The sequence below is a fragment of the Papio anubis genome, chromosome 16 (genome assembly GCF_008728515.1).
Source record: "Papio anubis isolate 15944 chromosome 16, Panubis1.0, whole genome shotgun sequence".
NCBI lineage: Eukaryota > Metazoa > Chordata > Mammalia > Primates > Cercopithecidae > Papio > Papio anubis.
Genome location: NC_044991.1, coordinates 66245571 through 66355011, shown reverse-complemented (window position 1 = coordinate 66355011; position 109441 = coordinate 66245571). Strand labels below are relative to the sequence as shown.

Here is a 109441-nt window from a genome sequence, read left to right as displayed (position 1 = left end):
CCATGTTGTAAGCTTGCCATGTGGAAAATCCCACATGGCAAGGAATTGAGGAAGACCCCCCCCCCCCCACAACCAATCACCATCAAGGAACAGAACCGTGACAACAACCTGTGAGTGAAAGTGGAAGTGGATACTTCCTCAGTTGAGTCTTCAGATGAGGCTGCAGCCCCAATAATATGACAGTAACCTCATGAAAGACCTTGAGCCAAAGACATTCAGCTAAGCCATGCCCTGATTCCTGACTCACAGAAACTGTGAGATAATAAATGTTTGTGTGTTAAGCTTCTAAATTTTGGAGTAATTTGTAACAGCAACAGATAACTAACTAATACTTTCAGTACATAGAGTCATCAATCCTATGTGTATGCCTATGGTATATGCTTTTGCTGTGTGTGTACATCATCTGTGTGTATGCTGAGTATTCAGTTAGTAATGAGTTACACACTGCCACAATAATGCTGCAACAACAAATCACCCCAATACTCAAGAGACTTAAAAACAACTGTTATTGCTCACAGGTCTGTGAGTCAGCAGGGCTCACACATGTATCTGTGGTCAGCTAAAGGTTAGGAAGGGCAGCTCTGCTGGTCTTGGCTGGACTCTCTCATGTGTTTGCAAGTCAGTTGGCTATAAGATGGTGTAGGATGACTGCAGCCAGGATAACTGGGCTGTTCTCCCCCTAGTCTCTAATGGTCCCTCATCCTCCAGCAGCCTAGCTCAGCCTTGTTCATGTGCAGCTGGGCACAGTTCTAAGAGAGCTAGTGGAAGCTGCCAGCTGTCTTGAAGCCTAGGCTCAGAATCGACTCATCGTCCCTTCCACTTCATTCTATTGCCCAAAGCAAGTTTCAAGTCCAGCCCAGGTCAAGAGGGTAGGGGAATAGACTTTATCTTCTATTAGGAGTAACTGCAAAGTCACATTGACAGGGCAAGGATTCAGGCAGGAACAAAGGAGTGGGGACATTTTTGCAATCTACCCCAGCTACTAAAATGTGCAGTGTGCATATCTTGCATACTATCCAAACCCTATGCCTTCCTCTCAGGTTTCTCTGGCTTAGGTCAGCACCCTGATTTTACAGTCTATTTTTTGGTTCTCATGACAATGTGTACAATGTTCACAGGCAGGCATGCTCAGAAGTTGGCTACACAGGTGCTCAGGCCCTACACATAGAGCCCCATGAAGACAGACACATTTGATAGCTACATATTCAACGTGTTCCCGCCCAGCTTTTCCTTGCTTTGTCTACAATGTGCACACACAGCCACATGTTATCACATGAGTGCACGCAAGCAGACACACCTAGGCTGACTAGTCTAGTCAAAGTGTGCCCACACATTCAGACATATGCAGACGTGTGCACACACCGTTTTAGGAGCTGTACACAATGAGCACACAATAACCACAGACACACTCACAGGATTGTGGCTCTGGACAGAGCCACTCTGAGAGGTCTGCTTGCTATGTGCGCACATTCCCACACCCCAAACCCACATGCACATGCAATTCCAGGTCGGTAACTCCGGATCAGTGTGTGAATCCACAAACAGAACCACTCGGGAACTGTTGAATTCGTCTCCATTGGGCGGTTTTCTGCTTCCAGAAAGATAAATGTCCTCCTCTCAAAGATGAGCTGCCAGCCCTACAAATCACTGCTCCTCTGCTCCTGCACCCTCCCACCCCCCGACCCTCCCCCATTACTCATCCAAAGGAAAATGCAAAGAGTAATAATAATTAGACAGGGACAAATCACTGGGCTGAGTTGGGGATGGCTCCACTCAATCCAGGGCCGTTTCCCTGGCAACCAGGGGAGGTGCTGGGAGGCAGGTGGTCCTGGGAGGCCCACTAGAGGTGGGTGCGGAGAGTGCAGCCCAAGGCTCAGCCCCTCCTCCATGTCCAGCAGAAGTTTATATAACCCCCAATTCTAGGGAACTAGGCAAGTCCAACCCCAATCCCAGGAACACCCACAAATTTTGCTCTAGAAGCTCACATGCAGTGAAAAGGAGATTGATGACAATCTGCCTTGTCTTATATTCCACACTAAATGGTGCAAAGCTTATCATATTTTTGCAAAAACTTATCTTTTACTTTAAAAAGTTAAAATTTCTGAGGCTGAGCGCGGTGGCTCACGCCTGTAATCCCAGCACTTTGGGCGGCCAAAGCGGGCAGATCACTGAGGTCAGGAGTTCAAGACCAGCCTGACCAACATGGCGAAACTCCGCCTCTACTAAAAATACAAAAATCAGCCAGGTGTGCTGGCGGGCGCCTGTAATCCCAGCTATCTGGGAGGCTGAGGCAGGAGAATCGCTTGAACCCGGGAGGTGGAGGTTGCAGTAAGCAGAAATCTCGCCACTGCACTCCAGCCTGAGAAACAGAGCGAGACGCCATCTCAAAAAAAAACAAAAACGGTTAAAATTTCTAGAGCAAATATGTTATTCGTAAATACTATTACAAGTACTTGTTTTAAAAATTTTAAATAAGGCCAGGCACAGTGGCTCATGACTGTAATCCCAGAGCTTTGGGAGGCCAAGGTGGGAGGATCACTTGAGACCAGGAGTTCAAGACCAGCCTGGGAAACATAGCAAGACCCTGTCTTTACAAAAAATAAATAAATAAAAATTAGCCAGGTGTGGTGGGGTGGCTCATGTCTGTAAGTGGCTCACATCTACAGTCCCAGCTATGTGGGAGGCTGAGGCAGGAGGACTGCTTGAGCCTAGGCATTTGAAGTTGCAGTGAGCTATGATTCCACAACTGTACTCCAATCTGAGCAACAGAGCAAGGCCCTGTCTCAAAAAAATTTTTTTTCAATGATATAAAGTAAGTATTTTTAAAAAGTGAAAGTTTTTCTCCTGTAGGCCCAGCTCTACTCCAGGGAGGTGGCACCATTAGCCATCTCTAGAACTTTCTTTTTTTCTTTTTTTGTTGTTGTTGTTGTTTGTTTTGTTTCCCTGATACGGAGTTCCGCTCTTGGCACTCCAGGCTGGAGTGCAATGGCGTGATCTTGGCTCACTGCAACCTCCGCCTCCCAGGTTCGATTCTCCTGCCTTAGCCTCCCAAGTGGCTGGAACTACAGGCACACACCACCATGCCCGGCTAGATTTTTGTATTTTTAGTAAAGATAGGGTTTCACCATTTTGGCCAGGCTGGGTCTCGAACTCCTGACTTCAGGTGATCCACCCGCCTCGGCCTCCCAAAGTGCTGGGATTACAGGCATGAGCCACCGTGCCTGGCCAGCCAGCTCTAGAACTTTCTATGGCACATTCAAAATAGAGACACACCTAGCAAAGTGATAATAGATCTAACTCTTACATAGCACTTACTATATGCCAGGCACGGTTCTAAGCACTTTCTATCCATTAGCTCATTTAATGCTCAAAATAACTCTGTAAGATAGATATTGTCATATCCCCACTTTTCAGATAGAGAGCTGAGGCACAGAGAGGTTAGGTAACTTACCCAGGGGTCCACAGCCAGTGAATAACAAATCCGGGATCCAAACCCAGGCAGCCTGGCCCAGAACCCAAACTTATCTCCCACGCTCTGCTATCTGTGATCATCCCTAAGATGCTGATGTCCATCTTGTTTCATGCTTTTCTTTATAGAAACCTCGATTCCCTGAGGCAACAGACCTGAAGGGCCTGGGAGGGGAAGGGTTCCAAGGCTTGTTAAAGAGGAGGGGGTGGGGTGGGGGCCAGATGGGGAGGTGGGGGAGCTGCAAGCCAGGGACACTGAGCTGCACTCTTCCATGGCATCCGGGAGGGCCGTGGGGTGCTGGGGGAGGCCTGTATTGACTGCCACAATGTCAGAGCCTCGTGAAGAGCCCCTCGCCCTGGCTGGGCACAGAGGAAGTGCAGCTGCCCAGCTTCAGATAGGTCATGTGGTTCAGGGTCACCGGGAGAGGCCATCTGGATGGAAAATCAGCCTCTCTTCCCATTTTGCTGGGCCATGTTGGCCTTGGGGGGGTCTCCTACATTTCCAGCAGAGAAAGGACAGCCCCCAGAAGGACTGGCAGATGCTGGGAGCAGCCAGGCTGTGTGCTGAGTTGTTCTTCGTGGGTGCCCCAACCTGCACCCATTCTCTGCCCCTCTTAGCCCTGCTCTGCTCCTCGGGCTGACCTCAGAAGGCAGCACCCCTGAACCCCCTCAGCCTTGGCTCCTGGCTGAGTCCAGCCAGCGGGAGGCCACCCAGGGGTGGGTGGAAAGACAGGGAAGGGGATCTGTTCTCTGGTGCCTTCTCTGCCTCCCCTCAGTTTGGCTCTTCCCTCTGGCTCTTGCAGCCTCAGCAAGAGCAATCACACCCCCAAGAGGGTGACCACTGGTTCTCGGGGGGTCATAACCTTACATATTGCAATAATTTGTCACCCTCCAAAGAGCCACAGCACAGGACCAGGCACAGTGGCTCATGTCTGTAATCCTAGCACTTTGGGAGGCAGAGGCGGGAGGATCGCTTGAGGTCAGGAGTTCGAGACCAGCCTGGCCAACATGGTGAAACCCTGTCTCTACTAAAAATATAAAAATTAGCCAGACATAATGACACATGCCTGTAGTCCCAGCTACTTGGGAGGCTGAGGCAGGAGAATCACTTGAACTCAGGAGGTGGAGGTTTCAGTGAGCCAAGATGGAGCCACTGCACTCCAGCCTGGGCGACAGATCAAAAGGAAGAGACAATGAGGGAAAAAAATGCCTTAAAAGGTTCCTTGCTGGAAGAGGCTGTGTTAGTTTCCCAGGATGACCATAACAAAGTATTACACACTTGGGTGGCTTCCTCTCACAGTTCTGGAAGCCAAAAGTCCGGAATCAAGGTGTCTGTTGGGCCATGCTTCTTCAGAAGGCTCTTGGGACACAGCCTTCCACACCTCGTTCAGTTCTGCATGGTCACTGGTAATCCCAGGGCTCCTCAGCTTGCAGCAGCATCACTCCAATCTCTACCTCCAGCTTCACGTGGCCTCCTTCCCTGTGTCTCTGTGTCCACATGTCCTTTTCTTACAGGGACACCAGTCATCAGAAGGCTCACCCTAATCCAGTATGACCTTTGTTATGGACAGAATGTTTCCCACCAAAATTCATACATTGAAGCCCTAATCCCCAAAGTGAGGTACTGGGAGATAATAATTAGGTCTAGATTAGGTTATGAGGGTAGGACCCTTACTATGAGATTAATGCCCTTATAAGAAGAGGAAGATAGAGCTCTCTCTCCCTCCCCACCAACACATCGAGGAAAGACCACGTGAGGTCACAGTGAGAAGGTGGCTGTCTACAACCCAGGAAGTGGGCCCACAGCAGGCACCAAATCTGCACCAGCGCCTTGATCTTGGACCTCCAAGCCTCCAGAACTGTAAGCAAGAAATGCCCGAGGTCTAAGCCTCCCAGTCTACGATACTTTGCTCTTGCAGCCTGAGCTAAGACAGATCTCATCTTAACTTGATTACATCTGCAAAGACCCTATTTCTAAATAAGGTCACATTCACAGATATTGGAGGTTAGGACTTGGACATATGTTGGATGGTGACACAATTCAACCCGCAACAGGGTGTCATAATGAAAAACAGGTTGAGGCCAGGCATGGTGGCTCATGCCTATAATCCCAGCACTTTGGGAGGCTGAGGTGGGTGGATCACTAGAGGTTAGGAGTTCAAGACCAGCCTAGCCAACATGTTGAAGCCCCATCTGTACTAAAAATACAAAAATTAGCCAGAAATGGTGGCGGGTGCCTGTAATCCCAGCTACTCTGTAGCTGAGGCACAAGAATCGCTTGAACCTGGGAGGCAGAGGCTGCAGTCACCCAAGATCGCGCCACTTCACTGCAGAGTAAGACTCTGTCTCAGGAAGGAAGGAAGGAAGGAGAGAGAGAGAGAAAGAGAGAGAAAGAGAAAGAAGGGAAGGAAGGAAGGAAGGAAGGGAGGGAGGGAGGGAGGGAGGGAGAGAAAGATGGGTTGAGAAACACTGATGTGTGCTGACAGCCCAGGCAGGGACCTCTGCTTTCCCCTCTTCTCTTCCTGCCCCTTCAGCCCCAGAGGCAGCAACAGCTTCCTGCTGCCCTAGGGCTTGGGTGTGTCTCAGCATTTCTTATTGGTCTCTTTCATCCTGCCCACCCTTGTATAAATAATCTCTTCATTAAATTCTCTTAAATAGAACCCTAGCATTGTTATAAGCATTTTGTGTACATCTCTTTCCTACCAGAATCTTGACTGATTCATTTTGACTTCAAAAAATAACGATGTCTGTTACGGAGGACTAGGGAAAAAATAACGATAGGGCACACTGAGAACTCTGATGCTGCAGGTGGAGCTGTAAATCGGTACAACCACTCTGGAAGACAGTCTGGCAGTGTCTAGTCCAGCTGAAGACATGGAAATTCTTCAGCCAAAGTTTCCTCTCCTGGATATTTATCTCCTGGTTTCCTCTCCTAGAGAAATGTGGGCCCAGGTATTTCAGGAGATATGTAATAAGAATGCTTCAACCATCGGCCAGGCATGGTGGCGCACGCCTATAATCCCAGCACTTTGGGAGGCCAAGGCAGGCGGATCACTTGAGGTCAGGAGTTTGAGACCAGCCTGGCCAACATGGTGAAACTCCATCTCTACTAAAAACAAAACAAAACAAAACCAAAAAATTAACCAGGCATGTTGACACCCACTTGTAGTCCCAGCTACTCAGGAGGCTGAGTTAGGAGAATTGCTTGAACCCAGGAGGCAGAGGTTACAGTGAGCCAAGATGGGGCCACTGCACTCCAGCCTGGGTGACAGAGTGAGACCCTGTCTCAATAAAAAGAATGCTTAGGACAAATACCTAATGCATGCGGGGCTTAAAACCTAGATGACAGTTTGACAGGTGCAGCAAACCACCATGGCGCATGTATACCTATGTAACAAACCTGCACGTTCAGCACATGTATCCCAGAACTTAAAGTAAAATAAAAAGAATGCTTCAGCCAGCATTGTTTGCAACAGCCAAAACCTAGAAACAATCCAGAATTATAGCCATTGCATTATTATTATTATAGCCATACAATGGAATAATATTCAGCAAGAAAAATGAACTTCAGCTGCATACAACAACATGAATGGCTCCCCCAAAAACACAATGTTAAGTGAAAAAAGTAAGGCACAAAAGAATATGTGTGATTAGTTCACTTAGATAAAATTCAAAACAGGCCAAACCTAACTATGTTGTTCAGGGATACATACTTAGGAGAGGAAAATTACAAAGAAAAGCAAGGATTCTACCTGGGTTTTCTTACTTTTCTACTTAAATTTCTGACAAGTACCCTTTATAAGTGTCAAGGTCATGAAAACACAAGAAGAGACTAAGAAACAGTCATGGATGGAAGAAACTATGGAGAAATGATAACTAAACCCAATATGGGATCCTGGAGTGGATCCCGGAACAGAAAGAGAACACTCATGGGAAACTGGCGACATCCATAAAGTCTGTAGTTCAGTAAATAGTGTTGGACCAGTGTCAATCTCTGAGTTTTTATGAACATGCTGTGGTTATGTAAGATGTTTCCATTAGGGGAAGGCAAGTGAAGGGTATGTGAGTATACAAAGGACATACAGGAATTCTCTGTTTTATTGTTGCAACTCTTCTATCAATCTAAAATTATTCAAAATAAAATGATTTTTTAAAAGCAATGACTGTTACTATAAATGAAGAACAGTTACCTCTTGAGGGAATTAATTGGGGAGGGCACATGGAGGGGCTTAGCACTGTTCAATGTCTAGGCCTGGGTGGTGGATACGTGGGTGTTTGTTTTGTAAGTTTAAACTAGACATCTCTGTTTTATGCACTTTTCTGTATATTAGTTATCTCTCAAAATTTTTAACATGTTAAAAATAGATGAAGGCTGGGTGCAGGGCTCATGCCTGTAATCCCAGGGCTTTGGGAGGCCATGGTGGGTGGATCACCTGAGGTCAGGAGTTCGAGACCAGCCTGACCAACTTGGTGAAACCTCGTCTCTACTAAAAGTACAAAAACTAGCTGGGTATGGTGGCAGCCGTCTGTAATCCCAGCTACTTGGGAGGCTGAGGCAGGAGAATCGCTTGAACCTGGGAGGCGGAGGTTGCAGTGAGCAGATACCCTGCCATTGCACTCCAGCCTGGGCAACACAGCGAGACTCAGGCCCCCTCCAAAAAAAAAAGATGAAAATGACTATCAGGCATAGCAAACACGTAGATTAGAAAATCACAGTTGTGAAAAGAGGAAAAAGAAGTAAGGAAAGCAAATATAAATCTTTATCTAGTAGAGAAAAAAGGGAGGGAGCTGGGAGAGAGGTGGCATTTCCTTTACCTCAGATGTCTAGCAAATTCATACCCATTCCATATATATAGGCCTTTTTACACAAACAAGATGCTACCACACACATTATTCTGCTCCCTGCACAATACATCGTGGGCATCTTCCATGTCAGCACATACAGGGAGCAGGGTGCATTCTTCATCCCACTGCACAGCGTGGCATTGTGCGGTTCCGCCATCATTTATGCCCTTGGTCCCCCATTGATGGATACTCAGGTTGTCTCCCATGTCTCACGATGACACGCCAGGCTGCTGCTACGCACCCACTTGCACTCGAGCCAGGCACACCTCAGCAAGCGTTTCCACAGACTCAAGACCCCTAAATGGAACACAGGGTCAAAGTCGGAAAGCTGTGGGCAAGTATTGACTGATGTGATCTGGGATATTTATTTTCTGCTCTGTTGCTGGCATTTATTTATTTTTTACTATTTTTATTATGATAATGTATATATAACATAACTGGTCGTTTTAACTATGAAACATACAGTTCATTCAGAGACATTAAATACATGCTTGCTGCTGTGCAACCATCACCACTATCCATCTCCAAGACTTTTTAAATCACCCCAAACAAAACCCTGGACCCGTTAAGCAATAACTCTCCATTTCCCCCTCCCTCCAGCCCTGGTAACCTCTATTCCACTCTCTGTCTCCGTGAATTTGCCTACTCTATATATTTCATATAAGGAGAACACAAATGGAAAAGTGTTGCATGAGACCCATTGTTTTTTTGGTTTGTTTGTTTAAGACGGAGTTTCACTCTTGTCACCCAGGCTGGAGTGCAGTGGCATAATCTCGGTTCACTGCAACCTCCGCCTCCCAGGTACAAGTGATTCTCCTGCCTCAACATCCTGAGTAGCTGGGATTACAGGCGCATGCCACCATGCCTAGCTAATTTTTGTATTTTAGTAGAGATGGGGTTTCACCATGTTGGCCAGGTTGGTCTCGAACTGCAGACCTCAGGTGATGCATCGACCTTGGTCTCCTAAAGGGCTGGGATTACAGGTGTGAGCCACCGTGCCCAGCCCCCATTGTTTTTTCTCCCAGAACTCACTCCAATTTAGGCACCTGCCTGGCAGAAGGAGCAATGTGGAGCAGCACCGAGGAGGAAAGTGGGGACATTCCAAGCTTTGAGGTTCAAGGGGTAAGATGCAGAAGAGTGCTTGTTGAGTGAGTTTTCTTCCTGCAAAAAGGGGATCAAAACAAGGGAAACATTCTAAGCCAGAGGGAGGAGGTCGAGAACAGAGTGGGGAGAAGGAGCTGATGAAGGTCTCTAGGGAAAGGCCGGGTGGGTTATTATGCTGCTCAGGTAGGTGCTGAGTATGGGATGGGGGAGATGGTGCCTTGAATGAGTTTGGGGATCTGAAAGTAGAGGTGACCCGGGCCCCAGCTCCCATCTGCAATCCTCAGCCATGCTAGCAGAGGTGGCAGGGGGAGATACGCCGCTGCAGGCCACTGTCCTATATATTTACATCTCCAAAGTAGCACAGAGGAAGAGCTGAATGAGTGTGTGCACTGCACGGGAGAAGATCAGAAAAGTGAGCTGGGACCCACACCAGAAAGGCTCTCAGTGCTGCACGGTAAGGAGCAAATGGCGCAGAGAACTCAGCGCTAGTCCACAGACACCTTCACCAGCACCATTGTTGCGGTGAAGGGTCACAGCCTAGCAAGGACTCACTACATAAGCAACCCCAAATACAGTGCCCCGCCCCCCAGGAAGCAAGGAAAGTTTCTTTACTAAGGAAAAGCAAAGATCCCCCAGGAAGGAACGTAAGAGAAGAGATCTTAATTGGCTGAAGACCGTCTCAAATGGCAAGTTTATCTTGAATTAGCTAGAATTAATTTTCTACCTTCTGGTGGAAAGGTATGTGTTAGGGAGGGAGAAGGAGGTATTGAGACAAAAACCAAATTCAATCACAGAGTAACTAAAACTGACATTTCTTGTCCACCTGTATTTTACTTTTTTTTTTTTTTTTTTTTTTTTTTGAGACAGAGTCTTGCTCTGTCACCTAGCCTGGAGTGCAGTGGCGCCATCTCGGCTCACTGCAACCTCTGACTCCCGGGTTCAAGTGATTCTCCTGCCTCAGCCTCCTGAGCAGCTGGGATTACAACCTGTGTCACCATATCCAGCTAATTTTTTTTTTTTTTTTTTTTTTTTTTGTAGAGACGGGGTTTCACCATATTGGCCAGGCTGGTCTTGAACTCCTGTCCTCAGGTGACCTGCCCACCTCAGCCTCCCAAAGTGCTGGGATTACAGGCATGAGCCATTGCACCCAGCCACCCACCTGAATTTTAGAGACTAACAAACTCAAAACCACAATGCACATTTTGCGTCTTATGTCATTTCCAAGTTGATATATATCACGGTTGGACCAATTTGTGCTCCCTTAATAAACACATCAGTGTGCCACTTCCCCACACCCACACCCACATTTGGTGCCAACCTGAAAGGTACGCCTTTATTAAAAATAAAATAAAATAAGTTCACTTCTTTCTGACTGCACAATCGGTTACATCCACCACTCCATGGTATTATGAATTCTGTCCACAACGGCTCTTGGCACAGAAATGGGAAAAGAATACCACAGCAATTTTAATGAATTTGGAACAGCAAGTTCTTGGCTGGGAAAATAGTGTGGCTTATTGAGGGATGTTGTTTCCTTTGGCGTTGTGAACATCATGTTCAAGGCAATATCCAAATGGAAACGACTCTATCAGAAGAAAGCAGGGAAGGGGTGTGGTGGGGTGGCCTGCAAGGCTCACTGAGGGCAGAACCCAGATGCTGGGGCCCCTAGAGCCCCAAAGATACCTCTGCCTTCCTGGCAGTCAGGCTGTCTTCCTCTTCCTCCTCTTCTCCAACAGACCCATATCCCCACCAACCATTGTCACCATCTCTCAGGCCCCTGGACAGCATCCTGGACATCAGCTCTAAGTCCTCTGTCACCTCTCTAAACATTTACCTCTTTCTTTGCACCAGTGCATAGATTCTCAGGGCTGGAGGGAGACTCACAAATGGTCAAGTTCAACTACACAACAGATGCCAGCTGAAACTCCCTGGTGGCATATCAGTGATGGGGTGCTCACACCTCCGCAGCATAGCCCACTCCATCCCTGAACCCCCTGACCATACAAAGCCCTTTTCCTAAGGACCTAGAAGCTCAGAGGAAAGCCCACATTCTTCCAGGGACACAGAGTGAGTAGGGTCCCTCTTCCACATGACAACTCTCGTTTCTTCGAAGACAGCATCCTACCCCCTAGTATGAGTTCCCCAGGGCTGCTGTACCAAATGGCCACAAGCTTGGTGGTGTCAAACAACAGACATTTCTCCTTCTCACACAGTTCTGAGAAGGAGAGCCATCCAAAATAGAGGTGTGGGCAGAGTTGGTTCCTTCTGGAGGGTCTGAGAAAGAACCTGTCCCATGCCTGTCTCTGAGCTCCTGCAGCCACCTGCAGTCTCTGGCTTTCGCGGCTTGCAGCTGCACCTCTCCAGTCTCTGCCTCTGCTTCCACAGTAGCTTCTCCTGTGTCTATGTCTTTTCCTCTTCTGTGTTTAGGACTCACCCAGATAATCCCAAATGATCTCATCTTAAGATCCTTAGCTTAATTGCATCTGCAAGAACTCCTTTTATCTTTTTCTTTCTTTTCTTTTTTTTTTTAATTTGAGACGGAGTTTCACCCTGCCACCCAGGCTGGAGTGCAATGGCACAATCTCAGCTCACTGCAACCTCCATCTCCCAGGTTTAAGCAATTCTCCTGCCTCAGCCTCCCAAGTAGCCGGGATTACAAGTGTGTACCACCAAGCCTGGCTAATTTTTGTATTTTTAGTAGAGATGGGGTTTCACCATGTTGGCCAGGCTGGTCTCAAACTCCTGACCTCAGGATATCTGCCTGCCTTGGCTTCCCAAAGTGCTGGGATTACAGGTTTGAGCCACCGTGCCTGGCCATTCCTTTTTAAAAAAAAAAAAAAAAAAAAAAAAAAAGCTACATTCACAAGTTCTCAGTGGACATATCTTTTGGGGCAACATCATTCAACTCAATGCACCCCCTACGTTTTTTATTCTTCCGACAGAATGGTCTCGGTCCTTCTGCCATTCCTCAGATGATGAAATGTCAAGGCTGCTGTATTCCCATTGGTACTGATATGATGCACCTAATTGCCCCAAATACCAGCAGACATACCTCCATCTCTTCCACCAAAATGTCACACAAACACTTGCCAAGAGCCAGCTGAAGTTTCAAAACAATCTTTATCAAATTTCCTTGAACTACGAGGAGCAGCATTAAGAAAAGACAGCACTCAGGCCCACTTAGTTCTGCCATGGACTGTGGTGAGGTTTTCTGCTACTCTGAGCCTCGGTTTCCTTGTCTGAAACATGGGGACAATCATACCCAACTCATATACCAATGCTCCGAGCTCTCGAATAATCTCGTCTCACCTTAGGCTTCAGATTCCTCTGAGCAAAGCCCTTCCCAGTTCAGACTCCCTGTATTGTCCCCACCCCACTGCCTCTGCCCTTTCAAGACCCATAGCCCCTTCCTGGGCTATAGCTGCTGTAGTGTCCTGGTTACGGTGCTACTGATTGAAGAAACAGAGGCCCAGGCAAGCTCCTACTCACAAATAGAGGCTGGTCCAAGACCAGCAAACAAAGCACAGACGGCCTCATGGCCCAATGTAACTGCCTTCACCCCTACACCTACACCAATGCTTCCCAATCTTCTTCATGTTATGGCAAACAGAGAATGTGATAAAATCCTTAAGGTTCACTGGGTACACAAATGAAGCTGTTCTGGTCCAAAGGTCCCAGCCTGGGGGCTCCACCTGGGCCAGACCTCCCCAGCCTTTCACCAAGAGCAGAGGGGATCTGTACCCCAGCATCTTTGGAACCCAGCTGCCGTCCACCTTCAGGGCAAACACAGTGACGTGAGTGTCTGTGTCACCCAGTCCTCCAGAGGAGGAACTCGATTGGTCCTTTGCCAGCCTTGGACCTGAGTGCCCCCTCCCGGAGAGATTTCCCCAAAATTGACTGAGAGCCAGCACAACAGAAAGAGTTAAGGAGTCAACTTAAGATGTGAAATTAGCATGTCTACCAGTGCCTACAGTTTCTGAGCTTTTTGTTTTTTGTTGAGACAGGGTCTCGCTCTGTCATCCAGGCTGGAGTGCAGCAACGTGATCATAGCTCACTGCAGCCTCAAACTTCTGAGCTCAAGTGATCCTCCCGCCTCAGGTTCCCAAAGTGCGGTGATGACAGGCATGAGCCACCGTACCTGGCCAGTTGCTAGGATTATCACTGCTGCTCTTCCTTAAGGAAGAAGGCGAGGGAAGTAAATGGCAGAGACGTCGAAGACAACACGCTGGATGCAGAATTCAGACATTGAAGAGGACAAGAGAAGATGTTTCTTCTTGGTCACTCTCATAACAGTTTCATTGGTCCTGAGGGCGGAGGAGTAGGGAATTACTACCAGAACAAGAAGTTTACAGCTTCTGGTTTTCATAGTATACACCATGCTTAGGATACAGTCATTATGTTGAGCACCCACTAAGCCTTGGGCACTTTGCATGCATTATCCCCTCCCCCATATCAACCTCTCCTAGACCCAATACAGGTCACTGAGGGTACAACCCTGAGCAAGGGAGGCCAGCCCTGCCCTCTGAGAGTTTCGCCTCTCGGGGAGCAGACCAAAAGGAGCAAATAAGCACATTGATAAGGCTGATATGGATTAAATGGCTGTATCATGTATTGTTATCTATATTGTACACTATATATTACTTATTTTTATATATATATAGTTAGCATCCATGCAGCTAAAAATAATAACATAATAAAGCAGAGCAAGAGTATTGAGAATGCAAGGGATATTATTTTAGGTAAGATAGCAGGAAAGACCCCTCTGAGGAAAGGATATTTGAACAGAGATCTAAAGGAGTGAAAGTGGGAGCCAAAGAGAGATCTGCAGGGAGAGCATGCCAGGTGGAGGGAACAGCAAATACAAAGGATCAGATTAGAATGTGCAGAAGAATTACTCAAGACAGTTTTTTAAATGCAGATCCCTTGGCTCCTAGACTCAGAGATTCTGGTTCAGTAGATCTGGGAGGGACCCAGGAATCTCCATTTTTATATCTCTCCAGTGATTCCGGTGCAGGTGGTCCAATGACCATATTTTAAGAAAATATAGTTTTATATTTTTCCCATAGTTTCGATCCTTGATCATTCTCAAAGACTCTGTTCTGTGCTTTTACAAAATCGAAAAGCTTTGGGGATTTAAGGTCTACACACCCTGAAGTCAGAGCCTGGTAGATCCTCCCAGCCCCTTCCGATGCATCCATGCGCCCTTCAGCAATCAAGAGGGAAGATGATGCCCAGCCGGGGGATCTGGGAGGAGGGATCTTGGGGCTAGATGGACTGTAACTGCTGGTGGGTGAAGGGTCTGAATGGTGTGCAAGCCAAATGCTCTGCCCCTCTCCTCAGGGCTCTACTTACCTATCTTGGGGCAAGATACAGGGATGGTAAATGTTCCTCCATTGGTCTACCGGTCTGACCCCCTAGCTTCCCCACTGTGCTCTGGAATAATGGCCGAGGCAGTCTGGGCTCTGGAGTCAGAGGGCTGGGTTCAAATCCCAGTTCCACCTCCTGTAAGCCACCTGACATAAGCCAGTGATTAAGCCTCTGAGCTCCAATGAATTCATCCAAAAAATGGAAATAAAGTAGTATCCATACCTTTGAGTTAGTATATGACACATGGAAAAGCTCTTAATAAAACCTCTCATCTGCAAAAGCATTCCAATAAAATTTCATTCTCAATGTGAATGGCGTAACTATTAAATCAAAATAAATTCAGTGTATGCACAAGCCCAGTCTAATATGGTAGCACATTTAACAAAACACAGTCCAACAATCAGAAAGTGACCGGGAGTGATTCTAGTCTTTACTTGGATTCCTGAAAGAATGTCAAAGGATGTCATTACCCAACACAGTTCTTAAAATTCTATTTGCAGCCGGGCGTGGTGGCTCATGCCTGTAATGCCAGCACTTTGGGAGATCGAGGTGGGTGGATCATCTGAGGTCAGGAGTTCAAGACCAGCCTGACCAATATGGTGAAACCCTATCTCTACTAAAAATATAAAAATTAGCGGGGTGTGGCAGCATGAGACTGTAGTCCCAGCTACTCTGGAGGCTGAGACAGGAGAATTGCTTGAACTCAGGAGGCGAAGGTTGCAGTGAGCTGAGATCATGCCACTACACTCCAGCCTGGGGAACAGAACGAGACTCCGTCTCAAAAAAAACAAATAAACAAAAATAAAAATTATATTTGCACATCCTTTATTCTCTAATTTTCTCCCCCAACAGCTACCCAGCCACCCCCGAATCCTGCCATTTTCTCTCCCTCAACTCCCAGTCCAAACGCTCTTTAGCTCTTACCATGCCAGCCCTTCACTTTTCCTCTCCCTCCTTCCTGTTCACACCTGCCTCTCTCTGTTGCGCAGCTTAGCCTTTCAGATACAGTTTTCCGGTCCCCACTTTTCTGCCTCCCCACTCCGTAATAATCATGACTGTCATTACAAATGTGGCGCCTTTAGGCGCCTATAGGCAGAGAAAGTGGTGATATCAGTGAAACAATGAAGAAAGAGTTTAACCCCCAAGCACACAAGCCCACCCCTCAAAGGCCGATTCTGTGTGCTATGGCACATGCACATATATGCACACATGCAAGGCACAGATGTGCCCACATGTGTGCCATAGCATATGCATGTGTAAATGCCATGTGATGCAGTACACACATGTATATGCACACATGCAAGGCATATTTGTACACGTGTGCTGTAGCACATGCATATGTGTGCACAAATGCCATAAGCAAATGTAGGTTGCAGCATGTGCACGGGCATGCAAAGACATGTGCAGGCACATTTGAATGTGTGTGATATAGTGTGCACATATGTGTGTGCACACGCCCTGTGTAAATGGCATGTGCTGTAGTGTAGGCACACATGCCATACAAGCACCAGGGCTCTGTGGTCCAGACCTGGGGCAAACCATGAGTCCCAGGCCAAACAGCAGCCAAGCCAGGCCTCCCCACAGTCTGTCCTCCCTCCCACTTGCCTCAAGAAACAAAGACAGTTTATCAAGAACTCCCCAGTAAGCGGTTTTTTTAAGACCTTCAGCAGCAGCCGCCGGGCTGAGCTGAACGTCTCACTTTATTAGTGAGTTTGGCCTTGGGTGTCTGGCTGTTTGATCAATCCTGCCGGGGGTCAGTGATATTTCCTCCTGGCCCCCCCGCCCCTGCCCCTGCCCCTCTGCCGCACCTGATGAACAGCTCGCCCCTGGACCGCTGATCACCTATTGATTTTCCAGCCCGAGGCTACATCTGCCGCCAGCTGCCATCTCCAGCCCTGTCACCGGGACCACTTGGTGACTAACTGATTCTCCGAGCCCCTCCCACCCCCGCCCCTCACTGCACACCCGGCTCCCCGACTCATGGCCCAACCTGCCCTTCCCGCTTTGTCTGTGCCCAGTTCCTACCCTCTCTTTCAGGGCTCAGTGCTGGCACCCAGGACACCAAAATCAAGGTCTTTTCCCAGTGACTCCCCAGCTGACTTTGATGCCCGGCTGCATGACCTTGGACAAGTCACTTTATCTCCTTGTGCCTCAGTTTCCTCATATGTAAAACTGGGGCAATATTGGAACCTACCCATCATGTTTATCAGGCAGCAGTTTCCACACTGTATTGCGGGTACCCCTGGGGTTTCTGAGACCTTTTCAGGTGGTTCATAAAAGTCAGAATAATGTTGACAGTAATACTAAGATGTTATTTGTGGAGGTTTTTTGCTCTCAATGAAAGCTTTTTAAAACTCCCAGCGGAATATTACAGGGGATACGTGACATGTGATGTCTCAAAAACTTGCAGAAGCAGATACAAAAATCGAACTCTCTTCTATTAAGACTGACATTATAGAGATCTGCAAAAATATAAAACAAAGCCACACTTCCTTCTCCTTACATTTTGTGTGTTGTGAAATATAGTCATTTTTCACAGGAATATATTATTTATGCTCACATGTAGTGTATTATTGCTATTTTAAATAAATTATAAAGAAATATTATTAAAATTTCTGTTTTGACTCCTAAAATGATCATTAGTGATAGATACAACTCATATGAACAAGAGCTTTGAGAGCCTTGATCATTCTTAGAGTGTAAAGGGTTCCTCAAGCCAAAAAGTTTGAAAACTGCTGGTAGAAGATGCTAGCACCGGGCCTGGTTCATGTGAGCACTCAGTACATTGCTATGATTTGGAGGTACCATCATTGGGAGTGACAGTGATTTCTCCAGTCAAGCTGGGGAGAGGATTTGGGGGTGCAGATTTGGGGAGGTTGCCCCTGATTAGGGACATAGTCCCTTTACCCAAATGGCACAAAGGTGAGATCCCCTCTGCCAGCTCCAAGCAGCCCCCTCCCCTCGCACTCACTGTCAGCTTAGAGTGTTCAAAGCCGTGGCCAAGGGAAAGGAGCACCTGACTGACCTTGGCCCTAGCAGCTGGGATTGGCTGCACCTCGAGATACACCTCCCTCAAAATTGCTCAGAGGGAGGCAGTTGGTGCAAAGAAGGAAGAGGCTGGAGGAGGAGATGTAACAATAGCTACTCCTCGATTAGCCTTACCATGTATCAGGCATCGTTGTAAGCACTTTAGAAAAGTTAAGTCATTTGATCCCTGCAACAATCTTAGATGGTTGTTTAAAAATGTACCCGGGATGATTTTGTTATAATCAGGTATGGGAGGACGATAGACACAGAGTCATCTGCCTGAAAGGAAGATTGTATTACTTACAGTTTCCAAGAGGAGGGGACACCATTCAGGGCCACCTGGGGAAGTGCCAGGTTGGGTCAGGAGGCAGAATGAACAAGGGAAAAGCACGGACAAAAGCCTTTATTGTGGCTTTCATGGGGAAAGAACAGGTGAGGCAAGGTTGGAGGTTTAAATTAAGATTGGCTAGTTTTAATCATCTTAGTTTACAGTCCAGGCTATAGTGGTCATTCCTAATTATCTGGTACGTGGCCCTGGAGTGATTTAGGGCAGGGGGAATATTGGCCTGGTGTATGAGGGTTTTATAAAGGGGATGTTAGGGGATATGGGCTTTGGACAGGTTGGTGTGCATATGAAAGGCAAGTTTGTAGGCCAGGCACGGTGGCTCATGTCTGTAATCTCAGCACTTTGGGACGCCAAGACAGGCGGACCACCTGAGATCAGGAGTTCAAGACCAGCCTGGCCAACATGGTGAAACCTTGTCTCCACTAAAAATACAAAAATTAGCCGGGCATGATGGTGGGTGCCTATAATCCTAGCTACTTGGGAGGCTGAGGCAGGAGAATCACTTGAACCCGGAAGGCGGAAGTTGCAGTGAGCCAAGATCGTGCCATTGCATTCCAGCCTGGGCAACAGACCAAGACTCCATCAAAAAAAAAAAAAAAAAAAAAAGGCAAACTTGCCGGCAAGTTGTTCACTGTAAGAATTAGCTAGCCTCCCTAGGGGCAGTCCCTCCCTGGGTTCATCAGACTCCAAGATGTCAAAGCATCATAAAACACACAAAAATAAACTATTACTATCTGTATTGTACAGATGAGGAAATTGAGGTAGAAAGCTAAGGGTCATGCCAAGGTCATACAGTTGGTGAGTGGTGGCAGCAGGACTTGAACCCAGGCACTGCCATTCCACAGGCCAAGCCCTTTACCACTATGCCACATTGCCTTGTGCCAGGCCTGCTTCCAGACCAGGGGCTGCTCACTGGCTGGTCTCCAATGGACCAGCACCTGCAATGAGATGGGGCCAGGCCTTGAGACTGTGGCCTCATGGTCTTAGCACAGATGGGCACAGCTCTGGGATCAAGCTGTAGCTGCAAGCACCATGCCCTGGGGCAAGGCTCCTTGGTAGGTGCCCGGCCTCCTGTTCCCAGGGCCACTCCCCAGGTACTCTGGCCACTTAAGCCTGCAGGAGGAATGTCTGCAATGAACAAAAATGCAGAAATGGAGTGACCTGGGACAGTCTGGGCATCCCAGTGGCCCCTCAGATTTACCATGGCCCATCTGCTCCTCCTGGTAGGCCCTCGGGTCTGCAAGAGCCCTGATGGTGGAGAGGGGGCTGCGCGGGTGGCCCCCTCCTGAGGGCTGGCTTTTGACCCCTCTCCTGCACCCACCCCAACTCCACTCTGAAGGACCCCGGCAAGCCAGGTCAATTATTAGAACTCCATAAAGGTTTGCTGGTGTTATTTGATTTTTGTCGTTGCTTTTTGTTATCATGAACTGGGCCTGTAAAATGGAGAGGTTCATGCCTTTCTTGGTGAAGTGGTCAAGATTTAAAGACGTGGTGGGTACAGTACAGCTTTTTGCAACGTGGACAGAGAAGGAGACACCGTCACGGGAGGTGCGGGGGCTCTTTTCACTCCGAGGCGTTCAGGCCGGGACCGAGCTGCTGGGGGAGTGCCCGGTGGGCAGGCAGTGAGCTCGCACCGGGCAAGACACGGGTCTGACCCTTCCTCCCTGCACTCACCCCCTCCCTGGGCGCCAACAGGACCCGGAGCAGCGCAAGGGCGTCCTGGCTGCGCAAACGCGGGGCTCCAGCGCCGCCTGCCGGCCGCCGTGTGCAACGCCGACCCGGAGGTCTCGCCGTGTCGGCCCGCGCTGGGGACGCGCGGGACACCCGGTTCCAGGAATGCCGGTGGGGGTCCGGCCTTGTTGGGCGCAGGGAACGCGGCTCTGCAGGACGGGCCGCCGCCGAGGGCATCGGCAAGCTTCGGGGTGTGGACCCTGCCTGCGCCCGCTGCATCCGTTTTGGGCAAGACCGTGGCTTTTTGAGCCTCAGTCACTCCTTGCGGAGGACGAACAGGCTGGGAATTCTTCTCCCACCGCAGCGTCCCTGCAACCTCGTTCTCGACGACGTCCCAGCCTCCCTTCTGGTCCAGTCCCACCCCCAACATTCCTCCTATCCTACTCGCTGGACACTTCCCGCAATTCCAAATCCCGGTGTGTGGCTCATCCACGTGAAAACCCTTCAGAGTTCCTGGTTGTCGCATAAAACGCTGCTTTCATATTAAAACGAACATGGACTCTGGGAGGCCGAGGCTGGACAATCCCCTGGGCCCAGGAGTTGAAGGTTACAGTGAGCCATGATCCCCACTGCACTCCAGCCTGGGCAACAAAGCGAGATTCTATGTAAGAGAAAAAAAAAAAAAAAAACCTTAAAAAGTAAGTAACACAAACATGGATCAGACAGAATGAAATTGAGAGAATGCGGAGCTGCCCAGCTCAGAGCCACCAACCCCCTAGGAATCAGGAGAAGGAGGCCCCCAGAAATCCTGGCAAGCCAGCCAAGAGGAGGCCCATTCTCCCAGGGAAACAGCATTGTCAAGGTGGGCTCTGTCTCCAAATCAAGCTCCAGAAGCCAGGTCAGGAATTGGGACAGCGCACAGGAGGGATGGCTTGTCTATGCTCCTGCATGTCTGGGCCTCAGCTGACAGTGATCCAGAAGGCTGGGCCCTGGAAGAGCTGGGCCAGAGGACCCACTTCTGAGATGGCATCATGGACCAGAGCCCATGAGTGGCCTCTCCAGCATCCTGGTATCAGGTAGCTGGCTTGCTCCAGTGGCAGTGTCCCAGCAAGCCAGGCAGCAGCTGCATGGCCTTTCATGACCCAGCCTCAGAAGTCACAGCACATCACTTCACACAACCCTGGGTCAAAACAACCAGCAGCCTGGCCAGATTAATGAGAGGGACATAGACCCCACCTCTGCATAGGAGGCATGTCAAAGAATCTATGGGGAGGGGGAAGGCACGGCACCAGTCCATCTATTTTTTTTTTTTAAAGACAGGGTCTCGCTGTGTTGATCAGGCTGACATGCAGTGGTACAACCAATCACAGCTCACTGCAGCCTCAAACTCCTGGGCTCAAGTGACCTTCCCGCCTCAACCTCATGAGTAGCTAGGACTAGAGACACACATACCACACCCGGCTAATTTTTTAAATTATTATTTTTTGTATAGACAGGGCCTATGTTGCCCAGGCTGATCTCAAACTCCTGGCCTCAAGCCATCCTCTGGCCTCAACCTTCCAAAGTGCTAGGATTATAGGCATGAGTCACCATGCCCAGCTCCATCTAGAAACTATGGTTTTGTGGCCTAGGGAAGGCGTCACCTGGATAAGGTATTGCCTATGTTTCACCTCCAAACTCAGGTGCTCCCTCCGGAAATGGCACTGGTCCCTCCATCCCCACTGGATGAAAGGTGGCCAAGAGAGACCTCCCTGAACCAGCTGCAACAGCTGGGGGCCATGAGAGGATGAGGCCATGGAAAGGGGACACTGCAAGAGATAGCTGAAAAAGCAACATGATTTGCCTCAACTGTCATTTCTTAAATCCAGACACTTATAGGGAAGGGAGGGGAAGTGAAGGACACACAGGGAATAATGGGGAGATCAAGACACTGGGAGAAGAGTTCTTATAGTGCTCTGCCCTTCCACATCTGCTCTGCCAGGTTGTCAGAAGCAAAGGACCAGAAACACGGTCCACCTCCCCTGAGCTCATTGCCAGTTGTGGACAGCAGTGTGGGGACTCACTGCCTCCATGTGGCCAGCAGAGGGCAGCACAGCACAGCTCTGCTGCCTCAGATGCTGGGCAGCTTGGCAGGGCTAGTTCGGAGGACTCAGGACTCAACAGGACCAGACTCAGGACCCTCCGCATCCCTGGCTAAGGATGGGCTGCAGCCTGGATGTGGGTCATGTTTTAGCACGTGAACTCCAGGGAAGCAGGGACTGTGCTGTGTGTGCAGTGGTCTCTTGATTTGCAAGTGCTTCTGGGTGTGTCCCGTGTCAGTGAATTGTGTTGTGAAGGGCACGAAGGTGTCCATCAGATTGTTCCTGGGTGGTTCTGAGCAGTGTGTCCTGATGCCAACACTCACCTGGTGTCCAGCAGCTCCACGGGCCTTCCACTCACTGCTCCCCCTGAAAACTCCAGTGTCCCGAGCCCCAGGGCCAGGTGGGCCCCACTCCGGGTCTCTGTGCACCCCCACCTCCTGACATGGTCCTCCCCTCTGCTCAGATCCTGGTCACCTCTGGCCTCTGCCTGTCTTGAGGGTGGGGCCCTCATCACCACATCTGGTTCTTTCCAGGGGTGACTTCCTATCTCCCTTAAATAAAAGGAGTCCTCTTTGAAGGAGATTCGGGGACCTGCACACCATGGCACCAGGGAGGCTGGGATGGGCATGGAGGGAGGGGCAGCAGGTGCCCTCTGAGACACACATGGAGGGATCAGAGGCTCCTGTTTCCTGAGCAAACCCTCACCCAGCTCCTTTCTGGAATTTTACAATGCAGCTCACTGTAGCACCTGTGCACATGGAAGGACAGGAGGGAGGGAGGGAGGGAGGGAGGGAGGGAGGGAAGGAGGCAGGCAGGAGGGCGGGAGGAGGGAGAGGAGGGAGGGTGAAGAAGGAAGGGAGGGAGGGAGGGAGGCAGGGAGGCAGGCAGGCAGGCGGAAGGGAAGGAGGGAAAGAAGGAGGAGGACGGAGGGAGGGAGGGAGGAAGGAGGGAGGGAGGGAGGAGGGAGGGAGGGAGGAAGGAAGGAAGGAAGGAAGGAAGGAAGGAAGAGGAAGGAAGGAAGGAAGGTGTTTGAAGAAAGGAGACACGAAGGAACAGGGTGGACACTGGAGTTAAAGAAAATTAAGGGTGGCTGAAAGAATGGAGGGGAAGGAACTAATGGACCCCATGTGGAAATTTAGAAAAGGTGAAATGTATATAGTGAAAGAAATAGTGGACAGCCGAGGCAATGGGCCATGGACAGAAGAAACTGGATGAAATGAGATGGTATTTTGGTGGTCACTGTGGTGTACTGATTTGTCAAAATGTATTGACTACCCAATTAAATGAGTGCATTTATTATATGTAAATTATACCATTAAAGATGGTCGTTTTTTAATTGGTCTTCTGACTTGGAGCTCCTGTCCTCCCTACTCAGGTGATGCCTAGTTGTGGCGTCACTAATCTGGGTCCTGTGGCCTGTAAGGGTTATCCACATACCCAAAGGTTGTCCGAATTCCTTCTGTGCATGAACAAGATCAATCAAGAGAGGCTGTGAGGATGCAAAGCCCTTTTATCCTGATCCTGGCTGGGGCAACAGACTAATCAAATTGGCAAAAATCCCATGTGAAAATTTAACTCTCATGCCTGTAATCCCAGCACTTTGGGAGGCTGAGGCGGGAAGATCGCTTGAGTCCAGGAGTTTGAGACCAGCCTGGGTAACATAGTGAGACCCCACCTCTTAAAAAAAAAAAAAAAAATTTAACTCCATCTATGCCCACTAAGAACAGGGTCAGGCATCATCACAGTTCAGGAGAAGTGACCTTGGTTTATTAATCTGGGGACAGGAAACCTACCCTGTCTCCCTAGAAGCTGAGTTCCCACGACCCCATCACCACTGGATCAGGAAATCGCCCCAGAATCTGCCCTCCTTCTGAGTCTGCAACTGAAGTCGGGAAGACCGAGGGCGATTTAGAACACCCTTCTCCAAGCAATGGAAAGCTTGGAGTAAGACTTACATTGAACAAGTTCCCTGGTGGCCTCTTCTAGTTTGCATACTGCCTCACTAACCTGGCCCAGATTTCTGCCTCCTACCAGGCAATCTTTGGAAAACCATATACCAGTGCTAATTAAACTGGTTCTAAATGATCAGCAAGCCCGAGAGAGGAGGGAGCCACATCTGGGTGTAGCAAACACAGCTGAAGTCTACATGTTCCTCAGATGGCAAAAGCTCATCAAAGGATCTTTAAAGCCTTGGCGTACCCAGTTCTCTTTCACCTCCTGAAGGCCAAAGGCTCAGAAGCACAGGGCCAAGTGCTGAAGTGGAGGGAACAAGAGTCCCTATGGACTGAGAGCATAAATTCCATCCTAAGGATACTGATCAGCAGGAAGGACTTAAATGATGCCGTCTGTCCTACCGGTTCCTGCCTTGGAAGTATGAAGGCGCTCTGCCCAGATAAATCCCATAAGCTACCATCCATTTTAGCAGCCTATTTAATCATAAACTGGGGAGGGCTTCTCCAGTGAGTTCCTTCGCCTCTACAGAAAGGGGCCGCAGGGCTGCATGCCTTTGACTCCTTGGTGATTAGACAAGCTCTGTGGCTGTTGCTGGCTTTCAGACTGCCGGTGAAAATTAACTGTACCGTGGGGCATGTAGAATAAACATGAGTTAAAAGGGTGTCTCAAGGAGATCATGTATGAGTAAAAATGCGCTGTGATAGGGAAAGCAAGCATCAAAATGTCTCATGTTGCTGGCCGACTCACTCCATCCAGGGTAGAAATGCCAGGATATGAGCTTGGAGGTGGGAGGCAGGCTCCTGAAGCCAACTCTACAACCTCCTGACTCCCGGGGCCACTGGTGAGCAGGTCTAAAACCTTAGACAAGAAGGGCTATGTGTCCTAAAATCCACATCTCTTCCAGATGAACACTTATTCTCCCCATCTTGTTTTATTTCATTTTACATTTTCTTTTATTGCCAATCCTTGTTTCCTACCCCCAACCCCACAGGCAACGCTTCCAATGCACATCTTATTTGTACATATATTTGCAGTCGTATTGGTTTTGTGTGCATGTAGTTTTAGTCTCCGTGAACAGGACTATCACATCAGTTTCTTTCTTTCTTTCTTTTTTTTTTTTTTTTGAGACAGACTCTAGCTCTGTTACCAGGCTGGAGTGCAGTGGCACAATCTTGGCTGACTGCAACCTCAGCCTCCCAGATTCAAATGATTCTCCTGACTCAGCTTCCCCAGTAGCTGGGACTACAGGTGCACACCACCAAGCCCAGCTAATTTTTGTATTTTTAGTAGGGACGGGGTTTCACCATGTTGACCAGAATGGTCTCAACCTCTTGACCTTGTGATCTGCCCGCCTCGGCCTCCCAAAGTGCTGGGATTACAGCAGTTTCTTAATTCTTCCACTCAGCTATTTCTCAGGTCTGTGTTCTATGAACCTGCTCTGTACTTATCCACAATGTTATCCAATACGTTGTCCCTGCACACCTCCCAGGGATGGACATTAGTCCCCACCCCATCCATCACACCAGTAAGCATCCTTACATGTGTCTCCTAAGGACCCGGGTGAGAATTTTGTTGGGAACACACCCCCAGAAGCAGAGTTTCTGGGCTGTGGGGCAGGAACACACTTTATTGGGTAAGTAGTCCCAGGTGGCTCTCCAGGACTGCCACACCAGCTGTGCACAGAGGCTGCCGCATCTCCATCCACCACCTTTCCAGTTTGTCGGTATCTCATGGGTGCAGAGTGATGTCTAATTGTTGCTTTGGCGTGTGTTTTTCTGATGACTAACTCTGAATATCTCTTCGGTGGCTTGGTAGAGTTTTGGGTCTGCCTCTACACACTGCTTTCCATTCCCTTTGCCCATTTTTTTTCTGCTGGGTTTGTCTTTTCACTGGTGATTTATAGGAGCTCCTTGTGCATTCTTGACATTTAATCCTTTGTTTGAAATACCTTCCCCCAGCTCCCACACCTACATGTAGGCCTTCTGCCAACCACTAAAGCAAATTAAGCATAATAAGAAATGAAGAGGCCGGGCGCGGTGGCTCACGCCTGTAATCCCAGCACTTTGGGAGGCCGAGGCGGGCGGATCACGAGGTCAGGAGATTGAGACCACGATGAAACCCCGTCTCTACTAAAAAATACAAAAAATCAGCTGGGCACAGTGGTGGGTGCCTGTAGTCCCAGCTACTCAGGAGGCTGAGGCAGGAGAATGGTGTGAACCTGGGAGGCAGAGCTTGCAGTGAGCCGAGATCACACCACTGCACTCCAGCCTGGGTGACAGAGCAAGACTCTGTCTCAAAAAAAAAAAAAAAAAAGAAAGGAAAAAAAGGGGGGCAAAGGAAGTAAAGTAAAATGGGAAGTCAACTGTTGAGTTTTAAACTAATACACTAAAGTGGAAGATGAAAATCACAGAAAAGGCCAGACATAGTGGCTCACACCTGTAATCCCAGCTCTTTGGGTGGCCGAGGTGGGTGGATCACTAGAGCTCAGGAGTTCGAGACCAACCTGTGCAACACCAAGAAACCCCGTCTTTACAAAAATACAAAAATCAGCCAGGCATGGTGGCGCACGCCTGTGGTCCCAGCTACCAGGGAAGCTGAGGTGGGAGGATCACTTGAGCCCAGGAGGCCGAGGCGGCAGTGAGCCCATATTGCACCACTGCACTCCAGCCTGGGTGACAGAGCTAGATTCTGTATCAAAACAAAACAAAAAGAAACAAAAGAAGATCGCAGAAGAAAATATTCATAGAACCACAACAACGAAACTAAATAAGATTTTTTGTACCTAAATGTCCAAACTATAAGTTAAACAAGCAGAGCATTAAAAAAGACCAAGATGTTAACATAAATGTCGAGGAAAAAATACTTTTAAAGAACATTAAAAATCAACATAACTGCATTCTTTTTAAAACTTCACGGCAAAAAGGAAAATAATGCAGAGGTCAGAGAGGTGGAGGTTAAAGGGGCAAGGCACACCCATGAGGAAAAACAAAGAACAGCAAAGAAAACACACAGGGACAGCAGACACCAGGCAAACTGAAGACCGCACCTGAAAACAGAACAAGCCTAAACTGCAGGGAAGAAAAGTCACCAAGAGAAAGAGGCTAAAATAAACAGCCTGAGGGTGAGCTGGTAAGGCCTTATCAGCCAGCTCCTGCTCTCCTGGGGTCTGGGGCGATGCAGAGGCTCATGGCAGTGGTGGGGACGCAGGAAGGATCTCAGGTGACCTTTGGGTCCTATATGGGTCCGCCCATCAGGCTGAGGCCAGCAAAGAGCCCAGCTAGGACATTCGTACTTGGAGCCACTGATGAGGCCATGGTCAAGAAGCCATGGGCTGGGTGTTCACCTGGCTACGGAGATCCTGGGGTATTAAATCCTGTACCTGCGCCACTTCTCCCTTGTGAACCTCCCAGCCTCCCTAGCCTGCTCATTGCCTTCAGGAGAGCCCACAAGTGGGAGTGGTGGCCATGTGTGCCAGAGGGCCTGGGGGAACGCTGCACTGGGAATCTCTTTGGCCACACTTAAGCAGGCAAGGAGACACCCTGTTCCAGCAAGTCCAATGCCACCCAAGAGTACAAAAGGGAACATCGCCAGGATTCACCAGAGACGTCATCCTTGCTTGCTGGAGGGAGCAATGACTGTGAGGACCCAGGGACAAGCCCTCTCCAGACCGCCTGCCACGCAAACTCCACCTGCTCATCCACAGTAGCCAGCTGTTGGTACAATTATTTGATTGGCTATTTCCAGTTCCAATGACTCAGAAAAAAAGAAGAAAAAAAAAAAAAAAACAGATTTAACTGACAAGAAATCCAGAGTTCCATCATCCTATTTCATCACAAATTAGAAGGCTGAGGAGAAAATCCAGATGAATCATTGCAGAGCGGAAAGTATCTGATCTTATCTTGAGGTGAAGAAGGGATATGGGGCTGAGACCTGCCAACTCGAACTCTTCCAGGGGATAGAAATGTCCCCCAGCACTGCCAAAGTTCACTTGAAACCCAGGTGGGTGCTTGGCAGTTCAGATCCACTTCCCAGAATGATGATCTTGGTGCTGATGCTGCCAGATGCCCTGCCTGGCCCACTCAGCCACAACCCAGTAGTTCCCAGACTTGAGGATTACATCAGTTTTTGTTTCATCATTTTGAATTGGTTTTTAATTGGGTGACAGACGAACAACTGTTGATTCCAAAGAAAACATTAAAAAATAAAACCACCATCTACTATCACCATCATTTCCTAAAAGCATCTTAGCACCAAGAAGACTAAAGGATGGCCGGGTACGGTGGCTCACGCCTGTAATCCCAGCACTTTGGGAGGCTAAGGCGGGCGGATCACTTGAGGTCAGAGTTTGAGACCAGCCTGGACAACACAGTGAAACCCCGTCTCCACTAAAAATACAAAAATTAGCTGGGTGTGGTGGCAGGTGCTTGTAATCCCAGCTACTCGGGAGACTGAGGCAGGAGAATCACTTGAACCCGGGAGGTGGAGGTTGCAGTGAGCCAAGATCATGTCATTGCACTCTAGACCGGGTGACAGAGCAAGACTCTGACTCAAAATAAATAAATAAATAACTAAAAAACACTAAAGGATGGTCTTTTATAGAGAATAAACTTAAGCTTTATAAAATGCTCATTACTACAGATTACTCATTTTTGCAGGACTCAGGAAAATTCACAGTGGGCTGACATTGATGCCTGCTGCCACAACCTGCCTGGGGTCGAATCCCAAGCCCGCAGATCTGTGTTCTGGGGAAACACATAAGGGGGATTGGGCTGGGGTCTAAGCACACTTATGAAGAAACAATTTATCAGCTTTCACTCAGACCGGACGCTCTGATCTCCCCGGCGGGGGCTACCTGTCCACTGGGCTGCATGTCTTCACATCTTCAACTCCTGTCCCCAGGATTCCCAAGCCCACCACTTCATCAGAACCACCCGAGATGGGGCTTTTACAACTTACAGCTTCCCCGGCCTCACTGCCAGACATCCAGGCTTGTGGCTCCAGGATGGAGTCTCATGGTTTTCCAGACTTAGGCCCCTTGGCCTAAGCTTCCCTCCCCCAGCCACCCAACGCTCTGTCTGGTCAGCAGCAGACGTCCTTGCTCAGACTAGATGTGTCAGCCACACGCTGTCAGCGCCGGGCCCTGCAAAACAGAGCTGAGGGCAAGCAAGGAAACACCCTGTTCCAGCAAGTCCCTGGAAAACAGAGCTGAGGGCAGGGCTGGGGTGCTGGGGACAGTCCAGGACTGAATGGCAGGGCCTGGCCCATGAAACTGGAGCAGCACTGGTAGCAGGCTGTGCTGACACCAGGACAAAACAGTGGAGATGGGAGCATGGAGCTGAGGCACTAAGCAGCTCTCCAAGTTCATGGCCCACATGAAATGCTCAGCAGTGAGGTATAGCCAGGCAAGAACATGAGAGCGGTCTGTCCTTTCACCAGGAAAGCATCTTATCATGGGGCAGTCTCTGTGGATACAGCCCTGGCCTTAACAACCCCTACTGGACCTGTGCCATCTCCTGCCACCCTGTCCTTCTCGCACGCCCAGCTCCATCCTGGTCCACTCATCTGGTTATTTGTTGTCAAGCGTCTCCACCTCATTCCTGTGCCATGCACATGGCCTGAGGGCTCAACATTTGCAGGCTGGACTGAGCGGTGCGCTGGCTGAACCAGGGGCTCCCCATGACAACAATGTCCAACCCCTGGGGAAACCAGCTGTGGCAGAGAACTGGCAGGGTCTCTGCAAGCCACCAACACAGAAAGCTGCCATCTCTGGGCCTACAGGGCACCACCACCTCCATGCTTTCCAGCGCCAGCTTCTCTCTGCCCTCTCACTTGCTCCAAAGGGAAGACACAGCATTGCTGTGGGTAACTGCACTAGCAGTATCTGAAGACCTGTGTGGAGCCCAAAGGGACGAATTCTGTGGAACTACTAGTACTGTGAGGTACTAGGCCCTGCTGTCACATCTGTGGGCTGACAATGGGAATAGGGATACAGATCTGCAACAAACAAAGTCAAAAGCTCTCATCTCTCTCACCCAGGCCGGGCCCCACTCCCAGGCGAGTTGTGTGGTCCCAGCCTGGTGTTCACCACTACTGTAAAGGGGACTCCCCATGGGCCCAGCATTTCGCAGTTGCTTCGGACAGCGAGGACCTGTCCCATCCATCGCAGACTGTGATATAACACAGGACACAACAATGGGAGGTGTCCCCGGGGGAGCGCTGCCCTCTCAGAAGTGGAGGGACAGAGGGGAGGCATGTGCTCAGGATCAGGGGCCCAGGGGTAGGGGCAGCATGCAGGGACGGGCTTGCCTCTGGGTGCTCCCTCCAGACTGTCCAGGCTCCCGGTGGACTCTGGTCTCCAACCTGAGGGTGTGAACCCTGTACCTCCCCTTCCACCACCACATAAGCTTTGTAGGATCAGCCCCAGTCCTAAAGCCAAGCTTGAAAAATAATGTTTCTGACCTCTCTACAGGGAGATCCCAATTGGAAATGGCAAGAATTAGCACCTCTTTGGGACTTCTTTTAATGTCCCACAGTTTACTCTAATCAGGTCTTGAGGTCATTCAGTCCCATCATCTTGCTTTAGGGGGCTTCCTGTGTCCCTGAGATCCCAAAGCTGCTGTACGCCACAGCATTAAGTTTCTTAGCTAATGTGAGGCCCTCACTCCGAACAATTCATTAGAACATCTTCACATATAGACCATGAGAACCAGCTGTGGGAGGGAATATATTTACTTTAGGTATAAAGGTTTACTATTATTAACAAGTTATCACTATTATTTACATGTTTATAAAATGGAAATAAAAATGACATACACATTTGGTGCCAAAAGTGGCACATCCAAACTAATATCAGTACAAAAATAAATTTTCAAGCTATGTGTTTTTAAAATAAAGGTCATTGAAACAGTAAGGGGGAAAAAATCTGCATCTGGCATGTGTTGAAATGCAATCATCATCACAGCAAAGCAGCCCTGGGGCAACAAAACCAGTGCCTGCTAGAAGAACCACCCCCGCGTGCTCTTGCAAGACGCCAAGCAAACAAACAAAAAAACAAATACACCAGTTATGTTCCTGAGCTACAGAAGTTTAGGGCGTCTAAACTGTTGTGAATTCCTGCTAAAGAGGAGACCCTGTGGGATCGGAGCTGATGAACTCTCCTGAGTGCTCAGCTAGTGTGGCACCAGGACCGGGCACTGCACTGAGAAGACGCTAAGCCCACTTGTGAAACAGAAATCCTCAGCTAACACAAAACAGCGCACGAGTCCTCTCTGTCAATCACCAATCCCTTGCAAATCTCCTGGCTGCAGATAAACAGGGACAAGGGCTGAGGACAGACAGAAGCCACTGGGTTTGGGAGCCCCTGTGCCCATCAGACATGCCTCTTGGTGGTTTCGGCAGAGATCCCCGATGTTTCGTTCCTTCATAGATACACGCTTGTTCACAAACTTGGCAGCGGACCTCATTGGTTAACACAGCCGTGGCCCCAGCAAACCATTCCTCTGTCCACCCCACATGGTACTTCAGCCTTCTCTTTCCTCCTTGTTTCCCACAGAGCGGGGCCAGGACTGCGTGCCTGCTGGAAGTGGCATGCTGGGTTAGTGAGCGTGCTGAGTGAGCCAACTCCCACTCTGCCCGCTGCAGCACAGAAGGATGTCTGCCCATGCACAGAGTCCTCCAGGATCCCAGCAAGGATGCAAATGCTGTGGGCAGTAGGAAGAAAGGGATAATGAACAGGCCGCAGCCCCCTTCAGAGCAACCAAACATTCTACAGGAGCTGGTGCCAGCTCACCCCACCTGGGGCCAGGGGCAGCAGCATGGAGGAGAGGACACCAGCAGTCCCTGCAGCTGCAGCTGTGGGCTCCTCTCACTGGTCCTGGACCTTGGCCCTTTTGGCTTTCAGGGACAGGTGCTGCAAGAGAAGAGAAGACACTCCAGTTGGGGTTGATTAGACAAAGAAAGCAGACTGCAACATACTCCCCATATGAATGACCACATCAAATCTTCCATCTGGTCCACACCTTCCCAGTAAATGCTGTTCCTGAAAGAGCGTGGAAGGAAAAAGCCCAAGTGGCCAATGAAGAAGCGGACTTTAAGTCAGCCGCCAGCAACCCGAGGCCCAAGCCACAGTGGCTGAAGCTGGTTATATAGGGCTCTGCAGAAGCTGTCAAGGCAAGGTTTTCTTTTTGAGACACGGCTCTCCTTCTGCCCCAGTCTAGAGGACAGCACCGCAGCCAGACACCTGTGCTCAGGAGACTGGGCTCAGGCTGGAAGTGACCTCAAACCTGACAACAGTCAAGAAAAAGTATCCTCTCTTTAGGAACAAGGAAGTCAATTTACCAAGTGTCTCAACACGCCAGGTACCCATGGAGTACCTGGCTCAAGGATGGAGATAAAGACACGGCCTCTGCCCACAGGGAGGGTACAAGCTTGCTGGGAAGACAGAAAGGACACCTCCTAGTGACACTTATTTTTTCCCCCAGAAATGTCACTTTCTACCATTATGAATAACATGAAGCACAACATTATAATCATAGGCATCAGATAATAGGATTGGAAGATGAAGTATTTTTTACATTCTAAAGCAAAGCTGAAAGTGGCAGAAATCCTTAAATATGACTTTGAGGCAGGGTGTGTGAATATAAGCTTTTAACGAAAGACCTCCCTCCACTCATCAACTGGGATACCCCGACAGCCCATTACTAATCATCAATAACCAAGAGATCCCTGAGCCGTGCCACCTAACACATAGTGAGAGCCTCACACGAGAGCGCCCACCCCGCCTGCTCCAGGGCCGGTGTGCCCACTCCTTAGCACATCCATACGGCCTCACAACATCAAGCCGCATCGCCCCCAGAGAGAACTGCAGGCCCTGACAAAATGGAGGGCGTGAACGGAGACACAGCGCACCACCAGGTGTGACATGAGAGACAACAGAACGAACGGGACCCAGGTCTAAATGAGCTACGAGAACTCAGACTTTCTATCTGCTTACACCTGAGGGAGGACCACTACAGACTCTTGCAAAGGCCACGTTAAAGGAGTTTTCCCTAATAATGAAGGTATCTCTGAGAATAAGGAAAAATAATTTAAAAGCCAGAAAGCAAATCTCTGAATAGGCCACCCCATTCTTCCCCTGTCTAGCTGTAGGTCTTGCTGAATTTCTCTGAATTCTCTCCTCTCTACACATCACCTGATATAACCCCTACAGCTAATGTTAGACATCCACAGCCTTAGCTTGGGGATGGGAGATGACGCCATTGTGCCTGTGGGGCCATTTTTGGTGCTTGTTTCTGGGAAGAATGTTGAATATAAACAAAGCTGACTCTGAACCATTTCAGGCCTCCACACAGGGTGAGAGCAACATTCCGAAAAACAGCAGTGATGGAAAGTCTCCAAAGGTGCCAGGAACAGAGCTGCAAATGATCTGTGGGCTGTGGATGGTTGCGAGGCGCTGCACTGTGTTCAACAAAGGAACATCTACCGTACATGGGCAACCCCTGCAGATCTGGAGGCTCTCTGAGAAATCAATCTGCTTTGGACAAGTTTACAGTAGAAGTGCCCTTGGACTATACAGTTAAGAAATAACACAAGTTTCTCTGTGGTTTGGGGACCATTGCTATACAATGAGGTTGTTGTACTAGGTGATTTCTTTTTTTTTAGACAGAGTCTCGCTCTGTCACCCAGGCTGGAGTGCAGTGGCGTGATCTCGGCTCACTGCAGCCTCCACCTCCTGGGTTCAAGTTATTCTCCTGCCTCAGCCTCCCAAGTAGCTGGGATTACAGGCACATGCCACCATGCCCGGCTAATTTTTGTATTTTTAGTAGAGACGGGGTTTCACCATGTTGGCCAGGCTGGTTTCGAACCCCTGGCCTCATGTGATCCGCCCACCTCAGCCTCCCAAAGTGCTGGGATTACAGGCGTGAGCCACTGTGCTCAGCCGCACTAGGTGATTTCGAAAGGTCTGTCACAGCATCTCTAAAAATACTCTGATGACAGTGGAGGTGATGGGCTTAAAAAAAAAAGCCATTTGGAGAGAAGAGACAAATGTAGAAATCTGGGCTTGTCATTTTCTTCAAACTTCTGAAGCTATTTGCTCTTTAATTTTGTGAGTTTGACCTAAAGAAACTGGAATTTTGAGCTGAGAAGGGAAAATGACTCAGCTTCTGGGCTAATTCTGTTTCCAAGAGTCTAAATGAATCCAAGACGATTTCAGGCTTATCCTTCTCTGGCTGTCTGCATCTTCTCACTCGAACAGGCACTTTGACCACTGCACCATTCCTCTTTCAACCACTAGTTTACCTTTCTAATCCCTTCTCTTGGACTCCTGAAGTCTGCTGCTTTCCACCTGAGAGGTTTTGAAGGAAAAGACTTTCTTTCACCAGGTTTATTCTTATCAACCTAATTCAGCAAAGACAACACTCTGCATTTTTATCAGTCCCTGCAGGCTGATGTGCTTTCTAGCTGAAATATCTGAATTGGGATGTGTGAAGAACTATAAAGGTGTGAAATGGTTTTTGTTTGATTAGATAAAAATTAAATATTATAAAATTTTGAGAGGGCAATTTCCCTTGACTTTGCTGGAGTGGGAGAGATGGAGATTCTTCCATTTACAGGGTCACAAATTCAAATGTCTCCAAGAGTGGAGCAGGCAAGTAAGCAAGTGGGGCTGTGGCACCTGGCGATGTCACTGACGGCAGGCAGCCACCCCTAAGCCCGTGATGCCACCACGCAGGAACTCAGGCCTAGTGTTACCAGACTAACCATGTCTTTCAAGATAAACCAGAAATTCATGTTTAATATGAAATCTCCCAATTTTTAAATGTGGCAATCAATTCAAATAACGCTTTGAAAACACTGTGTAGTCCAATTCTGGCCCTCATGGAGAAAAAGGTTTCAGACTTTCCCTTCTGCTATAAACAACAGTAAACTTGGGCAAAATATGTAAAGCAAGTATTTTCAGGCAACAAACAGCACAGGGCTGTAACTCTTTTTAAAAAGGAGCTGGGCGTGGTGGCTCACACCTGTAATCCCAGCACCTTGGGAGACCCAGGTGGGCGGATCACCTGAGGTCAGGAGTTCAAGACCAGCCTGGCCAATATGGCGAAACCCTGTCTATACTAAAAATACAAAAATTAGCCAGGCATGGTGGCGCACACTTGTAATCCCAGCTATTAGGGAGGTTGAAGTGGGAGAATCACTTGAACCCAGGAAGCAGAGGTTGCAGTGAGCTGAGACTGTGTCACTGCATTCCAGCCAGGATGACAGAGCAAGACTCTATCTCAAAAATAAATAGATAAAAATAAAAAAGGAACTGGTGGGCATGGTGGCTCACACCTGTAATCCCAGCAATTTGGGAGACCAAGGCAGGAGGACCACTTGAGCCCAGGCATTCCAGACTAGCCTGGGCAACATAGTGAAAACCCATCCCTAAAAAAAATTTTTTCAATTAGCTCAGGCCAGGCCTGCTGGCTCATACCTGTAACCCCAGCACTTTGGGAGGCTCAGGTGGGTGGATCACTTGAGGCCAGGAGTTTGAAACCAGCCTGGCCAACATGGTGAAACCATGTCTCTACTAAAAATACAAAAAAAAAAAAAAAAAAGAAAGAAAGAAATGAGCCAGGTGTGGTGGCACACACCTGTAATCCCAGCTACACGGGGGCTAAGGCAGGAGAATCGCTTGAATCCAGGAAATGGAGGTTGCAGTAAGCCATGATCGCGCCATTGCACTCCAGCCTGGGTGACAGAGTGAGACTCTGTCTCAAAAAAATATAAAAATAAAAATAAAAGAGAAATAGTTTGGAAGAACAAAAGGAGAAAAAGCGATACCTTTTCTTTTTTCTTATGAGGTTAGGGGGATTTATTTTTAATTGCACTTCACTATGAATTAAACGCTAGAGTGCTTTCTCAGAATGTTTTGGGGATATGGTAATAGCCTTTCCACCCTATGCACCACTAGGAGGAACACACATAGGGCATTAAATTGGAGAAAAAGAGTACATTTAAAAACATGGAGAGGCTGCTAACAGGTGGCTGGGACACAGGCTCTGTTCATTCCTACCGTTCCTTGTTGATAAAAGTGTGGAGCCAGCTCCAACAGCCAGGCCGATTCAATGGCAGTCACATCTCTCATGTAATACTTGGAGGTCTGTATAACTTCGTTATAGATAACCCTGAAATGAGAAAGAAACATGAGCTAATTTCCCCCTCTTGTGATGACAGTCAGGAACCACCCTCTTCTGATGACAGTCAGGATCCACAGTTAGACATGCTGTTTCCTTTAACAGGTTCTACTCTGTGTGCCAGACTCTGTGTGCCAGACACTGTGCTAAACACATACATTTATGTTGCTCACCAAAGCCTCAAGACCTAAGTGCTGGGTAATGGTGTGTCCATTTTTCAGATGAGACTCTAAATCCTAAATGACTTCTGGGACATCTCAGTTATCCGTGAAGGACCTTTCTGGATCCTGCATCTGCATTTACAGAACTCTGAACTGAGCCTAATGACTTTATTAGAAAATGCAGAAATAGAGGCAAAGGCTTGCCTGATTCTGAAAGAGGCTGGGAACTGACTGTAAAGAGACACAAACGAATTTTCTAAAATGATAAAAACATTGTATAACTTATGTGGGTCCAGGTTACATGTATACACATTTGTCGAAACTCATCTTGCATTGTAAATAAATTATAAAAAATGTTTCTGAGGCTCAGGTAATAGACAACCAAAGAGCCAAGAGCATAATATCCAGTCCCCAGATTTTAGGTGTGCATATGAGTAGATACTAGTTTCCGAAACATCCCAAGTGCTGATTCAGGGCTTCCCGCGTAACTATTAACACACCAGCCACACTGCGGTTCCCTACTCCTCAAAAACCAGTAAACGAATCTCAGCTGACGAAAGGAAAAAGGAGGACCCCCTGCAAAGCAGCCGTGATGGGGGAGCCCTTTCTTTGCCACCTGAACGGTGTGGCGCTGCTTCAGGCTGGCTCTATTTCCCCAACCTTTCTTTGCCCTTCAGAGCTCCTTAGGAATGAAGCAAGAAAAAGAAAAGCCTTTCTCTTTTAAGCAACTCCCAAATTTAACCACCCAAAAGTCAGCAAAAAAAGGATCTAAAACTGAGGTTTTGCATCTCTCTTGATTTAAAAAAGTAATTTTTTTTTTTTTTAAAGGCTGGGTCTCGCTCTGTCACCCAGGCTAGAATGTAGTGGTGCAATCATGGCTCACTGAAGCCTCAACCTCCTGGGTTCAAGCGATCCTCCTGTCTCAGTCTCCTGAGCAGCTGGTACTGCAGCCATGTGCCACCATGCCTGGCTAATTGTTTTTTTTTTTTTTTTGAGAGTTGACGTCTGGCTATGGTGCCCAGGCTGGGACTGAACTCCCGACCTCAAGCAATCCTCTGGCCTCAGCCTCCCAAAGTGCTGAGATTACAGATGTGGGCACTCTTGAAATTCTCCTGCACACACGAGTGTGCATATCCTGGCCACATTAGTGTGGTCACTGGGTAACATTTCTAAACCCAGAATTGACCAAGGTGCTCTCAACCTAAGAAACTTCTAGGTCTGCACTGGCTACAGGATAAATCTGATTCCTTGGTCTAGGGAAACAGAACTCAAACTTTACTGCCCAACAGAAACATCTGGAGGGCTTGTTAAAATGGAGTCCTGGGCCCTAGTCCAGTTTCTGACTGAATGGAACTTGGCATGGCCTGAGAAGCTGCATTTCATACAAGTTTCCAGGTGATACTGATGCTGGGCTGGAGACCACACTTTGAAAGCTGCAGTTCTAGGGTACAAAGTGTTTGACCACAACCTTCTTGCCTTCAAATCTACCACCAGCTTCTCTCCCTCTCTTCACACATGCCCCACCCTTTTTCCCAGGGCTTCTCCATCTTCCAACTGGAGAAGGACAAATTGTTGTTGTCTGTAAAATTTCCAACCTGGGCAGGGCATGGTGGCTCATGCCTGTGATCCCAGCTCTTTGGGAGGCCAAGGCAGGCGGATCACCTGAGGTCAGGAGTTTGAGACCAGCCTGGTCAACGTGGCAAAACCCTGTCTCTACTAAAAATACAAAAATTAGTTGGGCGTGGTGGCACACACCTGTAATCCCAGCTGCTCAGGAGGCTGAGGCAGGAGAATCACTTGAACCCCGGAAGTGGAGGTTGAAGTGAGCCAAGACTACACCACCGTACTCCAGCCTGGGCAACAGAGTGCGACTGTCTCAAAAAAGCAAAATCCAATCCATGGTTGATCAGTACTTTTAATCAATACTTTTTATTGGTAAAATACAATATAAATGAATTCTAGAAAAATGAAATTATAAACAAGAAAAATGTAAGTCCCCAATTTTTATTATTAAATTGGACAAACCTAAACTTAACTACTGAAATGCCATAAAGATGTCTAAAGACAAACCTAAACTTAACCACTGAAATGCTATAAAGATGACTCTAGACTTCTGTGCTTACCTCTCTCTTCCCAGGCAGTGTTACAGAGCAGCACCATTTCATAGGCCACCCATACTAATGATTCCCCATTTTCCAAACACAAGAGGCTCCTTTATGTTCCATGGTTCTGGCCCTGCTACTTCTCTACCTGGAATGCCCTCCAGGTCCTTTCTGCCTGAACACTCTTGTTTCCAGGTTCAGATGAATGTTATCTCCTCCATGAAGCCTGCCCTGATTCTCACTGGCACATGATGTGCCAAGCCCAGCACTTCATCCACGCCACTAGTAAAGCCCTTCCCCCAAGGTAGCTGACTCTGTGTCTGTCTCTATGTCAAAACTGTAGGCTGGGGCCGGGTGCGGTTGCTCACGCCTGTAATCCCAGCACTTTGGGAGGCCGAGGTGGGTGGATCACCTGAGGTCAGGAGTTGGAGACCAGCCTGGCCAACACAGTGAAACCCCATCTCTACTAAAAATACAAAAATTAGCCAGGTGTGATTGCACACATCTATAGTCTCAGTCACTCAGGTGGCTGAGGCAGAAGAATCACTTGAACCTGGGAGGCAGAGGTTGCAGTGAGCCAAGACAGCATCACTGCACTCCAGTCTGAGCAACAGAATGAAACTCTGTCTCAAAAAAAAAAAAAAAACCGTGAGCTGGGATCCCAATTCGTCTCTGCATAGCTGTGCCTCGTGCAGGGCTAAGCATCTAGTCAGTGGGTGAAAATGAACGTTTGCTTAGTGGATGAGTGAGTAGACAAATATCACTGTTTGCTTAAGGACATCTTTGCCAGAGCAGAAATTCTTTTTTTTTTTTTTTTTTGACATGGAGTCTCACTCTGTCACCCAGGCTACAGTGCAGTGGTGTGATCTTGGCTCACTGCAACCTCTGCCTCCCAGGTTCAAGCGATTCTCCTGCCTCAGCCTCCCGAGCAGCTGGGATTACAGGCGTGCCCATCACGACCGGCTAATTTTTGTATTTGTAGTAGAGATGACGTTTCACCATGTTGGCCAGGCTAGTCTTGAACTCCTGACCTCAGGTGATCTGCCCGCATTGGCCTCCCAAAGTGCTGGGATTACAGGCATGAGCCACCACGACCGGCCCAGAGCAGAAATTCTAGAGGCAATGTCAAGAAACACGTATAGGAGAAAACCAAGAACATGGCCCTGTGCTCAAAGCAGGCACAGGCTAAGCAGCAGGACATGCTTACCAGCGAGGCGGTTTCTCTGCATAGAGGACTGACGCAGGGTGTATGTGCAGCTCATGGTCATCACGGATGGTCCTTGGAACATAGAAGAACTTTGTCTGAAGCACATTTTAAACACTTATAGCAAGACTTTCCCACAGATATTTTTAATACTACCAAAAAAAGCATGCAGACTGAACTTGTCACAAGCAAAACAATTATCTCCATCTTCTCTTATAACCTTTCTCCATCCCTCCCCGGCTGCCACCCCAGAAGTCAACAATAAACCATGTGGAAAAGAGAAGAGGAGAAAAGCAACATCTGGACACTCAGAGAAAACATTTGGGAATAAAATGCTCTGCCTATGTTTATGTGTATCTTCTGCAGGTGCTCTTTCAAAACAATTTCCTTTGGAATGGAAATAACACATGTGATTTCTTCTATAATCTAAAAAGCAAAGTTAAATACTAAAGATAATGACTATAGGGGGACGTAATGATAATGAAAAAAGAAAGCTCACAGCCAGGCGCGGTGGCTCATTACTACAATCCCAGCACTTTGGGAGGCCAAGGTGGGCAGATCACCTGAGGTCGGGAGTTCAAGACCAGCCTGGCCAACATGGAGAAACCCTGTCTCTACTAAAAATACAAAATTAGCTGGGTGTGGTGGCGCATGCCTGTAATCCCAGCTACTCGGGAGGCTGAGGCAGGAGAATCACTTGAATCTGGGAGGCAAAGGTTACGATGAGCCGAGATCACCCCATTGCACTCCAGCCTAGGCAATAAGAGCAAACCTCTGTCTCAAAAAAAAAAAAGAAAGCTCAATACTGGACTATTAATTTCTCTGAAATAGTACTTCCAATTCCAACTCAGTAGAATGATCTGTTTCTTGGGGGAAGCGCTTCAAGTGCTGTGAGAGCGCCTCGTCGGCGCTGTAATAAAGCCAGTGTCCTGGGGTCCTGGGCTGTCCTACCAGGTGGTGGTGAGCTGATCAATACTAAATGTTGTCTCAAAGGAATGACTAGCCTGGAACCTCTTAGGCAGCCCACACTGTTGCTGAGGACACTGATAAAAGAATTTTCTAAACACTAGTCGAAATTGCTAACTCTCCAGGAGAGTGGGAGCAATCAAGATGACAAGCTGGCAGCACTCCTTGGGGAAGATCTCAGGCCACCGCGGGGATCACCTCCACATGCACGAGTTACCTCAAATACAGACAACTCAGAGTGGGGAGGTGAGCTCATACAATGGGCAACTGAATCATGATACTGACAGGCTACAACACGCCTGGAGTAACAAAGAGAACAGACTAGAGATCAACGTAAAGTGCTATCCTGCAGTTCAAACAGTCGGCTACTAGGATACTAAATGGAGCAGATCCAGCTGCCAAAATTAAAAAAGGCTCAGTGCAATTCTGGACTCATTAACAGGAGCCCAGGACAAGGAATCTCTTGGCTGACCTCAAGATAACAGGGCAGTAATATTTTCTGAGGGAAAAAAAATTAATGACAAAATAACACATAGGAAGAAGAGCTGGGGAGAAATTCTTTGGAGTGTGCTCTTATTAAAGAACAGAAAATGATAACAGCTATACTTTAAACAGGCTACAGTGAGGTTATGAAACTAAAATGAGCCAAAAGACAGACTAAAAGTAACAATTCAAAGCACTGGAATGATTAGTCTGGAGAAAGGAAAGCGAAGCTATGCTGAGTTTTCACTGCATTTGAATATACTAAAGACCATTAGGAAGGCATCAACGATCACTGGTTTTCTGTGCCCAGAAAACGGAACTGGAAGAATCAGGTTATGTAGCAGGAGGCACACCGAGCACATGAGAAACACTTGGCTACCTCCAAAGACACCAGACGTGGCCACACTGTACCAGGGTGGGTGGGGACTTCAGTCCTGCAGATCTCTCAAGACATAAAAAACTAGCCAACTGTAAAAGTAACTTATTTGGGAAAGATTACTTTTAATGGTTTCTTCAGGTTATGTTAGTCTATCATTAGAATTGAATTATTACCAGCCTCAAGATGTAAAATTGTCATCCTTCTAAAACATACAACATATAGATGAGCTGAATGTGTGAGAATCATTTTTAGAAAGTCAAGATATTTTGCTAAAAGCTATGTCGCTAACCTCAACTCAGTTTTGGAAGGAGACATGGTAGAAATTAAAAATAATTATGTAATTACTATCTCTGCACAGCTTTCTGTGGGGTCTGGGTCATTTGTAAGACTGTTCCTTTAACAAATGACTTCACCAAGCATCGTGTTACCTATAAGCTCCAGTAGAATGAAACCTCGCTGCATTGGCGAAGAAGCCGGAGACAATGCACCTCAGAACCGGATCCGGATCACCTACACAGGCAGCCAACAGACAGGCGGGTGAGACCCTTGCCTGCCCTATGCTCCGTGTGCTCTAAGGCACAGGATCCACTCCCAGCACCACCCCAGGCTGCTTCAAGCCACCTCGAAACCCTCTCCTGAACTGGCTCCAGCCCTGCCCTTCCAGCACTGTCTAAGGAGGTCCCACTCCCCACAACCACTACTGAGAACTATGCTGGTCTGCTCCTTGAACCTGGAACCCCTCCAACCTCCCCTAAGCCACACATGGCTGGACCACGGCTGGGCACTAGAACCTAAGAGTGCTGCTCTGCAGGCTGGTCAGTGACCTCAGGACTCCTCTGTAAAAGAGTGTGATATGGCAATGACGCTCTTTCTATAAAACACAAACCGGAAATACTATACAATGTGACTTCTGTGGTTGTGAGCTAGTGTTTGAAAATCGAAGTAACTCTTCAAATTTTTCAAATGTTCCATTTTAACTGTTGTTTCTATCGCTACAGCTAACATCTTCCATGAATAAAGCTTCCCCACTATTAGATGATGTCCATGAGATACATTCCAAATTGTTGTGCAAAAGGCTAATGTTATTTTTTGGTTAGTGGCATACCATATCTCATCAATTTTAAGACTGCCTCTTTTTCTAACTTTAATTCACTGAAATTAGGATAGCATTTTACAATTATAACTGGTAGCATTTTTTTCCCTTGGTGGTACATAAAATGATGTTTCTTACACATGATGGTATCTTAGATCCAATGGAATATAGCACGTTGGTAAGTAAGTTCCCTAATGGTGGTACTATTTCCAAAGCCATCAACAATATATAAAAATGGCAGTTTCACTGCATTCTTACTAGCAATGTTTTGGCAAAAAGGGTTACCTTCTTTTATGTTATATTTATTTGATTACTATTGGCATATTTCTTCTTTTGTGAATTTTTTGTTCTAATCCTTAGCCCATTTATCAACCTGAAAACTGTTTTTTCTTAAATATATTAAATAAAATAATTCTATAATACAGTTTTTAATTTTCATCTCATGACTGCTGAAAGTATCTTTCACTAATTGCTTTCTATTTTTTAACACTTAGATGGTTTAAATTTGCATGTAATTTATTTAGTCTCCATGATTTTCTGTATTGTTCCTAAGCACTCAGCTGATAAATCTCAAATCTATATGTATAACTATGATCTAATCCGATGCCCAGTCTCTTCTCTCCCATTGTCCATAAGAAATTTCCATGTAAAATATGCACTCTAATCGGGTGATACCACTTCGAAAGGGGTGAAAACTGGTTCTTGGAGGCAGGGGAAGGGAAGTATCTTAGATACTACAATGGCCTGTGGCCCTCCAAAGCTCAATCTTACCCTACAAAATCTTATTCCTTAGTATTTAAGTATTTAATTTCTCAGGCTGGGTAGAATTTAAATTTAACTTTTCTCCTGGGCAGGGAGGGGTCTGATAATGAAACACAGGTGAAGAACACCAAGTGCTAAAGTAAAGTAAGGCTGTCATCTACCCGCTGGGTGACAGGCATTTGACCAGCTGTCTCCAACTGCGTGCTCCTTGTAAGCGTCCTGTTTCTATCAATGACTCCAACATGGCTCAATGATCCAGGTTTCAACTCTTCCCTCCCTTGTGAGCATATTCAGCCATCAAATAGTCTCTGAGCATCTAATACACTCCTCAGTCCAAGCACTTGTCTCCAGTCCTCTGTCCCTGGAGTGCTCTTTGCCACCATTTTCTAATTCAACCAGACCCCAAAGCTTGACAGGACTCCCACCACACCTCAAGGAAACTGCAAGACTTCCCAAGCCAGCCCCCTCTGGATTCCTTCTTCCTGGCATTCCTTCCACATTTGCCAGCACATCTTCTATGATTACTAAAGTATCTACTACTTTAACTTCTAAGAGGACTGATAATCTTAGTACTTTGTCTATTCGTATGAATCTCTCCCTTCATTGCACTGTTCCCTTAGAGTAAAAGCCAAGACTCAGTCATTGTTTAATCACTTACTCTTAGTATAAAGACAAAATAAGACTGAAATGGAACCACCTGGGCTCAAGTTCTGACTCCACCATACCCTCACTGTGTAACTTCAGCAAGTTATATTTTACCTCTTAGCCATGCTTTTCTCACCTATAAGATGGGGAAAAGAGCACACATTTCACAGCGCTGTTGTGAGCATTAAATTAATAAACACATGGAACACTCAGAGTGCTGCCTGGCCACTTATAAGTTACCAAGTACTAATGGTGCTGAGGATATAGCTGAGTACCTGAGGATATAGCTGAGTACACACAGTAGGCTTTCAAGCTGACTGCTGAGGCGGGTGTGTCACTTCCTTAAAAGCGCAGACTTCTGAGCCACATATAGGTCTGGCTCTCCTCCTTACCAGCTGCATTGTCCTGAATTTAATCTAACTTCTCCCTAGGATCTTATGACTAATTGTAAAATGAGGATAATACTGCCGACACCTCACAGAGTGGGAGATTGAGCAAGATTTGGAGAACCCCTGCCACAGTGTAACCTACCGTGTCCCTGATTAACAGTAGTCACTGTCACTGCTAGAGGCCATGTCTTACATAGTACTAAGACTAAGACTATGTCTTACATAGTACTTTTCTGTCTTACCCTTAGTGACTGCATAGGCTAAACACCCAGCACTTGCTCTAATAATGCTTGTTGTTGAAAATAAAATTTAATTTTTATGTAATAGCTACTAATATCATCAACCAAAAAGTAATTTTTCTTGCAAAGCCTACATGGGAAAATCAATGACATGATGTGCACTGATGTGACTGTTAATGATTCTTAAGTATTGTCATGGGCTATGAAATTCCCTTAGTAAGAATGCCCATCAGAAAGAAAAATGGACCTCCTTGGAAAAAATATGTAACTTGACCTTTAGATTTTCATAGACGCAGGCAACTCAAAATATAAAACCCAGCGTTGTTACAGAGCACGCCATGCTGCTTCGCACCAGCCCAGCATGAAAACTTTAGGAAGACAACTCAACAGAATGAAGCAAGGGAAGTCACCAGCTGGGGCAGTTTCTTCTCACCTTCACTAGACTTCTTGGGCACTTGAAACTTGACAAGAAGCTTTTTCAATTGTTCTCTTACAGTCGCAGCTCTGACAAGACCCTTGTAATTCAGGAAATGTTCCTGACACCATTGAGAGTTCTTATTGTGCTAAAGAACAACCCAGAAAGAGGGAGTTAGAAAACAAACGTGTTCTCGACTAAGTCTATGTTCTAAAGATCATTCTTCTCTCTTCCCCCATGTGCTGTTCAATGGCATGAGATCTAAAGATTGGAACTGGCCCTTTTTTGCCCCATCTCTCAAAACAGATGTTAACAACCTTGCACACATCTGACTGCTCTGCAACCTCACTCTTTGCACTAAAGGGCAAATGAGAACTTAATGACACGTAGAGATGGTTTCGATCTTAAATACCCTCATTAGATGTAAACTATCAGAAAGAACCACTTCTCCATGGGGTTCTTTGTAAATCAATTTTTCTTCTCTGGCATGCTTGAATTTATCACTTTATTATACTAGAGGCCAACAATATGACACTTGCAAATGTAGAAATAATTTACAAATTACTAATATTTGTCCCCAAAGCATGATTTTTCTATCAATAGTATTCAATTTTTTCTGCATTCATAAGTATGATCATTATGTCTTAGAGTAAATTATTGCTGTGGAAATGTACCTCTGAAATTATATTGTAAGTTAAAGTGCTTTTAAAAAGAAAATATAATTAAAGATATTCCAAGAAGGCAACCATAGAATAATACAATGTAGACCTATACCCACTTTCTACTGGTAGAGAAAGCTTCAGATTGCAGATGATACATTGTGCCTGTACAAATGAATTTTAACTGATTTAAGCCATAAGTCTCAATAAGAGGTGAATTTCTTTTTTCTGAAAACATTTCACCAACTGAATCATCTCCTCAAATCACTGGTAAACAAAAATTTAGTATTTCTTCACTTCTAAAAGAGTATTTAAGAAATGAATATTAAAAATCTGAAATACTATACCCTTTCTTTTATGTAAGGTTTCTTTTTTCATCCTTTTCATCACCTTTATTAACAATTTTTTATGAGAACTGTAAGCTGTATTATTTGCTTAGTTTTAAAGAATATTAACAATAAAAAATTAACATCACTTATAGCTAAATATAGGTGGGATATGTGAATATGCACAGATCTCAACTAAATGTCTTCTCATGGCATCTGGCATAACTTTGAAGAGTCAACCCAGGACTACAAGCTGCTCTCAGAAAATGTAACAGAACTTCCTATTCAAATGTTGCCTTTCTGTCTACTACGCGGTGGATATGAGATGACGTGAGGCTGGGCCACTGGCCTGCCACTAGTGTACCGTATCTCCAAGCAAGGGAAAGCAGTGAATGATTCCCGTGTTCTTCTCAGCAATACAGCACCACAAACTCAGGCAGAAAGCCCGACCCACCAGTTAGAAGTACTGGCAATAAATCTAAAAGGAAAATCAAGTGCTCTCTTGGCCATTCCTTTACAAACTGAACTTCTGGGATCCTCCTTCCTAGATCACCTCCAGAGGGTGGTGTGTTGAGGTGGCACTTCGAGCAGTTGTGCTTACTTTGATAAATGCTTCATATACATTGAGCATAGTGAGGTGGTCGCCCTCCTCCACAGCAAATTTACGGTGTACTCGAATCTGGAAAGAATAAAGCAACATTCAGAATTTGACTCTTGGCTGGGTGTGGTGGCTCATGCCTGTAATCCCAGCATTTGGGGAGGCTAAGGTGGGAGGACTGCTTGAGCCCAGGAGTTTGAGACCAGCCTGGGCAACATAGGTAAACCCCATGACTACAAAAACTAAAAAAAAAAAAAAAACAAAATTAGCAGGGCATGGTGGTGTGTGCCTCCAAGTCCCAGCTACTAGGCTGAGGTGGGAGGATCACTTGAGCCCAGGGGCCATGTTTACACCACTGCACTCCACCCAAAGGAAACAGAGCAAGACCCTGTCTCAAAAGAGAAAGAAAGAAATTGACTCCTGTGAGCCTTTTGCACTGGGAAATAATATTGCATGGTGAATAGCGTGTGGGTTATGGATTCAGAAAGAACTGGTTTGCAGCATCCTAGCTCTGCCATATCCTGAAAGAACGCAGCTTGGTTACTTAACCTTTCTCAGCCTTGACTTCCTTATCTGTAAAATCAGGAAACTAAACCTATCAAGATTGCTGTGGATTAAGATAATTTACTATAAAGTATCTGGCAAAGAAATTTGATAAAGTGTTAGTGTTCTTGTCCCTCTCCTCCTCCAGGTTAATTAAAAACAAAACTAAACAAAAACAGACATAAGCATCTGGGCAAAGAGGCAGAAAAACTTTGTAATCTATAGTTACACAACTGACAAGGAGGATCCCAACAATCCCTAAGAAAGTCTCTCTCTTCCTCATTACACATACAAATTCAGTCCCTCCATGCATAAGGCTCCTGATTCTGACTTTCAAACAGGAGCTGACTTTGAACTCATCTTTGACCTAACTCTATCAGCACACCTTACTTCTGAGTATCTAACTCTTCAGTATCAAAACTTCTCCTTCCGTCTTTCCAGTGTTCACTCAATTAGTCATTGCTGATGCCTGCGCCTTAGGTGGGGATTGGATCTCTCTAGCTTATAATGATCCACCTGCAATATCACCATGATGCCATGTGGTGCCCAGAATTAGCCTGCTATACCCTGGCACCTAACTTCTTATGTCACTAATGTGCCCACCGAGGTTTCTAGCAGAGCAGTCTGAATGACAATTTCCCTGACAGAAACTACAAGTTGGTATTTCCATGGTTAAGGTGTGGGGCTCTGGACTGTGAATCCAGAGCCAACAATTCTGGCGGTGCAACCGTAAATGAGTTATCTAACCTCTCTGTGCCTCCATCTTTAAAACATGATAATAGGCCAGGCACAGTGGCTCACACCTGTAATACCAACACTTTGGGAGGTCAAGGCGGGCAGATCACCTGAGGTCAGGAGTTTGAGACCGGCCTGGCCAATATGGTGAAACTCCGTCTGTATTAAAAATACAAAAATTAGCCAGGCGTGGTGGAGCACACCTATAATCCCAGCTACATGGAAGGCAGGAGAATTGCTTGAACCCGGGAGGCAGAGTGCAGTTGCAGTGAGCTGAGATCATGCCACTACACTCCAGCCTGAGCGACAGAGTGAGACTCCCTCTCAATAAATAAATAAATAAAATATGATAATAATATCTACTTCCCAGGTTTACGATGAAGATAAAGTGGAATGACGCCTGCAGAACGCTTGACACAACATCAAGCACACAATAAACACTCAAAACATGAGCAGATCACATTTGTACAGCTCTGTCTTCAGCAGTTCCTGGGTACAGTTTTGACAAGGAAAGCTCAAAGCAAAAGAGACTGGTACAGACAGCCTGGGGACAGAGCTGACTTACTGCCTGAGACTTCTGGTTTGGGGGGACCACAAAGATATTCTGGATCTGCATCATGGCAGCGATGCTTAGAATTTCCTGAGAACAGCCGAAGTTTCCTGTAAAACAAAAAGCATGTTTGGTTTCAACCATATAATGTGTCAACAAGAAGTGAAAGACATTTTATGATACTTTCCTTGCACCACACTGAAGACTAAGAACATATTTTTTTCTATAGCTTAATTTTTTAAAGTTTATAGTATATAAGCCTGTGCAACATGGCAAAACCCCATCTCCACAAAAAATTAAACAATTAGCCAGGCATGGTGGTATTGCCTGTGGCCCAGCTACTCAGGAGGATTGCTTAAAGCCGGGAGGTCAAGGCTGCAGTGAGTCAAGTTCACGCCACTGCACTCCAGCCAGGGTGACAGAGCAAGACCCTCTCTCAGAAAAATAAAAACAAAAAAAATAAAGTTTATAGTATATAAATATTTCACTCAGCCAAATGTGAAGTCCCATATGTAGCCCAGATGAACAGTAGCCTTGAAGGACTCCAAAAAAGGTGTTACTGCCCTCTGCAGCTGAAATATGAGGGACTCTGACTGTAAGCCAAGCTCAAGACTGGCCCCATCACTAAGGGCCGGTCAGCTCCACACCTGCTCCCTACCCTCCTGTGGGAACATCTGGAATCCTGGCAGGAAGTCCGAGAGGGGAAGGGGACAGGGAATGAGAGGCTTGTGCCCCTACTGCTGTTTCTCTGCTCCTGACCACTTCTATGAAGTGGCTTCCTTCTCAAAAGGGTTCATCTCAGCTGGGAAGCCCAAGGCACAACTAGACCAGCAAAGCATGCTGCGGGGCTGCTGGAGCACCTGGAAACAGAGTCGGCAGCAATCACCACTCCAGGGCACAAGGCAAAGCACACTGCACTGCCCGTGTCCCATCTCCCCACTGACTCCCACCTCATGAATGATGCACTTCCCAGTCCACACTTAGAATCCTGTTTCTCGGCCAGGTGCGGTAGCTCACACCTGTAATCCCAGCACTTTGGGAGGCCAAGGCGGGCAGGTCACCTGAGGTCAGGAGTTTAAGACCAGCCTGGCTAACATTGTGAAACCCCGTCTCTACTAAAAATACAAAATTAGCTGGGCATGGTGGCACACGCCTGTAATCCCAGCTATTCAGGAGGCTGAGGCACGAGAATCGCTTGAACTGAACCCAGGAGGCAGAGGTTGCAATGAGCTGAGATTGCGCCACTGCCCTCCAGCCTGGGCAACAGAGTGAGATACTATCTCAAAAAAAAAAAAAAAAAAAAAAAAATCCTGTTTCTAAATGGAAGCCTGAGGACAAGTGGTTGTTTCAAAACATACTGGGTCTGACTCTTCATAAATTGCCAGTTGATATAAAAGTTAGACAAAAGCAAGAAAAAATTAAACTATCTTTCCCGGGGGTAAAAAAAAAAAAATTATACTTTCTAGATGATTTTGATTTCTAATTATGAGAAGACTTCCAGATCTTTTATCCTAGAACTCATGTCCTCACAAAAATCTGAAGAAGTCAAAGAAATTGGAACCCTCGTTTACTGCTGACAGAAATGCAAAGTGGTACACCCCTTAATGGAAAATCATATGGCACTACCTCAAAAAACTAAAAATGAACTTATATGCTCTAACAATCGCACTTCTAGGTATATATCCAAAGGAACTGAAACTGATATTTCAAGGAGATAACTGCATTCCCATATTAATTTCAGCATTATTTACAAAAGCGAAAATTTGGAAGCAATCCAAGTGTCCATTCATTGGATGAATGAATAAAGAAAATGTGGTATATATAAATATGTACACACACAATGAAATAACATGCAGCCTTAAAAAAAGAAGAAAACAATGTCATTCACAACAGCATAAATGGAACTGGAGGACATTATGCCAAGTGAAATAAGGCAGGCACAGAAAGACAAACACCGTATGATCTCACTTATATATGGAATCTAAAAAAGTCAATCTCATAGAAACAGAGAGTAGAAAGGTGATCACCAGAGGCTGGGAGATCCCCTAACTGAAACTAACAAAGTTTCAGTTAGACTGGAGGAATAGGTTTTGCACTGCATGGTGACCACAGTTAATAATAATGTATTGTATATTTCAAAATTGCTAAAAGAATAGAATTTTAACATTCTTAGCACAAATTCTTAGCACAAAAAAATGATAAGTTGGTGAGTTGGTGAATATGTTAATTTGCTTGGTTGAATCTACAGTGTGTACATAGATTAAAACATCACACTGTATCTCATAAATATATACAATTATTATTTGTTAATTAAAAACAAATTTTTAAAAATTAAAGAATTATCATGATTTAGTAATTCCACTTCTGGCTATATACCCAAAAAACGTAAAAACAGGGACTCAAAAAGATATTTGTGTATCCATGTTCATAGCAGCATTATTCACAACAGCCAAAAGTTAGAAGCAACCAAAGTGTCTGTCAACAGATAAACAAAACATAGTATAGATATGCAATAAAATACTATTCCGCCTTAAAAATGAAGAAAACTTTAACACATACTACAACATGGATGAACCTGGAAGACATTATGCTAACAGACACAAGAGAGTCACAAAGGACAAATACTGTGTGATTGCACTTCTGAGGGTTCTTAGAGTAGTCAAATTCATAGAGACAGAAAGTAGTGGTGGTTGCCAGGGGTTGGGCAAGGGAGAGAATAGGAAATTTGTGTTTACCAAATATGGAGTTTCAACGGAGAAGATGGAAGAAGTTCTAGAAATGGATGGTGCTGATGGTTGCACAACAATGTGAACGTACTTTGTATCACAGAACTACACATTTAAAAAGGTTAAAACAATAAATGTTATGTTACAGATACATATATACTTTTTCACCATATTGCACCCTCTTCCCCAGGGTGCTCAGAATTCAGGCAAACAACACCTCTGACAGTCCAAATAAAATCAATTCAAGCTATCAGGCTCTACCCACCTGATTCAAGCAGCATTTTGGCAAACATGGGATTCAAAGGAAACTCTGCAATTCTCATGCCAAGCGGTTCAGTCAGGCGACAGTCTTTGTCCAGACCTGCCATAAGAACAACAAAAGAAATCAGAAGGCAGGTACCATTGTGTTGGAAGACACGTAGTTGTTGAGAGAATAAAAGAAAATATATGCTAAAAAGAAGAAAGTATCCAAAAGGTGATTCATGCACTACCAAACTCCATGACACTAGAGTGCTATTACATTAAAAGAAAAGATCTCCACTGAACTCTTGAATACCCTGTTTTTAAACACTGATACTTTCAAAGACTTCTATTCAAGGACTTAATTATAAGGAAATGCCCTGCAGCCTTCTGCTTGTACCCTCTCCCCAAGCCACAACAGCCTCGCCTGTTCCCACTACTCCAAAGAGACCACTCTTCCCAACAACCTAACAACCGGGTAGTGCCAAACGCAAAGCATCTTCCTGACAGCCTCGGCAGCACTCAGCTCTGCTGGCTGCTGCTTCTTGGAACTACCCTTCGCCAGCTTCTGGCCCCCCACTCTCCTGGTTCTCTGCCATCTCCCTTGTCCCCTCACTGTCTGGACTTTCTTCCACCTCCAGGACAGGACTGGCCACAGATGTGCCAGGATGGCATTGATGGCATCCCATGTTCTGTGCCCTTCTCATACTACATGAGTGATATGGTTTGGCTGTGTCCCCACCCAAATCTCACCTTGAATTGTAAACATGTCAAGGGCGGGGCCAGGAGGAGATAACTGAAACACAGGGGCAGTCTCCCCGTACTGTTCTCATAATAATGAGTAAGTCTCGCAAGATCTGATGGTTTTATAAATGGGAGTTCCCCTGCATAAGTTCTCTTGCCTGTTGCCATGTAAGACATGCCTTTGCTCTTCCATGATTATGAGGCCTCCCCAGTCATTTGGAAATGAGTTCATTAAACCTCTTTCCTTTATAAATTACCCAGTCTTGGGTGTCTCTTTATTAGCAGCATGAGAACAACAATGAGCAACTACGAGGCCAGCAACCTGGAATCTAAACACTAACCCAGATCCCTCTGGTGCCAACACCAGCCCTGTTCATGTGACTGCCTCCTGAGCATTTTGCTGAACTGGGCTGACTCCTTCAACTCCCCAACTGCCCTCCTTGCGCTCTAACACTCGCCAACATCCAGGTATTGGATTCCCAAGACCCGCAAGATACAGACTACTGTTTTACTACTTAAATGCTGCAAGACCTCAGAGTAAGGCAGAGTTCAGTAAGACATCTCTTTAAAGGTGATAATTCAGCTTGAAATTAAATGAAGCTGGGGGGCTCCCTCTACCTTTTCCAGCTTATTTAGGCTATTGAAGAAATAGGAAATATTTTAAATTTCATTGTTTGACCAGAGAAAAACCATTCCAAACAAAAATTCCTATGCTGTCAATATTCTCTCATCCTCACTACAGATCAGCCCAGGAAACATGCTTTCGGTTCCTATTACATGCTGGAGAAGAGGGTGTGGAAACCTCCAACACACATTCACTCCAGGTTGATCTTATGTAAATCCAGCTGAAGGTCTTTTAAATCACTGGAGCTCTTTTAAATCAGTAACTGGCTATTCACAGAGAAGTAAAATCAACATAATGAATGAAGATGGACCCCTACCTCACTCCACACCGAAAAAGTAACTCAAAATGGATCAGACCTAACGTAAGGGCCAAAACTATAAAACCCAGGAGAAGATCTTAATGACTACAGGTTAGGCAAGTTTCTTAGACATGACACCAAAGGCACACGTAACAAAAGAAAAATATAGATAAACTGAACCACACAAAAACTTAAAATTTTTGTACTGCAAACAATACTAATAAGTAAAAAGTAAGTACATGTAAGTAAAAAGTCAAACCACAGAAATGGGAGAAATATTTACAAACCACATATCTGATAAGAATACGTGCCCAGAATATATAAAGAACTTCAACTCAATTTAAAAACACAATAGCACAAATAAAAATGGGCAAAGGATTTGAACAGACTTTTCTCCAAAGAAGATTTACAAATGGGCAGCAAGCACATGAAACGGTGCTCAACATCATAACTCATCAGGGAAACGCAAATCAAAACCGAGATACCACTTCATACCCACTAGGATGGCTACAACACAAAAGACAATTACAAGCATTGGCAACAATGTGGAAAAACTGGAACTCTCATACATTGCTGGTGGGAATGTTCACCAAAACCATATTTACATGCTAATATTCATAGCAGCATTATTTATATTAGCCAAAAAATGGAAACAACCCAAATATCCATCAACCAATGAATGGATAAAAAATATGTGGTATATCCATACAACAGAATATTATTCAGCGAGAAAAAGGGATAAAGTACGAATATATGCTACAACATGAAGGAACCTGGGAAACATCTTACTAAATGAAAGAAGCTGCTATGGTTTGGATGTAGTTTGTCCCCACCAAAGCTCATGTTGCAATTTGATGCCCAACGTGACAGTGTTGGGAGATGGGGCCTAGTGGGAGGTGTATGGGTCATGAGGGTGATCCCTCATGAACAGGTTAATGCCCTTACCCAGGTGAGTAATGGATTAGTTCCCACGACAGCAGGTTCTTAAAAGAGCCTGGCTTCCTCTGTTTCTCTTTCTGGCTTCCTCTCTTGCCATGTGATCTCTGCACCTGCCCACTCTCCTTTTGCTTTCCACTTTGAGTGGAAGCAGGCTGAGGCCCTCCTCAAATACAGCTGCCTAATCTTGGAGCTTTCAGCCACCTGAATCGTGAGCCAAATAAATCTCTTTAGAAATTACCCAGCCTCCGGCATTCTGTTACAGCAACAGAAGACAGACTGAGACAGAAGCCAATCACAAAAGTCCACATATTATACAAATTCATTTATATGAAATGTCCAGAAAAGGCGCACCTGTAGAGATAAAAAGTCTCTACAGAGATGGAACCAGATAGTGGTTGCCCTGGGCTAGGGGACTAGGGGGAAAGAGAATGAGAAGTTCGGCGCTAATGGGTAAAGATTTCTTTTTTGGGTGATGAATATGTTCTACAATTAGACTGTGGTGATGGTTGCACAACCATGAAAATATGCTAAAAGCCTCTGAATTTGTACACTGTAAACGAGTGAACATACATAAACTATACTTCAATACAGCTATTTAAAAAAAAGTAACACTCAAAATAAATCTCAAAAAGCAAAATCTCCACTAAAACTTAATTCCAAATTGGAAATTATATTCATTTGTGGTACCAGTCACAGAAGAGACAGTACTCCCCCGAAGAGGTGAATTCAGACTATGATTTTCTCTATGTCAAGATAAATGCTATTAAGGTTGGTACAAAAGCAATTGTAATAACATCTTTAATCAACAAGTGAATAGAAGTTCCCCCATAACATCGTGTTTCCTTGCCCAAACAATACTAGAAGCTGATAATGTCCCCAATTCTCCATAAGTAACTTCAGGAATGAAATGAAGAGGATTTAGGGAGAGAATACTGAGCCATGATTAAGGATGTGGTCATTAGGTGGAGAAAAAAGGTCTGGGGAGGTAAGATCTGACATCCTGGTTGGGAACTGCTGATCTCTAGACGTCTCTTAGGAGTGTGGCTCTGGTGATTCTTTTTAATAGCTTCTGACGAACTGGCATGTTTTATATATTGGCTGTCACAATCAGCTTTCATCTGTCTAATTATGGTCCCAACTTTCTATTTCAATAAAGTATCATTAAGGGGATTATATATAAGGGGAGAACCAACCCCATTCCTGAAGATACTAAGAGCCCTAAAGTGAATACGACCTCACTTTTAATATCGCAAAAGAGAACACATAATAACAAGAGAGAACGATGAGAAAAACTGGCATACCTCCCAGAGCATACAGTAACTCCAAGGCTTGAACCATCGACTGTGCTGGAGGGGGCTGGAAAAAACATTTAAAAATCTTTCTAAATCAATTTATTTGAGCAACAAACATTAAAATGTGGCTGTTTCCTTTTCAAATCCACTCACCCCTCTACCATGCCCCATTCTTCCCAGCCTCCATGTTTCTGTTCATGCTGTTGGCACTTCTCAAAATGTCCTTCCTGTTCTTCCAGGCACCCCTGTACCGCTCGGCCTTTATGGCTCAGCTTGATGAAACACTTCCCTTCAAAGCGCTCCCTCATCCTCCCCTCCATCAGATGTGACAGGTCCCTATCTTAAACTACCTCTTCATCCCCCAGAGACCCACTTCAGGCCCCATGGTGGGTAAAGAACATACGCTAAATTTGTTTTTTCTTAATCCCTGTCTGGAAACTGCAACATATGTTGAATTTGAATTTCAAAAAATAATAGTTCTAGAGAACCTAAAGTTCATAAGCAAAGCTGATGTAGTCAGTCTCAGTCTGATTTTCCAGATCTTTACCTCCTTTTCTTCTACAAATCTTGACTGAGCACCTAACTGCCAGGCATCATATTTTTTTCTCTCTAAATTATGTGGTTTCTAATAACCCAGGTAATCAAATTATAGTACGTTTTTAAACTGCATAGCATGTTTTCTAAATGCATTTTTTTTCTAAATTCACATAGCATTTTTTTATAATTGCATTCACATAGCAAATGTATTTTAATCATCACGTTGTTTTAGCTCAGTTTTACAGATGAGTAAAGTGAACTGTAATAAGGAAAAGACATCTGAACAAGGTCATATAGGCAGTTGGTGGCAAAGCTGAACTCAGGCCTCATTTTTCCCAGTCTACCTCCCCTACTTTGTTTGCCAAAGACCAAAGTTAAACTATTTTAAACGTTGTAGTGACTGAACACACAGGTGAACACACTCACAAGGGCAGGAACTAAACCTATTGGATTCATTACACAGAGAGGATTCAACAAATCAACATTGAGCAAATCATGTAAATGATCCACTAGCCCTTCCTTGGTGCCTACAACATCTTTCTCTACAAAGAGGCAAAACGGACAACACCTAAATGAAGGAACTTAAACCCTCTGGGATCTTTTATACTGAGAGTGGATGAGATAACAGGAATAGCAATCTCTGAACTAGGCTTTTAACAATTACAGAAAAAACTAACAAGGTCATCTCTGACTCAATTCCTGGCCCGATTTCCAGTCAATTAACAAAAAAAACTTATCCTCCTCCCCACAAAAATCTTATCCATAGTATTTTCATCTAATCACATTCACTAGTATTTCTCTATGACCTCAACTGATTTGGGATAATACAGAAACACTGTTTTAACATATCTGGAATTACTGTGTATGTATAGTTTTAGTGTGGTCTTCTCACTACATGTTTTTCTGTTTTCATTGTTTCTTGCACCCATACAAACTTCACAGTAACTACTTGGGATGGCTGCATAATACTCGATGACGATCATACTCCATAAAGAAGTCAATTTTCTTATTGCTGGGCAATTAAGTTGTTTCCAGTTTTTCACCATTGTAAATAACATTGCTAAATATACAAAATTATATGTACTCTGTAATTTCAACCATAAAAACCACAATTTCAGGGGATAATAACCACAAGGAAATATGTGAAGATAAACTTGTATGTACTTTTTTTCATTTTTCAACTGTTCTAAAGTTTTGCGATAATTTTCATTATTTATATTTTTTAATTTAATATAAATGCTATAAGCATTATCATATATGTAAGCTTTTTTCTTTTTCTGAATTATTTTTTCAGCAGAAATTTTTATGAGAAGAAATAGCAGGCATTTCTACAGCTCATTAAATGTCGTCAGAAAGTCCTCCATGGGGACAGAAACAGTATAACATGGGAGGAATTTACTTTCCCAAATTGTGGCAGTTTTGGATTTCACCATTTTTCTTTATACTTAATCATTTAATTAGTGTAAAGTCAACTGCCCATGGTGGCTCACACCTGTAATCCCAGCACTTTGGGAGGCCAAGATGGGCAGATCACCTGAGGTCAGGCATTCAAGACCATCCTGGCCAACGTGGCAAAACCCCATTTGTACCAAAAATACAAAAAATTAGCCGAGCCTCGTCTACTTGGGAGGCCGAGACACAAGAATCGCTTGAACCCATGAGGCAGAGGTTGCAGTGAGCTGAGATCACACAACTGCACTCCGGCCTGGGTGACACAGTGAGACTCTGTTTCCAAAAAAAAAAAGAAAAAAATAGTGTAAAGTCATCCTTTATAGCTATATCAACGTGCAGTCACCTCTCTCCTAGAGAAGCTCAACATGTCCTAATGATAGTTACAATTTGAATTTGTGCTGTTTTTTTCCTTTAGCTTTATTTATTGAATATTTACTGTGAATGATGTACATATAAAAACTCTTCGTATTTTTTGAGATACTGATCTGTCATTTCTGTCACTGCATGTTTTTCTTTAATTTTACATGTGGGGCTTCTCATAAGCTTTTAAATTGGCACATACTGTTCATCTTTTCTTTTTTTTTTTTTTTAAGAAGGAGTCTTGCCCTATTGCCCAGGCTGGAGCGCAGTGGCACAATCTAGGCTCACTGCAACCTCCGCCTCCCAGGTTCAAGCGTTTCTCTTGCCTCAAGCCTCCCAAGTACCTGGGACTACCGGCGCATGCCACCATGCCTGGCTAATTTTTGTATTTTTAGTAAAGACAGGGTATCACCACGTTGGCCAGGCTGGTCTTGAACTCCAGACCTCAAGTGATCCACCTGCCTCGGCCTCCCAAAGTGCTGGGATTACAGGCATAAGCCATCACGCTCAGCCTGTTTATCTTTTCTTTATAATATCTTCTACTCTACACCAATAAACAAAGGGTCCATTTTCCCTATACTTATGGTAAGGTAAGTACACAATTTTCTTTGGGAGAGTTGATATTTGTATGTTCTAGTCTTTCATTCACCTATTTTACCATCACATATGACATCAGGGACTTTATGATCCAAGAATCCAGACTTGTCATACCATATACAGTTGGGAAAAAACAAAGTTCCCAAATCATAAAAATTCTAGAAGAAAGTATGAGTGAATACGTATTAACTGACCCAAATATAAGAAGTATTTCATAAGCACAAGAATAACCAAAGAGGCCGGGGGTGGTGGCTCACGCCACCACTGGGCCTCTTGGGAGGCCCAGATGTGTGGATCACCTGACCTCAGGAGTTCAAGACCAGCCTGGGCAACAAGGCAAAACCCTGTCTCTACTAAAAATACAAAAAATTAGCCGGGCGTGGTGGCACACACCTGTAATCCCAGCTACTCACGAGGCTGAAGCACAAGAATCACTTGAGCATGGGAGGCAGAGGTTGCAGTGAGCCAAGATGGCACTATTGCACTCCAGCCTGGGCTACAGAGTGAGACGGTCTCAGAAAAAAAAAAAGAAAAAAGAATAGCCAAAGAAATCATAAAGGCAAAAATAGATTACTGTGAATATGTTTAGAATGTCTACACATTAAAAAAATAAAATAAAATACAAATAGAAAATATTTGTAAGAAATATTATAGACAAAGATTAATGTCTTTAATATTCAAAGGACTCTTGAAAATCACTAATAGACACAAATTCTAACAGATAAATAGCTTAACAATTCAGAAAAAATACAAACTGACTAATAAATGTTTTTATAAAAAGCTACCTTATGAGAAATTTAAAAATAATTATAATAAAGGTAATTTCCCCCCTCTCTCTCTCTGGCCAATCAAGTCAGCGAAACTAAAAGAAGATAACATGGCACAATGGAAGTACCACAAGGTGGGCATTCATGCACTGCTAGAGTTGACATTGGTAAAGCAATCTGGCCACGTAACAGGACCCTCAACAGGACTATGGCTCTTTGACCTAGTCATTTCACTCCTAGAAATCATCTCAAGAAGCAATCAGATACAAGGGTCTTCCTGCAGCTCTATCTAAACCCTTTAGGATCCCCTAGTCATGGTACTCCTGCATCTAGGCCTGTACAAAGACTAGCTGTCCTGAACTCTCCACTCCTCCCAACCTGGTGAGATCCTATTTGGGTTTCAGGTTTCACCTGGGACACGACTGACTAAGGTGGGGGCACTTCCTCTGTCTCTCAGAGCCCTGGGCACACTGCTCTGTAATTACCCACTTACTTGTCTCTATTCCCCAGCAGACAAGAACAGGAACTATATAAGAACAGGAATTGAGGCTACCTTGTCTGGCTGTTTTCCCCTACGTCCTGCACAGGGCCTGGTTGCAAAGCAGACACACAACACATGACCTGAGTAGGGAAAAAAAAGAAAGACAGCATGCCCTACGACAGTGTCCTGACATCCCCCTGTGAGCTCCCTAGCCTCCCTATGGCCCCAGACAGCAGGCAGGACTTACCGACATGAAGTGGAACCTGAGGACATTGTCAATTCCTAGCGCTTTCAGCTGCAGGATGACAGGTGCCAAATTACTACGCTGCATCTCAGGAACCGTAGACTGAGGCAACTTGTCAAAGGCTTCCTCTGAGGATAGGAAATCAGAACTGTTTGGGACCAAATGTCACAATCAAATGCAATCACTATACCAAGGGACAAATTTTCTTCTCTATCTTGAAAAAGAAGCTCTAGGATTCTAGGAGCAGATGCACATGATAACATGATATAAAGTTATTTTTATACTTAGGAAAGACCATTCTATTTTAAAATGCCTTAGATAAATATATTTGAATACACCTTTATAAAACTTTTTCTTTTTGCTTTAAAATGCTGTTTTTTTAATGTTTTTTGTCAGCAAAACATTAAATCAAACCAGTAAGTATTTGCTGAACAACTCTATCAGTTCCCAGTTGCCACCATCTCTGTTTGGAATAAGTCAAGGAAGCAAGAGCTTCACATACAAGCAAAGAATAACCTCAAGATAAATCACCAAAATATACGAATGACCAAATCTTATAAAGAGCAAAAATTGTCCAAATCAAAGTTTTTAAATCAACGAAGCAGGTACACAATATCGTTCCCAGAATCCAATGCTGCCCCAAACCAAGAAATGAATATTTACATGCCCTGCCAGGAAAAAAAGGTGACCTTACACAGGAAAAATCATCCTCAGACACAGAGATCCCAAGACAGGAAGGGCAGAAAAGGAGGGGGAAGGAGAATAGACTTTGGAAGAAGGCCTTTTTATAAAAGCTAGGCAGGAAGGGTGGGGAAAAAAGAGGAAGAGTTTAAATCATTTTCATGTATATTCAGAAAGCTTAAGGATTACATAGAGAATGCTCCACCCACCAAAATCTCCCACATCAGTCAACATTTTAACTGATGCACACCCTTCGTAAACAATACAAGGGTGACCCAACTTCCATTTAGATCTTAAAGCTTTAGTTAACCAGAAAAAAAAAAGTGCCTTGAAGAAATACCACTGTCCCTGAAGAACTTCAAAAAGGTTTTCTTTGAGAAAATAGACAACCAATATTCTGTGGACTAACTGATACAAATTGGGTCTAACTGGAAGGTTCTGGATGACGGCCAACAGCAAGAAGTTCCAAACGAGATACTTCAACAGCATTTGGGGTACAGCTTCTTGATAATATAACCCCATTTTCCAAGCACTCTACTGACCAAGGAGAAACAAAGTTATCACATAAGAGGACCACTCTGCCGAAAAGCTCACAGGAAGTGGGTGTTTCCTGAAAGTTCAATGATATGCAAGTTCTCCTGAGGACTCAAGTGTGTGAGGCATAGGGCCAGAAGCTGTAGGAGTCGCAGGCAATCCCCTTGAAAAGCTTCAGTGATATGCAGGGGTCTGGGACCTGGACCAGAAACAGTTGACCCTCAAGGGGAAATAGGAAAAGTCCCAAGGAGTGGTCTTCCCAAAGAGAAATGGAAGCTCAGGGAAGGAGGAAGCAGGGTGGCCGGAAGAAGGCCTCCAGGGAAGCTGCATGTTGCCATTTGAGGGAGGATTTGAAGGACAAAGAGGATCTGTTGGGCAAAGAGGAAACAGCCCAAGGAAAAGATATCAAAGTGTTTCTCATGCAGAGAGCATGTTGTGTAGTTCAGCTGGGAAGCAATGTGTAGTGGTTAATAGGAGAAGTAAGCTGAGGAAAATTCCTGCATGGTTTGAGAAACTGTGGAGGGTCTGAGCATGTGGCACCCTGTTCAAAGCAACACTTTCTGGAGGCTCCTGTGGAAGCCTAGAGGCTGGATACCAATGCATTCACTACAGTCAGGGGCCCTCCCTAACCCAACTTCCACTAAAACTGCTCATGCAAAGAGATTCAACGACTTTTCACCCAAACCCACCAGCCTATCTTTAGTCTGTGATTTCTTGGTGCATGAGATAATGCTGGCCTCTATAAAAGTAACTTGAGCTCCTTAAAAGTTAAACAAAACTACATATAACCCTGTAATAGCCAAACGAATTAAAAACACCTACTCAAGTACATGTACCTGCAGGTTCATACCAGCACTGTTCACAGTAGCCAAAAGGCAAAAACAGCCCAAATATCCACAACTAATAAATGAATAAACAAAGTGTGGTTTATCTGTAGAACAGAATATTAGTCAGTAATAAAAAGGAATTAAGTACATGTTACAATGTAGATAAACCTCAAAAACATTATGCTAAAAGAAGCCAGACACAAAAGGTCACATATTGTATGACTCTTCACATGAAATATCCAAAAGAGAGAAATCCATTGAGAAGAACACAGGTTGGTGATTTCCAGGCACTCGCAGCCAGAAAGAATGGGAAGAAACTGCTTAATGCATAAGGGATTTTACTCTGGAGTGGCTGAAATGTTCTGAAACTAGATGGAGGTGGTGGTCACACAACATTGTGAATTTAATAAATTGTTCACTTTAATTTGGTTAATGTTGTGTTACATAAATTTCACCTCAATAAATAATTTTTGAAGAGAAAAATGTCTTGAAATCTTCTCTGCATGTCAGAATCCCTTTCAGTCCTGGCTCTCCCTTTTCTACTGTAGTCATTTCTTCTTAGCATCTTCAGTGGTTACCCTTGGTCCTCTGGTCCTGGGTTCTGCCTATTCTATCCCTTCCATGAATGTTCCAAACCCACTTCCTTCCCTGCAAGTACTTGTACATTCCATTCCCTCTGCCTGGTATGCTGAAACTGAATCTCCCCAATCACCTCTTCACCTAGATAAGGACTGTACTGCCAATAAGATCAGGCTCAAGCACCACCCTGGTTGTGAAGCACTCCCTAAATCCCCAGAAGGATAACACCAGCTTCTAGGAGAAGGCATCTAAGGTAGCTTCATGAGGGAATTGCCATCTGAGAGAGGATCTGAAAGATAAGGAGGATCTGCTGGGCAGAGAAAACAGCCCAAGGAAAAGCCTCTGCTCTCTGCTTCCAAGGCTCCCGATTCTTTATTGCTCCCTATCATACCATAGTATGCTGATCTGTTTTGAGGTCTACCTCCACCACCAGACTGTCAGCCACTGTGGCCACAGACCGTGGTTACTAGCCCCAGATCTCCAAGCTCTAGCATCATGGCCAGCATACAGTAGATGCCCTACAAACACTGCTAAAAGAAAGATCAACATCAAAGACTGAACAAGGACAATGATAACCAGAAAGGAAAAGAAGAGACAAATGGCAGAGCTAAAACCCCTGGACCTTCTTCAGAGGTAGCGACGCCAGAAGAAACAAAACAAAATAAAACAGAAAACCCTGGGCCTGGTTAAGTGAATGCAGATGGATACTGGATAGAGAAGGGAATTAACAATGACTTGGAAATTGAGTTTGGACAACTGGGGAAAATCTCAGCAGCATTCCCCACAAAAGAGAAGTGCAGAGAGAGAAAGAGCAGCTCTGGGTCCATCACTGTCTGTAGGTAAGGCTCTCTTCAAGCTGGATAAAAAGCTCCAGAAGGGCTGAGACAGTATTAAAATTGCCTTCTGTTCCCTCAGAGCCTACCTAGCATGATGCACAGCACAGAGCAGGAGTTCATAAACTATTTGTTTTCTATGAATGAGTCTCGGGATAGACCTTCCATTTTCACTTGGCAAAGATGCTCTGAACCAGAAGTAAAAGTGGAACCCAATGTGAGGCTCCACAAGACTCAGGGATCTCGGAATACGAAAACAGTACATTAAGTCAAGAAAGAAAGGCAAGAAAGGATCCAGGACACACAGCCCATGCCCTAGGGGCACATGGCTACACAGGCCTGTGCCCAGATGTTAGGTTAGAACAGGATAGCAAATAGGTGGTCACTCACAGGCCAGCTTTGGCCAATGGGGACTAGTAACAAAGAAACACCATATTTAAAGTGAGGAAGGTGGTGGGGGGCAGATTACACAGGGCCTTGTGAGGAAGGCCTGTATTTTATGTTAAGTTCTACCATTAGGAGTAAACATTTGCTATACTCTGATGCCCAGGTTGACTACGAGAAAGTCAAAAACCCTTAGGGAAAGCCACACTAACCTGTATAAAGGCGATAACATTTTCCCGAGCGACTACGACCACCACGTCCTGCTCGCTGGTTAGCTGATGCCTGGGAGACTGGCACCACCACCAAGCATTCAATAGCTGTCCTGGGATTGTAGGCTCGGAGTTTGACAAAGCCACAGTCGATCACATACACAATGCCACTGATTGTGATAGAGGTTTCTGCCACATTGGTGGCCACTATCACCTAAGTTCCGCACAGAAAGAAGAACAAAAGTCATTTTACTCTTTCTGCTTTTAATAAACTCCTAAACATCCTAAAAGATTTAACATTTCCAACATTGCAGAATCTGTGAGAGGCAGTTTAATATACTAGAAAGAGTGTGAGTTTCGATGTCAGGGGGTGCCCTGGATTTGAACTCTCCCTAATCATGTGACCCTGGATAAGTTACTCAATCTCCTGAACCTGTTTCCTCATCTACATCATAAGATTTACCACCTCCCTTAGGGCTACTGAAGGGACTATATACAATTAATATATAAAGTGATCAGAGCCTAGTATTTGTTAGTTTTTCCCTTTGGCATAACCAAAGTAAATCACCACCACTTTGCGCAGGTATAGTCATTTATTCATTCATATCGTGATTACTTCCTGAGGGTATGCACTTTGTCAAACACTGTTCAAGGTGACGGGATGTAGGATAAACAAGACAGACAAGGCCCCTGCTCTGCCAGAGTTTACATTCTAGTGTGAGTGGGCTGAAGACTTGCTGAACATAAACAAGAAGATAATTTCAGAGTACAACAAATACTATAAAGAAAATATTAATACAATGAGACAATATGATATGATATAGTATATAACATGTATATTATATATTATTATAATAATAGGGCATGCTACTTTACATTTGTTGGCCAGGGAGAGCCTCTGTGAAAGATTTTGAGCAGAGACCTGAGTAACAAGAAGCAGCCAATCCTACAGAGATTCAAGAAGAAGAAACAGTTCAAAGGAAGGAGAAACAGCCAGTGCAGCCAAAATACAGAGTAAGTAGAAGATGAGGTTGCAGAGGGAGGCAGAGATGCGATTATATGTGGTCTCTGGGTCACCATGAGGTATTTGCATTTTATTCCCAGTACATCGGGAGCTGCCCCTGGAGGGTTTAAGCAGCATGGGACACATACATATAGCAGTTACAACTTTTTTCAGGCATTTTACATTTTATAAATCATTTTATAAAAATTATTTTATAAAGGATCATTTTATAAAATAATCTTCCTAATATTTTTATGTAGTTGGGATTAAGATATTATGCTATTAAACCACCTATCTGAAAGTTATTATTATGTATGTTTTACAGCTGCAAAAACTCAGATTCAAGGTTAAGTCAGTCGTCCCAAGGCACACAGTAGCTCAGGGGCAGAATCCAGGTCTCCTGATTGACTGGCTGCAATTAATGTTTGACGCGGCAGACTCAAGTTGCTCCATCCCAATGGTCAAGAGGCTGAGCACACTCTTCCAGGTGATCTGACATTGGGAGTGGATCCTCAGACCATCCCTCACCTGCTCTATTCTCTGCCACCTGTTCATAAATAGCTACTACAGTAAAAGCTGTCCTCGGGCTGGTTCTGCGCGGTCCTCATCTAATGAAAGGAAAAGGCAGAGTCAGGCCCAGGGGGACCATGAACAGTGGGCGGACTGGCTGCCTGCCGGCTCCTTCAAACCAGTGCTTTCCACCACACCCTTCCCCACTCTCACTTCAAGGCCAAGCATTTTTAAGCCACACCTTGAATTAACTGATTTAAATTTGGCCTTTTAAAATAGGCAAGCTGATACTTAAATTATTTAGAAACCATGTGTACCAACCTTTCTATTGCTCCTGACAGATGACCTAAATCCCTGCAAACAATCCCTTCAGCCAAAGTAAGCACGTGTCGTGGGAAATATTAGGAAGGCAGAAGAGAAGAAAAGAGAAGTCACCTGATCTGATAACTACTGTCAGAGTGACCCTTCAGTGGGACGGGTTTAGAATCTTCACAACGGGCCAGGCGCGGTGGCTCACGCCTGTAATCCTGGCACTTTGGGAGACCAAAGCACACGGATCACAAGGTCAGGAGATCGAGACCATCCTGGCTAACACAGTGAAATCCAGTCTCTACTAAAAATACAAAAAAATTAGCCGGGCGTGGTGGCGGGCGCCTGTAGTCCCAGGTACTCAGGAGGCTGAGGCAGGAAAATGGCGTGAACCCAGGAGGCGGAGCTTGCAGTGAGCTGAGATTGCGCTACTGCACTCCAGCCTGGGGCGACAGAGCGAGACTCCGTCTCAAAAAAAGAAAGAGAAAGAAAGAAATCTTCACAATGTATTATTTATTATTGTGTGCTTTGAGATCTACTACACAGAAATACAGACCTAGAAGTCTGCCTTGTGTTTAGCAAGTTTCACATCAAGTAAATGAGCATCATTATGATTATAGACGGCTGCCAACACCCTTGGTCATCAGGATAGTCTCACCTTTCTGACACTGCGTGACACCCTTTCAAACACTTTCATTTGCTCAAAGGAAGGCAGTCCTGCATACATGGGGAGAACTCGGAGGTGTCTCTTCATCCCAGTGCGAGCTAATGCCCGAGCCTGCTCGATGAGCATCGACACAACAGTTTCTACCTCTTCCTAAAGACATTGAACCAGGAACCAAAGAAACTGAGATCACTTTAAAGCATGCTATTTCATCATACTGAAAGAAGATCAAAGTCAGAATCTGGATTTTAATTTTGGTCAGATGCAATAATTTCAGTGCCATCATGTTCCACTCTGGGATGATATTTAATTAAATGCTAATAAACAATGATGATAATGGGTGAAATTTTGCAACTACACTATTAGTTACTAAAAAATCAATGTGATCTGCAATGAATGGACGAGTTCCCAATAAATAAAAACAATGACTATTTTACCCAGCATACATATACAGTGTCAAACAAGCATCGCATGCATATGGACAAGTTTTAGCATATAAAATCACTAGAAGCTTTCTCCAAAAAAGATTACTGAACCATGGAAAGTGTTTGGCAGTGGAAAAGATTACAGTTGGAGGGCAGGTCTGAATAGTGCTGCCACCTTCAGTGAGCACTTGGGTCTGTTCAGTTGTTGTACCAGTAATATGGCCACTTATCACCTTCAGGATGAGCTGCAAAGGTGTCACTGGAAAAAGAGGTACACAGCAGCAACATGTGTGCAGGACCATGGACCCAATGTAGTATCCAATTCTGGCAAACAAAACAGCCCTCACTCAACTACTTAGTTTATTTTGGAATCAGTTAATACATTTAAAAAACATTTAACCCTCTGCAGACAGAACAGGCAGGGGCTAACGACTCCCTGACAATCTAGATGGTAGATGAATGACATCAGATCAATTTTTTACATAATTATGGAACCACAAAATATAACAAAACATGAAATAAACGGCTGAGTAAAGTAACAAGGCTCTGTATTAATTTTGGTGCTGTCTTAACATGTCTGTTCATCAGAGAAGTACAATGGCATTACCTGGCCAGTAAGAAATGCTAAAATGTCTCCGTCTCCCTCTGTCTGGTGAATTTTCACCACAGTTTCCACAGTTGATTTGATATAATCTGGAACAGGACTGAAAAGACAAATGGGATGAATTCATCACTAGAATATGCTCGTTAATTACACATCAATTACCCTAATAATCTGGCAGCAAAGCTCATAAAAGTGAGTTTGGGCCTGCCCAGTAGGTAATTAGTACATTGATAAATAAAATATTCATTTTTCAAATCTAATATTCAAGAATAATCCAAAATTATATGTCAACTATGATTTTTAGCTTTATTTGCAAAGAAATAAAATGATATACCCATACAAACAGATGTGCTATCTTTAGTATGCAAAGACATCGGACCAATGAAAATCGGGAGCTGTGGTCCCAGTGCTAAAGCCCACACTCTTCCCAGCCCGTTTTCCCTCCTTATCAATAGCAGCATTTATGGGTCAGCTGGATGGCCCTGATGGATGTGCTCTCCAACAAAACGATTCAGAAATCAAGTCCACAACTCTGGATTTATCAGCCACTGGAACAGGCTCCTGGTCTTTGTTTGTGCAGTGACTAGTACAGGAATTAGGATGGCCCCTTGCTTGTCCAAGTAGGCTACTCCCAAAAGTACCAACTGGGCCTTCTAGCTAGGGATGTAGAGAACTGAGAGCCAAATGATTCAAATCACCAATACTGCCCCTGCTGACATGCAGCCTTGTAAACCCCAGTTCTGAAAACTATCAAGCTTCCCTCTCCAAAACCTTTTACCACTTTTGCTCTCTCTGGCTGAGCTACTAGCCACAGACTCATGGAAACTTGCGTGTCAGTGTGAAGAGTTTAAAGTAAATTCAGCAGTGATGCAGAGCAGGGTAAAAACATTCTAGACCAATGACAAGGGACACAAAACATGCTCCTCCCCATCCTTTAGAGTTGCGAGCAAATGCAGTTCTAACATTCTACATCAGAGGCCGATGGTGATTTTCTAATCACCATCATCAAGAATTCAAGCATCATCAAACCTTTGTAGATAAAAGATATCCACCGGAAATGTTCGCCCTTCCACTGTAAGGATCACACTCGTATCCCTTGCTGGATCACTGGTTTCATTTTGATTAAAGAAATCCCGGAATTTCTAAAAAGAAAAAAATTAATTCTTCATTTCTCTTAAGAGAAAAAGGTTCATAGCGATTCATGGAGGGAAAAAAATAATATAGAACTGGCCAAACACAGGTGAGTAGCAAGGATTACATATACGCAATACAGATTACAAGTTGTAACACACATTTTTTAAATTCACATTTTTCTAACTGCAATTGTGGGGAATCACATTTCAATGACAGTCTTTACTAAAGTTTTCATAAAAATATTTCATAAAAAATAATAAAGGTTAGATTTCAAAAGTGCATTCAGTATAGCATCTGAGTTAACATGTAGCTGTAGTATTATTTATCTTATTCCTATCCTCTGTATTTCATTTAAGCAAAAATTAGGTCAAAGATGTGATTCAAGTTCAGTACAGGTTAGATGAGGTTGGTGCGTAACTCTATCTGGAAAACATAGATATGATCATTTGAGTTATCAATTTATAAGGAAACTTTTCCTTCTGTGAACAGTAGGTGTGTTTCTGGCCCCATTGTTAATGGTTTTAGGTCACTTGATGGCAGGGATAGTGTCTTCTCCATCTTTACACGCCCTCAGTAGTGAGTGCGAGGCTTTGCATGGGGTAGGCCATCAATCATGTACTTCCCCGACACTCGTGCAGCACGGCTGGGAGAAGTGTCTCTTGGCAGTTTCTCCCAAACAGGTGGCCACATCCTATTTAATGGTACTTGACTACAACTTGCAGCCCACAAGGAGACCTGTCTTAAGGGCTCTGGCCAATGATGGAGGAAGGAAACACCACCAAAGATCCTCTCTTGGAGAATGTGACCCTAAGGTACAAAGAGAAGCTGCGACTGAGAAGAGTTAAGTGACTATGCAGGCAGGCAAGTGAGCACCAGATGGGAAGCAGCTAGTATCCACTGCAGAGGGGGCATGGATGTCCCGTCGGGTGGAGTGCTCCACGATTTGAATCTGGGTCCCCTTTCCATTCCCCACCTCTACTCATTTCCCCAAGGCCTGGCTACGTAACTGCAAAGCTTGTCTTTATTTCCCTATGTACCTTTATAAACCATGTCCATCCTGCTCCAGGAAACCCAAAAGCCCAGGAGCTGTGCTAATGAACGGCATCAAACACTAAGTGAAGGGGCTCCGAGGGGTATTTTTAAAAGAGTAAACTGGATTTAACTACAAAGTACAGGGATGTTATACATTAACCTCAAAATTGAGAAGAATAAGCACAGACATAAAAGTGCCTCATGCCAACAAAACTATGTTTTGCTATGCAGAATTCCACACAGTACCCCTGTTCACTTTCTTTTGGGTAAATTCCCTTCAAGTTGCTTCAGCCTTCCTGCATCCCTATGACATGCACAGCACAGGTACACTAGAAGTAACACACAAACAAGTGGGAACAGAGACCCCATGCCCCAAAAGAGTAAACAGTTCACAGAAGGCAGATGTGCAAAGAGCTGATAAAATAAACCCTAAGGCAGACTGACCCTGTGACCAGGAAAGAGCTGCAGATTACAATCTGACAGAATGAAAAGTTAAGAACTACTGGCTTTCAGGGAGAGCTTCATGGAAGCGGCAATATCCCTCGCCTGCACCGTAAAGGCTAAGGAGGATTATTACTGGCTGGGAAGGGGGAGACATCCCTTACCAGGACAACAGCACAGTGTGGACTAAAATGTAAAGGGGTCCCTAAGGGAGGACAGAGGCAAGGTCTAGGGCAGGCCTCCCTCGTCTCTGAGTCAGCCGTCTCATCTGCAAAATGGACAAACTGCTATCCACCCTGCAAGGTTGCTGTGAGGTTCAAATAAAGTGTGTGGGACAGCTGTGGCACACGTCTAGCCTAGAATGGCACTCAATAAGTGATGTTAGCCATAACTCTGAAGGGACCCAAGTGCTGAGCTGCACCGACACTTTATCCAACGGGCAAGACAAGGGCAGTGAGGATGGGCATGATCTTATCAGACCTGCGAGCTGGATCCCGGACTCCAGTGGCCATTTTGGAGAAGGGCAGAGGAACTAAAAGATTCGAGGCAAACAAACTAATTAATGAAGCTATCATAACAGTGCAGGGGAGACAAAGTGTGAACCTGGGCAAATCATTTCAGAGATACAACTGGTAGGAACTAGCAATCAGTGAGTGAGTGTGCACACACGTGCACATTGGAAAGATTGGAAAGAAGGCTGGAGTGACTTCTTACTCAACCGGGGATAAAAACTTCTTAAAGAAATGGAGGTCTTGGTCTGAATGATCACAAGAAAGAGACTGAGATGGAGAATCTGAGAGTCACAAGTTTATGAGTTTAGGATGTCCACAGCTAGCCAGCTGCCAGACAGCTAAGGCTAGTGTGCAGGCACACAGTCAAGACTGCCACAAGCATGAAGGCTTAGCTGAACTAGGGGCCACAGGGGTGTGCAGCCTTGAGGGGGAAGAGCAGACAGAGAAGGAGCCCAAGAGGAAGCCAACAAGGAGGTGGGAGAGGGGAGTTGGCAGGGCTCCAGGAGCTCTGGAAGGAGGAGGAGGAGGAAGATTTTACCAAAGGGCTTGGACAGGGGTGAATATTACCAAAAAGGCAAGCAGAACAAGGAAGAAGATGATGCCTTGACAATTTTATTAGAGTGGATGCCTAAACCTTACCATTAAGGAATACATGGTACTGAAAAGTAAAGATAGGGAGTTACTCTTTCAAGAATTAAGTCTCGGCCAGATGCGGTGGCTCATGCCTGTAATCCCAGCACTTTGGGAGGCCAAGGCGGGTGGATCGCCTGAGGTCAGGAGTTCAAAACCAGCCTGGCCAACATAGTGAAATCCCATCTCTACTAAAAATGCCAAAAAAAAAATGGCTGGGCATGGTGGCGGGAGCCTGTAATCCCAGATACTAGGAAGGCTGAGATGGAGAATCGTTTGAACCTGGGAGGCGGAGGTTGCAGTGAGCCAAGATCGCGACACTGTACACCAGCCTAGGCAACAAGAGCGAAACTCTGTCTCAAAAAAAAAAAAGAATTGGCAGGGCGCGGTGGCTCAAGCCTGTAATCCCAGCACTTTGGGAGGCTGAGACGGGCGGATCACAAGGTCAGGAGATCGAGACCAACCTCGCTAACACAGTGAAACCCTGTCTCTACTAAAAAATATAAAACATTAGCCGGGCGTGGTGGCGGGCGCCTGTAGTCCCAGTCACTTAGGAGGCTGAGACAGGAGAATGGCGTAAACCCGGGAGGCAGAGGTTGCAGTGAGCTGAGATCCGGCCATTGCACTCCAGCCTGGGCAACACAGCAAGACTCCGTCTCAAAAAAAAAAAAAAAGAATTACGACTCAGCATTTACTGAGAAGGCACAAGACCTTTAAAATCTTTATCTTGTATCTTTATTTGGAAATACAAAATACATTTAAAAAGTAAATAAATATAGTACCAACAATGCAAGAATCTTGAGGCAGGATCAAGGAACAAGAAGAGTAAAATGAGTTCAACACACCCAGAAAAGAGGAGTTTGAGTCAGGTTTGAAAGAGGTGGGGTCACACTGACATATAGACACAGTAAGAAGCGTACATCATATAAAGGCAGGGGACAGTCTATGAAATGGAATGTAAATGATGTGGCCATCTACAGGGTTGTCTTCTAGCTCACCATAGGCTCCTTCCCTGGTAGCTGCTCCTTCCTGATCCACCGGAGTGGCCGCCAAGCAGCCATGTCTACCCAAGACACCTGTCCCTTGGCCAACAGCCCTTGGCCCATGTAGACAGGTCCAGGGTGGGGACCTGACCCCAGCTGATCCTAAGTTCCTTCTCTAAGAACCTGGAAAGAGAAATTAGTCTCTCTTCAAGTAGCTGGACTTACGACAAAAAAACCATGGGAGCAGTAACCACATATTCTGCCATGTAGTTGGACGCAAATAAAAGAAAAGCAATATCATAGTATCATGTGATACAGGATCAATAAATACTTCATAATTATATCCAGTCATGTTACATAATTGTTCGTTTAAATGGGCTTACATTAAGAAAGCAGCTAAAGCAACCAAAGCAGCTATTTGATCAGCCCCATCATGCTCTGCTGGTCTCTGCCTCCCGGCTGCAGCCGCCGCTGTCTTCATCTGCAGGCTGGGCCACCCCAGTCGCTGAGAGAAACCACAGCAGGTGGCCTATCAGCAGCCCTAGCTCTAGGAGGTTTGAAATTAGTCTATCACCCACAGACCGAACCACTGGGGGCCAGGGGATGAGTTCTGGACTTCCCTGGGTCTCCAGATCAAAATGTTTCCTAAGCCACACCCAACCCCACTGCCACTCCCACATGGTCCTCCTCGTTCTTGCCCTCTTTCGCCCACTCATATCCTCTTTCTTTCTTTCACTCACATACAAACTTACATCCCATACCTCACATAGGCCGCTCACACACGGACCCACAACCCACACAGAGATGACTCACACACACAGATCCCCCATTCAGAGACACATAGAAACCACTGTCCTCTTCACACAGGAGGTACCGGCTGAGCAGTGAGGATGGGATAAGAAGGAATGGCCCAGCTCACCAGGGTCCAGCATGTCCTGTACCACAGCAGAGCAAGGCAGGACAAAGCTCCTACATGCTGCCCTCCTGCTTACAAAACTGCTTCCAGAAAGTCATCTCTATCAACTACCATAGACAGAACTGAAAGAAGCTATTTTTTTCATCTCTGTGTCACATCAAGACAATAAAAGGCAATTGTGAACAATTAGTATTAATTAACAATGAATCTGGCCGGGCGCGGTGGTTCACGCCTGTAAATCCAGCACTTTGGTAGCCCAAGGCAGGAGGATCACCTGAGGTCCGGAATTAGAGACCAGCCTGGCCAACATGATGAAACTCCATCTCTACTAAAAATACAAAAATTAGCCAGGCATAGTGGCTCACGCCTGTAGTCCCAGCTACTCGGGACACGGAAGCACGAGAATCACTTGAACCTGGGAGGCAGAGTTTGCAGTGAGCTGAGATCACACCACTGCACTCCAGTCTGGGCAAGAGAGACTCGGTCTCAATAAATAAATAAATAAAATGCATCTAAGAAAAGACTTGGACATTACAGTTTTGAACATAATAAAAACTGGAATAATTTTTAACTTAATTTAATAATTTTTAAGGAGGGGGTGAAAAAGAGATAGAGATGTTGTGTGTCACGTAGCCACAGAGGAGCTAACTAGAGGTGAAGTCAGCCATAGTCCACAAAAGCGCATGCCAGCAGATACCATGGGTGAGAGAGATGACAATTAAACAGGGCAAGAGAGGAGCTTTAACCCAGAAGTTGCCATGGGCAGACCTAAGACAACAGACTCCTACAGCCTGTGGAAAGGTCTGAGAAACCAGTCTCCGGACACATTGGACATTCACCTTTGCCATGCTGCGCTTTCTCTCTCTCCAAGTTGTTCTGTTTCCCAGGAGCCAGGAGCCAGGAGCCAGGGACCACATCTCACTTGGATTTCAGAACTGGCCTCCATATCTACTGGAGACTCCGTATCTACTCTTGTCTCCCATACACAGCACTCAGAATGATCTTTCTAGAGCCCAAACATGATGAAGTCACTGTCCTCTCTCACATGTTCCCATGGCTCCCAACCATAGGATGGAGTTCATCCTCTCTGGCTGAGCATGTAAGGCCTTCCGTCATCTGACCCTAACCTCCCCATTTTAATCTTCCATTGCTTTCCATTCAATCAAAATTCATTCAACCCAAGTGCCTATTCTGTGCCAGACATTGTTTTAGGTAGAAGGGACAAAATGAGACAAAGTCCTGATCTTAATGGAGCTCATGTTTTAGTGACAGGAGACACACAATAAACAATGCATATAATGTTAAGTAGTGATAGACAAGTGAGAAACATTAAAAAAAATCAGAATAAGGGAATAAAGAGCATTTGGGGTGCTGTTTTAGATAGCGCCTCTCTGAGGAAATAAATACTCAAAACTGGAATGAAATTAGGAGAGAACCTTAGACTGTCTGGGGGAAGAATGATCTAAAAAGAGGGTTCCTCCAGAGCATAAGCATGCCTGGGTTGTTTTGAGGAACAGCAAGGGGACCAGTGAGGCTGGAATGTAGGGAACACTGGAGAAAGTGGAAGAAAATAAAGTCAGAGAGGAAGTTCGGGGGTAATTCACCCATAAGGGTCTGGCAGGTAAGATAAGACTCGAAGCTCCGTGAACTCATGGTCATGTCCCTGTGATTTCATTTATGCTTAGGGTGCCCTTCCCCACCTTCATCCATCTGGAAGACGGCTGTCCATCTTTCAAGCACAGCTGGTACGTCACCACCTTTATGAAAGTTTCTGGGCACCCCCCGGCTGGCTGGAGTTAAGGGCTCCCTCTTTGGCTGCCTCAGTACTTTGAACACACTGAACTGCAAACATCTATTTCTGCATGTATATATAGCAAGTGGTCAAAAGTATTTGTTGAGCTGAGCTGCTGTTCAAACTATCGGTCATCAAGAGAGAAAAATAAGTAAACCTAGCCATAAAAAACTTCAACATGGAAATTATTATACATACAGGAGAAACTTTTTTTTTTTTTTTTTTGAGATGAAGTTTTGCTCTTGTTGCCCAAGCTGGAGTGCAATGGAGCGATCTCGGCTCACTACAACCTATGCCTCCCAGGTTCAAGCGATTCTCCTGCCTCAGCCTCCCAAGTAGCTGGGATTATAGGGATGCGCCACTACGCCCAGTTAATTTTGTATTTTTAGTAGAGACGGCGTTTCACCATGTTGGCTGGGCTGGCCTCAAACTCCTGACCTCAAGTGATCCGCCTGCCTCAGCTTCCCAAAGTGCTGGGATTACAGGTGTGAGCCACCGTGCCCGGCCCAGGAGAAACTTCAATTGCACAGAAAAATCTAAATATATATGGTATAGTCATAAATAAATTCAAGAAATACAGACTCATACTGAAAAGATAATAAAAAGAAGCTGCCTAAGTGGGGAGAAAGACAGAATGTAGATAAACAAGACAGGTAGGTAATTATGAACTTAATTAATTACAAGCTAATTTCCACCCACAAGCTGAAAAGGAGTATCCTCTGACTCTATGAAATCTAGGACATCAGATGGTCCCATAAAGAAGGTAGGCCATTCTGCCAAAGATAAGCTCTTGCTAGAGGTAACTTCCCAAGGATATATAGGACGAAAGTGTTTGTGAGGAGAGGAGGAAAGGGGAGGAAAGGCTCTTACGTCCGCATCCAGAGTGGCTGAAGCCACAATCAATCGAAGATCCCCTCGCTTTTTCTGAATCTAAAAAAAGAAGACATTAAGAAATAATAATAGTGCAACACTTATGGGTGAGATCATTTGATATCTGAAATGTATTTCAAAATTCAGTGTTTTGTTTTTGTTTTTGTTTTTTTGCCTGAGGAGGAGGTAGGGGAGCTTACAGATGAAAGGACTGACTACAAATTAATAATTGTCAAAGGTAAAGCAGGGGGGTCATTACACTATTATTTCTAATTTGTAAATGTATGGAATTTTCCAAAGTAAATTTTTTAAATTACAAAAACTATAAAGAAGCTTTAAGACCCAAATCTGAATTTACTGCGAATAAAACCATTTTTTCCCGAAACCCAGGTCTCAAGATAGTTTGAATCTATGTATGAAAAAGTATATTAAAAGCAAACAAACAATAAATGATAACACCAAGACAGAAATATGGCAAAAAAAAAAAAAAAAAGAGATAAAAGATATTAAGTTACTCAAAGAAACACATAATCAACAGGCATTAGAGAAGTGATCAAATGAGATACAGCTAAGATATATAATAACAATGAGATTTTTTTCCCCATCTATCCCATTGGCAAGCATTTATTTTTTTAAGGCTAACACTCAGTGTTGGCAAAAATTCAGTGAAACCGGCCCTCTTATTATACTGTTCCTGAAAAAGGTAATAACATGGTACAATAATTCCCTCAAAGTATCAAAAAATCTAAATCTTTGGCAATGGAATAAAATCATAATGAAAGTAGTAATAACAACAACTAATACAGACTAACTTATGTGCCAGCCCATAGGCCCTGCATACAGGTACACAGTATACCCACTGTGCAAAGATGCCTGGCTGAGGGGGCTAGGGGCATCAGCAATCCAGCCCACTTGCCTCCTACCTAGCTCTAGACATCCTCCCAGAGGGGATATCTTTTTCTAATTTGCATAAAAGAACCTCACAGTCTAGCTGTGACCCTATGCCAGGCACTAACCTAGAAGTTTTTTGCTATCTTACTTAAGCTTCAAAACAAATCACAATATACAGCACCTACATCTAACAGAACTCTCTGCAATGACGAAAACTTTATTTGTACTGCCTGATGCATAAGCCACTAGCCACCTGTGGCTATAGAGCCCATGAAAAATAGCCAAAGTGGCCGGGCACAGTGGCTCACGCCCGTAAACCCAAGACTTTGGGAGGCCGAGGCAGGCGGAGTTCGAGACCAGCCTGACCAACGTGGAGGAACCAAACCCCACCTCTACTAAAAATACAAAATTAGCAGGGCATGGTGCACATGCCTGTAATCCCAGCTATTCGGGAAGGCTGAGGCAGGAGAATCGCTTGAACCTGAGAGGCGGAGGTTGCAGTGAGCCACGATCACGCCACTGTACTCCAGCCTGGGCAACAAGAGAAAAACTCCGTCTCAAAAAAAAAAAGAAAAGAAAAATAGCCAATGTGACTGAGAACCTGAATTTTTTTACTTTCTTCTATTTTAATTAACTTTTATCTCAATAGCCACAGGTGGCTAGTGGCTACCATAGAGGAAAGTACACCAGCACAGATATAGAGACTCTATTGTCCCATTTTAGAGATGAGTAAACTCAGCAAAGTCAGAATTTGAACCCAGGTAGTCTGACTTAATGCCTATGCTTTTAATCACCCTGTTCTACCACTTCTTTCTAGACTCTAATTGGGAATCTGTCCAAAGAAAACAATCAGAAAATATGGGAAGGGAGGAGAGAGTGGAGGTAAGATTGAAACAAAATTGGCTGTGAGTTGTAATTGTTGAAGCCAGATGATGGGTACATGGGGGTCATTATACACTTCTTTGGGATATGTTTGAAACCTTAATAATAAAGAAAGAAACAGAAATGTAGCAGATTTAATTACAAGGGTGCTTGCTGCAACAGTATTTATAATATTTAAAATCTGCAAGCTATATAAATTGCTTACAGTAGGGGAAGTTAAATACTTTATGATAGAGATGTGATTAAATAACCATTAAAAATAGTATCTTCAGAGAATATTTAAATGACACAGAAAAATGATCCTAATGTAATGTTAAGGGAAATATGAAAGATACAAATTAGTATATATAATTCAATCAATCTCTAGTATGCCAAAACAGATCCAAGTACACACACACACATACACATACAGAAAAGAGAAGAAAACATACCAACATTTTACTGCTGATATTCTCTGAATGGGTAGGATTATGGATGATTTTAATCTTCCTTGGTATTTTGTTTTATTTTCCGAGTTGCTACTACAACTGTTTTTGTAATGGGGCAATAAAATAAACACACACAATAAAAAGCTAGCAGTAAAGTCATACCTTTTTTAGCAAGCCAATGGCAATATCAGTGTACAAGGTCCTCTCGTGGGCTTCATCCAACATGATGACACTAAGAATCAAAGAGAAGCTCTCAGTGAGCCTCTAAAAAAACCACACATCATCTCATCTAGATCATCAAAGAGCCAGCCTCTGGGTATTTAGTCCTCATACAATCACTCTGCATCAAAAGTAAACCTAAGCTACTCTTCTTTGACAAAGAGGCAATTCTTAGGTTAATAAAAACGGTGACAATAACATATCTGAATTTTAAAAAGTGTACTATTGTTATCTTTAAGCGTTTTACCATTTACACTGAATTCCAACTGAATTTAGTATCTGATTTTAAATGAAAACATAACCTATAACCCCACAGAACACATAAAAATCAGAACAAAGCCCAACCACCTGAAGACTGTTAAGCTATAACAACAGTCAAAGAGGTAGGTGACTACAGTTGTGACATACGTGGAACAGGGGGTCAAATGTGACACCCTCCTCGAGAATACCAGAGCCTGGGTGGGACAGCTTTAATGCTATGAGTGACAGATAGATATACAAGGAGGGGGAAAGTGATAAAAAATTATTTGGACTCTGTAAATTACATTTAACATGGGCCAGTTAGTTCTCTGCAGTCACCATCAATACTGGAGTGTGACAAGGCAAAATAAAAAGGACAAGTTACCAGACTAAGTAATGACAGGAATTTTAATGTGCCCATTTTTTACTGTCTGTAAAGGGCCATACTATTTAAATTCTGAGAAAAACACCAAGGGTCCCAACAGCCAAGGTCAAGAGAAAAGCTTTGGGGAAGCTTAAAACAGACATGAATCCCAGCTACTAACACACCTGCTTCTCCATCTCCCTGGGGACTTTGGAAACTAGGAAAGCTATCATAAGAAAAACACATTTACCTATATTTTGTTAACAACGGATCAACCATCATTTCCCTGACCAGCATTCCATCAGTAAGAAACTAAAAAATAAAAACACAAAGCTTTAGAAATAATTCACTTACACTAAATATTAATGGTATTTTTTAAGTTCAAGTGCAATCTGTTTGCCAGGATGTGTACAAGTAAATTCCCACAAAGGACTGTGAGAAAATGCCTCCATATTTTCATTATCAAGCAATGTAATTGTTCACAAAAGGCTTTAAACATAGGGTCCTCGGCTGGAGTTGCAAATCTTTGAGCAGAATTTCACTTGCATTTATTATGGAAACATCAGCTAAGCCCCATTTCCTTGGGCTTGCACCAGTAGTACTATTGATAAAGAGGCAGTGAAGACCAATTGGTATCTGCCCAAAGAAACACCCTAAGTCTAAGATAAATTGCTCTTCAAATGTCCCAAAGACTACAGATTGCAGTTCTTGATGTTATTAACTTAAACTACAACTAATATTATTTCACAGACTCTAGATAGGATCATGGTTAAGCACATGGGCTATGGTGTCAGACTGCTGGGAGTTCAGATCCTGGCTCTACCTCTTACTAAGCTGTGTGAACCTTGGGCAAGTTACTCATCTTCTCTGTCCCTGATTGCTCATTTGTAAAATGAAGTAAACAAAGTATTTACCTCACCAAGTTAATGTGAAAAATAAAAAAGATAGTATAGTAGTTCCTGGGTATCCTTGGGGGTTGGTTCTAGAAACCGCCCCCCTCAGCCCACACCAAAATCTGCAGATGCTCAAGTCCATTATATACAATGGCATAGTATTTGCATGTAACCTATACATACCCTCCCATATACTTTAAATCATCTCTAGATTATTTAGAATGCTTAAAACAATGTAAATGTTGTGTAAATATAGTTGTTATACTGTATTTTTAAAAATTTACATTATTTTTTATTTTTATTTTTTAATATTAGTAATTCAAGGTTGGTTGAATCCACAGACACAGAACCCACAGGATGCAGAGGACTGAGTGTACATGTAAAGCATTTAGCATAGGATCTAGGACAGAGTAGTGCTCAAGAAAAGTCAGCTAATATTATTTAAGATTAATGAATCTATAATGCTTCAGAAACATACAGTAACAGCCTTCTTAACATACTGAATTTGTTTTCAGGTTAAACCATCTCCCTTGCATGCTGTATCTAGTGTTTTTTGCTTTTTTTGTTTTAAGAGCAGGATGCATTACCGTCATATTTTTCTTGGACCTGGTACTAGCTGCCACATACATATGTAAGAGCCAAAGTGAGAACTTGCCACCAATGACAAATCACCAGTCAAGAACTGAGCACCTTGAAATTGTGACCAAATGGAATACAAAAGGTTTTTATGGATGGCTCAAAGGTTTTTATGGTTATGCAAACCACTAAAAATTAGCTAGTTCAAATATATTTGATGGTACAGAAAAATATTCCCTTAACCCAGCAAAATGAATGTAACAAAATATAGTAATCCGGAAAGTAAGGTCCATATTTTTATAAATCGCTACATTGGTCATTCAGTTCATCTGATTTTCAATTTTTCCTCTGTTGCAAATTAAGAGGTAACTGAGATTCTAATAACCAATTTTCATTTCCTCAGATTATTTTCATTCACTGTTTTACTGCACTGACTGATTAGACTTTGATTCTAGCACAGTGGTAGGTAGTAGGCAGACACCCTGTTGAGTTGATTATAGACTGATTACTATTGATACTAATTAATATTAGCAAGGAGGCCAAAGAACACACATATAAAATCCACTTTCACATATAAATGGAAAATTACTAATTAGTGAAACAACATTCATGAATTCTACACTTCATCAACTTATACTACTTGGTCTCTATTTTTAAGTCTTTTACAGGCTTGTTTCTATATTTCGATAGCTATTTGAGTCAGTGAAAATACAATAAAATACACATAAGAAAAGACAGCTTTGAGTCTTGGTCCTATCACTGATTAGCATATAATATCAGGCAAGTCATTCAACCTTCCAAGCCCTTAACCTCTTCATCTTTGGAACCAAGGACTAAACCTTACTTCCAATCTCCTTTCTGGGCTAAGACTGCAGGACTCTTTGAAAGAGCTCTGTGTCGCTGGGTGCGGTGGCGCACACCTGTAATCCCAGCACTTTGGGAGGCCAAGGTGGGCGGATCGCGAGGTCAGGAGATCGAGACCATCCTGGCTAACACGGTGAAACCCCGTCTCTACTAAAAATAGAAAAAAAAAAAAAAATTAGCCGGGCATGGTGGCGGTTGCCTGTAGTCCCAGCTACTTGGGAGGCTGAGGCAGGAGAATGGCATGATCCCGGGAGGCGGAGCTTGCAGTGAGCTGAGATCGTGCCACTGTACTCCAGCCTAAGTGACAGAGCAAGACTCCGTCTCAAAAAAAAAAAAAAAGAAAGAAACAGCTCTGTGTCTCCCAGCTGACTAAAGTCTCTGAATGTCAGGATAATTTTCTTCACTTTCTGCCATGGTATCAATGTCCTGTATAGCAGCAAGGGCTACATGTTTTTAATTCTCCCAAAATAATCTTCTTCCTTATTTCTACTAGGAAAAGCAGCTTGAGCACTTTACCTTAATTCTCGTGGCCAGCTGGTCGGTGCAGTCATCAAAGCGGATGCAGTAGCCCACCTCGTGGCCCAGCACTGCACCCCTTTCTTCAGCTACTCTCCCTGCAACCTTTGGGAAGAAAGATCATGCTGAAAATAGAGACATAGAAATTACTGCACAGAGCACATACTATGGAAAATCTAAAGGTCATTTATATTTTAAATAGTATGTGAACACAATGAAAAATGAAAGACAAGTTATTAGAGAACAAGCATAATAACTTTTACAATTATTATTATTATTATTATTATTATTGAGACGGAGTCTTACTCTGTCACCCATGCTGGAGTGCAATGGCACAATCTCGGCTCACTGCAACCTCCACCTTCCAGGTTCAAGCAATCCTCCTGCCTCAACCTCCTAAGTAGCTGGGATTACAGGTAAGCGCCACCAGGTCCAGCTAATTTTTGTATTTTTAGTGGAGACAGGGTTTCGCCATGTTGGCCAGGCTGATCTCGAACTCCTGACCTCAAGCAATTTGCCCACCTCAGTCTCTCAAAGTGCTAGGATTACAGGTGTGAGCCACCATGCCCAGCCAATTACTAACTTATATATCTCACTTCATTCTATAAAGGTCTTGGGGCAACTTACAAGAACATACACAACGAAAAACAAAATCACATAAAAATGTTATAGATCAAGATCCAAAAAATGACAGAAAAAAATTCAAAAGATCAAAGCCAATGAGAAAATGTTAAACATAGATATGCCAAAGTTATTCCAGTTGAGCCACAAATTCAGCTCTAAATTTGGTGGCCAAAGCAAAAAGGAAAGTAAAAGAAACAACAAGATTCACCCTGTTCCTAAAGAAAGGGCACACCGACCAGGGACAGTGTTTCATCTCCACGCTCGAAAAGAAAACCCATCCCCCTGGATCATGAGGGCAGAACAGGAATTACCATATTCAATGCCAGGTCAGTTTCATTTTCTCATTGAAGGCAAAAAGGTAAGTTTCAACAGCTCACAACTATGTTCCAGCTGCCAAAGCCATTGAGAGGGGAAATACAGACTAGAATTCGGGTTTAAAATAAAGAGGGCAGATGAGTGGATGAGAAGATTCACAAAAAATCCAAGGTAGCATAATAAAGTGAAAGACAAAATATGTAATACATTATGAAGACCATAAACTATAGACACAATTTCACCCATCAAAACATAACAAATAAAAAGTGAATGCAGGAAAGAGAAAAATGAATCCAACAGCAAGATCTCTGCATTCCCCCCAAGAAGGCTATTCAAAAGTTAACTTATTAATAGAAAATATTTAAAAGAATGAATAAGCATAAAAGTAGAAAAGCAATAATGAATATCATTTAGTTTAATTTAAAAGAAAATAGGACCGGATACAGTGGTTCACACCTATAATTCCAGCAATTTGGGAGGTCGAGGCAGGCAAATCACCTGAGGTCAGGAGTTCAAGACCAGCCTAGCCAACATGGTGAAACCCCATCTCTACCAAAAAATACAAAAAGTTAATTGGGCATGGTGGCATGCGCCTGTAATCCCAGCTACTCGCAGGAGGCTGAGGCAGGAGACGCCTGAACCCAGGAGGTGGAGGTTGCAACGAGCTGAGATCACCCCACCGCACTCCAGCCTGGGTGACAAAGAGAGGCTGTGTTGGGAAAAAAAAAAAAGAAAGAAAAGAAAGTTTAGTATTCACCACCACATAAACTACCTAAATGAAAAGAACCAAAGGGAAGCAATATTAATAGGTTTCCCAGGGACCCAGCACACCAATCCCCACAGAAGGAAGGAGTTCAGCTCCCTCTTTCACAGGTGAGACAACCTCCCCAGCACCCACGCAGTTCCCAGGTGCTGACTTTAGAATGTGGCTGGCACAGGAGGTGTCCTGAGGCACAGCTTACTGCTCCAGCCTTTCCACCCCAGCAGCCCCAGCTTCAGGAAGGCAGAGGTTCTCTGCACTCAGCTTCTGAGCCAGGCACACCCAGGCGTTTCCTGCCCATCAGTGTTTAAGACACTGAAGAGCAGATGAGGATCAGAAGCAGCTCTGCCTGGTGACTCGAAATTACAGACTGGGGAGGCCAAAACCAAATCAATCATCCAGCAGCTGGTCTATACCATGTAGGCTTTCAAAACATCTGATGAAACCAGAAAGTTATCCCACACTGCTCTACCTCTGGTTGGTTGTATTTCCCAATGACCAGCATTTCACCAGGACAGACTTGTTCTTGTTATTGTTCCAATTTCAGCCCTACATGTCATTATATTATAAATCTCAGAATATGGTACAGGTAGAGAATGTAGGCATAGAGATACTAGGAACTGATGGAGAAAACAGGCTTATAAGAATGAGCATACATAAATATATACACCTACAATGTACCCACAAAAAAAGTTAAATTTTAAAAAATGACCATAAATTAACAAATCTCTGTAAAAATATAATCATTTTATGGGTCTATAAGGTAAAAGCCAAACCTGTTTATTCTTACTCCTTCACTATTTGAATACATCTGCTATAAAAAGTATTTTTATTTTCAAACTCTATTTTTAAATTTTTATTATTTCTAATCACACAAGGTTATATTCTATTGGTTTTTAAATAGATTTTTATCTCTATATCACTTTAGTTCTGCTCCCAATAACCTCATCAACTAGACTGGACAAATACTATCTTTTTGACAGACCAAAAGGAAAGGGGGGTAAAAAGACCAAAAAAAAAAAAAATCATTGAGCACCTACTACTGGCAAGTACTGTGCTCTAAGCTTTCACAAATTTGTATCTCATTAAATATACACACAGCCCATGAGGCAGACAAGACACTATTGTATTTACAACTGAGGAAACTGAAATAAGACAGGTGTTAGAGCTTATTCTGAATCATGGGTCAGGGAGGACCTGGTCTTGAAGTCAAACGCAGGCCACATGAGTTCAACAAGCATCCTCATTACTAATTGCCTCTCACAGAGATCAAGCAACAGCTTATGCAATCTGTTTTTAGGCTCTGAGATTGTTTGCAGATTTTAGTCTGCACATAAAGCACTTTCTGAGATGTAGCATCTCAAACTTGACAGCTCTATTAATATTACATGCTCTTTGCTCTTTCAAGAGAAAGCTGTGGTTTCATGGAAGTTATCCATGGCTACAAATTTGGAACTGAAATGCAAACTGATTAAAAGCTGGGATTCCAAACCACAAACAGGAAAAATTGCTCTAATTTTTAGGTAACTGAGTCATCTTTTAGTGACAAAAAAGATTAACTCCAGCATTTCAACTTAGTTTCCAAACTGTTACCACCATTTTCATACAAAAACACAACACACACACACACACACAACTTGTAAAACTGTATAACTTCTTAATTGAACACCATTAGAAAATGAACTTTGGGCAAAATGACGACACAATAATTAAAACTCAGTAAGAACAAAAATAACTTGGGGAAATAGAATTAATTTCTTGTCCAGGTAAAGACTGCAAACTAAAGGCCCTACTTCCTTAAGCTTTTTTTTTTTTTTTTTTTTTTGGAGATAGGGTAAAGGTTGGAGTACAACTCACTGCAGCCTTAAAACTCCTGGGCTCAAGTGATCCTCCTGCCTCAGCCTCCCAAGTAGCTGGGACCACAGGCAGGTGCCAGCATGCCCAGCTAATTTTTTAAAAAATTGTTTTGTAGAGACAGGGTCTTGCTATGTTGCCCAGGCTGTTCTGAAACTCTGAGGCTTAAGCAATCCTTTTGCCTCAGCCCCCCAATGTGCTGGGAATACAGGCATTAGCCACCACACCCAATCTCTCAGAGCTAATTCAAAAACGACAAAATAATTTAAACATACTATCAACGAAAAACTTATGGTGGCTCCAACTTCTACACAGTGATCCTCAATTGTCAAAAGGCAGTGAGCAAAGTCTGCACAGTTCGCAGGGACAGCGTGAATCAAGAATTTTATATCAACAAAAACCACAACTGAACATTCTCAAGCATATTTAAAAAAAAAAAAAAAAAAGCTGAACGATAAAATTCAGCCAATACAAGAAATAAAAGCAAAACAAGCAATTAAAGGTTGGCAAAACCATGGAAAATAACTAATGATGAGTACTGAATCCATTTAAGCTAGAATTAAGGTTAAACACCTGTGAGAATTATGATTAAGAACATGTACGTTATAATTATTAAAATGAAAATGACAGGACTGTATCTACGACAAATGGAGAAAGCAAAGGTGGAAAGAAGAATACATGCTAATTTCCTCTTCTTTCATAACAGGAAACTATACGGTATAATTTGAAATATAGGTAACATCCTGAGGTTTTTTGTACTCTTTCTTCCTACTTTTCAAGCTTTAATAAAGTATCTTGTGGTGAACATTTATCCAAAGTACAGTCGCTACTCCTATTTCACTAAAGTTTCCTATTTTGTTAAATTCAATAAAAAATAAACATTAAATATGATCTCATTTTTATAAAATTATTTCTATCCAGCCAGTCAACCATTCATCTTCACCTTTAAGATAAGCTTGGAATGATGTTCACAAATGTTCACACTGTTTATGTTGGATGGTGAAATATGGGGCTTAAAAAATATTTTGTTTTTTTATTTCCTCAGCACTTTATTACTTAAAATGTTCACAATGTGCAGGATCAATTTAACAAAAATATTCAAAGCATAATTCTTTTAAAACTGAAGACCTGGCCAGGCATGGTGGATCATGTCTGTAATCCCAGCACTTTGGGAGGCCAAGGCGGGCAGATCACAAGGTCAGGAGTTTGAGACCAGCCTGGCCAACATGGTGAAACCCCATCTCTACTAAAAATACAAAAAAAATTAGCCGGGCGTGGTGGCACATGCCTGTAATCCCAGCTACTCGGGAGGCTGAGGCAGGAGAGTTGCTTGAACCCGGGAGGCAAAGGTTGCAGTGAGTTGAGATCCCTCCATTGCATTCCAGCCTGGCTGACAGAGTGAGACTCTGTCTCGGGAAAAAAATAAAAATTAAAAAAAAACACAAAAACTGAAGACCTACATTCTTAAGGAGCAACTTCTATTCATTTAAAGCCTTTAGGAAATGTAAACAAATCACAAATGTAGACAACACAGATAGAATCTTTCCAATACAAAAAGAAACTCACTGTAACAGCAGCCACTCTCCGAGGCTGGGTCACTCCTACCACTCTTCCTTCGGCTGTCCAACCGGCTTCGGCAAGGTACTACAAACAAAATCACATATAAGTATACATATGACACCACTTTTCCAGAACAATCTCCCCCAAGATGCTCCCATACTGTGTTAAAGTCACTAAGAAAGGAAAAAGCACAGTTATTGTCCCAGCAGAACTTTGGGAATTATTTTACAGATGGAGAATCTGAGGCTTGGTAATGTCAGGTAGTTAAGTTCACATCAAAGCTGATCAACAGAAGAACTAAGGCACAATTCCAGCATTCTGACACCCCAGTCCTGGAAAATCACCATGTTCTACAGATGCCTCAAGGAACAAAAAATTATCCATAGGTCACTCAAAACAGTGCTAAATCTGTAGAACAAAGAATTTTTAAGCACATATAGAGATGGCTCAATATAAATATTAACCATACAACACATTTCAGTCATATTAAATACAACTGGATTTTATATATATGACTGTATACCATTAGATTATATTAGTACACATATATAAAATTTGATTGACCAGGAACGGTAACTCATACCTGGAATCCCAGCACTTTGGGAGGTCGAGGCAGGCAGATCACTTGAAGTCAGGAGTTCAAGACCAGCCTGGCCAACATAGTGAAACCCAGTCTCTACCAAAAATATAAAAATGTAGGTGGGTGTGGTGGCACGTGCCTGTAATCCCAGCTACTCAGAAGGCTGAAGCAGGAGAATCCCTTGAACCTGGGAGGTGGAGGCTGCAGTGAGCCAAGATTGTGCCACTCCACTCCAGCCTGGGTGACAGAAAAAGATTCTATCTCAAAAATAAATAAATAAAAGTAAAAACTTTTTAAAAAACAATTTGCTTAAGTGTATTTATCTGAGTTATGTACTTATTTAATATATATGTATTTATTTGATTATATGCACTTAAAATCCAATATGGATAACAGTGGTTATCAGTTACATGTTTTTCTAACATCTGTTTTACAATGAACATATATTACGTCAACACTAGAAAAAAGATTCTAAAAGTTATTGCATCTATCTGCTCATGTGTTCAAAAGAAATAAAGGAAGGATAATATAGATACTAAGAAAATGGTTGTCCACAGGGAATGGGTGGGAAAGTCGTAGAAAGAAGGGGAAATGGAGGCAAGGTAACAGGGATAAAGAGGGCGTGTCAATGCTCTCAGTAGATCTTTTTATGTAGCTCTGACTCTCAGAACCATAGCCATGCATGTTTCCCATACTTTTTAAATACCCAAAAGACAAATAAAACCAACCAGGATGTGGAGGGAAACCTAAAGGAAATACAAACACTAACAGATGACCCTTTCTGTACTACAAATGAATAACATAACCACACTGCAGGGGGTGGAGAAGAAAAGAACTAACCTAGGTAATGATGGAAAAATATATCTTGACTGGATGTTGTAAGGCTAAAGACAGAACTGGACATAAACGCTGTAATATAGTTAGTAAATATCCAAACAAAGTTATGAGTTAGCAAATCTGAAACTATTTTAATGAATCCATAAATATACTGTAGATAATAAGGACTAAGCTTCTCATTGTTGCAGAGAAGTTATAAATAAAGGCTCAAAGGAGCCCTATAGTATTAGACTGGAATCAGAAGCATCTACATAAACTCATGGTGTTTAAGATATAGATGGATAGACAGATACAGATAGCTAGATTTTTTACAATGTATTGCTTAATATTCATACATATATTTCCTAAGTCTGCTCACTGAGACTCAGCAATGACATCTCAGTAGCAATGAGCACTCTAGCATCCAGATTATGATTTTTTTCTTTTTCTTTTTTTTTTTTTTTGAGACGGAGTCTCACTCTATCACCCAGGCTGGAGTGCAGTGGAGCGATCTCGGCTTACTGCAAGCTCCACCTCCCGGGTTCATGTCATTTCTCCTGCCTCAGCCTCCCAAGTAGCTGGGACTACAGGCGCCCGCCACCACGCCTGGCTATTTTTTTGTATTTTTAGTAGAGACGGGGTTTCACCATATTAGCCAGGATGGTCTCGATCTCCTGACCTTGTGATCTGCCCGATTCGGCCTCCCAAAGTGCTGGGATTACAGGAGTGAGCCACTGCGCCCGGTGTTTTCGTTTGTTTGTTTTTGTTTTTTTGAGATGGAGTCTCGCTCTATTGCCCAAGCTGGAGTACAATGGCATGATCTCAGCTCACTGCAACCTCCGTCTCCTGGATTTAAGTGATTCTCCTGCCTCAGCCTCCCTAGTAGCTGGGATTACAGGTATGCACCACCATGCCCGGCTAATTTTTTGTATTTTTAGTAGAGACGGGGTTTTGCCATGTTAGGCAGGCTGGTCTCAAACTCCTGACCTCAGGTGATCTACCCACCTTGGCCTCCCAAAGTGCTAGGATTACAGGTATGAGCCACCATGCCCGGTCCCAGATCATGATTTCTAAACATCATTCTCCAATAAAAGGAACCAGGGCTTGTGTAGGAAAAATATAAGACAAGCCTGAAACATCTTGTAGTACTAGAAAGTAAGGAAGTGGTCAAAAAATTGAAAGCTTTTAGAAAGAAAACAGGAGCCCAAATGAAGGAGCTCCTAATGTTCAAAGATGAAACAATTTGAGCAACACGATAAATAATGACAGAATTGGGCTTTAACACATAGAAAAAAATAAGTATCTATGAATCCATATAGATATACGCAAATAATCTAACAAATAAATGAGGAAGAAAGCACAGTTCTTCCTTACAGAAAATTACATTTAATAAAGATACAGGGAAAGAGGAGAAAAGAAAATCATCATTGCTGCAGACAAGCTCCACCGAGGTGGATGCTAAACTTAGTAGGTGAGAGTTTGAAGAAAAGCAGAATATTTGCAGTGTGAAAATATGTCCCCCAAGATACATATCAACTAAAAAGGGAAAGACAGTAGCTTCATAGGCAAAAGTTGGAACCTTAACCAAGTGACCAAAGTTGCTATTACCACAGACAAAACACACCAACATTATGAACCCCTGAAATGATGCACTAAGGATACAATATCATTTCTGTAGTATTCTTGCCAAAAACACATAAGCTCCTTCTAATCATGAGAAAACATGACATAAACCCAAATTGAGGAACATTCTACAAAGTCAGTCCCATTATTTTAAAGTGTCAAGTTCATGAAAGAGGAAGACATACTGAGGAATTCACACAACCTGGAAAAGATTAGGGAGAAATAACAACTAAAAGCAATGTAGGATCCTAGAACTAAAAAAGAACCTTAGTAGGAAAACTGATGAGATTTAAATAAGATCTATAGTCCAGTTACTATTATTGTACCAGTGTTAATGTCCTGCTTTCGATCTCTGTACTAGCAGCAAAGTAAAGAGTATAAGGGAATTCTGTATTGTTTTTTGCAACTTTTCTATTAGTTTAAAAGCAGTTAAAAATAAAGTTTAGAAAATGACTGTAAGAAACAAAGCGTTGTAGATAATGCAGGGTTTTTGCTATAAAAACTATAAAGTTTATCTTGTATTAAATACCCACACAAAATACTACCAACCACCCCAATCAACACAAATACAAAAACAGAACTATAAGAACAATACCTAAGAGTCAATGAGCACCTTACTAAGTGCCAGGAACTGTGCTGAGTGCCTTACATGCATTACCCCATTTAATCCTCAAAACAAAACCTATAAGGAAGGTATCATCATCATCAACAATACACAGATGAGGAAACAAAGAGGCCACATAATTTGTTCAAGGAAACAAATAAAAATCTGTGTCCTGAACTTCAAGCTCAGCAAACCAGCCATGACACATAAACAGAACAAAACATATTATCCAACTTCAAACACACATAGCCAATCTCTTAGCAGTAGTGTTAAGTGAAAGAAAAATAATTTCCATAAAAACAAACCTGTCCATAAAGCTAGTCACCTCAATACTAGAAGACTGAATCTGTGATTCAGACTTCTACGGCCTGCTTATGATTGCTGAGAGGTGGAAATGTAAAGCTACTGAAAAAGCAGGTGTAGCGCTGACGTCAAGAGGCAGCGGCCTGTCACTGAGGGAGATCACTAAAACATAGCTGAAATCCATCTGAGTTCTCCACTTTTTAAGGATCACCCAATCTGGGCTTCTGGCTAAAGGACAGAATTAGGAAGAACTCCGCCAATAACAGCACTAATAAAAACTGTACTTAAGAAGAGCTTGTATTCATAGCTCTTTTTTTTTTCCTTTTTTACAGAACTCTAGTAAAAAATATATATATATCATCTAGGTTCTACCTATAGTTTGTAGAATTTCAAAATTATTAAGTATTTGGTGCTTTTGCATGTTGTTTTTTTCCCAAGGAAAGGTACTATATAAATCTAACAAAACAGAAAACCTGCTCCGTATCCTTGCTGTAACCTTTAGTTCCTCAGTCGTTCCAATTTTCCTAGGCCATAGCCCAAATTTAGCTTCACAATAAGTTGAAAACAGTGACTGTCTCAGGGACGGGCAACTGAGTGGCTAGGAGAAAAGGGAATACTCCATAGGAGATGTAGCAAATATTTGTACCAATAATACAATCTATCATAATGATCTAGTCATTTTCTTTTTTTTTTTTTTTTTTTTTTTTTTTGGGAGCGGGTCTGCGGCTCTGTCGCCAGGCTGGAGTGCAGTGGGGCGCGATCTCACGTCCTGCAAGCTCCACCTCCGGGTTCCGCCATTCTCCGCCTCAGCCTCCGGTAGCTGGACTACAGGCACCCGCCACCCGCCCGGCTAGTTTTTGTATTTTTGAGCCCAGGAGGCGGGGGGTTTCCTGCATGTTAGCCAGGATGGTCTCGATCTCTGACCTCGTGATCCACCCGCCTCGGCCTCCCAAAGTGCTGGGATTACAGGCTTGAGCCACCGCGCCCGGCCGATCTAGTCATTTTCAACGGCAAAGCTTAGGAGATTCACTTTTCACCATTTATTCCTTTGTTCTTTGTGAATTTTATACCATGTAAATGTATTTCCTATTTTTAAAAAGTGTTTATAATAAAATGCAATTCCTTAAAATAATTCAATTCAAATGCATGTGTGTTTTGAGCCAGCAACCCCCATAAGTATTTTATTTATTCTATAAAAATATCTATATGTGTGCAAAATGATTTATGTGCAAACCAACTCCACTGCATCATTGTGATAATACAAAACTGTAAACAACGTAAATGTCTATCAACTGGGGATTGGTAAATTATGTTCACATACTAGCATCTATGGAACTGGAAAAAAAAAAAAAAACAGTAATACATTACGTGGAAAAAAAAAAGTGTGAAGGCATTATCTGACTTCAAAATACACTACGAAGCTATAAACAGAACAGCATGGTCCTCACATAAAAACAGACACACAGACCAACGGAACAGAACAGAAAATCCAGAAATAAATCCACACATTTAAAGTCAAGTGATTTTCAACAAAAGCACCACGAACACATCTTAGAGAAAGGATAATCTCTTTATTAAACGGTGCTGGGAAAACTGGATAATCACATGCAGAAAAATGAAACCAGTTCCCTAACTCTCACCACACATAAAAATCAAATCAAAACGGATAAAAGACTTAAATGAAAGGCCCAAAAGTATGAAACTACCAGAAAAAAAGAGAAGGGAAACACTTCATGACACTGGTCTGGGCAAGGATTTTTTTGTACATGACCTCAAAAACACAGGCAACAAAAAGTAAAAATAGACAAATGGGATTGCATCAAACTAAACAGCTTCTGTATAGCAAAGAAAACAATCAAAGAGTGAAGAGAAAACCTACAGAATGGGAGAAAATAAATGCAAACTATGATCTGATAAAGGGTTAATATCTAGAATGTACAAGGTGCTCAAACAATTTAATAGCAAAAAACTAGAAATCCAATTTAAAATGAGCAAAAGGGTGTGATTCCACTCTGCGTGACTATTCTCTGGAGCGGGGGTCATTTATCTCTATCTGCCTTCTCTCCCACCTAAGTACACGCCACCACCCCATGGAAGATTCAATGGACATGGACGTGAGCCCTCTGAGGCCCCAGAACTATCTTTTAGGTTGTGAACTAAAGGCCAACAAAGATCATCACTTTAAGGTGGATATTCATGAAAATGAGCACCAGTTATCTTTAAGAACGGTCAGCTCAGGGGCTGGTGCAAAGGATGAATTGCATATTGTTGAAGCAAAGGCACAATGTTGAAGGCAGTCCAATTAAAGTAATATTGGCAACTTTGAAAATGTCTGTACAGCCAATGATCTCCCTTAGCGGCTTTGAAATAATACCACCGGTGATCTTACAGTTGAAGTGTGGCTCAGAGCCAGTGCAGATTAGTGGACAGCACTTAGTAGCTGTGGAGGAAGATGCAGAGCCAGAAGATGAAGAGGAGGATGTGAAATTCTTCAGTATATCTGGAAGGCGATCTGCCCCTGGAGGTGGTAGCAAGGTTCCAGAGAAAAAAGTAAAACCTGCTGCTAATGAAGATGATGATGATGATGATGATTTTTGACGATGAGGAAACTGAAGGAAAAGCGCCAGTAAAGAAATCTATACAAGATACTCCAGCCAAAAAAAATGCACAAAAGTCAAATCAGAATGGAAAAGACTCAATACCATCAACACCAAGATCAAAAGGACAAGAATCCTTCAAAAAACAGGAAAAAAGGTCCTAAAATATCAAAAGTTCTGCAGAAAACACTGAAGCAAAAATGCGAGCAAGCATAGAAAAAGGTGGTTCTCTTCCCAAAGTGGAAGCCAAGTTCATCAATTATGTGAAGAATTGCTTCCGGATGACTGACCAGGAGGCTCTTCAAGATCTCTGGTAGTGGAGGAAGTCTCTTCAAGAAAATAGTTTCAACAATATGTTTAAAATTTTCCATCTTATTTCACTTCTGCAACAGTTGATATCTGGCTGTCCTTTTTATAATGCAGAGTGAGAACCTTCCCTTCCGTATCTGATAAATGTTATCCAGGTTCCATTGCCAAGGCTGTGTTGTCCAAAATGCCTGTTTCGTTTTTAAAGACGGAACTCCACCCTTTGCTTGGTTTTAGGTATGTATGGAATGTTATGATAGGATATAATAGTAGTGGTGGTCAGACATGGAAATGGTGGGGAGACAAAAATATGTGAAATAAATGTGAAATAAAATTCAGTATTTTAATAAAGTTAAAAAAATGGGCAAAAGACCTGAACAGACATTTCTCAAAAGAAGATGCACAACAGGTGTATTATTTCATATATATAAAATAATGCTCAACATCACTAATCATCAGGAAAATGCAAATCAAAACCACAACGAGATACCACCTCACCCCAGTTAGAATGGCTACTATCAAAAAGATGAAAGAAAGCAAATGTTGGCAAGAATGTGGAGAAAAGGGAACTCCTATACACTGTTGGTGAAAATGTAAACTAGTACAGCCACTATGGACAACAATATGGAGGTTTCTCGAAAAATTAAAAACAGAACTACCGTATGATCCAGGAACCCCACTACTGGGTATTTATTCCCAGCAAAGGAAACCAGAACATCAAAGAGACATCCGCATTTCCGTCACTACTCACAACAGCCGAGATATGGAATCAGCCTAGGTGTCCATCAACAGATGAATGGATTTTTAAAACGTGATATATATACGCAAGAGAATACTATTCAACCATAAAAAAGAATGAAATCCTGTCATTTGCAACAACACAGATGAACCTAGAGGACATGATGTTAAGTGAAATAAGCCAAGCACAGAAGGACAAATACTGCATGAGCTCACTCACATGTGGAATCTAAAAAAGTTGATCTTACAAAAGTAGAGAATAGAACAGTGCAGAGGGGAGAGGGTGACAGGGAGTAGGGAGAGTAAGAGGTTGGTCAACAAGCACAGAGTTATAGTTAGGTAGGAGGAATAAGTTCTGGTGTTCTACTGCACAGCAGAGTGACTATAGTTAACAATAATGTGCCATAGACTTCAAAATAGCTAAGAGGAGTCTGAAAGTTCTCATCACAAAGAAATGATAAGTATTTGAGGTGATGGATATGCTAATGACCCTGATTTGATCATTATATAACATATACACATATCAAAACATTATACTAAATCCCATAAATATGCATAGTTATTATGTCAATTCAAAACAGCTTTTTTAAAAAATGAAAGTAAAAAAAAAAAAAGACAAGGCATGCTAAAACATGTATAGATGTTTCATGTTTAAAATAGGGCATATATGTGCATACACACACACACTCACTTCTCTGTAAATGCATGAAAAAATTTCTACCAAGAAACTGATAATATTGATTATAAGTGCACAAAGGAAATGAGTACCAGGAAGACAGGGCAGAAGGAAATCTTTTTATGTCCCTTTGTGCCTTTTGAATTTAAAACCATGTGAAACTATTAATGTTCAAAAATAATAAAAATATTCAAATCTTAAAATTAAAAGAAAAAAACTACCTTTGTTTGCCCACATTACCCAGCCTACATCCTCATCCCTCCTCTTTCTCCTTCCCACCAGTTTTCCCTGGACTTAGTAACACAGCAGGCCCTCTCTGTTCCCTGGGAGCTAAACCTTGCAGGGGTAAATGGTCAAATCACTGTGATATATTTATCACTGTTCTAAATACCTGCCACCCATTCCTATGGGAGGATTATATATGCTGCCACCCTGTTGCTATCAGGCCTGGCCATATAACTTGCTTTGACCAATGAAGTGTGAGCAGAAGGGCCACTTTCAGTCAGAAGTTTTAAGAGCTATCTCATGATTCTGCCATCTACCACAAGACCAACAAGTCCCTCATAAGAGCAGTACCATCAGCCTAAGGCCCAATGATGATGTGATAGAATCTCAAAGCCAACCCAAGACAACCACATAGTATGAGCAAGAAATAAACCTTTGTGCTTTTAAGCCACTGAGATTTTCAGGTTCTTTGTTACCAGAACATAGTTTATCCTAAGCTGACTACATAACATCACAGACTAATTCCCAAACAATTCTGGAACATCGTGTGGCCTTTTACCTCTGTTCTATATTCCATAACCTCACTACTCTCTACAGTGTCCTAACCTATAAAATGAAGACAATAATGGTGTTTGCTTCATAGGGTCATTGAGGATTAAACAGATCAACATGTGTAAAATCACTTTATGCAGCACTTACTACTGTTATTAGTTGTTATATTATTGTTATATTACCCTCTAAATGGCAATCACACAGTAATTTAACCTTTCTCCTGTTTCTTCCTGTAAGAAATGAGTAACTTACTGGCTCTCAATTCCATCTGCATATATGGTTATCTTTTTCCTTCAGGCCACCATTTCTTCTGCTGTATGCATTTCAAATTGTCCTTTACTAGGTCATTCTCCTCTGTCTACCTTTTCCTAGCTGTCTATCGAGAAACTTTAAAAAAATAACTATATCTGGGTCCCAACATATTAATAAATCCATTATTCAGAATGGAGTTGGGGAGCAGACAAAAAAGAAGACCTACACAGATGCTGGCATGACCACAAGTCTGGACCAGGCAGTCAACAATACATCGTTAACATATTCAAAAATGCAAAGGGATTTTTATCATCTTCCCCTTAGACACCCTTAACCCTAAAACCCTACCACTGGACGTGCTGTCTCCAAGATGAACAACTCAGGACTGAACCAGTTCTCCTGCTCCCTGGCCGCTCTGTTGGCTGCACCTGCCACCTACCCACCTCTCCAAAACCTCACTCTTTCTTTGCTTTCTCTAACCATTAACAGTCTCCTCGTTCCACTGTCATTTCCCTGGCTGCCATTCTATCTCATTTCTGCTCCTGACTCCTAAATGTTGATGCTCCTAGGACTTTGTCCTTAATCCTCTTCTCAGTTATTTCTGTTCCATCTCCTTCCTCCATGTATCAGGATGTTCAATCCCTATGTCCACACCTTCTACATCTGACCTCCACCAAGCTTCAGATTCCCATTCCAATCTTCCTGCTAATAATGTCATCAAAGGCCATCAATAATATAGGAAAAAAAAAAATCTGTTTAAAAGCAAACACGTTAATTTCCCCTCAAAAAAAATCTTTACTGTCCTATCACATTTAATATTAGCACTGTTCACCAAGGCAGCAAGTCATGGTCAGTCAGTGTGCACCTTTGTACCTTCCACTTTGTCATCACAAATATCCATGCATTAGATCGGTGCAAAAGCACCAACCTAAGTTTCTAATATCTACAGACCCTAACGCTAAAATTGTTCTCCTCCCTATCCTCATCAGATTATCCCACTATCACCTCTTGGTTGAGGACCCCGTTACACCACCCTTCTCCAGACCACTGCAATAGCTTTCTATGGCCTGCCTCCTCCAGTTTCTAAGTCACCTTATATCTCAATACAATCATTTATCTAAAGCTCAGCTTATCATGTTGTTCACTTGCTTGCAAACCCTACAAGGACACAAACACTTTGAATATCTTAGACATTATTTACTGAAGTTGAACACAGGATCCAGCAATGCTCCTCTTAGGTAGAGCTCGGCAGGAGAATGTGCACGTATGTTCACCAAAGACAAGCACATGAATGTTCACAGCAGCACTATCCATAACTAAAAACTGGGAATGACTCAAATGTCAGTAACAATAGGAAAAATAAACAAACCATGGAATACTCATATAGTGGAATACTAACTAGCAGGGGTTAACATTACGTTTCACATTTCTGTAAAGGGCCAGATGGTACATTTTTAGGTTTTGAGGATCGTAGGGTCTCTGTCAAAACTGTTCACCCTGTGTGGTAGCCTGAAAGCAGCCACCGGCAATATATCAACAAGTAGGTGTGGCTGTGTGCCAGTAAAGATTTCTCTACAAAACAGGCAGTGGGCTGCATCTGGCCCACTGGCTGTGACTTGCTGAACCCTGCTATGCAGCAATGAGAATGAACAAACTGCAACTAATTCAACAACAAGGAAGACTCACACATAATGTTGGACAAAAGAAGCTATATTACTCCTTTATAAAATTCCAAAAATAGGCAAAACTAATTTATGAGGTTAGTAGCCAGAATAAGAGCTACCTTTGTGTTCATGATTATAGGGGTAAGCAGAGAGGGCAGTTAGAGACCAGAACAGGACACAGAAGAAGAGTTCTTGGGGTTTTGGTAATGTTCTGTTTCTTGATCTGGCTGCTGGTAACAGAGATGTATTCCACTTGCAGAAACGTATCAAGGAGTACAATTATGATACAGGTACTTTTCTACATATATTTCATACTTCAAGAAAATTAATATCGAAAAATGAAAGAAGAACCTGCAAAGTCTCTCAAGCTCGGTCAGCCTTTACTCTTCAAGTTAAGGTTCTTAAGGCACACTCTGAACTCACCCTATACTTCTCCACCCCAGTATCTCTAACCACAATATTCACTGGCTTGGAATATCTTCTCAGTCAGCTCCCACTCATAATTCAAGGTCAAATTCAAATGCCAATTCCTTTACAAGGCCTTTCTTGATCCTTCTTTCTACTCCTATCCACACCACATAGGATTTTTCCCAGTAAGAAAGGGTTCTTCTCATAGCACTGCATAATTCTATAATAACCAATTTTTATTTACAACCATAGCAATATTCATTTTACCCAACCTCTTCAACTATAACTATTTAAGGATAAAAACTCTGTATTACACATCTTTGAATAAGTTTCCATTATAACTTTCAGAGGATAGCTATTCCATTACTATTTTGGAATTATAATAAATCAAAGAAAAACTATTACTTTAGCACTCATCAAAGAAATTGTAAGCCCTAAAAGTTTAATTAAAAATATCTAGTTGAGGCCGGGCACGGTGGCTCAAGCCTGTAATCCCAGCACTTTGGGAGGCTGAGACGGGCGGATCACGAGGTCAGAAGATCGAGACCATCCTGGCTAACACGGTGAAACCCTGTCTCTACTAAAAATACAGAAAACCAGCCAGGCGAGGTGTGAGCCTGTAGTCCCAACTATTTGGAGGCTGGCGGGAGAATGGCGTAAACCGGAGGCCCGGAGCTTGCAGTGAGCTGAATCACCACTGCACTCCAGCCTGGGCGACAGAGCGAGACTCCGTCTCAAAAAAAAAAAAAAAAAATCTAGTTGAAGTGAACATTTCCTGAGAGGAGATCTTAAAAATGTAAGTGATAGTAAAAAGAGTTCTCAAGTTACAAAATCCTTCCAGCCAAATCGAAGTGTAAAGACACATATTAAATATGTACTCACCTGAGGAATCTGTGTGCTCTTCCCACATCCCGTTTCACCAACAATCACCACTGTCTGATAATTTTCTATCAAGTATAAAATATGATTCCTAAGCTGAAAAAGAATAACACACCTTGTAAAAAGCCATACATTGTCTCAAAAGACCTAAACAACAACGATATTGAAACATTACGAAATGAGCTGTTTTCAAAGGAAAGTAAATTTTAAATAGAACTATCAAAATGTGTTTCTAACTCTCAGGTACTGTTCCTCTCAGCATGAGCGAATACAACTGCAATCAAGTGTAACACCAAAATACATGCAGACACCCTTTAACATTTTCACTTATAAGAAATTATAGGCCGGGCGGGGTGGCTCATGCCTGTAATCCCAGCACTTTGGGAGGCCAAGCGGGGTAGATCACAAGGTCAGGAGTTCAAGACCAGCCTGGCCAAAATGGTGAAACCCCGTCTCTACTAAAAATACAAAAATTAGCTGGGCACGGTGGCAAGTGCCTGTAATCCCAGCTACTTGGGATGCTGAGGCAGAAGAATCGCTTGAACCCGGTGGGGGAAAGCTGCAGTGAGCAGACATCATGCCATTGCACTCCAGCCTGAGCAACAGAATAAGACACTGTCTCAAAAAAATAAGAAAAGAAATTATAGACATACTACTACATACTACATGTGTACAAAGACATAAATACATGCATACTCACTGCAGAGTTGTTTATAATAGCCAAAAATTCAAACAGCCTAAATGCTGATCAACAAAGTTTGGTTAAATCAGTTATAAAATACTCCAATAATGGAGTAATTTGCAGTTATTAAGAAGAGGAAATATCTATTTGTACTGATATGGGATGATCTATAAGATATGCTAAGAAAAGGAAGTAAGATGTAGAACAGTGTGACTAATACACCAGTAATTGCATTTTTTTAAGGGCAAACACGTATCTACTTGTTTAGTACTAGATTTATCTTTAACATCTTATAAGATCTCAACTGTACTTAAACTCTACTTCGCTTTATATCAATAACATATACCCTTCTTCTTACCATTTCAATTTTATCAACATTTCTCAACTCCTTGTTGCTTTTCTTTTTTTCTCATTTACTGTTTCATTTATGTTATCTTTTAAGTACAGTTGGGAGACAAAGAACAGTCAAGAAAAGGCCAAAATTAATAAACAGTAATTTCCCTTGTACTTGAGCATTTATTACGTGTCAGGTATCTTGCTAAATGCTCTGCATGAATGATCTCATCTGGTCCTCATAACAGTCCTATGAGATAGGTGCTCCTGTTAGTCCCACATCACAGATAAGGAAAAGCAGCTCAGAATGGAGAAGTGCTTCACCAAGCACATAAATGGTGAAGCTTGGGTGTGAACCCTGAAGTCTAGCTCCAGAGTCCAGACCCTTCATCACAGCTTAAACTGTGTCCCTCAGTGGTGAGAAAGCAATACTGAACCTACCATCTCATCTCCTGAGAGTCAGACCTGCTAACATTCATACATAGTGAATGAGTTAGTCACTTGAGGAAGAAACCCAGAGACAGTCAGTTCCCATGTGACTAAAATATTGGGAGCCACATAAATTTCCAAGTAAGGCAATCTGGCTAAACTAAGAAGGCTGCTGTTGCCTATCTATTTGGAGAAAAAACACATTAATAGAAGAGGAATTATCAGGACAGTCTAGCCAAAAGAACCCCCTGAGTATAAGAACTTGGCACCTTTTGGCTGCTCACACCTGTAATCCCAGCACTTTGGGAGGCCGACGCAGGAGAACTGCTTGAGCCCAGGGGTTCGTGACCAGTCTGAGCAACATAGGAAGACCCTGTCTGATTTCCTGACAGACAGAGAGAGAGACAGAGATAGAAAGAGACAGAGAGAGAGAGAACATGGCAACTTTCACCCAGCAACATTCAGGAGAAAGAAACAGACACAGGTGCTGGCGGCCACACCTACTCAGGTCATTCCAGAGGCATCCTGTGGAGCAGGCAGAATTCACCCCTCATCAGGGGCTGTATGACATTTCTGTAACCTGTCTTGGCTCTGTACTTCCAGATTACAATTGGACCTCCTACGTGGATGTGCCAACAGGAAGAAAGTGTATATATCAACTGTGTCCATCTGTAGTGGAGAACTATCGCTAGCCATAAATGAACACGTTCTGAATGAATTCTAGTTCGCACTTTGGTCTCCTGTAGCTGAGCACGCATCTATTTCATGAGCACTAATAAAACCGAGTGTCTGGATGTGCACTTGGTAAGTACTAACCATACCAAAATCCTGTCACTGTCTGAGGAAGTCAGAGTATTAACTGATGTCTTCAGCAGAAACAACCTCATATTCCCAAGTAAACTTGTTTAAAGGAGTATCTTCAAAAATAAAGCAAAAGTTGGCCATATGTTGGTAATCTGTTATATAGAAAGTAACTGCTATTTTCTCTACTTTTCTGTATGTCTGAAATTGTCCGTAATTGAAAGAAATAAAGGGGGGGAAAAAAGTCATTCTAATTCTTCCAGTTTTCCAGTATGTACGATGCAACTGAAAAAATCTTAAGAACTCTCAAGATTTATACGGTTAACTAAAAATTACATAGTATGAAATCATCCCTTACGATAAGGGTTTCTCTGAGCTCACTCTGTTCTAGAAAGAGGACATCATTCCCTTCAGTGGTGAGCATAAAGCTAATGCAGACACACGATTCAAGCCCACAGATCGAACACGATTATTTGACGTACCTTGAATACTGGCAGCTTCTGCCTCTGCTGCTCTATGGAAAGGGCAGCATAAGGGTTGTAAACAACTGTTGTCCCAGAGTTTTCAGTCAGACTTTGTCTCTCTTCAGAGATGCTTACACCTGGCCCCTCTGTACCTGCAGCAGAAATGTTTTTTTCAGATTCTCTGATACAACGAACAGAAAAAGGTGTTAAGGTTACAAACTTTTGAAGAGGAAGATATACAAGAGAAGCAATACTTTTTATCTCAAACCACTCGAAGGTATTCAACTTTAACTTTATGAAAGTATCTAGAAAAGTGCCTATGAGGAACCAAAAATCTTCCCTAAAAGCTTCACTACAGTATCAAAAACAAACAAGATGGGGTCAGGTGCAGTGGCTCATGCCTGTAATCCTAGCACTTTAGGAGACCGAGGTAGGCGGATTGCCTGAGCTCAGGGGTTCGAGACCAGTCTGGGCAACAAGGTGAAACCCCACCGGTACTAAAATACAAAAAATTAGCCAGGCATGGGGGTGTGCGCCTGTAGTCCCAGCTACTTGGGAGGCTGAGGCAGGAGAATTGCTTGAATCCAGGAGTCAGAGGTTGCAGTGAGCCAAGATCACGCCACTGCACTCGTCTGGGCGACAGAGCAAGACTCTCTCTCCAAAAAAAAAAGAAAAAAGAAATGAGATAGCAGTCCCACTGGGCTCCAAACTGGCCACTCAGAACTGTATATTACAGAGCACAGTGTCTTTAGTTCTTGCCTCCATGTCCATGTTATTACTGAATTCTGAACGGAAGTGAAAGAAACCCAGTGGGAATTAGCTGAGGTAAAAGGATGAATCCTGTTACTGTAGGATGGCAACAAGGCTCAGAGATGACAGAAACTGGGCACTCAAAGCAGCCATGGCTTTCTCCTTCTCTCATCTTGGCACCTCTTGCAGGTTCCTTCCAGCCCCTTAGGTTGGCTACTCTACAGGAGCTGGAAACACGGCTGCCGGCAGTGCCAGGGTTCACGCTTACAACTCCTCTACCAAGCATCCATCATTCATCCAGCAAGGACCAGCAAGGCCGGACCGAGGGCCCACTCCACGCCAGGCACTGCTCTAAGCACTGGAAACACTACAGTGAACAATACAGATGCCAGTCCTACCCTCACGGAGCTCATTTGCTTTTTTAATTCTTCCTCTCCGTGGAAGGTAACTTAGTGCATGAAGTGGTCATAAGTGCTATGGAGAGAAATAAAGACACCATAAGGGGGACTGGGAGTCCCAGGTATGTGTTGTAATGGGGGGTGGGGGAGGTTCTTTTACACTGGACAGGCAGGGACTGACTTCTCCCAGCTTAGGTCCAATCCCCACGCCAATACAATCAACCGTGGCCAGTGGAATGTGATGCGGTAAATGACAGTCTCCATTGCAACCATGGAATTGGGAGTGGAGAGATGGGAAATGCTATTCCCAGGAACTGCCATGCTGGGCAGATTAAACAAGAGATCTTCACCCCAGCTTCTTGCTAAGAACAATGACAAACCGGTGCTCATGACAGTGAAGAACAGGGAAGCCATATCCCATCCTGAAAACCTGTTGAAGGTTCCATACAGTTTTAGCTCAAACCAAAAAAAAATCAGGAGAAACCTAAGTTTAAATTGTGTGATCAGCTTCTATAACTTTTCATGCTGATTTGCTGCTGTAACCCTAGGACAGAACTAGGAGTAATAAGTAAATGACACAGGGTTCAGAATTCAACTCAATGTAAGGAAGAAATTTCTAAAAGGTCACACCGTTCAGCACTGGAGTATGCTGCCTTGTAAATGAATAAAAATCCTCCCTAGATCAAACACATGCTATACAGCCTCCTGCTGGGGCACTACAGTGACAATAACCAATAACTATCATTTCCTAGGTCTTCTGAACTCAGAATCTGTGATGCTATGTGAAAACACAGGAGCTTTGTAACAAGAATACTCAGCTCAGTGACTTACTTTTACACTTTTTAGGGTTCTCAGATTGCTTCAACAATCTGATAAAGGCTATGAACTCCCTCTCCTAAAAAACACACCAGAATTTACCAGAACATAAAATTCTGGGGGTCCATAGACCCCATAGAGCTAAGTTTAGAATCACTGACCCTTTAGATCTCTGACCCTCTTCCATTTACTTCCAGGAACACGGTTGTGTTTCAGAGGTTCAAGACTGCGAAAAATCAGGTAAGTGAGACAGTTATGTTGCTTTTGCCAAAATGTTGACCTTCCTTTCAACAAGAGAAAAGATGGAACAGGATCTGGAACAATGCCTGTCCTCAAAAAGGCGGGCTTCCTTTCCTTTCTTTTCTTCCCTTCTTGTCACTACATCTTAATAATTCCTTGTAATTGTTACCCAAGAAAACAATTACAAAGAATACCTTATGCTCCTCTGCTGTGTTTTTGTGCTGAATTCCTGCCTTTTCATACCATGTTTTAAACCTTCATATCCTCTCTGGAATATTTAATATTTCAACGTGTCTTTTGTACTACTACATTCCTCCCTTGTCTCTAACCTACAGCCCAATCCATCTCTTCTGTTAGAAGCTCTTTTTTTGGAGATGGAGTCTTTGTCGCTCAGGCTGGAGTGGAATGGCAAGATGCCGGCTCACTGCAACTTCCGCCTTCGGGGTTCAAGCAATTCTCCTGCCTGGGTATCCCGAGTAGCTGGGATTACAGGTACGCACCACAACGCCCAGCTAATTTTGTAATTTTAGTAGAGACAGGGCCTCACCATATTAGCCAGGCTGCTCTCAAACTCCCAACCTCAGGTGATCCACCCACCTCGGCCTCCCAAAGTGCTAGTGTATTACAGGCGTGAGCCATCGTGCCCAGCCCAGCTCTTTTATAAGAACAGCTATGTCAGCTGATAAACAATGTATCTTCTCCTCATAAAAGACTTCCTTCAACCAAACCAGAACATCAGGGCTGCTTTCCCTCTATAAACACCTCTCCGTGGCTGCCTATGATTGATCTTTCCTTGAGAGTATGCTCTATGTTTAAGGGAGCAACACCTTTATAACTTTTGCAAACTATGAACATCTTCATTTCTCTATCTTAACAAGGCTGATATCCCCAATCCCACATTCCCTTTAACTCGGTTTTTAAAAATTTGAATGGTAACCCATTAGTGGGTTATGAAATCAACATAGTATGTCATACCAGCACTTTTTAAATAATGAAATAGAATAGAAAGCATCAGAGCACATTCCAGAAAGGAATACTGTTTATGAACAACTTTTTTTGGTTGTATATGTGTGCTAGATCACAACACAATATATTCCTTACTGTGGGTCAAGTCAAAAAAAGCTTAAAAGCTATTGTTGTAAAGTTTTTGTCAAGCACATGGTCAACAATCATGAAATATTTATCAAATGGGCAAACGAAAATGGGCAGGCCCTTCTGATCCACATGTACTTGCAAATTAAGTAAAAGATTTTTGTAGAAAACTCTCAGGCCAGTCATACAAGGCCCTTAAGTCACACTCCTAAGGTAGAGACCACACTTAAGGTCCCTGGACATGCTATTGTTACAATGTTTTAAATCGTTCATTTAAAACAACACATAACATTTTCCCATTCAGATCTGGGTATCAGGCTTCTTAGGAAAAAAAAAGATTGGGCAACTCTGAACCCATATGATAACAATTAGGTGAACCCGAGTATAGCTCCCTATTTTAGAAAGCATATGTAAGCTCTACTGTAGATCTCCACCGTACACATCTATCCAGTGCATGCACCCTCTGCACACTCTGTGACTAGGAGTCACGGGCTCAGGCCTACAGGATATGTTCATGATTCCAATGTCTAGCTTTATATCCAGCTTCAACCACCTCCCTGACTTTCGCCTTGCACTTCCCACAACCTACTTCATATCTTGAATTTCCTCACTAAAATAAGAGTATTATTGTCATCACAGAGATACTGTGACTGTTTAATAAGATGTATAAATGAAAGTGTTAAGGGCCCAATAACTGTGTACTAAAGCTATTTCCATGTCAACTAATAACAACACAATTTACCTAGACCAATGGTTCCCAAATTTTAATGCATGCTGGAATTCCTTAGAGACTTTAAAAAACACTGATGCCTGCCTCTTAGCCCTCCAAAGTTCTAATTTATTGGTGTGGGGTGCAACTGGACATCAGGACTTTTCAGAGCTTCCCAAGTGATTCAACTACAAAGCAAAATTAGAGAATCACTAACCTAGACAGTCACCCAACCCAGAAATCTGAGTCATTATTGACTTCATCTTCTCTCACATCTTCCTCTAAAATGTCTCTCCAACAGGCCCCTACTCTAAGCTCCCAGGTCAGAATTAAGGTGTTTTTTTTAAAATTTTTTTATTTTTTTTGAGACGGAGTCTTGCTCTGTCGCCCAGGCTGGAGTGCAGTGGCATGATCTCAGCTCACTGCAAGCTCTGCCTCCCAGGTTCACGCCATTCTCCTGCCTCAGCCTCCCAAGTAGCTGGGAAAACCCGGCTCATTTTTTTGTATTTGTAGTAGAGACGGGGTTTCACCATGTTAGCCAGGATGGTATCGATCTCCTGACCTCATGATCCGCCCGCCTCGGCCTCCCAAAGCGCTGGGATTACATGCCTGAGCCACCGCGCCCAGCCAAATTAAGGTTTTTAACATCCCTCCTGGATTTCAGTAGTACCTTCTCTGTTATCTTTCTAAAGTAAACCTGATTTGTCCCTGCTTAAAAACAGTGAAGTCGGGCCGGGCCAGTGGCTCATGCCTATAATCCCAACACTTTGGGAGGCCAAGGTGGGTGGATCACGGGGTCAAGAGATCGAGACCATCCTGGCCAACATGGTGAAACTCTGTCTCTACTAAAAATACAAAAATTAGCTAGGTGTGGTGGCACACACCTGTAGTCCCAGCTACTCAGGAGGCTGAGGCAGAGAATCGCTTGAACCCGGGTGGTGGAGGTTGCAGTGAGCCAAGATTATGCCACTGCACTCCAGCCTGGATGGCTGAGCCAGACTCCGTCTCAAAAAAAAGAAATAAAGAAAAGAAAGAAAAGAAAAGAAAAGAAAAAAACAGTGAAGTCTAAATGTTTTAACTTGTCATGAAGACCTTTCACAATGAGGCCCCTACCTACTTTTCTAGCTTCATCTCCTGTCATACCCCAAAATATACCCTAGCACTTAACACCATCACACTGCTCTGTTATTTTGGCTTTCTGGACATTCTAAAGGCACAAATTCCATTCTGCCTTTGTTCATGCTGCACCCTTTGCTTTGAGTTCCATTTCTCTATGAAACAAAACCTCTTTCATCCTTTAATGTTCACTCCAAAAATACCACCTTAATGAAGTATTTCTTATCCATACATTCAACTTTCCCTCTCTCTTCCATACTTCCATATAATTATAATAGTAACCTATCTAGTGCCAAGATCCTTTTGTGTGTTATTTTCATTTAATCCTCACAACAACACTTTGGGTAGGTATTACACCCAATTTACGGATGGAGTAACTGAGACTTTAAGAATTTAAGAGACTATCAAGTCATCAACTTAGTAAGTGGCAGACACAATGGGCACTGCAGTCTGACTCTAGAGCTCATCTTTACCACCACCTTACTCTGCCTCATTGTAAAATCTTACTTTATATTCAATTAAGAGAGAGAGCGAAACTTGAGAGCAGAGCCCTGAGCATCTATATTTGTCTCCTGAACACAGGATTAGGTTTTCAATAAGTGTACCCTCAATGGATGAACTAAATAATGAAATAGAACTCTTATAGTAATTCCACGTTCTTTAGCCAAAATAGTACTCTGGTCTGATTTCAAACGGTTCATTCAGTTCTTTACTATACCTAACACTTTCACCTGTTACTAAAAGTGTGAACAAATTAAAAGTATTCATTACTTAGTAAGTTCCTAGTTTTTGGATGCAAGTAAAACTCAGGATGGATAATTGGCTGATGACTCGAAATGCTGAATCATAAAACTGTCAAGTGACAAACTACAAATTTTTAAAAAGCATTAAACACATCTCTTGCTTGGGTTTATCTCTCACATCAACATATGCATGGTCAGAATTTCAGGGAACCACTGAAAAATTAAAAGCTTTGCTTATATTACATTCTTGGTGTCATTTCATTTTTGCTGCAATATACTTTGCACATCCAGACCTGCAGGGGTGCAGGTGGTGTAAAAAAATCAAGCTGGTAGCTATAATTGAAAAACTTTTGTTTTTTACAAGAAACTGACTGCAGAGAGGAAGTAATGCATCTAGTATGGTCTGGCATATACACATTCAATAAAAACCTGATTAATGAGTAAATATCAAGACAAAACAAGCAAAGCATTTTGTGATTGTGATTCGTGTTACTTTGTAAGACAGGAAGTGGCTGGCAGCCAATATGAAGGAGTGTTCCCTTTTCTAGTAGACATTCGGAGTGGACAACAATTATCCTACAAGAAAATAACACACTCTCCCTTTTTTTGAGCATTTATTCTAAGTCTGACAACGCGTTGTGCTGGTCTTCTAAGCCCACAGGATGGAAGTTATTGTTCTGCCCACTTTACAGGTAAAGAGGTCATGGCTCAGAGGCGTTAAGTTACTCGCCCAAGGTCACCCTACTACTACAAGGCAGAGACGAAAATTCGAATCCGGACAGTCTGACTCCATAACTTGGGCTTGCAAGCCCTGAGCAGCGAGCAGCATTGTCTGTCGGGCCCCAACGCAATCCCAGCGCGGTAACGAGACACGAGGGGGAGCTTTAGTATTCCCCATCTCGCGGGGTGGGCAGGACAAGCATCAGTAGCGAGGAAGACGAGGCCCGAGAAGGCTGGACCACTTTAACAAGGTCACACAGAGTTTCTGCTCACGCTCGGGGAGCACCCCCGAATCCCTTGGGACCACTGGGGCGCCTGAGCCAGAGTCCCCACCCGCACAGAGGCGGCAGCGCCCAGCTCGCCGAGGTCAGGCCTGCGAGCAGGTCTGCTGGCCCCAGGGCGCCGGTCACGGCGCCAAGACCGAAGTCAGGCCGCCGCATCTGCCCAGCGTTCCACCAAAGGCCTTACCGGGTCGCCAGAACTTCACCGGTCCCACGGGCGCAGCCATGCTGGGGTAAAAGGTCACGAGGCTGGCTCCACCCCACCGCCGTGCGCTAGGCCCCCAGGGCCCGAGGGGCGTGGCCCCCGAAGAGCCGCTGCCCAGGCGCATCGGGCCGTGTGACGGCCACGCCCCCATGGCTACCGCCCCCGTCTGAACCACGTGACTCGCCGCCCTGTTCGGCGAGCGCACCAACCCCGCCCCCGAGCCCACGTGACCCTGCTCAGCCATTTTGGAGAAAAAGGCGCGCTCCTCTGCTTCTCTCTTTAATGTGGAGAGTCGGTGATGGCGGTGACCTAGGAGCGTGGCGTGGCCTGGATGGCGGCTGCACACTTGGAAAGAACAGGTTTTGGGAGAGGACTGCTGGCCCGAAAGTGGAACCTTGCACGCAGTGGGCGTTGAAGCAGTGCTTTCTGGATTAAATAGGAAATACTGATGTTACCAGCTACCCCAACTTGGCGACTTCTGTTTTATTCTCAATTTCAAATTGAAGGGTAGTAATAGGAAGTACCTCGTGGGTTGGATTTATCAGTAAATATTGGGCGCCTGCTGTGGGCCCAGGTACTGCAGCACAGTGCCACAAATAAAACAATGTGAAATGATACGGAAGTCTTCAGGGACCATGAGGAAAAAACGGAAAACCGGACTGGGTGTGGGGTGGAGCGAATGGGTTGGAAGAAGAGACTAAAAATGGATACATAAATTAAGGTAGTCCACTAACTCAGTGCTTCCTCCAATTTGATGCTCTTGAGTCAAATGCTTGTTAAAAACACAGATTCTAGGCCTCGATCCAATTATTAATCGATGTCCTGGAGCATAGCCTGGGAACCTGCATTTTAAGAAGCTCCTGAATTCTTAGGATTAACAAATTTGGGAAAGACTAATCCATCCGAGGAAAGGTGAGGTCAAAGAAAAAAAAATTACAGTAATCGAAAGGAGCGCTAAGGAGGGGTGATGAGCGCAAGTGGAGGAAATG

General features: G+C 43.8%; 1 protein-coding gene and 1 pseudogene across 13 annotated transcripts; one reads left to right on the top strand and one right to left on the bottom strand.

The window, feature by feature from the left end:
* Positions 1-13554: 13554 nt before the first annotated feature.
* On the bottom strand, positions 13555-108559 carry DHX35 (DEAH-box helicase 35). Of its 13 annotated transcripts, XR_652348.4 has the most exons (23): positions 108435-108559; positions 101401-101534; positions 98677-98769; positions 86457-86534; positions 81338-81442; positions 78739-78800; positions 77828-77897; positions 75465-75524; positions 68184-68296; positions 67158-67254; positions 66120-66278; positions 63643-63853; positions 59596-59720; positions 55164-55218; positions 51282-51377; positions 48306-48400; positions 46466-46543; positions 44898-45027; positions 41765-41846; positions 39512-39583; positions 35921-36032; positions 31657-31771; positions 30574-31562 (listed from the first exon to the last, which is right to left on the bottom strand). XR_652348.4 is itself a non-coding variant. In XM_021921059.2 (22 exons), the coding sequence occupies exons 1-22, from the start codon at positions 108472-108474 to the stop codon at positions 13713-13715; spliced, it is 2076 nt and encodes a 691-aa protein (XP_021776751.2). In that variant the 5' UTR covers positions 108475-108559; the 3' UTR covers positions 13555-13712. The 13 variants fall into 13 exon arrangements, 7 of the variants coding, with proteins under 7 accessions (XP_021776751.2, XP_021776750.2, XP_031512635.1 ...); XR_002515135.2 differs by lacking the exons at positions 30574-31562; positions 31657-31771 and adding an exon at positions 13555-13721 and having other exon boundaries at positions 39512-39606; XM_021921059.2 differs by lacking the exons at positions 30574-31562; positions 31657-31771 and adding an exon at positions 13555-13721.
* On the top strand, positions 92467-93290 carry LOC101013969 (annotated as a pseudogene).
* Positions 108560-109441: the final 882 nt, after the last annotated feature.

Excerpts from the sequence above, each read along its gene's own strand:
- DHX35 (XM_021921058.2), bottom strand. The coding sequence starts at position 108,474 with ATGGCTGCGCCCGTGGGACCGGTGAAGTTCTGGCGACCCG. Across the intron at positions 78,801-81,337 it reads AGCTGGCCACGAGAATTAAG|TTTCTTACTGATGGAATGCT; the intron begins GTAAAGTGCTCA and ends TTTATTTTTTAG. Across the intron at positions 68,297-75,464 it reads CAGCCACTCTGGATGCGGAC|AAATTCCGGGATTTCTTTAA; the intron begins GTAAGAGCCTTT and ends TTTTCTTTTTAG.